The 121,896-nt window shown below is 38.5% G+C and overlaps 4 protein-coding genes across 12 annotated transcripts in view; 2 read left to right on the top strand and 2 right to left on the bottom strand.

The window, feature by feature from the left end:
• Nucleotides 1-268: 268 nt before the first annotated feature.
• On the top strand, nt 269-61,370 carry DOP1A (DOP1 leucine zipper like protein A). Of its 8 annotated transcripts, none has more exons than XM_027696380.1 (39): nt 269-348; nt 11,278-11,469; nt 12,590-12,771; nt 14,836-15,006; nt 16,622-16,811; nt 17,377-17,475; nt 18,578-18,677; nt 21,191-21,300; nt 23,273-23,381; nt 24,131-24,251; nt 25,118-25,237; nt 26,876-26,990; nt 27,416-27,445; nt 27,825-28,058; nt 30,808-31,432; nt 34,465-34,739; nt 35,401-35,553; nt 37,789-37,889; nt 39,178-39,437; nt 40,111-42,118; nt 42,224-42,335; nt 43,242-43,424; nt 44,480-44,605; nt 44,935-45,069; nt 45,601-45,656; nt 46,165-46,269; nt 46,953-47,019; nt 47,809-47,953; nt 48,202-48,281; nt 48,849-48,958; nt 49,119-49,268; nt 50,563-50,624; nt 51,239-51,391; nt 52,613-52,749; nt 53,915-53,970; nt 54,836-55,000; nt 56,537-56,666; nt 58,542-58,601; nt 60,775-61,370. In XM_027696380.1, exons 2-39 carry the CDS (start codon nt 11,332-11,334, stop codon nt 61,078-61,080), a joined length of 7,479 nt encoding a protein of 2,492 aa, XP_027552181.1. In that variant the 5' UTR covers nt 269-348; nt 11,278-11,331; the 3' UTR covers nt 61,081-61,370. The 8 variants fall into 8 exon arrangements, with proteins under 8 accessions (XP_027552181.1, XP_027552209.1, XP_027552240.1 ...); XM_027696408.1 differs by having other exon boundaries at nt 21,218-21,300; nt 60,775-61,080; XM_027696390.1 differs by lacking the exon at nt 269-348 and adding an exon at nt 6,580-6,632 and having other exon boundaries at nt 60,775-61,080.
• A 359-nt stretch (nt 61,371-61,729) lies between these two features.
• PGM3 (phosphoglucomutase 3) lies at nt 61,730-72,506 on the bottom strand. Its single transcript, XM_027696451.1, has 13 exons — nt 72,396-72,506; nt 71,586-71,791; nt 70,707-70,891; nt 70,157-70,224; nt 69,720-69,853; nt 69,368-69,563; nt 66,716-66,873; nt 65,969-66,052; nt 65,160-65,258; nt 64,724-64,840; nt 63,888-64,010; nt 62,948-63,121; nt 61,730-62,352 (listed from the first exon to the last, which is right to left on the bottom strand). The coding sequence occupies exons 2-13, from the start codon at nt 71,787-71,789 to the stop codon at nt 62,266-62,268; spliced, it is 1,629 nt and encodes a 542-aa protein (XP_027552252.1). The 5' UTR covers nt 71,790-71,791; nt 72,396-72,506; the 3' UTR covers nt 61,730-62,265.
• A 27-nt stretch (nt 72,507-72,533) lies between these two features.
• On the top strand, nt 72,534-76,768 carry RWDD2A (RWD domain containing 2A). 2 transcript variants are annotated; one of them, XM_027696367.1, is made up of 3 exons: nt 72,534-72,777; nt 73,548-73,766; nt 75,575-76,768. In XM_027696367.1, the coding sequence occupies exons 2-3, from the start codon at nt 73,569-73,571 to the stop codon at nt 76,250-76,252; spliced, it is 876 nt and encodes a 291-aa protein (XP_027552168.1). In that variant the 5' UTR covers nt 72,534-72,777; nt 73,548-73,568; the 3' UTR covers nt 76,253-76,768. The 2 variants fall into 2 exon arrangements, with proteins under 2 accessions (XP_027552168.1, XP_027552159.1); XM_027696358.1 differs by having other exon boundaries at nt 72,534-72,781.
• Nucleotides 76,769-80,162: 3,394 nt separating this feature from the next.
• Nucleotides 80,163-121,896, bottom strand: part of ME1 (malic enzyme 1) — a 170,809-nt gene continuing 129,075 nt past the window's right edge. The window contains exons 7-14 of the mRNA XM_027696332.1: nt 118,885-118,994; nt 110,426-110,523; nt 108,573-108,686; nt 94,662-94,767; nt 91,711-91,853; nt 88,980-89,153; nt 82,741-82,839; nt 80,163-80,520 (exon numbers count right to left, since the gene is read on the bottom strand). Of these exons, the coding sequence (XP_027552133.1) occupies nt 80,362-80,520; nt 82,741-82,839; nt 88,980-89,153; nt 91,711-91,853; nt 94,662-94,767; nt 108,573-108,686; nt 110,426-110,523; nt 118,885-118,994 (1,003 nt within the window). The 3' untranslated portion in view covers nt 80,163-80,361. The remainder of the gene's footprint in view (nt 80,521-82,740; nt 82,840-88,979; nt 89,154-91,710; nt 91,854-94,661; nt 94,768-108,572; nt 108,687-110,425; nt 110,524-118,884; nt 118,995-121,896) is intronic.

The raw sequence follows: 121,896 nt of genomic DNA, 5'->3' as shown, positions 1-121,896 counted from the left end.
CCTGGCCTAGAACACTTCCAGGGATGGGACATCCACAGGTTCACTGGGTAACCTGTAACATATTTTGTAATATACCACCCGCCTTCTATTTTTACTTGCACTGTATTTGGTAAACTACGTGAAGATTAGGCAAAACAAGTATACACGCATACCCATATCCATACCCATATCCATACCCCCATCCATACCCACATCTGCTCCGCGTCCCCGCCCTTTCCGCCACGGCCGCCATGGGGCGCAGCGCGGCGGCGCGGGGCGGGCGGGGCGCGGCGCGGGGCACGCCGGGAGCTGTCAGGGCGGCGCGGAGGTGCCGGTGTCGGTCGGGCTCTTCCGGCTCGGATCGCTCAGGTAACGTCGTTACCGCCGCCCCCTCCTCTCATCCCCCGGTACGGGCGGGCTTCGGGCCCCGGCGCCGGCTGCTCTGCTCCCTCCGTCCCTCCCTGTTGCCGCGCCGGTATCGGGGAGGGTCCGCCCCTGGAGTGGAGCCCAGCGGAGCCGGCCCTCTGCCCTGCTCTGCCCTGCTTTGCCCAGCTCTCCCCTACCCTCTCCTCCCCTGCTCGCTCCTCTCCTCTCCTCTCCGCAGGCACCGCCGGGCCGTGCTGGGCAGTGCGCGAGGGGCAGGTGCTGAGCAGCCTGGGGGCAGCGGTTGTAGCCTGTTAATTGCGCCGCATCAATTAACCTGTAGCACCTGCCCGCCCCCGCCGCTGTCCCCCCGCGGCGCCCTGCCGGGTTTCGGGGTGCGGAGCCTCTCCTCGCGCCCCCACCCCGGCACCGCGCGGCGGGGCCTGGCTTCGCCCTGCGTGGAGGAGCTTCCTCGGGCGACCTGTTCCCGCAGGGGAATGAGCCCGGCGTTGGGCTGCTAGGGCCGTCCTGCTTTGACCTTGAGGGCTGTGGGCCTCTTTTGAGTTCGCCCGACTGCTGGAGTTGTTGTGTGTGGTGTTTGGGAGGATACATGGGGTGTACGGCTGTCCCTGGTTTGTGTGGTGCAGAGTTAAATTTCATCTGTTGATGAGGGATGGCTTCAAATCTTGTGGTGCCCATTTGAAAAGCACAAATATGTGACAGCTTCTGGTGTTATATATTTCTTAGAAATAACATTTTTATACTTGTGACCATAACTAGAAAAGCCTAAACAATTTATCTCTTTAAGTGACCTAAAATATGTTAGATATGAGGTGCAGGTTTTGATGAGCCTAGGGTGACTCAACCCTTGTGTTTTCATTGCTGATTGCAAGAACCCTTTCGCTCCTGGATCTTCTTTTGATATCCAGCAATAGTGAAAGTGTTATGGTTCTCAGGTTAACTGCACAATGTGATACCTGAATTCCAACTGTAGGGCTAGATGCTTGCAGATAATAAGGGGCCTCAGTATAAGGTTGAAGATCCTAGTCTTTCGTTTTGCTACCAAGGCTTGGTCTGTCTGTGTTAAATACTTAAACAGGCCTGGCAGTCAGATTTGCTCTTTCTGGTTGATTTTCTTTTTTTTATGTTGGTACCTTTTCAAAAACAGGCTGAAACACAGCAGATTTTGCAGGTCTAATAGTGTGATGTCTAAATATTGTGATTATCCAAAATGTACAGTCATTTTTAATATAGCATCTATGAATGTCATGAGGGGAATGTCAGTTGAGAAACAGGCAGAATGTTCACAGCATAATTCCTGGTTTTATTTTCATTGAAATGAGAATTGGCCCTTTTGGAAACTAAGCAACCTGTAAATGAGATGGGGAGAGGCTGCATTTCTAATCGACTGAATGTCTTACTTTCCCAACTTATTGGTAGCACCTGTGACAGTAGGTGTTTAAACAGCATCTTGCAAAGACAAGTTATCTTACATCTTCCGTTAGTGGAGTGGCTGTGCATTTGAGTGGATGGTTAAGTTCTAAGGCCATGTTTATACTGGTACTGCTTTTCTTGAGTAAAAATGCTGGCACACTATGCTGACCATTAGAGATACTCATTGCAGGCACAGCAAACTATGTGGGTAAGATTGCATTTTGTCTGGTTGTTGTGGTTCAACCCCAGCCAGCAGCCAAGCCCGATGCAGCTATTGGCTCACTCCCCCACCAGCAGGGTCAAGGAGAGAATCAGAAAGGTAAAGCCAGAAAACTCATGGGTTGAGATAAAGACAGTTTAATGGGGAAAGCAGAAACCGCACATGCAAGCAAAGCAAAACCAGGAATTAATTCACTGCTTCCCATGGCCAGGCAGGTGTTCCAATATCTCCAGGAGAGCAGGGCCCCATCCCATGTAATGGTGACTTGGGAAGACAAACACCATCACTCCAAACATCCCTCCTTTCCTCCCTCTCCCCCCCAGTTTTATATACAGAGCATGGTGTCATATGTTATGGAATTTCCTTTTGGTCAGTTGGGGTCACCCGTCCTGGCTGTGTCTCCTCCCAACCTCCTGTGTACTCCCAGACCCCTGGCCAGCGTGGAAGTACAAAGAGCAGAAAAGGCCTTGGCTCTGTGTAAGCCCTGCTCAGCAATAACAAAAACATTTCTATATTATCAACACTGTGTTCAACACAAATCCAAAACACAGCCCCATAACAGCCATGGTAAAGAAAATTAGCTGTACCGCAGCCCAGACCAGCACACTGGTGTAAATGGGCTCAGCCTGTGTTCTGCCGTTGTTTTCTGTTTGAATAAGGAGAGGATGCTTCCCTTGTTGGCTTAGTTCTCTTGGCTAGAGTTACTGTTGTCCACCTTTAGTGTCTTCTTACTTAACTAGGAATGACTGCTGGATTGGGCTGGCTGAAAATGCTTTTTACTTTTGTGAAGCTGTATTATATTAAATATGCAGTGTGTAGAAGAGAACCAGGAAGAGGTATGAAGTATGTTGTAAAAAAACCCTGTTTTGAAAATGATTGAGAAAAATAGGAGACAGGAAAGAGACTAAACTAAATGATACCTGTGAAAGCATGAAATAGAAATATAGAAGTAATTGGTCTGTGTGCAAATAAATTGTCTTTCAGATTAATAATCGTGTTGCCCTGACTTGTAGCTGAAAAGAAGTTGAATGATAAATAGAAACAGTAAGCAATGTGTTTCCCTCTGACAGGTTGGGGAGAAGAAACACTGCAGATCAATCATTTTCCCCCAATAACTGAAACAAGAAATGAGAAGAAAGCACCAAAGAGAATCAGTAAATGGTTTCACTAGTCAACACATTCCTATTTTATCAGAAATTTGTACTTCAATATAAGCATAAAAAAGTCAAGGAGTGGTGCTTTGCCTAATTTGGTTTCTAGTATAATTTGAAGAAATCAAAGGGAATTTAACCTTTTATTTATGTCTTTTCTGGATTACTTCAGAGGATAAGGAGAGCAAACAAGTTTCAGTCCAGCCTCTGTTTTCAGAATAGTCAGAAAAAGATTCTACTTTATGAATTCCTTTGAAATCCACCTGTAGAACCGTGAAATCAGATGTATTGCAAAATGTAACCACAATCTAGATAATGTGTAGGTATATATTTGGCATATGACACTATTTCAGAATTGCAATCAGAATAAAATGATAGAAATTAGTTGAAATTTGAAATTAATTAATTAGTAATATCTTAGACCTCAGGGTGTAATAAAAAAGGAAGTTGGACAAAGTCTTGCCTGAATGCATCGTATTAGGTTACCCAAGTAAGGCAATGATAAGGACGTGAGAACTTCTGACATGCCTTTGTGAAAGGAAGTATCAGGTTTGTTTGGAGACAGAATATTTAAGTCACCTGAAGCTACATATTATTAGAACAATAGGTATGGATAAAGATTTGTCTAAATCTTCAATTTTTAAAGTTATTGTGAGCAAAGAATAAATGAATAAATTACCAAACCATCTTTTTTGTTGTTGTTGTTAAGTTGGTAGATTCTGTGTTAAACTGTGTATCAGAATATTTAAAGAGAAATCTCAGTGTGAAGTCGCAGTGGAAGTTGGCAAACTCTCCTTTAAAGCAAAGTGTAGTACAAATATATATTTAAATGTCATCATACTGGTTTAAGTTGACTTCATTGTTATGTTTGCTATGGTTTAGTTGTTATTTATTTATTTAACTGTATCACTATATTAATTGGACTTACTAGTTTGATAAGAGTAAAAAATAAGAAAGAAAAATGATACCTCAAGGTAAGTCTTCCATCAGTATATGATTGGAAAAGATTGGAAGAGGGAAGCTAGCTAGTTAAAAAGGCAGTCTTTTCAGAGAGGGTATAGTGACCATTTGAAGGCATGAGGCTGAAACACATAAAAGTGAAAATAAGTTGCAGTCTATTTTAGGAAGCTTGTCCTCTTACTGCGCTCAGGCAGCTGGAGAGAAGATAAGTATTTGAAGTTGTGTACTTACCAAGCATTGCTCAGCAGAGAAGGCAGCAGCCGCCAGGTCCAGTGGCTGCATGTGAGTGCCGGGCAGTTCTGCTGGGACAGGAAGAGCACAAAGCTCACGGTGCTGGCAGGTGGTGTGGGAGACACGGGCAGGGTGCAGCTGCACTCGCACCACAACATGCTTGTTTTCTCTTTCATAAGGTTTTTTCCAACCCACTGAACTTTTGTGGTCACCATGGATTTAACTATGACAGGTAAATACCTTCCATATCCTGTTTAGAGTAATCCAAACAGCCTTATTTCTAATATGCAGTATTGGGGTCTTTTTATGAAGGTAGGGAAACTGCTTACACTGTGTGATGCTGCAGGTTTGCTTGTGTAGAGCTAAAAAAGGCCTTAACAACCCAGGGTGCAAGCGAAGCTTTTTTCAGCAGGCAACAGTTTCCTTTGGTCCAGGGAACAGTAGTTGATACACTATATACAATGTTAACACTTAACTTCTGAGTAAGGATTTTATGTTTCTGTTTGGCTCAGCATTGTCCTGACTGTGACTGGTGACTCCAGGAGGTTACATGTCATTCTAGTGGAAGGTGTCCCTGCCTGTGGCAGGGGTGTTGGAACTAGATGCTTTTTAAGGTGCCTTCCAACCCAAACCATTCTATGATTAAAAACAACAACAAAAAAATCTTAAATATTATAGTCTGCATTTGGTATTGTTAGGATTAGGCTGGGAGAACGAAATGAAGATTATTTTTAAAATGCCTTTACCCAAATTGTTTCTTTGATGAATGTATTGCTGCCGAAATTTAGGATTTAAGTTGTGCATAAAGATGGTAAATCTGGGAACTGAGATGAAATAAAGTTTCAAGAGGAAACCCTCTGCAAACATGTCAAATGAGTCCAGGTTAAATTCTAGGTGTTTTGTGTTTTTTTTTCTACAAATGTGTAATTGAATATAGGGATCAGTTCTAGATTTAGATTGAAATATTGGTTGTTCAAATACAGTGGTCAACAAAGGGAAGAAGGAGACAAAAAAAAGTGCTTGAAAATGAGCGTTGAAGGATAACTACAGATTCAAGGAAGCATTTCACCATTTTTCTCTATGCTGTGTTATTCTGGCTTAAATTACCATCTGTTTTTTAGTAAGACATAATAGAAGTTTTTGTGTAATTTAGAATAAAAAGTGTGGCTATGTGGAACTTTCTTGATTTTTAGATGTAAAGTGAATGTTGATTAAGCTATAATATATTACATAGATAACTCAGCAATCATTTATTGCAAGAAAGGAAAAGACATAGGAAACTGTTATAGGAAAAAGAAAATATTTTCAGTTAATGGTTGACCTGAGTTGTAACAAAGATGCAAATCATTATCTTTCATTTAATGAGTGATATAAGTTCAGATCTGTGAAATTTGAATATTCAATTTGATCTTAAGATGAATTTGATATTTTAAAAGTAGAAGTTTTAGTGTAAGATTCTGGTGTTCATGAAGTGCAAAAGTACTTAACTCTAGAAAAGATGATGTCTGTTATACTCTGCCAGAAACAGTAAGGTATTCCTGAGCAGTAGGCAGGCACAGTGCTCAAGGGCTGATAGAAAAGGAATCAGTAGTGTTCTGTTGGTGAGTCAGGAATCGAAATCAAAATTTCAGTCCAGTATGTCAAACTGTTCTGTAGTTCACCTGTTATATATTGAGAAGGTGTAATAAAGTAGAATTGAGTAGAGGGATTAAAAATGTCACCCTAAACTCAGTTTTTAAGAGGCAATTCAAAGAGACGTATTTGCCAACGAGACTGAGAAGTGTTTGGTCATTTTCTTCTCCCCTCTAACAAACAGACATAGATGTGATACTTTTTTATTTTTGAAAAATTATGCTCTAAAGGAAATTCACTTAGTGTTTGTTTATAAGTATAAATTTGTCTTCTTAAACAGTGAATAGAGAATTTGAATCCTGAGAAGGCTTATTGTATGTTCCTTATGAATTTTTAAGCTTGTTACTTGTTCCTCTTTATGAACTCATGTCTAATATAAGTCATACTTTGGAATACCATATGACAGTAATAGCAGAAAGAACATTTTACATACCTTATGTATTTCTGTCAGACTATGCTCAGTGCCAGACTTAGAGTTTTATACCAGTCTTTTTTTTCTTCTGTGACAAATGTGCAAAAGAAGGAAAAATGTACTCAGTTTCTTTTTGCTGACAATTTTTTTTGTGCGTGTAATAATAAATAATAAACGTGTTGTGTAGATTCATAAGTGAGGAGGTAGCACATCCAGTTGGGTACCTAATCCAATCTCTACAGTACAAGCTGTAGGTTTTCTCTCATTAATTCTTGTTTGATATGAGAATCATTCTCAGGAAAACACCTTGTGTTGATTTAGAAGTTACCGATATAGGTAATGCACAGATTGTTATGCTAGTTTGGTTTGATTTAATTTTGTTGTGGAAAGAAATTTGAACACCTAGAACAGTGCTGATGTTTCTGTGGAAAAATACAATGCACTGTTTCCACTTGTGAATATGACTAGGTACAAAAGTGTAGTGGGAAGTTATTAATCACAATATTCAATCTTATTAAGTGAGGTAGACTGTTGCAGGGTACTAATGAGATCATGGCTCATTATAGTTAATAATACTGTCTGGTGAGGTTCTTTTGTGTTGTTTGTTTGTGTAATGGGAGGTTTCTTCTTTCGTTGCTCTAACTGAATAGCAGTTGGCCAAAATAACAAGCTCAAATGGTTCTTATTCTCAGAAGACATTAGAGATGTCTCTTTGAAAAATTCTGAAATGAGGAATCTGTGGAAAGTCAATCTAGAAATAATCAGCTGTAAATGGAAAATCTTTATCTGTGGTTATAGAAGAATTTATGTATTTCCAGCATTTGAATTCTATCTGAAGAGTCCAATCTGGGAATTGCAGTGCTTATTTTGCTATTCATGTTGTTAAATGCTTCTGAGGAGAAACAAAGCATAATAAATTACCAAATGACAAGGCTTCTGTTTCCCATGTATTCAAATCTGTGTTTGTTTTAAGGTATTAAGTCTATTTAAATAAAAATGTGTTTCTGCAGTTGCCAGCTTAGTATGTGGGCACTATACACAGCTTAAAAAGCAATAACTCAGTGCTGTGAAATTAGAAATTTTTCTCATCTGCTTTTTAATTATCTATTAGTTCTTTTACTGTACATCCCATGGCCATACTTTAAATGGTAAACGGTTTTAGAAATGCCTTGAAATATTGCATTGCAAAGCTGAACCTTTGAGTAATTCAAAGGCAGCAAGCTTCTGAGCTCAGGCTCTTACAGTTATTGGAACAAATCTTAAGAATTCTTGAAGTGACGTGATGTATGCAGATTTGTCCTCCATAGCCATCAGCCCCTGGACCTGTACCAGGAAGCGACTGTTTCAGTCTTGCAGATTGGTGTGAAGGAGACAAATGGAGCAATTATGTGAGGATTGAAAAATGTAAGAGTGGAACAGTAGCAAATCAAACCTGAAGAGGAGCTTTGGGGTACAACAGATAATGGAAAGCTTATGAATCAATGGGAAGTCTTATAATCTTGTGATTAAATCTAAACAGATTCTAGATGAAAGCTGCTTTTATTGAATTGATTTGAGGAAGCTGTTGTTCTTCTCCTAGTTTCTTTAGCCTCAGTGTAAACCATTTAGAGCCTCTTAGGTGAATAGTTTGTGTTGATGAGACACAGAAGGCTCTTAGGCACATAAGTTATGAAGGATGAGTATTTGCTGTGGAAAACACAGCTGTGACAGTGTTGTTTTAACATGACTTGGAGGAAAACCAATACCACCTTACTGATGAAGGGAATTGAAGGCTGCTCTGTGAACACGCTATACATAACCCCTGGCAAAAGAAGATCCACAGCCCCAGGCAATTGCTTTCCTTGTCAAAGTCATACACTAAGGCATCCAGGTATACCCAGAATTGTGTGGAGTCTGTATTTTAATCCCCCTGAGAAGGTGAAATAGAAGGTAGTAAGTGTCAAGACCTACTTCTGTAATCACTTGTGTTTAAAATATAGTAATATGAAATTATTTGAAAGTGTATAGCACTTCTTAGGTAGTTTCTTCCTCATTTATAATTAGCTTTCTGCTCAGGCACTGCCATTTATTTTTTCCGTTGAAAAAAGCGAGACCATCTAAGAGGTCAGAGATTGCCTATGTCCAGAGTCATGAGAGTGGCTAAACTTCAATCTGACAAGCTTCTGGTATGCAAAAAGGGGGGAAAAAAAAACCAAAACAAAACAAAGGATTGTGCTCTTCATACCTTTGTTTAAAAAGAGAAACAAAGAACATTCCTTGGAAAGCTGGCCCTCGTGCTAAATGGTGATTGTGTAATGGCAAGATAAATGCTTTATCCTCTGGGCTGTTTGATGATGTAGCATAAACTGCTATTTTTCAATTTTTTTTGATCTACCAAATTTTATTATTTATCTCATTTTACAGAGTAGTAAATTATGAAAGATTAAGGGTGTGATACTTTTAAGGAGATAGACATTAACAAGTTTAACATTGTATTGAAATATTAGCTGTAAAATTAAATGTTGTTAAATCTGCAGTTTTATTACAAATGAAGAGAACAGGAAAGTATTGATAAGAATACATAATAGAAACAAGAAAAAATTAAAAACTACATTTCGAAATATCTTCAGACTAAACAAAAAGTAAACCCTGTAGGACGAGTGTACTTTTATATATGAGAACTAATAAAAATGGGCATTCCTGTAGTTTCAGTGATCGTAGAATAAAAACAGTCCCAGGTTTATAAAAATAATATATAGTATTTACATAGTAACTTCTCTGTGTGCCTGGCTTATTATGGCTACTCATATGGTTTGGAAGACATATTGTTTAAAACTGAAATTTCATTGTGGGAAAAAAATATGCAAGAAATTCTTTGTCTCCCCATCATCTCAAATTGCATAATTTTCTTTTTTTTTTAAGAAAGATAAATGAGACCATAACCATAGAATAGTAAGAAAAGAGTATGTTTTTTCTTCTCTATATAAGACTTCTTAATGATTAAATTAGCACAAGCAGTGTGCAATAGATTTGTCTAAAAGTATAATTATTCAAAGTTGTTAATGCATTTTAAAATAAAGAGATGGTTCTCATCACTAAGTCTGAAAAAAACCCTACCTGTTTAACCCTGTGTTCAGCCTGGTTTTGTTTAACCTTTGGTAATCCTAAATCAGGCCATTCTCAGCTTTCAGGTTCTTCAAGCACTTGAGGAAGACAGAGTCTTTCACGCTAGCCATAAGTGCTTGCATTTATGCTTTAGCTGGATAAAAAAAGATCCTGATGCTTTCACTCAGAAAGCATTATTTGATGTGTCAAGTTCTTTCTCCATCCTTTGTGCCTGGAAATATTAGAATTGTGATGCCTTTGTATGTTGGTTCTTTCTTCTTTTTTAGTATTAATACTTACTTTTACTTTTGGAGATCAGACACTGGTGGTAGTGCAACTGTCTGAGAAATCTGTTGGCATTTAAAGCTTTTTCAAAGCAAACTTCATTTATTTCTGGACTTAATCCAATGATGGTTGTTATAAAATGAAACCACAATAATTTATTTTTGTTTTAATAAACAGTGTGATCTAAGTGCCTTATGCCAGCAGGGTGTAGTGAAATCTATCAATTCGACACCCAGGATATGGTTTTTAAGTAATGGTTTGCATTTCTGTTGTACCTTGGAGACAGTCTGTCATTACTAGTCTGCCATCAGAATCAGGAGTGCAGAAGGTTTGTGATTCTTGGCCTTTTTATTCACTGCTGCCATCCAACTCTTTTTCTTTCATTTTACCTGTCCGTTTCTTTTTCTTCTTTTTTCTTGGAACTTTCCTTATCATACCTGGTAGACAGTCTGATGAATACAGCTCCTTTATACCTGTTCCACAGTTTACTTGGTTATTTTCAGTCTACCATGCTTCAGCCTGTGCTTCTGCACACAATTTTCTTCCCATTTTCCTTTAATCAAGGCAGAAGAGAGCAACATCTGCTGAGTGTGAAATCTTTTCTGAAGCCAAGAATCAGAGAGATCCCAAACGGTTTCCCACAAGACCCCCATTAAAAGGGGTGCTAAATCTGCCTTTTTGCACAGATGTGCTACAATAGGATTTTCCTATTGAGCTGTATTTGCTTGAGGTGAAAGCAGCATTAAAAGCTCATTTCCTTTAAAAAATTATTGCATCTTTCCTAAATCTCTACTAAAATAAGTAGTCCATGACCTATAAAAGTATGGGGTGGTGTTTCTGGATCTAGTATATCTTAATTACTTGGTGTAGATTACCATGTGATGAAAATATATTGAGTAAATTGCAAAAGCCTATGATTGCAGAACACTAGTAAACATGAACTTTTGTTGTGCATGGATAACAATAATATTAAAACAAAGTAGAGTTGCATCACTGGAGTAGAATAGCAAGGAAGTGTTGATGCACAGAGATACTCTTGAATAGCATGTAACTATTGTATGTATTCTTCATTCTTGTCTTCTGCCTGGAAGTGATTCAGAAAGATTGGTGTCTTCTGTTTGCAGAAAGGCTGACTTGTTAAAAGATGTGGATTTCTGGTGATGGACCCAGAGGAAGTAAAAAAGAAAATGAAAAATCCCTTTGTTGCATTGTTTAGAACAAGCAGTGCTTTTTGGGATAAACAGGGCATTAATTTTCTAGGGATTTTTCTTTGGTTTGTGATGTTGTGGGTTTTTGATTATTTGTTTGGGTTTTTTTAATAGGACTTGGTTTTGGACATGTGTTAAATATTTGTTAATATTTGTTTGCAATATGTTAGCTTTTGTTAAGGGTTGGTTGTAAACTGATCTCAGATTGATATTTTTAATGCCTCTGAGGAAAATGTAGTGGGTTTTTTATAGAATTATTTTAACAATATGTCTCTGTGAACAATGGTTTCAGGGTTTTTTATTTCAAATTTTAAACAGGTAATGTCTGTACATGAATTGCAAGCTAGTCTCTAGTGGGGACACCGTGGGAGGATGAACACGGAGGAGCTGGAGCTACTGACTGATTCCAAGTACAGAAACTATGTAGCAGCTGTTGACAAAGCACTGAAGAACTTTGAATATTCAAGTGAATGGGCAGATTTAATATCGGCACTTGGGAAACTAAACAAGGTATGCCTGGCAAGTGCTCTTGGAAAAGATTCAGGAATTGACAAAGGGTGTTGTAACAGGGGTGTAACAGTACAGAAGTACAGTACAGAAGTGCAAGGTTCCAGCCATCTAATACTCCTGCAAATATTTTAGCAGTCTGAACCAAATGTTGAGTGTGTGCAAGGAGCAAACAAATGAAACAAATGCCTTTCTAAGACTTAGAGTTGAACCCTTTGTAATTGTAAGTAAAAGAAGTTATTTACTTTTTTAGTGGAAATAAATGCAACATCTATTTTATTACTAACTTTTGCTTATAATATCATTCAATATTATTGAAATAGTGTAAAAAATAGGATAAACATCAGCAGTATTTTTATAAAGCATGATAAAATGGGACTCAAATCATTTATTGACCAGAGAATGTTATCATTCAGATTCATTTTAACAGTTAGTAAGTTGATGATGTAATATCATTGCAATCTTTAATAGCAATTTACAAATAAATATCCATAAAAATCTTGTTTTAATCAGTTGTATGTGTTTCTAGGGAGCTCCACTCAGGAGAATGACACTCACTTGGCAACTGCATAATGTTTTTGTATAAACTCTCATTTCTTTCATTTTTTTGATTGTAACAGTTCTTGCTGCATTTTTATGCAAAGTCAAGGCTATGATATTGGGAAAATAAAACCTAAATATGTAAATACAACTCTGTGTTCCAGTCCTGAAATGATTACATAGTTGCAGGCAGTGGTAAAGTGCTGCATGTTGTCTCACTCTATAATATTTTCTTAAAGCTATCCCAGGCTCACCTCCCACAGTTTAATAGTCCTCTTTGAGCTACTGTGGATGGAAATAGCAATTTTTGTCCTCAAAAAGATGAGTAAAATGAAATGGACAAGCTGTAGGTAAGATGCCCACTGCAAGTGAAGTTTTAAATGCCTTGGCAATTCCGCCTATAGCAAGTGTACAAGTGAAAGGCATGGCAAAGAAAAAAGCTCATGGTATATTTTAGAAGCGGGGTTTTTTGTGTTTTAACATAGGTGTGTGTGGTGACTTACTGACCACGTTCAGGAACTTGTTTATGAAAGTGCACTTTAACTTGTTTTGTGCTGTTCTTCTTAATGTGTTGATTTATCAGGTGCTACAGAACAACGCGAAGTACCAGGTAGTACCGAAAAAGCTGACTATAGGCAAGCGCTTGGCACAATGTCTTCATCCAGCTTTGCCGGGAGGGGTTCATCGGAAGGCACTTGAAACGTACGAGATAATTTTCAAAATCATTGGGCCCAAGCGCTTGGCCAAAGATCTTTTCCTGTACAGGTACAATATTTTAACTCCATTCCAAATGCATAGTTGAGATGCTTTTGGTTTCCCGTTTTTTATATTAGCACACTTACTGTGTTGCATAGCAAGAATCAATTTCTTTACCTTATGTTACTGGTGTTTGTCTAGTACATTTCTCCTGACTATTGTATATTATGTTAGAAGATAAACAGACCACTTAAATGTTTAAGAACTGACTTTAGTGCTAGAAAACTTCGAATTTATTGTTATTTCCTTGAAATAAACAAAGTTTTGTGCATATAGGTACAGTATGTGAAGTGTGAACATCTATTTCAATGTGTTCATATTACATTTTTCTGTTGTGATTTAAGTGATATTGGAAAAAAATTTGAGTATAGTTTGTTGAAAGAAACTTTGTCGTCAAATCAACAGAACAGAAAGATTATCTGTTTTGTTAGGATGGGGGGCAAGTACAAACTTTTTCTCACTGTCAGTCTCTGGAACTGATGATAATGAAAAGGAAGAATAAACTTGAAAAGTTAGGAGTAGTGAACATATTCTGATTCCTAAACCTCCGTTAGGTTTTTGGTTGGGTGGGGTTGCAAAGACATGAAGTTATTTATTATATAATTCGTAGAGGGGTGTGTGCGTATGTATATACTCACAGTCACATGTGGTTCTTATTCTTTATCTATCCCTGGAGATTAAAACTTCATCAGTTTGAAAAATAGTGGGGTAAAACAGAATTGTGTTTAGGTAGCAAAGGTGTGTATTAATGCTTGGAAATAAATTGTATGCCTGGGAACTCATAGCTCACATTTTTTGCTTGTGCAGTGATTCAGTATTTGCAATATCTCGTTAACAATAAGTTCTAGGACAGTTGAAAATGCTACCCTGTGTAATCTAACTAAAAGCCATTGTTACTGCTGCTTGGGAGAAGACAGACATTCACATTAAGGCATTATCAAAGATTCCAGTATTTTTCATGAAAGCAGAATGCCAGCATGAAATCTTGAAAGGATGAGTAATAGCCTTACAAAGAGACTGTGGGGTAGTGTGCTGGTTATTGAACAAAAAGGCATTTTCTGTAGAAAAAAGAAGGCAAATGACAGTGGTAAAGGCCTAGTTCTTCTAAACAGATAAAGGCAAAAATAATTTTTACAAAAAGTTTTGTAGTTTGGAAAGAGTTTTGTGGGTTTTTTCCCTCTAGTATGGATAACACTGTATCTACAAAGATTTTTTTTTTTTAATAGTACATTTGTAGGTGTAGATTTCAAGACCCTTTCTTAAACTTACCTTTTTTACTGTTTTTCCGTTTCCTTCTTCATGTGTCAGGGGTCTTCTAACCTGAGTCCTTAGTGATTTTGCAAATTGCAGTTGTGTTTCTATGACTTTGATTATTGATACAGTCTGAAATAATTTGTGATATTCAGTAGCAGTAGCAAAAATGTTTCCAGTGTCTGGGTAACTTCTGAACTGTTGCTTTCATGAACTGACATTCATAGTAAACTCAAAACATACTTCCAATGTTAAATGCTACAACATGAACCATGGGTTTATTGTTAGTTGGAGAATCTGTTTTCAGACTGAATTTATGAAATAAATATACACTTTATGCTACTTAACAGTATAAGTATTGTAAATTTTACCTTTAGGTAACCTGCTGAAGAAAAACATCATTATTTTTCTTACAGAAAATAATTTTTGTAAATTTACTCAAATTGTTCTCATCCAGTCTTGTTTTTTCTTAATAAGTGCAAAGCAAATGTATTTTTAAATACAATTTTCATTGTGATGTAGTTCAACATGGACAAAATTAACATTCTGTCATGCAGAGATGTTTCTGGTTTATCATATTTGTTTTATTGGTGAAAAACACAGTCATCTCTGGGCCTTCAGTGCTTGTTATCCTGATAATGCTAAGGCTCATAATATTGGCCTTGACTTACCAACTTGTCCATCTAAAGGCAGTCAGTCATATCAGGCAAAAATCTGATCCTTATAATAACTATATTGGATATGCCTGTAGCACTCTTGAAATAGAAATGAAATTGTCACATGAGAAGCTTCCTTAAAAAAGATAACATTTATTTTTTGCAGTTCTGGACTATTTCCACTCCTTGCCAATGCTGCTATGTCTGTCAAGCCAACATTATTGAGTCTGTATGAGATCTATTACCTCCCTTTGGGGAAAACATTGAAACCAGGACTGCAGGGACTGTTAACTGGGATTCTGCCGGGGTTAGAGGAGGGATCAGAGTATTATGAGAGGTAAGGATAGATATGTTACTGAGGTGATATGCTTGATTTGGTGGTTTGTTTGGGGTTTTTTTCTGTAACTTTTCATTGAATACTTGTGTGTGGATTTTATTTTTTTAAGATAAGTGATATTTAATTTCATCCTGTCTTATTAATTGCGTTAGAATAGTACGGTAGAAGATTCTTAGTATTGATTAGGACAAATTAGTTGTTAGTTGTTCCTCCTATTGAAAGGAATTGACATTAAGTAGACTTAGTATGTTATGTCAGTCTCTTCTTCCAAGTAACAAGCAAAGAAACAAAAAGAGGAAATGGCTTCAAGTTGTACCAGGGGAGGTTTTGGTTGGATATTAGCAAAAATTATTTCACCAAAAGGGTTGTCAAGCATCAGAACAGGCTGCCCAGGGAAGTAGGGGAGCCACCATCCCTGGAGGTATTTAAAAGAACTGTAGATGTGGTGCTTAGGTACAGGGTTTAGTGGTAGAGTCAGCAGTGCTGAGTTAATGGTTGGACTCAATTTTGAAGATATTTTGCAACTTAAACAATTGTATGATTCTTTTATGGATTGGCATATATAACGTGTTTGGAACATGCTGCATGTTTCCTCTAAGCTAGTACTGCCATATTATTTCTGGTCTAAAATACGTATCTTAACTGAATGTAAGATAGCAAACAAAGCTTACATCATTAAAATATATTTGTTGTGGTATCTAATTTGTCACTGAACCACCCATGTAGAAGACAACAATAATTCACCCACCTTCTTAGATTATTACTCTATTTCTAGCTGAGTGGCCCGGGAGGCAATAACTTCTTATCAAGCAAGCCTATGCCCCAGTTGAGTTATCTTGACTGCAGAGTCTGGGGTGCTGAGGTAGCATCTTAACATATTAAAGGATGAAGTTACACTCCAACACTTGGAGGTCTTGGAATTGTTCATGTACTTACATATTCTTGATATTTCCAACTTCAGAAACGAGAATTTTCACAACTTATATGTGAAGAGCAATTTAACACTGTCTTCTTCTATGTCTGTGTAGGCAGACACACAGAGTGCAGTTGGCATCACTACAACAGGGACAAGGGCTACCCAGATTGCCTCCTGGGGCCTGCCATAGGGTGTGGAGTTGCTGCCACATGAATGGGAAGAAACGAAAACAGGGGAAGGGATTGCTTGTGCTCAAAGATTTGTGATATTTTTATGCCCTGTTTTTACCAGAAAGGCTTAGTGCAAGGAATGAGAAGGCAAAAGCCATTTACTTGATTCTTCAGGAGCTATGCTTTCCTGCTCTCTCTCTGAAACCTCTGTCTGTAGCAACACTTGGCTTTAAGTAGCAGATGAGGGGGTTATTTGGCTCTTTGAACATAAGGAGAACATAAGGAATACATAAGGAGAAGCTGTGGGTAGGCAAAAGCATTTTGCAAGCCAGATTGGCCCACAGGCTTGCTAGTTGGATCGCTCTGTTCAGGCTGCATTATAAGTTTCAGTGTATAATAGGGCCTCTCTTGGCCTCTCAAAACAAAATTTTGACCTTCCTGGAACAATTAATTGCAATATTTATTAAAACTGGGAGCAGGGATGAGCTGTGATACATGCCCTTATTCAGCTGACTTGGTTTTACTGCAGAACAAACACGCTATTGGAGAAAGTTGCCTCGGCTGTGGATCAGTCAGCGTTCTACAGTGCTCTCTGGGGCAGCCTGCTCACAAGCCCTGCAGTTCGCTTGCCTGGCATCACTTATGTCCTCTCCCACTTGAACAGGAAGCTTTCCATGGAGGACCAACTCTACATAATTGGCAGTGACATTGAATTAATGGTAATGTTTTGGTGGAACAATGAAGACATTGATGTTATTATATAATGTATTTTGGGGGGATTTAGATGTTTTCTCTGTCTTTGAGCTTAGCCTTTGAAGAGATAAAAATGCATGTTTATTGTAGGTCCACTTAAACTGATGCTTTTGTGCATGATAAAAGTGTTGCAAAGCTGAATGAACTGCTTAGGTTCAGAACTGCTTAGGTGTTGTGTAAAACTTTCCATTCATTACAAGCTTCAGTTAAAAGTGATTGAGTTTTGTTATATGTTTTTAAAAATACATAGAGTATTATTTTGTCTTTTAAACTTAAGGTATTCATTGGTAATATAAAAAACCAAAAGCTTAGTGTTTGTATTGTTCAGGGAATCTGTTGGTTTTGTGTTTCCTCAGTGGTGAAACTTTTTATTTTCTTGTTTTATGTTGTTTCAATGTTCAAAATTAAAAAATAATTTTATTTTATACGTACCACTATTGATAAATAACTGTTCTTATTTTTGACTGCTCTTTTATATCTATCTACTTAAAATAATAAATAACTATTTCGGGGTGTCTGCCATTACTTTAGGTAGAAGCAGTAAGCACATCAGTGCAAGATACCAGTGTTTTAGTACAGAGGAGCACGTTGGACCTTATCCTTTTTTGTTTTCCTTTCCATATGAGCCAGGTAGGTTATTAACATGAGAGATGAATTGACAAACTCCTAAATGTACTCCACTTCTTAAGTCAGTAGAAGTATTTCGTTGGTTTTTGTTAATGATTTTCTCCAAGCTTGAAAAAGAGTCATATGTAGGAGTTTCTCAGATAGGTTTGCTATTCTTATGTCATAATCTCTACTTTTTTTTAACTTGATGTGTTAACTTTGAAGTTAACTTCTGTACATGTAAACTCAATATAAATTATCATGTTTAGTCTATGAAGAAGCTTTTAATTTGCTTCAGTTTGATGAGAAAGCAAATTTATCTGTTCATTTGCAAGTTTCTGATTCTCAGGGTTCAAAGTCAGCAAAGTTAATCCTCTTAGCATAACTGATTCAGAACACTAGAGAATTGAAAATGATTATTGGTTTTGGGTGAGTAGTTAGCTGTAGCAGTAGTGGGAGATAGATGTTAAAATTTCTGGGGTTTTTTTTGGACAGCATTTATTGTTAGTCACTTCCTATTTTTAAAAGATCCATGATTTATTTTACTCCTGGAGGAAAACTAATACAAGATTAATTTTCACCTTGTTAGAAATTAGAGAAAACCTACACTTTTATGTAAAAAGAACCATGTTCTTACTTGTGGAAGTGCTTCATTTGCATTTATCAGTGACTATGGAAATATTTGGATTGTCTCTGTTTAGGTACTAGAGTGATGAAACTATCAATGCAACACTTTTTAATATTAACGCTTACACAAGCATTTAAAGCAGTAAGAAATTGAAAGGGATTTAAAATTCTTCAGTAATTTTTTTTTACACTGGATTTTAGTTGAATTTGCTTCCAAGGCTTTTGCCTCCGAAGTAAAATGAAATCTCTTGTAACAAAAATGAGCTGTTAATAGAGTCAGTTATTTTTGCTGTTCATAAAGGGTGCATGTTATTACAAAGTATCTATTCCAAATAATAGTTATATTTTGGTTTCCTAGGAGCAAGATCATGTTTTCTTGTATCAAATTCAGAAATGTCAAAACATGAAATTAACTATGCTTTAATGACCATTAAGCTGATAGCATAGAAAAAGTTTTATCTTTCATAGTTTAATTTAATCGTGTTTCTGACTTCTTCAGGCAACACGTCCAGACATGATCAGAATTTTGTCAGCAGCCCTTCATGTAGTACTGCGCAGGGATATGTCACTCAACCGAAGGCTCTATGCGTGGCTTCTGGGTAGGTTTGTATTTCATGTCATTGTTCACTAAAAGTAGAGGGAGAATTGTATGTTCCTTAGCAATGTTTGCGATATTGTGGAGAAAGATTCTTGGAAAAATGAAATACTTAATGTACTTCAGAAGAAAGAAAGGCACTGTCTGTCTCCATGGACATAGAAGATGAAGAATGTCATGCTGGAACTCTTCCCTGTTGTATAAATTATCGATGCGTTTTCCTATAGGAGCAGTTATGGGCCACGTTCGGGCTAGAGCCTGGTGTACTAGGCCCATGGAAATAGACACTGAAAGGCAACTTCTATATCTCTAAAAATGTAAAATGAAGAAAAGAGAGAATAGACATTATAGAGTTTAAATGGTATTTGGAACACAACAGTATAGAAGATATGAAAAGAAAAGAATGCTGAAAAACATTGATATTATGGCTTGAGTGTGCAAACTTTAAACTTTGTTAGATCTTTGCATAACTGAATTAACAGATCATCAATCACTTTTCAACACTTTTCTGGAATAAAAATCGAGCAATTGCATGGTATACACTTTTACCTCTAACAAATGGCATAATATTAATATAATACACATTTAAATATTTATATGAAACCAGCGTGTATTCAGAAGAGGGTAGCAGAGAATAATAGCTATTAGAAGGCCCTTAACTATTTAGGGAATATTTAGAAGACCAGAAATTCTAAAATTTTAGAAAACAATTACTCTTATTCAGCCTTGTTATTTTAAGGAAATGAAGCCTATAGTCACACGAATCTGGCCAGTTACTCTTTAAACTCACTCTGAGATAAGACAAAATCATGGGAGTTCCTAAGTGTACCATAGGAACTGGAAACTGAATGGAGAGACATAAAGTGTTTCTCTACTTGAGGGGAAGATTGTTTAGCAGTCTTCTGTTACCTTTTTGTTTGACTTCCCAGCTCACCAGCAAGCACATATGTGCTTCTCAGGCTACCAGAATCCTTCCCATCAGCTCTTGTATCTTTCCCAGCTGATAGTTAAGACATCAGAGGCAGGTAGCCTGTGGGTGACTGGGAAGAATGGATGTGAGTAGTAAAGGGCCCTGAGAAAGAATTGAAATGATGAAGGGAGGGATGAAGTCAGCAGCAGTGTTTTGCATGAGGGGGTTGGTTTTGTTGCTGTAGAAGTTGCAGGAGTTTAGAAGATAAATATGAGAAAATCTTGGCTTATTTATTTAATAATTTCTCCAGACACTGACTTGTAAATTACTCATATTTTAAAGAAAGACAACAAAATGCAATGTCATGCTCCATACCTGCATTTTCCAATTAAGGGAAAAAAATAATTTCTATGTTAAACACTGCACTAATAATTCATCTAAATTTGATGGATTAGATATGCCTTTTGCTATCATTGAAAAAGATATTTTATGTGTTTAAAATATCATGCTACTTATTTAGTTGTGGAACCTTCTTTTACGGCTATTTCATGAACATAGAAAGATAATACACTCTCAGAAAACAGTTTTGCGGTGATTGTTCCTGATCCTGTATTGTGAACAGCTACTGCCTCTGTTTGCTATATGTTTGGACAAACTTTCTGGCAATACGTTTTTTGTTTGTTTTCCATTTGGTTTTGTACTGCTTTTCTATTATTATGATATTCTACTCCTAATATAAAACATTGAGAGAGGGGGGTCAGTTACGTTGGAAGACTCTCTGAAGTCTGATGTTCTGTTTAACATTGTTTAACTTCAGTGTTAGCTATTTCTTCCTATTGTTTTATAGCTCAGAGTGACTATTAACATTCTCTAGGAATAAAAATAATATTACATCTCTTTAAATCAGGTTATCTTAACTATTGTCAACTGTGGTTGTTTTAACTTGCTGCTAAAGGGCATGCATCTTCTTAAGCTTTCCTTGTATTTTTGTCACTTCAGGACAAAATTGGAAAACGTTTCTGTGGAACAGGGTGAAATCCTGACCAACCTGATTGTTGGGGTTTTTTTTATTCCTTGAGCCTATTTTTTCTATGGGAAAAGATACAAACTAACAATACAAAGGTCCATCTCCTTCATGTAATTTTGAATAACAAAATTGATTTTGTTTTTGTAATGTGACTGATATTCTCTCCAAGTGCCTTAGTCATGTCATTGTGTTTTGATGATCATCTCTTTATATTTAAAACACTGAATTTTGTGTTCTCATTAATATTGAAATATTTTTGTGCAACAGGTTTTTTCTTTTAAGATACTCTCTGTGGTTTGTATGGTTTTTGTGAACATTTTTCTATAGTACAAGATGTAATTTGGTTAATAATGTTGCATAAAACTTAAGTTTTTAATTTGTGTGCAAACTGCTTGCGTGGAAGTATCACTTAGTTTCTTGTATTAAACTCTATAAAATCATCTTTCTCTTGCTAACATGACTTGGACTTCATCTTGGTAAGTTATCAGTGCTAGTGAGTTGATCTCTAGTTTAAAGAAATTGGCAATATATTCTGTTAAGTGACAAATACTTATTTGCTTTGCCTTTTGTTTGCTTGAAGGTTTTGATAACAATGGTGCCCTTGTAGGACCCAGAAGCACAAGGCACAGTAATCCCGAGGAGCATGCCACTTACTATTTCAACACCTTCTCTAAGGAGATGTTAGTCCAGGTAGCTATACGATGTTTTATTGTGGCATATATCTTTATAAATAGATCCTGATCCAAGTTGCTTTCACTTTATATTTTGACTTGCCATTGCAGTGTGACCATGTAATCTGTGTTTTTGTGGTATTGTGTCCTTCTAATACCTTCCCAGTGGAAAAATGAAGGCATAGAATAGTGTGTTTCTTTAGAATAACAGTGTGACCAGGAAAAATATTAGATTTCTCTCTCTCCTTTTCCACAATGAATGAAGTATATGCAGAAGATATTTGATTATAAGCCCAGCACACTGGAACCTGTTCTTTTATGAAATGGAATTGGAGAATTCTTTTCTACTTCTGTTGATATGGAAACTCCTCTGTGTCATGGGAATCAGAAAAAGATTATCTGATGGTGCTGAGAAAGTCTAAATAAGAAGGGTCTTTCTGCCCTCCAGGCAAAGGGAACATCTTTTCTAGTCTCTGTTGGCAGTCAGGAATAGTTGAGAAAATTGACAGTTAAATTGTTTTACCCTTAAAGTCTTGCTAAGTGAGCTGAGGTTCACCGACCCAAAGAACTGTGCTTCTTTTGTCACAATAATTAAAGCATACCGTTGTCTTTCAAGATGCTGTTGAGTCTGATCTTGAAATCAGTAAGACTTTTTGTCATTAAGGCAAATCGATAAGGTCAGGATTTTTTTGATAGTCAGAATTGCAGTGCTTTGTATAGGAATGAGAGTGGGGATTCTGATAGTAGTAGCTGACACAGGAATATTTAGCTCATCCCAACTCTCAAAGCTGATACCCAGGACAGAGCTAGCACTTCAGTTTTATGTGAAGCTGGTGAGATCTGCTGTTGTACAGATGAGGAAACCCCAGAATTTCAGTGCAGCAAGGACCTCTGTGGCACTCTCACTTATCTGCCTCCCATGGCAGATGATTCAGAAATTATCCAGGTGTGGAGGAGAGCCCTGAATGAGCTACAGTTTTGCCTGTACCTTCTATAGAAAAATGTGGGGAGATTTTAACAACATTTAGGCATTTGTTACTAGGTTATAGTCTTTTTTAATCTGTCCATCTTTCTGGTTTAATCGGTGTCATTAAAGCTTTCCTGCCTGAAAAGACTGTGGACATTAGAATATGTGGCTTGCTATACATAATACAAATTGCATATGCCTTCTAAAACCATTTTCTGTCTTTTGAAAGACTTCAAAAGCATTGCTCCTTTCTACCTTCTTCCCTAGCAGTCTCTTTGTGTTTTGGTTTTCCAGTCCATCTCCATATATTTCTGACCTTCTAGAGGCATATTCAAGTACAGAATATTTTTCTTTCTGGATACTGGCTGATAATACTTGGTTTATAGCAGATAGCGGGGTTGAACCAGTTTTCATGCCTCTGTTCTTTCCTATCTCTCTCCTCTCTCTTCTCTGTTCTCCTTTTTTAGAAACTGTAAAAGAAACTAACTAGTCTAGAGAGAAAACTAAGCAAAATCTGTTCCTGTTTTGTTGGACTTTTTTTAATTCTCTGGCTCATTCCCTGAAATGCTTTGCTATAGAAACTCAGTTTCCCCATTTGTTTTGAAGTTGTCATTGCTATTCAGTCAAGAAAGTTTTCTTTCACCTTGGTGAGTATATTCTAGAAGGGCAGATTATTATTTATTAAGCCCGTAATGTCTCCATGCCTTACCTTCTCAAATAATTTCTTCATTACCTCTCATGTCTTCTGTCTTATTCTGATGAATTATTGAGTTGGAATCTGTATATAATATTTTATTTTGATTTTAAATATATACAAGTTATCAAGTTCTGTTCAATAGAAATATTCTCATAGGCAAAGTTGAGAGAATACTTCAACATGGAGAGACTGAGCTGCAGTGAGATGGAATAGTGGTGTCCACTAATAATTTTCCCTTTATGTGCAGCTTCTATTGCTTCTTTTTTTTCCCAAGAAAATGTTTTCTGGTTTTATTTTTGTTTCCTGATATGCTTTTTTTCTTTGTAGGCAATGGTTGGAATATTACAAATTAATGGGCAGGGAGAAGAAAGCACACTAATGCAAGACTTAAAGCCTTTTCGAATTCTTATCAGTTTGCTGGATAAGCCTGAACTAGGTAATTTTCATGTTACTGCTAATCTTTTAATTTGTTTTATGTAGTTTTGCTGTGAGAATATTTGTCTCTTGTTAATCAAATTGAGAAGATATATTCTTAGTACTAGCAGGTGAGGATTTCTTAGGTCTTCCAAGCTGTATGTATGTTTTGTGTTTAATGTAATGTATTAATTAAATTTACCTTTTACCAAATGCCATTTCTTCTACCTTCTACACAGGAAACAGTAAGTTAGTCATAAAGAGAACTGACTGCATGTTGGAAAAAATGCAGATTGGATCTTTTCCATTTCTTTCATCAAACAGTGACTTTCACTATTTTAAAATCTCAGCTGTTGGTTTTGGGAATAATTTGTTCTTTCTTCTAACATACATGCAGAGATGATAGATAAAAAAAAAAAAAAGTTTGTTGGGGTTTTTTTTCAGAAGAATTTATCCAGAGGAAGCAAGTATTTTGTTTGTTATGTGGGTAGTTATTTTGGATTTGTTTTTGGTGTTTCTTTTTAATTTTCCTCTCCCCTATTTAAGTGCAGAGGACTGTGAGACAAAAGTATTTATAACACATAAGTGTTGGATATCTTGCCTTTTTTCTTGAAATATAATTTTGGAGGTGACTGAAAAAAATCAAGATTGGACCAGAAGGAATTTTATGGTTTCAATGACCAAAGCTAGCTAATGATTTGGATAGCTTTCAACTGTGGACTGTTGGCAGTGCTATAATGCAACTGCGTGACTACTGGTATTTCTCCATAGGCCCTGCCATACTAGAGGATGTATTGATTGAAGTGTTTCGAACATTATATACACAGTGCAAAGCAGAACTGGAGCTTCAGACAGAACCATCTTTCAACAAAGATCATGCACAGCTAAGCAGGTGAGTAATGAGTAGAATGTATTTTCATAGAATCATAGAATCAGCTGGGTTGGAAGGGACCTCCGAGATCATCGAGTCCAACCCTTGATTCACTACTGCCGTGGTTACTAGACCTTGGCACTAAGTGCCATATCCAGTCTAATCTTAAAAACCTCCAGGGACGGAGAATCCACCACTTCCCTGGGCAGCCCATTCCAATGCCTGATTTTGTATTAAATAATATATCTTTTTGTTGCTGAAATCATGACTGTGAAGCTTGTGGAACTGTGACTCATTTTCTTCATGATACAGGATCTGTTGACATTAATTGCATCTTCTATGTTTAGCACAAAGGTATGAAGGGTAATGGCTTTTATTATTTTTACTTTTTTTAGTATTTAGTGTATGTTTTATTCTTTATGCATGACAACAATGCTTGTTTGATTAGTTGTGGTATTCTTTACATCTGTGTTCTTCAAAAAAAAAAGAGTAGAGTAAAAATGAAGAGTGCTGCAAGACAGCCAGAGTGGAATATAAAGTGTTTCAGGATTTGAGTTGAATATCTTAAAGGGTGGAGAGAAAAGGGAAGTTCAAAGCTGAGTGGGAGAAACAACTGTAGGAACAATCATGGGAGAACAGATTTATTAAAAATGTGGTTAAAAGACAAATACTAAAGCAAGGATAGAGAAGAAACCTAGCAACTGTGAAAAGACATTGATATGACCAGCCTGCCAATATACTAAGCCCTAGAGCAACAACCACTGTAGGGATGAGGGGAGATAATTTGTCAGTGTTAACTGGCAGTGGGTAAACTCACAGCGATGTGTAGTTATATAACTTTGAAATGAAGAGTAAAAATATAAAACGTTCCTTTTATTTTCTTTCAGCAAACTGAGAGAAAACAAGAAAACGGCGGAATTGATTAAAACTGCCAATCTTCTTTTCAATTCCTTTGAACCTTATTATATGTGGGATTACATTGCTCGTTGGTTTGAAGAATGTTGTAGGTAGGTGATAATATTTAATCTCTGTATGTGTAAAGTTGAAGTTAACTTTGTTAACCTTCTTCACAGAAGTTAGTCTTATGAGATCATTTAGTCTGTAAGTGTTTTTTTCCTCCATCCCTTTAACTTTGGTCTTTTTGCCAATATCCAAAGTGTGGTTGTGGGTTTCAGGAACGTGAGTTCTCACAAGCTCAGTGTCTGAGTAAAATCAAAAGTCGGAGTTAGCCCCTATACTGAAGGGGACACTCCAGAGTGATCTCAAAGCTAATTTTTGTTCTGTCTGTCCAGGACAGGATTACTCCTTGGGTGTCTGGCAAACCTGTCAGCTTTACCAAGAGTAACTTGTGGAACACGTTGTCTTTTGCTCCACTCTTTTAGGGAAGAAGAAGGATGGGAACCCTATGCATGACAAGGAGAGCTATGGGAGGGGACATAGTAAATAAGGGAGAACTGACTATATTAATGGGAGAGAAACGGATGAAGGGACCACAGTAGCGCAGGGGTTGTTGCTGTAGCAAGGGATAGATGATGTAGGGATTTCAAATGAAATCTGTAGAAAATGTTTTTTCATTGCTTACTAATATATTAAGATATTTCGACACAAATTTGTCTGAGGCCACAGTGTGCTGTACTAAGCAAAGAAAACTGTGTCTTGGACTACGTTAGGAGGAGCCTGGGCAGCAGGTGAAAGGAAGTTATTTTTCCTTTCACTTAGTGTTTCTAAGGTCACATGTGGAATATCATGTCCAGCTTTGGGCATTCCTGAGGAGGAGTGTTGAGAAAGTGAAGAGACTCTAGTAGAGAACTGCCAAGATGGTCAGTCATAGGACACTGCATGGAAGGTTGAGTTAGGTAAGTTTGGTTTAGCCTGGCAAAGAGGGAAATTGAATGGCAGCCTATGACTTCCTGAAGGGCATTTGCAAGGTTGATACAGCCATACTTTTGGTAGCGACTGATGGACAGAAACAAAAGTTGGCTGAAAGGTTGATTGGACTTTCAGAAATGCTTTGCTAAGAACATAGTGCAGCAGTGGAAGAGATGGAACAGCGGAAACCAGGAAGGCTGTGGAGCTTCCTTATGAGATTTCCAGAACTCTGCTAGACAGATGAATTTATCTAGGATTTTTAGCAGTCCTGCTCAGTGTGAGAAGTTGAAGTAGATGAAATTCCTTCCAACATGTCTGTGACTTGATTTTTGTATGTTGGATTGAATTGCTAAAGTAAACAAAGTCGTCTACAGCCAGCTAGGAAGCAGGTGAGTATTTCTCTGCGTATAAATAGTGTTACTGTAAACATGGATACCAAATTGCCTTATTAATAAATAAATGAAAACTGGATAATGGTTTTTGGTTTTTTCTTTTTTCTACATGAACTGCTGTATTATGTAAGTTATTGTCTTCCATTCTCAATTTTCTGTAGCCTGAATTTTTTACAAATGAAGACTGTTTTACACTGAAAGGCTGTTTGCTGCTTTTTCTGACGGAATGCCATGGGGCAAAATAAGCTACTTAACAGTAAAAAAAGAGATTGTTTATCAGTTTATAAGCATCCCCAATGTATACAGCTTTGCATTAAGTTACATAAATATGCTCAATGTAAGGGGAAGGGAAAAATATTGTGAAAGCCTATTTGAATTTTGCAGGAGGACATTACATGCCAGACTTCAAACTGGGCCTGGAGGTGATAGCGAGCAATCTGAGTTACCTCTGATAAATTTCTGCTTGTTAGTGGATTTTTTGTTGGATATTGTTTCTTTGGTAAGAATTTGCTTTATTCATTCCTAATATTGGGATTCTTTATATTTAGAGTCTACAGAAATACTATATATACTTGTTTTTCCCTGAAAATATATTGCCATTAACTGGTGGACACCATCGAAAGAAGTTTTTGTTTTACTGTATGATTCTTGATAGACTGGTTGGACATAAGGGAAGTGGTTTTTATGATGCTTATACCTGAAAATTTTGGTCTGTCTTCATTTTCTCTTCTCTGTATTCATTACAAGTATAGGCTTTTGTAGCTTGATATGCTAGTTTAAATGTGCAGCTTTTTTTAAGGATTTTTTAAATATCATGATAAGATGTATCTTCTTGTTCTGTTGTCATTGCTTAATGTAGCAAAGACTGTTGGAACTTTTTTCTATAGCTGTCTTTCCTCAATTCTTTGCTTTCTCATTTTAAAGCCTACTAGAAGTATGAGAGTGCTGTGTCAGGTATGGCAATCAGCCTGTTTTTCCTTTAGTTCTTAATAACTTATCTTTCATTCTTAAACTTTTATCTTAAGGTTATTAAAATAATAGTAGCATTCTTTAGTCTTATTGTTATGTTTTGTAATGTATTTGTTGTGTAATGAACAATATGCAATAGTTTGAAAAAGAGCTAAATGTATTACTATTTGTTTGTTACCCAACTTTAACGTTAATTTTCTAAATATTTTTAGTAAAGCATGCATTTCTTATTCTTGGATATTAAGATATTAATTTTCCTTTTTCCATGGTCCATATGTTTAGAACACAGTTAAGCAAATGATAGGTACCTCAGGGTGGAATTTGGTGTTACAATTTAAGAGTTTTTTTACTATTCCTTTGTTAGGAGACTTACATTGAAATACAGACAGAACACTTGCCTCAGCTGTTGCTCAGGATGATTTCTGCGTTGACAAGCCACCTTAATACTTTGCACTTGTCTGAGCTTACTGATTCTCTGAGACTCTGCTCGAAGATCCTTAGTAAGGTTCAGCCTCCGTTGCTATCTGCTGGTACCGATGGTATCCTGCAGCTTCCTAGTGGACACAGCAGCTCCATCAAAGAATGGGAAAATAAAAAGGTAACCAATTAAGTTTTGGAGCATTTGGGAAAAATACTTCTTGTGTGGAAAAGAAAAGCAGGCTTTCTAAGTCAGTGCTGAACCATCTACAATTTTTTTATTAGAATTTAGTTTAATATACAACAATACATGAGAAACTTAGATCATCAAAAGAAATTATAATTGTGATACTATATCTTGATTCTTAAGGAATTTTATCCAGATTTGATATTAACCATGTATAAATCGCTTCAGAATCAGGGCCTAAGAATGAATTAATCGACTAAAGTTTCTAATGCACTTCACAAGTCTGATCAAGTAGAATAACTGGACTCAAAAGAATTCACCATTTTGGTTACACATTAGTCATACTTAAATTCTCTTTTTACCTGAATTATGTGCATTGGATTAATGCCCAGCACTTATTTTACTGCCACTTTTAAGTTCTTAGAATCATTTAATAAAGAAATAAAAGAAACAAACTAGCCAGCAACTCTTTCACTTTTAACGTTGTTTAGTTTGGTCTACACAGAGCCACCATGGCTCTGTGAGGTATGTTAAGCAACATGCCCTGAAATCCTTGTTTTCCAGCTGAAGAGAGCAAGGAAACATCATAGAACAAATTAAGTTGGAAGTGACAGTTGCAGAGCATGGCTCAAAGCAGGGCTAATTTCAAAGTTAGATTTTACTTTAAAGCTAGGTCATGTCACTCAGGGTCATATCCATCTTAGTTTTGAATATCTCCAAGGATGAAGTGACCACAACTTCTCTGTACAGCTTGTTATTTAATCAGAATTTCCATTGTTGCAGCTCATGTTGGTTGCCTCTTGTTCTTTCATTGTGAATTTCTGAGCACACCTCCATCTTTTCAACTACTTAGTGGGAACTCTCAGACAGCAATAAAAACACCTTCACTCTCTCCATAACTTTTAGCATTCTTTCAAACTGAGTAAATCCAACTCTCTGAGCTTTCCTTCTATATCAGGAGCCCCTGTGGTGGCCTTCCAGAGGATATACTCAATACATCAATGTTTGTTTTGCTCTACTGAGTGCAAACTTTTACATTGTATTTAATAAAACAGGGTCACCATTTATGTCTTTCCAAGCTTTTTAGTATATGCGCTTTTTAATATATACACTCTTTTCTGTGATACTAGCTCAAACAGATTTTTATTCTTACTCCACCTCTGGTAAAGCAAGACATAATTTCCCATATATAATGATGTCTCTGTTTTTATTTATTAATAGAAAAAGTTATTAGTATTTTTACATCGTGCTCAAATTCCATATTTAAGATGTCTAGGGATTAGGGTATCAGACAGCAAAACAACTTCTGGGCCTGTTAGATCTCAGTCAACATTTGCCATCTCCAGTAAGATGTCAGGTTCAGACATATGAGAGCACCTTCATTTACTCCCATCGATTCATGCATTTCTGTTTCAGTTATTTCCACATACTCTCACCAGGAAGCAGAGACTGTGCTACCAGTTACCGAGAAAACTACAGAGGGCCAGAACAGTCCAGAATGTCACTGTGGGTTCTTTTTGAGAAATCATTCATCAGATTTGTACATATTCTGAACTGATGGGGAATTAAGGCACACAATGAGTCACGAAGAAATGTTGTTTCTGGAACAACCCTTCTTTCTCATTTCTAAGGAGATGATTTATATTCTTTCTATTTGCAAATGATTAGTAGTTTTTAAATTAAAAGTTTATGTCTTCTTTCATAATTATAACTCCGTATTTGAACAAAATACCCATCTTCCAGATGGGGATTGGTACACAAAAAGAAAGATGCTGGTTAGTTAAAGTTGTGCCATATATATACCTATAAATTAAGATTCCAGACACAATTAATAGACGTCAGAGAGCATACATTTTACTGATAAATTGAGCTGGCTTTATTACTATGCATGTGGAAATGGGAAAAATACTTTTAGATTGTGAAAGATTTTATTCTTCTATTACAGCTCCACAGTTCACTTTCTAAGGTGTTTTGGCAACTTGCAGTTGTTCTGTTAAATTATGCTGATTGTGCCTTCCAAATGAGACAAAACTTTGATAGTTGTGGTTCTTCTACCATTAACGTATTTAGACAGTCATTAGGTAAAAATAATTTAATATTTAATGTGATTATTTACCTGTACAGCGAGAACTTCAAAAGCATGATCAGAGAAGCGTATACTTTTTCATAGTCTCTCACGTCTTCCTGTTCTTCTTGGCTGACATCTTTTTTGTCTCCTTTGCCTGCAAGCACTTGTTAGTCCTTTATGACTGCAGCATTAACAGATTAACAAATAAATATCTTGTCCTTTTGTAAACATGCTAAAATCTAAAGTATTACTATAATCTTGCTAGCCAAAGTGACTATATGCAACATAGTTCAGTGTCCTGCTTTCTGCTGAAGTGAGGGTTTTTCTTTGATGTATGAATCTTTTGGTTTATGATGCTGTATAAATTAATAATACCTTGTACCTACACATTTCAGCATTCTTTCATAATAAAGTAGACATGATTATGATATGAGGAAAATGTTTAAAGCAATAATATTTAAAACATTTTGCTTGATAAGCATTTTTTTCTTGTTAGCTTGGTCTGGCAGACTTACTGAAGCACCAAACATCATTTTGCATAAAATATGTTTATATTAATAGATTTAATACCGTGGAATAAACTTTTTGCTTTCAGATGCAGATGCAAATAAATATTTTCTCACTAAAACTGAAATAACCCATTTTGAACAGTCATTAAACTTTTATTTCACTCAGGTGCCATCAGTTTCACTTGAAAATCCTAATGATGTGTTTGAAGATGGTGAAAATCCTCCAAGCAGTCGATCATCGGAAAGTGGATTCACTGAGTTTGTACAATACCAGGCAGATACAACTGATGACATTGACAGAGCACTGAATGAAGGTCATGGTGCACCTGGCATTCCTATTATTGGTAGCACATCCTCAGAGACTGAGACAGCATCAACTGTGGGATCTGAGGAGACCATTGTACAGCCTCCTTCCATAATGACACAGGGGGCAGCAACTCGTAGTGGTAAAACGATCCAAAAGACTGCAATGCAGTGCTGTTTGGAGTATGTCCAACAGTTTTTAACCAGATTTATCAACCTGTATATCATTCAGAGTAATTCCTTGTCTCAGCCCTTAGGGGCAGAGCTTCCGGTAGACGTCACTACAGTGCAAGGACAGAGCACAAAACGGGACAGAGAATCACAAGATGATGCTAAGGTGAAGAAAACAAACATGAAAACACCACCAAAAGAATACCTTCCTGCCTTTATTGCTGCTTGTCAACTGTATCTTGAATGTTCAAGCTTTCCCGTTTACATTGCTGAAGGAAACCGTACTTCGGAATTGCATCCTGGGAAGCCTGAAGTTGGTAAGCTGCACTCTTATTTGTCTTAAAATATTAATTTTTATTCCCCCTCCCCCCCCAAAAAAAATTAGAGTAATAGTATTCATGCTTTGTGTGTGTTGCTGTTTGCTGCTGTTCTCAGAAATGCAAGTTTTCTTCTGTAGCAATTGGTTTGCTTTTTGGAAACTAAATTATTTTCTCATAGATTTTTAAGAATATTGCTGGCATGGGATTTGATACCATTCAGTATTGGGGTGACAAATATAAATTATGCAAACTGAAGCCTGAGAGTAGAATCTGGATTGTCAGATGTTCTTCTTTACTGTATGGATCCACGATGTTTTCTTTGTAATATTTTGTAATGGCCACAGCTCACATCAATTACATTTTTAGCTTCATTTTAGCAATTTTAGATTGATGTGCACATTGATCACTTTGGCAATACATGGAAATTGTAAACTGCTGTCTAATAATGCATTTATTATCTGGTATGATTTTTAAGTCTACTTTGCTCCCATTAAAGGAACAGTTCTTGCAAAAAGTTCTTCAAGCTACAGTTGCATTAGTAAACAAAATAAAAATGGTGAGATTTGTGAAGTATGGATGTGTTCACAGATAGGTGAAACCATTCAGATACGGATAAAGATGTAATTTAAACAATGACAGTTATGGGTTACTGTAAAATGGGATGTTCTAGATGGACAGTCTAGTTTTACAGTTTGTAGTCTTCAATTTGCAGTTCCACTTTTTTGTTCTACTTTTGGTCTGCAGTTTAAGAGTTGCTCCTTAAAATGGTGTCATGGTGGATATGCTTGAAGAATGCAAGGAATAGTTACAATAATTTTGGCTACTGTTACAGTCATCTTCTGTTATTTTATTTTTTTTGAGGAAACTTCATGGTTGCAGCTTTTTGTTTCCTCTCCACAATTTTCAAGATCTATTCAAGGCTAAGGGGTGGGCAGTGTTTGGAGATGAGTAGTTTTTTGGCTTTTGGAAACAAGCATATTCATTTGACTGCTGCTTCTATTTCTGTGGTCTTTAAGATGTGTTGTGTATATCTCTTCATTACACAGCCAGGAGCAGAGTACATATTTGACTTCATAACATCCAGACATATCAAGTATTTATGTCAGTTGAAGGCAACTTGGTTGTAACTGTTTATTAATTAAGGGTATTACAATGCTAAAGATCTGCTACCTTTTGTAAAAGATCTGTCTCAGGACATGACCCTGGAAATGTGAATTTTTATTTATTTATTTTTCCCAAACACTAGCAGCCTACAAATGAGTGTTGTGTCCAAAGGCTAAAAATATTTTAAAAGTCAGCAGCTTGCTTATGACCTGTGTTTGTGCATGTAGCACTTTTGATTATTGCTGCCTTGTCCACTGCAGAGCAGAAAGCCTCTAGAGCTTGAGTAGTATGTGCCTCGTGTGAAGGCAGTGATTCTAGGAGTCCTTTTTACTTTTTGTTAAGTGTCTTGGATTTGTGTTTCTTGTTCATCATCTGAACCTTCCCATTTGTGATGTCCTATTTACAGTCTATTAAACAGTGTAAGTTTGAGGAATAAGGATAAATTGTAGGTGGGTAAAATCAATTGGAAGAGTTGTGTTTCAAATATAAACATTTGTTGCACAGAATGGCAGGGCATATGGGAATACTGAGGGGAATGGGGCTGCGTAGCTGTCCTGGAGTGCTACTTCGTGTAACACAGAATTCCAGTGGAACAGAGAATGGAAGAAGATAGTTACTGTAATTCTCACACCACCCTATCTATTGATATGGGTTTTTATACTGCAGAAGAGGTTCTTTTTATTGAAGAGTTCCTAAATTTGGAACACGTTTTTGATGGGTTGCATTAGTGATGTGACCCAGTTGCTCTTAATCACCCTGGAGAATCATCAGTCTGTTTATTTGAAGGAGCCAAAATAATCTGATATTGATAGAACATAATTGTCCTTAAATTTTGCTGTATGCTTAATTTCTCAGCTATCTTTAATTGAAGAAATTAAAAAGGGAACTAAGTGAAGCTGAGAACAATGGTTATATCTGTAAACTCTAGAACACTGTATGGAGTTGTTAGGAGTATTTAGGCTCCAGTTTATATTTAAAATTAACTACTATGGATATAAATTAGAAATTGCGTTGTTCTTCACTTGATTCTAAATAGATGCTGTATTTTTTCCTGTTAAATAACACTTCTTCACTTGTGTCTGATTCTAGCAGCATTTGCCTTTTTAGGAACACAGTCAATAGAGTCTTTTTGAAGTTTTAAGAGAAGTTACTTTGGTATTTCTAAAATAAAAGAGTGCAATATTCACTTGGAGAGTTGACTACAAACTTCAGAAAAAGGCACTTCCACTATCAAGCCAGAGTATGACATTAAGTGAGGGGACAGTAAGAAGAGGAAAAGAACCACCTACAGTGAAAACAGAATATGGTCTTGTAGGATCAACTTTCTGCACACAAAACATCAATTTTCACAGAAACTTTTAAAGTGTTGTCAGGAAAATCTCTGGTTTTTTGTCAGTTTAAACTTAGTTTATATATGTAAATAATTCTATCTATATGTATATTATAATATATAAGATAATATATAATAATGTCCTAGGTATTTTTATATATCTATAGAATATACCACAGAATTGTTTCAAACTAAGAACTACAGTATTAAGATCTGATTGCTGGTCAAAAATGTCGAGAAGGAAGAAAGTGAATGTAAGGATCTACAAACTACTAAAAGTTCAGTTTTGCCTAAAGCATGAAATCATCTGGATGCATTTCTATAGAATTTATTTCTCTCTTCCTTTTCAAAATTTTGTATTCATTTTTGGTTACTAAATGTTTGAAGCGATACAGTATTTCATTCTTAATTGTATTATCTTAAAGATACATCAGGAATTTTTTCTCTTGCATATATTTTCCTAATCCCATACAATGGACAGATTAAAATATGAAAGACAAAGGACAATTGTGCATATAGTTATGGGATATAAGAGGGAAAATCCATACTATTTAAAATTGTTAAATGAATATATAATCTGTGATTTTTATTTCAGATTGTGAACAAGTACATCCTCCCCTGTGGCTACAGACTTTAATGCATGCTTGCAAGCAAGCAAGTGATTTCAGTGTTCAGGGTGTTACTATTTCCCTTGTGATGGACTTGGTTGGATTGACTCAATCTGTTGCTCTTGTCACTGGAGAAAATCTGAACAGTGTGGAAACTGCTCAGCCTCTTAGTCCTAACCAGGGAAGAGTGGCTGTTGTCATCAGACCTCCTCTTACTCAAGGCAATCTGAGATATATGGCTGAAAAGACAGATTTCTTCAAGGTAAGATGCAGTATCTCATTGCTGTTTTCTTTATACTTCTTTACCTTTCTGGTGAAGATAAGTCTTGGCCCCCTTACCATCCTTGGTATATGGTAAACCAAATTTTCCTGCTGAATATTTTGATAATAGTTGTAACCTGTGTTAAAATCTAAATGAAAATACACAGTAAGTTTTCCTGCTGCGATTCTCTTACTGACAACATGAGTGAAAATCTGTGTTTAAATGAATATTTTAAACATATAAACAAAACCCGATTGAATAGCAGCGTTTATCAGCAAAGGTAAAAACTGAGATGTGCATAATGTAGGACTGCTAAACACCAGTCTTTGCATTTGAGTAATTTATGTAAGAGATCATTTACAAAAGATAATCAGCAGCAGAGTATATTATGTAGTTAACTATATTTCAATGAAAATTTATTTCTAGAGATACATGAGAGTTCTAACTCTTAACAGGAAATTTTTGTGTAATAAGTAATTGCATTGTTTAAAACAGTTCCTTCTGTTCATACAAAAGGAACCATTTTACAGATTGCCTCTTGGTCACAGAGTGTCCTCAAATGTAGTGTCTCCCGTCATTGCATAGAGATCAATGTAGTCTAGAGTAAAACAAGGCATGACAGTCATTCACTTGTGTCTCTTGCAACTTTTCATGTACAAAGCATATAGCTTTAACTCTTTGGGACCAGTTGGGTGATGGAACTCCGCAGCATCATCAGAAGAGTGTGGAGCTCTTCTACCAGCTGCACAACCTCGTTCCATCTTCCAGCATTTGTGAAGATGTTATTAGTCAGCAGCTGACTCACAGAGACAAGGCAAGTTGTTCATATATTTACTAAAAAATGAGTTAAGTATATAACTATAGAAATATATGTAGAAAAAGGACTTGTCCCTTGAGGGGGGGTATAAATAACTTCAAAATTGAAAAAATGTTGCCTTGCATATTTTCAAATGTTATTTTAGCTCTGTGATGAGCCCCTAGTTTCATGCTAGACAAAGGAAATTTTTCAGCATTCAACAATAGACTTATGTAGGAGACTTCATCACTTATCAAAAGTTATACTATGCTTCCCAATATAATAAAGCACGTGCTTAGCTTTTGCTGTTGTTAGTAAGAGTTCTTCTTGTTTTGACAGATACTTTAATTTTTTTCCTCACCTAGAAATTTATTTCACAGAGACTGTCAATTTGACATTTGAGTTTAGGCCTTTGTAGTGCTTTAAGTTTTAGATCCACGAATTGCACGGCCCCAACAGAATGAATGGTTACAGACTGTAGCAACACAAGGTTGTATGACTTCAGAAGCAGATACATTTTTGCCTTTCTACCAGAGTTACCAGGTCAGCAAAAGTGAATGTGAGCCACTCTGTCAATCACTGCTGTTCACAGCTTGCTGTGTTGTTAAAACTGGTGGTGATTTTTAGTTTCACTTATTTAGGCGGGTCTGTGAACTGCTGTGACTGTGGATGTGGCACTCTCTCATTTCTGCCAACCTTCCTGTGAAAACAGTAATTTCTTACATCTTCCCAGCATGGATTGGAAGGGCTTACATGGAGTCATCTGTATGTGTTTGAGAATTGGTATTTTCACTCTATTCAGCAGATGTTAGTGCATTCTTTTGTGTAACTGTATATATTTTGCAGCAGTGTTGTGGGTTATTTACCTGTGGAAGCATATTTTTCTAAATACAAGTGATGTTTGCTTTACTTTCTAGAATGCTACTGTCTCTCTTGGTTTTTGTTTCTGGTGTAGGGTGGTGATTTTGCTTTATTTGTTTTTAGTTTTTGTCTAATGTGATTTGTCTTGTGTCCTTTCTGTAATTTTCCTAGCTTTTACTTAAAGTTTTTGTTATTATGGCAGGTACTAGTTTTATTACTGTTGCAAAGCTTCTGAAGTTGTATTGATGTAAATGAAGTCTGGAAGTATTCCAAACTGTCACAGTGGTTTTAACAGTTTTTAATTTTGTCTCATTTTGGTTAAACACCTATTGCTCATTCCCTATAACAATATATTTTAAGAACAAACAAGTGAAAATCTTTGTCCTTTTGTCTCTGCTTGTCATCTAGTAATTTAGTTTAAGCCCTTATTGTACTTGAAAGTAATTTTGATGTTTTATTCAGTGTAATTGTCCTGATTGCTGTGCTTTGTTTACCCCTACAACTGCTTAGTAGCTTCCTTGTCTATTGTATCTATGTGTTCAAATCACAGCATGACATTTACTGTTGTTTGCAGCCTTGCTGGAATACCTCTTTGCCTTGATCAGCCCCAGTAAAGAGATAGACATAACAGTTGTTACTTTGGACCATTTTTACCGTTAAATATAAGGAGTTGGACTTCAGTGATCCATGTGGGTCCCTTCCAACTCAGGATATTCTATAATTTTATGAATATTCTATATATTATTACTAGTTATTAGAAGTCCTTTGGGCAGTAAGCATGTCTTATTTGTCCAAATAAAATTCAAAGTTCCAGAGCTGAATTTGAAGAACTCTTACCTACAACATATCTAGCTAGAAAATTCTTGTCTCTTTGTAGCCAACTTATTTTCATTCCCTTATTGCCATGTGTACTGTGTTTAATCCCATCATTCCAGATGCTATAGCTAATAATTTTTCTTCTTTCTCTGCCTTTTCTCTGTCTCTTTTTGCTTGAGTTTTCATATTGAAAGGCTTGCACATTTCTTCATGATCTCTTTTAGTGCCAAGATAACCTCACTGAAAACAGAGTTGTGTAATTTGTGAAAGTAAAATAAGTATTGTTCAAGCTACCACACTTTTAAAACTTCTAAAACTTTTTTCAAGCTAGACTTTGAAACTAAGTCATTTAAGATCATGATGGGGGAGAATCGTTTCATGGTACATGCTCACAGAAACCTATTGTTGGCTACTACTGGTTTTAAGATTAGAAAATAGTATTTGAATGTGTAGTCAAAAAAGTTAATTTTAATAATTTCATTGTATCTTTTAAGCTACTGTATGACTCTTTCTTTTTCCAGTTCTTATCAGGAATTCTTACATTCTGATAGATCTAACTTATTATTTGGTCCACAGAAAGTAAGAATGGAAGCTCATGCTAAGTTTGCAGTGCTATGGCATCTCACCAGAGACCTTCATATTAACAAATCTTCTTCCTTTGGCCGTACTTTTGACAGGTTGGTGATTGCAAGCATGATTCAGCTGAAATAAATTTACTTCAAAATCTTTAACTACATTATACTGGCAACACAGTGTGTTTAGAAATTGGAGAACTACAGTGTAACTGTGAGAGCAAGGAAGAAGGACAAGAAGTGAATTTGTGTTAGACAAAATTGTTTTCACAATGATGATTATGTAAGCTGTAAATTTTTCTGGAAGCTATAAAGAATGGGGAAAGAATGGTCACTCTACCACTGTGTTTAAAATCAGAGTGGTGTATATTGAACCTAGTATCTGAGTTCTTGCTGTGTTTTGATAAAAACAAAAGCAGGAGAGAGAAGCCAACCCAGAATTGAATTATATGAAATGGAAAGTAACAGTAAAACTAAGAAAACCTAAGAACAAAATTGCAAGCAAGTGCTAAAATATGAAAGTTCTTTTCCTTAATTTGTTCTGTGTGTTTTGTGTAAGAGGTCATTTATAGCAAGCAGCAGAGGATTTCTGTTTTGTGTTCTGGTATCAGACTACCTTTTTAAAAAAGGCTAAATGATCCAGACTCTGAACTAGTTTTGTCTTCCTTAGGTAGCACAAGTGTTGTGGAAAAGTGTTTATTTATATTTCCTAATGCATACTTAGCTGTAGGAAGTGGAGTAAAAAAGTTGTTCTTTCCTTGGCTTGATACCATCACTCATTGCATAAGCAGTGGTAAATTCTATGTGCACAGCTAAAAACTTATGAATATGTACTACTGGACGATGTAAAACAGTAGGTAAAATTCAGAGTCCAATAAATGTATTATTTTTACCCAAGTCTGGAAAGGATTCCAAATGCTAGAACCATTAAAAAAGAAAATAATGACAGCAGGAACTGCTGAATTGTCAAGTATATTTCTCCTCTCTGTTCTTGAGGACAAAATCTTAGAATAAGTTTTCTTTTGCATGTATCCTTGTGATTTGGCTTTTAAAGTTGTATATTTTTTAATGACGCTAGCACTCAGAAGGCAACAAAAGCTTGTTATGCTAACAGCTAACACATATTTGAACTGACTATACAACTGCTACTATTAGAGCAACTATCTTAACTGACCTTATTACTAGCTCTTCCTGGCCATTTCTTCATTAGACTAGACTAAAATGTGAAGCTTCAGGTTGCAAAGTTTAGATTCCAAAGAAAATACTGGTTTATATGGAGAAGACACTGGAGTATGTACTGGCATGTTAAAATTTGTCATATAACAGATTAAAGTGGGATTACTCTGTAAGCAGTGTAGAATTTCTGCTAGATTCATTCATCTTTCTGTTCTAGGTCTTTGTTTATCATGCTGGATAGTCTCAATAGCTTGGATGGTTCTACATGGTCAGTGGGACAAGCCTGGTTAAATCAAGTGCTTCAAAGACATGATATTGCAAGAGTTCTTGAACCTTTGCTCCTACTTCTTCTCCATCCGAAAACTCAGCGAGTTTCTGTTCAGCGAGTACAGGCTGAATGTTACTGGACTAAATCTCCCAATCACCCTGAAGAAGAAAATGAAAAGCAGTTCATGCAAAAGTTTAGCTGTGCTGATGGTATGTACACAAGAAGGCTGTAGGAAGTTCCTTAATAATTTCTTTGACTGTTGTTTACGTGCAACATTAAAAACAGCAGAAATTTTTGAGGGTAACTTAAAAAACCAGGTGCTGGAATAGCTACTGCTTATATGTGCATTTATGTGGGTCTTTTTTCTATTTCAAGTGTCATGGAAGTTTTAATGTTCTCAAATTAAGATGGTATGCAAGTGTTATAATGCAGAGTATTTTCTTATGTCTTACTGAGCCTCGGTAGATATTAGGAATATGGCTTGAAGCTTAACCAAGAAATGCAATGCTTTTATAACCAGTGACTTGGGGCTGGCTGAAAACATACCAATAAGGTTTGAAGGTGTTTGCACATATTGTGCAATTTTAGTAGCATATCACCAATTCTTTTTTTATGAAAACAAAAGCAGATAAGACTGCATAATATTTCATGGGAGAATTATGTTGTTTTGCTAAGGTGTGCTGCTAAAATAATCTTGCTTTGTTTATGTGAATATGTTGTTTGCATATTAACTTTTTTTTCTGCTGTGCAATGGAAAGACACTATTTACCATGTCTTTATAATTTGAAGTCTTAATAAGAGTTTAAAATCTAAATTTTATTTCTAAATTCTTATTCTAAAGAAAAAAATCTTACGCGTATATATTTTTTTGTGTTCTTTAAGCATTTTCCCATGTGCCTGTAAGCCAAGGACAGCTTATTATACCTAAAGAAAGCAATGAAAAACAACTTGCTATGGATGAAATGGAGAACTTCAGCCTTACTGTCAACCCGCTGAGTGACAGGCTTTCCTTGTTGAGTACCAGCAGTGAGACCATACCAATGGTTGTGTCTGATTTTGATCTTCCTGACCATCAAGTTGAAATATTGCAGAGTTCTGACTCAGGCTGTTCTCAGTCATCTACTGGAGACAACATCAGTTATGAAGTGGAAACGGAAAGCCTGAGTGCTCAAGATAGCTCTCAGACTCTGAAAGAAGATTCACCTGATGAAATTGTGCAACAAGTGGTTACAGATCTTATATGCAAAGTTGTAAGTGGTCTCAGAGAAGAAGTTGAACTAGTTAAAGATAGTATACACTCTGAGGATACTTCATGTAAATTCAGTCCTTTGGATAACTCTGTAGAGGTGACAAAAAATGATGATCAAAATATTGAAAGTAGTCAGAGTAGTTTGCTTAGTAATGACAGCTCGCAGTTGCTATCAGCCTCAACTGAGACTGGACTTGAGAGCTTAGGAGATGAAATTTCAAGAAATAACTCTTCACCTTGTATTGCAGAAAGCCAGCAATCTTTCTCTGATCTCACTCTTTCTTCCACTGAATCAAAGTCCAGAAAGCGAAGCCACAGTAGTATTCAGTTCAGCTTTAAAGGAAAGCTACCAGAAAAAATGTCAGAAAAAGAAACAATTGTTAAAGAGGCTGGTAAGCAACCAGGTGCAAAACCTAAGGTGAAAATAGCCAAAAAGAAAGATGAAGAGAAGAAGAAATCACAAACAGAAAAGCTTAAGCAAACAAATGTCTTTTTTAGTGATGGTCTTGATTTAGAAAATTGGTACAGTTGTGGAGAAGGAGAAATTTCAGAAATAGAAAGTGATGTGGGGTCCCCAGGAATGCGAAAATCTCCTAACTTCAATATCCATCCACTGTATCAACATGTGCTGCTTTATCTCCAGCTGTATGACTCTTCAAGGACATTGTATGCTTTTTCTGCAATTAAAGCAATTCTGAAAACAAATCCTTCAGCTTTTGTAAGTGCCATCTCCACTACCAGTGTCAACAACGCATACACTCCTCAGCTTTCATTGCTCCAGAATCTTCTAGCCAGGCATCGGATATCTGTTATGGGCAAGGATTTCTACAGTCACATCCCAGTTGATTCTAACCATAACTTTCGGAGCTCTATGTACATAGAAATTCTTATCTCCTTGTGTTTATACTACATGCGGAGCCACTATCCAACTCATGTGAAAGTCACCTCACAAGATCTAATAGGAAACCGCAATATGCAAATGATGAGTATAGAAATTCTGACACTTCTCTTTGCTGAGTTGGCAAAAGTGATAGAAAGCTCTGCCAAAGGCTTTCCTAGTTTTATTTCAGACATGTTGTCCAAGTGCAAGGTCCAGAAAGTGATCCTGCATTGTCTGCTGTCTTCTATCTTCAGTGCACAGAAATGGCACAGTGAAAAGATAGCTGGAAAAAACATAGTGGCTGTAGAAGAAGGTTTCTCTGAAGACAGCCTTATAAATTTTTCTGAAGATGAATTTGACAATGGCAGTACTCTGCAATCACAGCTTTTAAAAGTACTTCAGCGGCTGATTGTGCTGGAGCACAGAGTAATGACTGTGCCTGAAGAAAATGAAACGGGGTTTGACTTTGTCATAACAGACTTGGAGCACATCGGTCCCCAGCAGCCAATGACTTCTCTTCAGTATTTACATTCCCAGCCAATAACCTGCCAAGGCATGTTTCTCTGTGCAGTGATACGAGCTTTACACCAGCACTGTGCCTGTAAAATGCATCCCCAGTGGATTGGCCTTATCACTTCTACGTTGCCTTACATGGGAAAAGTTCTTCAAAGGGTGGTTGTTTCAGTGACTCTTCAGCTCTGCAGGAACTTGGATAATTTAATTCAGCAGTATAAATATGAAACTGGATTGTCTGATAATAGGTATGTGTATGTAGAGTTCTGTAACCATTTTAAGTACATTTGATTGGGTGGAATTACTTTATCATCAGATTAACCCACTTTAAAAAAATTAATCTCTTCTTTTAGGCCTCTCTGGATGGCATCAGTCACTCCCCCAGATATGGTTCTTACTTTACTAGAAGGGATCACAACAATAATTCATTACTGCCTCCTGGATCCATCTACACAGTATCATCAGGTAAACTTATCTGGTGTCTGAGTGTTTCCTATGCACTGCATGTCAAATTAAATCTGAGTGGGGAAAAATACCAAATATATTAGTTTAGCTTGAAGTTTGTTTTTTATGAATAATATTTACATCTCAAACAGAGAAACAATTTTCTATGAATTGTACTTTTAAGATTTGTTTACTTGTTTTGTTGTTTTGGTTTTTTGGTTTTTCTTTGGTTATCCTGAAGTAACTAGAGTGAACTCCTTCACTTTCAGACCTCAAAAATGCCACTTTTTAAGCTGCTGTTTTTTGTGGAACTTCCCAGACCGATGCTTATCATATTACTTTCTGTGTTTATCTTGCAATATATCAAAATTATCTTTCTGCTTCTTCTGTAAATTCACAATTTGTCTTTTAAGTCAAGCAATATTTTTAGATCTGATATTCTGAGACTAGTCTCAGTTAAGAATTTGGCCCAGATTCTGCAAGAAGCTTTTGCCCTTTTCTCTCTTTAGTCTTGTTTTTACACTTTTTTCCTGTTCTTATACCCCGTTCCCTTCCATTAATTTAAGAGTGACTAAAAGTGTCTTTTGTTTGTGTAAGTAAATAATTTTACCTAGAGTAATTGTTACATTTAAAATTCTGAAATAATTGTTTTGCAAAGGAACAGGCAGGCAATACAAAACTGATTGCTGTAGACATGAGGCCTCAGATGTTCAGAATACATTTGATATTGCACAACCGAGTCAAAAGATTCTTTAATTGTTATTTTAACAGAATCAAAACTTGTAATAAGAATTATTGACAAACTGTTTTGAAAAAGAGTTAAGGTTTAAAGCTTCCATGTCAGTTAAGTCTCAGTTTACACTCTTTTAATTATGCTGTTTACGTGGGTATTTAATACTCCTCTTCTCTCCCCTGAAAATCTACTAGCTTTTGGTTAATGTAGATCAGAAGCACTTGATTGAAGCACGCAATGGGATACTATCTATCTTGCATATGATCATGTCTTCTGTGACTTTGCTGTGGAGCATTCTGCACCTTGCAGATTCTTCGGAGAAAACTACTGCTGCTGCTGCTGCATCCATTACCACTATTAATCTTGGGTCAACAAAGGTCAGAATATAAGGGATAACATAACTTAAGTTGTTCATTAATACCTCTGTGAAAATAATTTCAATTCCATTCCCTTAACTCTGAATTTGTTTTAATGCCTTTGTCTTCATCTACTCACTCACCCCACAAACAAGGCTTCTATAAATGGGTGTTGAATCTGCTTTTAAACTTGAGTGTATTCATTCAAGGCAATAATATCTCATCTCTGTTTCCTGCAAACAAAATGAAATCCATCCTGAAAAGGTTTAAGCCACCATTTTACACCTCAAAAGATATGCAGTAGTAATGTGAAATCTTGACAAAAGAGAACTCTCCTCTTAAAACATCTAGTACTATATAAGAACACTTGTGAACTAGTTCCTTTACTCATTCACTTTCCATACAGTGATGTCACTGCATGGGAAAATGTTGTAGCAGATAGTGAGCTAGTGATCATAAAGAAGAGAACCTGAGAAGGAGTCAAATAATACTGAGAATGCTGCTTCACCTTCTTATCAGCTCAAACTTATATTTCATGGTATTAAATAGGAAACATAATCTAATTTGAAATGTTTTAAAATAAGATTTCCTCAGTTAATTTGAATATTCTCAGATATTGATTGTGATGCTGCTGCTACATCCTTTTCAACCTTTGTCATTCAGATTGAAGGAATAAGACTCCATGTTTTTTCACAGACAGCATCCATGGTCATATTTATGCTGCCTATAGCGTTTCCTATGCACTGAAAGGATGGGGATATAATTTTTGATGGTCTATAATGCAGTCTATCTTCCATGAAAAAAAGATAAAAGTTTCTACTCTGGTTAAACATGGCAAGTTTTCTGTACATCCCAGCTTTCCTTTTATTTTACCCAAATCTTTATTATTCAAAAGATTATTCAACATGTCCTGTATATGAAAAGTCCAGTTTGAATTCAGCTTATCTGGTGTAGTATTCCATTTTTATAAAAGTTAGTGATAGTTGCCATCCAAATATGGGTTTGTCGCGAGTTGTTTTAAACATAATGCTGAGGTGCTTATGTAAAGGAGTATGTGCTCTGCTTTCACGTTTTAGAATTTGAGGCAACAGATCCTGGAACTTTTGGGTCCGATTTCAATGAATCACGGTGTTCACTTCATGGCTGCCATTGCATTTGTATGGAATGAAAGGAGGCAAAACAAAAATACTTCTAGGACAAAGGTATGTTTATACTACAGTGGTTACTTCAAATAGTGGTAATAACTTTAAGTGATTTAGAAGCAGGAAGAAAAAATTCAGACATTACAGTGGAAAAAATACAACGAAATATGGACAACATTTACATTTCTGATTAGCAACTGTACTGTCAGGGAACTACCATTTTAGAATGGGATAATCCTCCTGAATTCTTCAGGACAAGAGTAAGAGATACCAAGTCTCTAGATGGACTGTTAATTACTATCACTTCAATCTCATGAGGCCAGCTGCCTTAATTTTGACATAGCCATTGTCTGTGATGATAATCTGTGACATACATTTGATTCTTTCAGGTTATACCTACAGCGGGTGAAGAACAACTTCTACTGGTCGAGCTGGTTCGCTCTATCAGTGTTATGAGAACAGAGACTGTTATACAAACCGTGAAAGAAGTTTTGAAGCAACCTCCAGCCATAGCAAAGGACAAGGTATGAAAACTGTAGAGATGCTGTTGATTTGTTTAATGTCCTCTTAGTGAAGCCTAGAACATTGATGATACAGGTACTTCATTCACAAAGCTGAGCAGCAAACTGCAAAAATTTTCACAGGATCTAATAGATGGAAGAATTTTTGGAGGGAAGTCATACCATCTTAAGTCATTGCTATTTACTGAACAACTCCAGAATCCTGCTTACTGCAGGATTGTAGTAAACATAGCACAAAACACTGTACAAGACCTTCTTTTGTGGGGATATGCTGCTTACATTAGGGAAACAGGTGCATTCCCTAGCATCAGGTTGATTTTTTTCAGATGGGGAAAAGAAGTGGGGAAAAGAGGGAATAAAAAAAAAAGGAGAAGAATAACTTTATAGAAAGATGTCTAAATAGTCATTTGGGAATATCCTAATGAAATGAGCTGCATATTCAGACACTCAGACATTAGATCATTGTCAATTTTGCCCTGGCAAAAAAAGTCTCTTTTTTCTTCCTAATGACACAAGTTTCATATCTTTTTCTAGAAACATCTTTCATTGGAAGTCTGCATGTTGCAGTTTTTCTATGCCTATACTCAAAGGTAAGGAAAGAAGTTAAATTTTATTACTACCATCAAGAAGCAGATGGAAAATTTGAATATTTTGCATCTTCTTGTAATCTCTATGATGAGAAATAGCCTGTGTAATATAAATAGTGAAGGAAGAATGGTTTTGAACTGTAGGTGTCATAAAAATAGGTGATTTATTTTGTGAATTTCTTAGTTCTGCATCACCTTTCTTCGCCCAGCTAAAAATCCTGCAGGTAAGCTGTCCCCTGCCCAAAGAAAGCTGATCTTAATTGGGCTGTAATTCATTGGTAGCACTTCAACCTTGGAGTGAAAAGCATGTATTTTGAATATGCTGCTCTTCTGCGTTCCTCTGTTTCTAAATGACTTGATGTAGCTACCTAGTATTACGTGAAAAATCAAAGAATCTCTAAGAATGTTGATTCACAATATCTGACAGGACAATTGTGAGGTAGAAAGCAAATGGGGGAGTACCTGAGGGAGACAATGTTGTTTTCATTGACATTGCTGCTCTCTCTCTTAGGATTCCGGTGACCAGCTTAGTAGACAGCTGGGCAGCACTGCTGCTTCTATTAAAAGATTCCATCCAGGTTGGTCTTCCAGCTCCGGGACAGTTTCTCATACTTGGGTAAGTGCTGTTGATCTTTGCAGTTTCCAAATAAGCTGAAATGTAAGTGTGTGAAATCATACTGAAGTGTTAGTGTTTTCAGATCTCTATCGCTTACTTTTGACTGGTAGAGTAATTGCATGAGTTCTGTTCAGAGTCCTATCAAATCAGTTTCTTCTCTGAGGAATAGTTACATAAATTATATTTTATATTTTAATATGATATAAGCCATGATCTTACCTTACTGATTATTTGAGTGATTCAGGCTCTTTAAGCAGCAGGCATAAGTTTCTGACTTTTCTTAGAAAATAACTACAATGACTATTTCTTAGGTATGTGAAAATTCTCAGCATGAAAACAGTTTCTGTATTGTTAGAAATATAATTTTGAATATGATTTTCTTTATAAAGCTTCAGGGACCATTTTCTTGAATATTTTAAATTTATCTTCCCAAGTAAACTGTCTCCAAAGAGACTTTCATATATAGTCAAGTAAAACATGTTCTTGGTAAACTCTTATGATCAAAATTAACTTAAGGAACTTGAAAGCATGCTTTCTTGAATATTGATAAGTAGCAATCACTGAAGGCTTAATAAATAAATAGTACTATGCAAATAAATGTCTTCAGATTTATCCTAACCCTTAAAATTAATGAATAATGTATTATGAGAAGAAAATCCATATTTACTTGTATATTTTTTCAGTGTTCTCAATGAGTTCATCATGAAAAACCCAAGTCTGGAGAATAAGAAAGATCAAAGAGATCTCCAGGTAAGAAATTTGTTGTATTGTCTTTTGAAAATACTGAATAATGAGTCATAGAAAAATAGAATGGTTGGGGTTGGAAGGAACCTTAAAGACCATCTACATCCCAGCACAGGAAGGATATCGACCTCTTGGAGCAAGTCCAGAGCAGGGCATCAAGTTGTAAGAAGGATGGAGCACCTCTCTTATGAGGAAACGCTGAGAGAATTGTGTTTGTCAGCCTGGAAAAGAGGAGGCTTTGGGACCTAATTGCAGCCTTCCAGTACCTGAAGTGAGCCTACAGGAAAGATGGAGTGGGACTCTTGTAAAGAGCATGTAGTGACAGGACAAGGGGGAATGGCTTAAAACGGAGAGAGAGTAGGTTTAGATTAGATATTGGAAAAAAATTCTGTGCTGTGAGGGTGGTGAGGCACTAGAACAGGTTACCCAGAGAAGTTGTGGATGTCCCCTCCCTGGAAGTGTTTAAAGCCAGGTTGGACAGAGTTCTGAGCAACCTGATCTAAAGAAATGGCTCCATGTCCATGGCAGAGGGTTGGAACTAGATGCTTGAATGTGCTAGAATTTTTTGATGTCGGTTCTGTAGTCTGAAATAACTCTTTAGTATCTTCTTCTAATATTTATAATCTGTTGAAAAAGTTGTCATTTGCTGTGGAGTTATTAATCTCTGATAACATAGAACAGAAGTGGTCTGAAGGCAATTCTATATTTGGTTATATAGATTTTCTACATGTCGGGACAATAAATAAAGCCCTTCTGCACAAAATTCTTACAATGCTTGGGCTTTTTTCCTACCAGGATGTAACGCACAAGATAGTGGATGCCATTGGGGCGATTGCTGGTTCTTCCTTGGAACAGACTACTTGGCTAAGACGAAACTTAGAGGTTAAGCCTTCCCCCAAGATTATGGTTGATGGAAACAACTTAGAATCAGATGTTGAAGGTAGTTCCACTTTCATCTTTATTTCAAACAAAACGTTAATTATCAGGCCAAAATCAACAAAGAGGACAGCTTTCCCATATTTGAATACATTAAAAATGCTTTAGTATTGTTCCAGCATTAGTATCTTACATGGTGAATATGACAAAAGTTTGTGCATCTTCAAAGTGTATGTTTTTAAAATGTGCTGTAAAGTAAATAATAGCTTAAGAAAACTAACTTTGGACATTTTTATTATTATCTTCATTTAGATATGTTGTCTCCAGCAATGGAAACTTCAAACATAACTCCATCTGTTTATAGTGTCCACGCATTGACCTTACTTTCTGAGGTAAATGTCTCCTTGGATGTAATTAATGCTGTCTCAAAATAAACTTCTATATTGTGAAAAGCTTTGGACCAGAAGCTTGGGGAAGGAGATTTGATGGGAAACACTGATGTGCAAGGATTTTGCATCCTGTCATGTAAGAATTTATAAAACTTCATTACTAACCCAGCTATAAAGATTCGTTGAGGTGGATGAAGCATAAAGCATGGCCTTTCAGATGTGTAGTGTAGGAAACTTTGTTCATGGCAAACTTTGTGTGTTAAATCTTGTTTAAGTGGTATATCTTACTTACTGTTGATAATCACAGTCAGTCTTTGAGTTTTTTTTCTTTGTTTGTAGCTTATTCTGTGGAATGCTTTGATCAAGAGCTTATGCTTCTATGCTTTTACCTTAATTTGTTTTAAAAATGATGGGGTATTTATACTCTAGATTTTGTATGGTACCTGAAATTTTATAACTTCTATCATAAACTATAATGTTCGGTCAAGAACATTATACAAAAAAAAGCTGAATAGTAGATAAAAAGCAATTTGAGAATGCATGGTAACATATCTTCCTCTCCTTTTATAGGTTTTGGCTCATCTTTTGGATATGGTTTTCTACAGTGATGAAAAAGAGAGGGTTATTCCTTTGCTCGTAAATATTATGCACTATGTTGTGCCCTACCTCCGTAATCACAGGTACATTTACAGTTTATTGAATTGACATAGATCTCTACAGTCAGTTGAAATTTGGAGGGTGACACTTAAGTTGAAACAAGTGTGGTAAGGATTAGATGTCTATCAAACTTTCTATAAAGCGGCAATTCAAAATTGGTTTTTGTTGACTTTTTTTATTTAGTGCTCACAATGCATCCAGCTATCGAGCCTGTGTCCAGTTATTAAGCAGTCTTAGCGGGTATCAGTACACAAGGAGAGCATGGAAAAAGGAAGCATTTGACCTCTTCATGGATTCCAGTTTCTTCCAGATGGATGCTTCATGTGTTAACCAGTAAGACTCTCTTTTTACTGCTTATATCAATGGCTTTTACAAATTTTACATATACCATTAACATGTGGACCAAAATTTCTCAACAGATATCTGTTGAGAGAAATAAACAAAGATGTTCTGTGGTTTAGATTACCTCATGAAATGTGAAACTTGCTTATATAAGGTATGTTTTTATGCACAAATCTATTTTAAAAAATGAAAATCTTAAAATTTAATTTATTTTTTTTTAATGAGGAAAAAGTGGTTAGCATTTTGTGGAATCATAGAATGGTTTGTATTAGAAGAGACCTTAGATATCATCTTGTTCCAACTCTTCTGCCATGGGCAAGGACACCTTCCACTGAGCAGGTTGCTCAGAGCCCCATCCAACCTGGCTTTGAACGCTTTCAGGGATGGGGCATCCACAGCTTCTCTGGGCATCCTGTTCCAGTGCCTCACCACCCTTATAATAAAAAATTTATTCCTAATATCTAATCTGAATGTGCCCTTTTTCAGTTTAGAGACGTTCCCCCTTGTCCTATCACTCTGTCCTTGTAAAAAGTCCCTCTTCAGCCTTCCTGCAGGCCTAGTTTAGGTACTGGTAGGTGCTATAAGGTCTCCCTGGAGCCTTCTCTTTTCCAGGCTGAACAACCCCAACTCTCTCAGCCTGTCCTTCACAGGAGAGGTGCTCCAGCCCTCTGATCAACTTTGTGGTCCTCCCATGGACCCACTTAAACAGGTCTGTGTCTGTCTTATGTTGGGGGTCCCAGAGCTGGATGCAGTACTCCAGATGGATTCTCACCAGGGCAGAGTAGTATCAAGGCAGAATCACCTCCATTGACCTGCTGGCCACACTTCTTTTGCTGCAGCCGAGGGTGTTTGTGGCTTTCTGGGCTGTGAGTGCACACGTTGCCTGCTCAGATTCAGTTCTTCATCTACCAACACCCCCAACTCCTTCTCCTCGGTGCTGCTCTCAATCCATTTTCTGTCCAACCTGTCCTTTTGCTTGGAATTGCTCTGACCCTTGTGCAGGACCTTGAGCTTGGCTTTGTTAAACTTAAAGAGGTTCACATAGGCCCACCTCTCAAGCTTGTCAAGGTCCCTCTGAATGGCATCTCCAATTTTATTTGACAAGGGGGTTCAAGAAATATAGTTTCAGATTAAATCACACCAAGTGATTGGTTCCTGTGAAGCAGAGAGCTTGGATTGGAATTTGTAGGCTGAATTAAAAGAGCAGAAAAAGCTCTGTAAATATTCCTGAAAATTCTTGCTTTTTTTTTGATTTTCTGATTTGTGTACAATCTGCCTCTTTTAGTTGGAGAGCTATTATGGATAATTTGATGACACATGACAAAACCACATTCAGAGATTTGATGAGTAAGTATTTGTTGATGTAGTAGTGACTTTTCACCAATATAAATGGTAAATAAATGGGAAAAAAATTTCTTGAAAACATTTGTTCAACATTTATTGCTATTTGTTTGATTTATTCAATGTTTTTCATGTTTACTTTGACTATTTGTTTCTGTAAATCCATAAATAACTTCAAATGAGAGAATTTGAGGCCATCCTGGCCTACAGTGAATTTTGCCTATATTGCAAGGTTGATTAAGCAGAGTGGGTGAGGGTGGGTTTTGGTTTGTTTGGGTTTTGTTTTAATTTTGTTTTGTTTTGTTAAGATTTGACAGTAACTCTGCTTAAGAAAAAATTGATTCTGCACATTTCTGGAACTTCTGAGCACCTATATACGCAAATTTTTTTTTAAAAATTACTGAACTCCCTCCCCCCAGCCATGTATATACTTACAAGTTTTCTTTTAATATGTCTTTTAAATCACTGTGGTTAAAAATACAAATTGCAGAACGTGCATTTTCCCAACATCTGCTTTTGAACTCCATTAATGCAAAGAAAGTAAGAGTTACTTGTGCCTTAAAGTGAAATAGAAGGGAAATTTTTAAGTTCTTCTCTGCACTTTGTCTTTTCTCTTTCAGCACGAGTGGCCGTGGCTCAGAGCAGTTCACTTAACCTGTTTGCTAATCGGGATGCAGAGCTGGAGCAGCGCGCTATGCTCCTGAAGAGACTCGCATTTGCAATTTTTAGCAGTGAGATAGACCAATACCAGAAATACCTTCCAGACATACAAGGTCAGTAAAAATGCATAATTTAGTGGACTTCTGGACTCTGCTGTTAACTGTGGAATGTTTGTATGACAGAGCAACAGCTGGTAGATTTTTCCCCTGGAATATCAGTGTGTGGTACTGTTTCCATGGCTGGAACAGTTTCTGCAGATTTTGGTTAAAATGTTTTTAGCCTTAAATGTCTACAAACCACACAGACTTTGTAATTACCAGTTGACTTTTATTCAGATTATTTCACTGATCTGTCATTTTATACCTTGATCAAATCCTTGGATACCTGTATCATAAGTTTTGATATGAACATCTGAGGCATAAACACCCATCAGCTGGGGATAAATAGAAAAGCTGACGTTGAAGTTTTCAGCTTTTGACTTCTCTTGCTGCTTTTTCTGCTGTTTTGTTTATCTGTCCTATTTATCACTGAAGTTTATCTCTTACCTTTTACCTTAAGTGATTGGGAATGGAGACTGCTTAGCTTTATTTTAAGATCATGTAAATAGTTACGGCAGAATCTTCTAGATATACTGTCTTTTTGTGCCACTTTGGTCTCTTCTTCCATACGGAAAATCAATTGCCTCATCTTTCTTGTTTCATTTGTTCCAGAACCTCTTTTTTTTCCAAGTTGTTTAAGGTTTTTTGTTGTGTGTTTGTGTTTTTTTTAATTCCCAATCAAGTCAGTAGCTGAGATTACTATGTTCATGGTATCAGGTAGTTTCACTAGTTTGAACTGCAACATACATGTAAGTTGGCTTGACTGAAAAAATTCTTTATGGACCTGCCTCTATATATGCTGAAAGTTTAGAGGTGATTATAGTTGAATAAGACCATATTGTCCATGTGTAATTTCCCATGTACTATGATGGTGCAGGCTTTTAATAATAATAATAAATCCTAGTTGTTCCAGCTGTTTTTGTATTGTTTGGAATCTGTTAACTCCTCTTTTAAGCTCTACATAAGATGAGCAAAGCTCCCAGATGCACTTTTGCATTTATGTGGAGAACTTAAACAAAATAGACAACTGCACTGTTTCGAGGTTTCTCTCTTTTGTTTCGTTCTTGGTGAAAATGATTATTTTTTTATATTGGCAGAATAAAAATAGTAAAGTACTGAAACAGTAACGTGGCAGATACTTAAAATATAGTTAAAATTGAGAGTAAATGAGGGAAGGAGAAAATGCTGATTGGAATTATTCTGAACTGAGGAATTCTTCTTGGCTTTTTGTTTCAGAAAGGCTGGTAGAAAGTCTCCGGTTGCCACAGGTGCCCACCCTTCATTCCCAAGTGTTCCTGTTTTTCAGAGTATTGCTTTTAAGAATGTCTCCACAGCATCTTACCTCACTTTGGCCAACCATGATCACTGAACTGGTGAGTTGCAGCTGGCATTCATTATTTGGAAGGCTGGTGCATACCTGAGACACAGCCTCACTCCTCCTCAATATTTTTAAGACAGTCTCTTCTAGAGATTGTGCTTGTAAATGTACAATGTACACAAATTGAAAGCTGACTTATTTTCATAGTCCTCATGTCTGTTTTTTGCAACCAAATTGAATATCTTTTGGCTTACACTATTTAAACTGTTCAGCTGTCTCCTGAATTAAATTTGCATTTGCCTTCATAGTTCCCTATGACTCCTGCTTAAATTTCTCCTTACGTACATGTACCTTCTCCACCATTCCCACTCCTGCTTTTCTGTCGTACTTTCCTGGTCACTCAACCTTCTTCCTCCAGCAAAGGGGATGGGAGCTTGGGTAAAGGAGTTGGAATCTGTGTTGCATTGGCAGTTGATGGTCATTCAGATCATATTGTGGCTAAATTTATTGACTAGATTTATACGAGGCTTGACTCAGATTTTTTTTTCTTTCTCTTGTTTTAGCCTGCATAACAAAACAGTAAAAGCATCTGTTTTCAGAGCTGCTATCTGGGGAGTCTCCAGTGTTGGTTGTTTGACACCCTCTTGTGGGTTTCAACTTTGGCAATGGGAATGGAGGAGAGTGGTTGGTGCATCCTGTGATCCATTTAGCCTGTTATCCAAGGAGTTACCAAGGGACTGTATAACACAGTAAATCAGAGTCATTGCTGTGATGATTCTTTTTTTTTTCTATCTGCAAGTGCCTAACCTAGCCCTTGTTTAACTACAGATCCAAGCAATAGATGGAGAAAAGCTATATAAAATATTTTAAAGATCAAGTGTATTGTTTTAGCAATAGATGCATTTCATTTTAACCTGTCAATAGTATAAGTACTAGAAAAACTATTCTACTTAGTGTGGCCTTCTGATTTCTGTGCTGTCCCCTGGCCTTTACACAAGTACCACAGTCTTGGAACTACTTTCAGTCAACAGGACTGTTGCTTCTGGGAATTCACACCTGAGCTTTAGGGTGGCAGTGTCAGGGGGTTATTTCATCATCCAGGAATGGAAATAAATCTCCAAACAGTTTGTCGAAGACATATTACTCAGGCCTCCCTATAGCATTTTCCTGAGTCACAGTCCATTAAAATATGATATTAAAATGTAGCATTTGATCTTCAGGTGCAAGTGTTTTTACTGATGGAACAGGAGCTCACTGCTGATGAAGACATTTCCAGGTAAACTTTGTAACAGTCCCTTTGGCATGCTTGATGGGGAATTGAGTCATTCTTTAGGATAATTGGTCTTAGAAGGAGTTGATGAGCTCAAATGAGAAGGACAAATAAAGGGTAGCAGTCTGACTGCAGTACCAGGGACATACTGTTCAGGACAAAATAAAAGAAGTCCCACTGTCAGATTGCTCATAAGTCACTAAGCTAAATTAAACAAGTGTATGAGTTCTTACAGTGTCCTCCTGGCTAAAATGACTCTGCTGCTGCAATTAAATTATTCATGGCATGACTTTATACCTTTTCTGTATCATACACTTACTCTAAATAAGACCAATTTTTTGTCTAAAAATGTAGTTTCTTCTAGTATTAGAAAGACATAAAAGTGAGGTATGTGATTTTTCTTTTCGTTGTCCATTTTTATCCCATCTGCCTTTTGCACAGTGTGATCCAATTTCAGTAAATGCTAGCAGCAGAGGCAGATTTCTCAAATGAGCCAGACTTATTTGCCCAAGTCTTGTTCACTTTTTTCCTAGATTCTCTTTTTTTATTTGAAGAATTTTCCCTCAAATAAAGTAATATTGATATGATTGGCAAGTTTAAACTTTCTCTTAATTTGGATGTCTGATGGGAATAAGATACAGGGCAATATGTTTTATTATATGTTAACCTTTCATCACACACACACAGACATATATATATGCATATGGAACTCTGCCAATAGCACAGACTCGCAATGTTCTGGTTTGATTTATGAATTCAGGATTAAGCTGGTAAATAGAGTTGTGTGTTTGTAAAGGCAAGTAAGAAAGATAAAGTTTCCATTGTGGCAGAAGGTTGTTATGACTCACCTGCCTGCCCTGATTTGCTTTAGAACTTCTGGCCCATCTGTTGCTGGTCTGGAGACGACTTACACAGGTGGCAATGGTTTCTCCACATCCTACAACAGCCAGAGGTGGTTGAACCTGTATTTGTCCGCTTGTAAATTTCTGGACTTGGCCCTAGCTTTACCTTCTGAAAACCTGCCTCAGTTCCAGATGTGAGTAGAAGACATTGTCATTTAAGTGTTTGGATGTTTGTCCGTGCCTCTCGGTAAAATTTTGGTGTATAAAAACCTCTGTTTTCTTACTGCCTTTCTTTCTTTGGACTTCACCCAGGGCAGCCCATAATAGTTCGTTCCCTCACAGTATCTGAGTGGCCTCCAGAGGAAATTATGCTGCACATCAAATTAATTCAAGGTGGTTTGATTTAGCCTGTGGCAAGACATTCTCCACACTTGTGAGCTAATCAGTAGTAGTGATTTACTGAAGTATTCTATTTCTAAAGTACTTAGTTGCAGTAATGCCTAAGAACTCAAAATACACCCACTCTCAGTGACTAATGCATGAGATCAGAGCATGTCATCTCAGCATGACTTGCTTAAATTGCTCCTGCATGATCTGTCTGGAAGATGTGGCAACAAACCTGCTTAAAAAGGGGACCCCATGGGTTTTTCTTGGTGGGTATCATTCATGGGTGCAAACTGCTTCCTCAGTGACTCTGCAACCCTGTTCCATTGGAAAAAAATGAATGGAAAACAACTGGAATTTGCTGAAGACCCTGGAAATGAGAGACCACTAAGGACAAAAGAAAGTATCTTGTCTCTTCCTTTACACTGCACAGTGGTGACTGTGTGAGAGCTGCTGCCTTAACACAGCTCTGTAGACATTTGGTCACCCCTAGTTATTCTGTTGTTTAAAAGACACTCAATGTGAGTCAGAAGATGGAAGGACTTGCACACACAGTGCCAGTCTGTGCCCTGTAGTATTTCTACATTTCTAAAGCTAATGTTGAAGGTTCCTTCATTTATTTTATTTTCTGAGTATTTGGCTCATAATTCTTGTCCAGTTCTCCAAGCTGTCCTAATCCCTGCTATTAGCCAATCTAGTTTTATTTAGGTTATTACTGTGCATTTCTGAAAAGACAAAAGTCATGCTGAATCATACTGGTTATCATGGAGTTCTCATGGAGGCATGGATTGAAGTTTTAAGGACAGAAACTTTGATTTCCTTTATATTTATAATACAAGTAGCCAGTCCTTGCATGCAGCAAGTTGCAGGTAACAGAATGGTCCACTTGGTCTCACTGGCCTATGAATAGGTAAAATAAATCAGTTTTTGTTATCAGCATGGTATATTGAGAACATTTTGTGTGTACACATTGCAAGTGTGCAGCAAAATTTCAGTAATTTATATTTTTTTATAATTCAGAACTGCTTTCAGTTCTCTTGCACACAATGAGAATGTGAATACCACTGGTTTTAGCTTCTTTGCCTTATCTTGCTCTTGGCATCCTTAAATAAGAAACTCTAAAGGAAAAATGCAAGGCCACATTACCTCCTGCTTTTCAGAATGTGCCTTTCTCATTCTTTCTTGTCAAAGACTGATGTTCCCTTGTGAGGGTTGATTTGGGTTTTTTTTTCCCACTTCTTGTCTGATACTTCACTAGATTTCCTTATCCACTCATATTTTTTGGTCCAGCAAAAGAGCCTGCATGTTCAGTAAGGATAATGTCTGCTTTTGTTATCTCATGACAGGTATCGTTGGGCTTTTATTCCAGAAGCATCAGATGATTCAGGCTTGGAAGTACGAAGACAGGGTACACATCAGAGGGAATTCAAACCGTACGTGGTGCGTCTGGCAAAACTGCTGCGCAAAAAGGCAAAGGTATGTTGCTTTCTTCCAGTTCTTTTCTTTACACTGAAAGGTTTCCTGTGCAGTAACACACAGCAGTGTTTCCGTTTGGGTATTTTACTTTTTTTAAACAATGAAGAATGGGAAGGACTTTATCTGGTGTGAGAGATTCCCACTGAAGTAATCTCAAGTCAGCATCAGGCAAAAGCCACATGTAGGTATAGAAGACAAACAAACAAACCCCAAACCAAAACAAACAGACAACAGAAAAACCCCAAACCTGCTATGGTCAAAAAAAAGACTACGGTCACAGTCTTTGGATTTCCCAAGTAAAAGTATTATTTTTGTAAAATGTAAAATATACTTCATTTTCTAATATATTTTAACATAAAATCACTTTCAGATAGCCAGTCATATATGTAGATACTAGTCTAACTACCTTTTGAAGGAGAAAAGCATTTTTGTTAGTAAGAATCATATTTAAATATTTTAAAAACTGAGACTGTGGGGGGGGAGTGGGGGTGGGTTTCTTCCTTGAAGCTGCTACGATGAATGGAAGAAGGCAGAGATCAGTAGAAACAGTTCTGGGGAAATCTTGGCTGCACAGTTTGTAGAGTGGGAGCAGAACTAGGGTTATCATGTTGCATGAGATATATTAAAACCTCAGTTTGGGTGAGGCAGAGGCCTCATCCACTAGTGAAGCTGATGGAAGCTGGCCAAGCTTTGTCCCAGGAAGAGTCCTTCTGCTGCCACAAAGTAAGACCATTGCTGTCCCATACATTGCTGCTCCTGCTGTGAGGACAGAGCCCCCGTGAGCAGGCACTTCACTGGCAAAGGTTGCTGGGTGGGCCAGGGAAGCAGGGAGGAAGTGCAAAGCCATATGGGAGAAAGCTTTGAAGTTTTATTCTCAGGTTTTCCTCCAAATAGATGGCATGATCTGGGCTGCAGCTACTGCATTTACAGTCTCCAATGAGTGTTTTCACATAGTAAAGAAACTACTGCTGAGATCCAAGTGGCTACATAAAGCTTAGGGATAACTTAGTTGCAGGATGATCTGAATTATTCAAGCAAGGCTCATACCTATAGGAGATAAAACAAGTATCTGAAGCATATCTGCATTCTTCATTTTATGATTTTTGAACCATGAAGATGAGACAACATTTCTCTTCTTGCATTTATAAAGGAAAGATGAGTTTTAACTGACTGCTCATCAGGCATAGCCTCTAACCCTGGCGTTCAATGTAGTGTGCTGTATCTGTTAGAAAGTTGTCACACTCCAAGTGATCTCTGTGCATGAATTATAAAGCACATATGATGTGTAAGATATGCATGCTTATGGTAAGTACTGTATGTTGAGATAGATTTCTGAAGTCAGAACTTCCACAATATGCTTCAAGAATATAGAAAACTTCCTGGAATTTCTGGAACCTCCTAGTCACGGCAGCAGTTGCACGCTGAACCATAGGTAGGCGTATGATGATGAGATAAACATAAGGTAATGAATATTGGCCTACTTCATGCAGAGGAGAATATTGTTGCATATAGCTGTGGGGTTTTCTTAGAAAATAACTGATATGAGCAAAATGGAGTGTATCTTAATTTTCTTTCAGGGCACTCTAATGCTTAGATTCATGTAGTACAGTGTTGCTCAGGCTGTGTTATCTGAGGGGAAACATGCTTAAAAACCTCCTTCAGCACTGCTGGAAATAAACAGAAGAACAAACTGGCAGTGCTGTTTCTAATAGCGTCTTGGCCACACTAGCTCGAGTCTGCCATTTCTGGATCATGCACTCATTTGGGGTGGGTGATTTTTCTAGCACCCAACCAAGCAACTGCACGGCCTTCACGGCAAAGTATTATTTTCATATCTGAAATGCAGTCTGAAAGTTCTCCTCTTTCCTTCCACAGGACAAACAGGAGGACTTTAAGACGGTGGTTTTGGAGGGAATGGAGATGGCCAAGCATCAGGTGAGGGTGGCCTTTGATGCTTGATTTGTGAAACAAGCTCACCATAATAATACCATCACCTCAAGGCCCTGGGTGCTATTTAGCCTTCAGTAAGAACTGAGAGAGATCAGATTTGTTGTAGAACAAAGCTGAGAGATTTTTGAGGTGAAAGAATCATAAGCACCCTTATTTTTACAGATAACTTAAAAATAAATTTAAGTTGATTTCCTATATGAATTAGATTACAAAAAGCTACTGTTACTTCTAAGAAGAATTATGATCACAAATCACGATAAAATTAAATTGTAAAATAATTTTTGTCAAACACCTGCTATGAAACACACAATCCCCTAATCAGGATCTCTGTCAAATTAACTGTTGTTTTAAGTATCTGTGGAATTAGTGGTGTTTGCTTAGCAGATACAGCCATGAGGAAATGGCTTGGATGGGTTGCATTTCATTGCTCAGAGAGTCAGTATTTGCACATGCACCCCATTTGGTTGGGTGCTGTGTAACACCGACACCTTCTGTGTGCTGGAGGCAGTCTGTGCTCACTGCTGGGTAATGCTGAGCACAGTACAGAACCAATATGGAGAAGCTTCTCTTCTGTGAATCCAATGAGAAGGTTTTAAAGGAGAAACTCTAAAAACTAGTAGCTTCATTAAAAGAAGGAGGCATCAACAACTCCTTCAGTACTGGAAATTCAGTCTTCCCTTCTTTCTGGTTCAGTGTGAGCTTTTCCTTTCTGGACACTTGTAGAGCTGGAATAGTGATCTCCTGTGGCAGGAAGCCAAACCACTAAATTAAAATATTAAATACAATCATATTGAATTTTAACCAAATTGGGCTTTGTGAAATAAGTGTCATGTAGGCTCCTGAATTGCAGGAGTTGCTTCATTTAAAGGGTAAAACCTGTATTTGCTGAAGAATCATCTCACGAAGAAAATCTGTTTGCTCAAAGGCTGTGCAGTCAGTAAGTCTTACCTTGCATTCTGCTCCCACTGCTGTTCTTTCCCCTTCATTCTGCTTTCATTACCAAGCCTATTCTGCAGGAGCTCTGCAACCTGCAGGGGTCTCAGACTCCCACCTCGGCCACAGTCACTGCCAGGGCAGTGGGACAGAGGTGCTGGTCAGGGGTGGATCAGGAGGTGGCTCTCCTTGGTGGGGCCTTTGTGCTTCTTTTCTCCTTTCTCACAGAATAAAATCCAGTATTGCTGGAATTCTACTTCATGGTAGAAACTTTCCTGTACTGGTTTGTCAGTAACAGTACAAACAAGGTGTTTCTAGTGGTGATAGTATCTCACTGTCTAGATTTGAATATGTTTTTTGACTCAAAGAGAAAAAGGAAATGAGTGAAGACTACCATATAAGAACCAGGATGTTGGTGCTCGGGTATTTCAGTACACAGGTATTTAAGGCAACCCTAAACAGGGTTAGAGCAGTGTGCTGACACTGCTGGTGAGCATCTGGTATGTGACTGCTGCCTTTGCTTGTGGGGTTCCTGAAATTCCCTCCCTTGAAATTCTCCCATGGAATGGAAGGAGCATAACTGAGTTCTTCTGAGAGCATGCAATGAGTAACTGAACCATTTCTCTTTGAGGACAACTTCAAGTGTTTCTCAGAACCTCAGTGTGTGTTCTGATATTAAAACCAGCATTGCTTTTGCTCTTCCTGAAAACTCTGAACTCAAGCTGCAAAGTGAAAATGCTTCATATATATTTTAACTTCCTCTGGGGTTTATCATCACTGATGCTGGCAGTGGGGTGAAGTGTGAGTGTCACCAGAGAGGAGCCTGCTTATGAAAGCAGCTGAAGTAGCTCACAACTTCCCCAAGCAGCCAATGCTGGCTGTCACCAGCTCGGGCCATTTGTGTTATCCCATGGAGTGCTGCACCAGGAGCAGCTGTGCAGGGCAGCATGGCGGGGGCTGCCTTGCTTTGGGACAGCCCTGGGATGAGGTGTTGAACTCAAATGCCCACTGCAACTGGCTGACCGACTGCCACCTGTACACTCCCAGCCACTGCTTCTGCAGGGTGTGGTGAGCAAGGGATCTGCTTCAGAAGCTGCACTCCAGCATATGTCTTGATAGGACAAATACTTTTGGAATATAGAAAAATACTTTATTACACATTACTCTTTTACCTGTGCTTTTTCAGTTTTGTCCTGTATTATTTGCCATGTCTCTGTGTTTACAGAAAAACCCGGAGGAGGATGGCTCAGGGAAAACACTAAGTTGGGAACCAGGTCACTTGCTTTTAACAATCTACACCGTTCGCAGCATTGAGCAGCTTTTGCCTTTCTTCAATGTACTCAGCCAAGTTTTTAACAGCAAAGTCACAAGCAGATGTGTTGGACACTCAGGGAGCCCTGTCCTTTACCCCAGCTGTTTTCCGAGTAAGGACATAAAAATGGAGAACCTCAAGACCTTCTCCAGCAAAGCAAGACAGAAGATAGAAGAAATGGTTGAGAAGGATTTTCTTGAAGGTGTCATAAAATCATGAACCAAACTGGTACTGCTATGTGAAGTGTAACTATTTAAATGAAATACTGTATCTTTCCCAGGTGTATAGTATTCTTTTCTTACTTTGTATGTAATGAAATACTTAATGTTGTATTTAAGTTAAATATTTGTAAATAAGAGAAAAGTTCTGGATGTGGCCTGAATCAAGTTTAAATATTGGTGGCTCATATTGATTATGGTGCCTACTATTTGCAGTAAATGTTTTGTTGTCTTGAGTTCTGTCTTTAAAAAAAACTAAAAAAAAATACAAGGTGCACATTTTTTCAATTTGTTTCCAGTTTATTTTTGTCTTTTTTTTTTTTTTAATCTATTAGAAATTGTGCTTATTTAATAATCTGGAAAATGCCATTATGTCAGGAGTTAATACAGGACTACAAGAGCAATGTCAGAGGTAGACATCTTGAATCAAAGTAAGCTGAGGAGGACACTTGTTTAAACACTTGTTTAAAACACTATATCCCTTGACCCAGCCCCTTTATGGTGCTGGGCAGCAGTAAGGGCCACAGAAGACAAACTTGTCTCTGTCCCTTCCCTCTTAAGTGTGATTATAAATACTATTACTGCAAATCACTTTCTAATTAATTTCACAAAGTATCTAATGAAGATAATATTGCAATAATAAGTTATTATTTGCAAATGTTCTTTTTTATTTTATTGTTTCCCCCTCAAACTGAGGTAAACTGAATCTGAAGATTAGTGACAGCCTGTGCCTTATGCTGTTTGCCCACAGATGATTGGGCTGCTGTGGGAAGGTGGGGATGATGTTCCTGCAGCAGGCACTGTGCTGCAGCCACTGTGAGCATAGTCACAGCAGAGCTCCAGTCACGCAGCCATGGCCAGTGCTCTGAGGGTGCAGGAGCTGGATTTCAGGCACAATGTGACAATGAATTAAGCTGGGCTGGGGCAGATTTCCTTCTAGGCATGGCCATGGCCTGTCAAGAACTTAGACAAACTTGGGGAGGGGAACATTCAGCAGCAAGTGCATCTCATTAAGAGGTAAGTTGCTAAAGGAGGTAAAGAATAAGTGGAATTATATTCTGTTCAGTTCTGATCAATCCTTGTTACTCCCAGGAAGGGTTGGGTGTGTGCACAAGAGCACGTGGTAAAAAAAGTAATATTAAAAGATAAGCAAAGTTGTGTAATTTAACTGCTGTTGTATCATTCGTTATATAGGCTGGGGTGGTGCTCCCTTTCCGCCAGCGAGGTGGTAAACGGCCAGGCTTACTTCGTGGGCAAGGGCATCTGCATTCTCCTGTGGAATGTTGGAAAACTTAGTTATGCTGCTGTCACCATGAGAAGGTTAGACCAAATATGTGATATTAAGGCAAGCATTTTCCTGCAAATGCTGTGCTCCTTGTATTGCTCCATCAGCCTGAGGTATCATCTGCCACTGTCATCATGCTGGCAGGGAGAAGCAGGCCAGGGCATGTGAAGGAGGTAGAGCAGGACCACTGCTTTTACTGTCAACTTTAGGTTCAGATGTGGACTAACTTAACAGCAGCAAGAATTTTTTTTCTATTTTGCCTCTTATGAAATCATGCAATTAGGCAGTGCTTTGGTAACTTTCTTCTTAACCTTGAGATCTCAGAAAGCTTTTCAAAATCATCTAATGTCAAATCTGCCTTTATAAACACATTTTCCTTTTAAAGATAAACATTGAGAACATGAAACATTACTTTTCTAAATAAAAGAAAATCCAAAGAGACTTTTTGTGATCATGAAGTCTTTTTTTCCAAATTTAGCATTTGTTAAGTGTGATTAAATGAGAAGTATGTAAACATACTACTTCTGTCACCCCATGCTAAGGAGAACATTGTTTAACATAAACAAGATGTTTAAGCACTGACCTGTGTGTCTGCTTCAGCGTATATTCTAACGACATCCTCTGTTCCTGATGGACGGACAAAAGCTCGTGACAATTTGTACTTCTTTACAAGGGCATCAATTTTCTCCTGCAGTCCCAGAGGTGTAACCGCACGTCTTTCTGCATCCGTTGTGTCAATAACGCGCCTGTCTGCAACCTGCGGCATCAGAAACAATTTATTTGTGTCATGGATAAGACATAAATTCAGGTTTTGATCTGTTGTGTTGCCTAAAGAAGAGTCAATTTGGGAGTTATTAAAGGGCTACTCAAACACTTGGGATCCCTAGGATCCCTGCTCAGCATGTATTAACCATGTCCTGACAGGGCTCGGCTGCTCAGTTTGGAAAAGGGTCAGTTCTCAACATGCCTCCTTGGTCAGACTCAAATGAAGCTGCAGCTTCTCCCAGTAGATCAGAAAGCTGAAATTCTCTCCTCTGGTTAATTCAAAGCCCAGAGCTTCCTTACTTTGTCTAATAGAACGCCACCACATGGCAGCCTGTTCTGCTCAAGCTCTTTGAATAGTGGAGAGGATAAAGAAGCAAGAGCTTGAACATTCAAGTTAAACAAAGTGGCACAGCAAGAAAAATCCAGCAAGCAGGGCCCTTAGAAAAATGGGATTTTTCTAATTTGAAAGTTAAGAAGGAAATTCTAGGCTAAAATTTGAAAAGTTCTGGTCAGGTTTTTTCATTTAACATAGTTGACTATTATTTCATCATTTTTGTAAATTGTATTTTTATTTTAGTCCAAGTCAAATTCTGGTCCCTCCTCTGGGTCATTTCATGGCTTGTTTGGCCTACTTCTGCCCTTTAATGGGCTGTTTCAGCTTTAAAATAAAGCTTATCTAAATATCTGCAGGTACAAGATGCTCACAGCAGGGCCCCAAGAGGCTGCTGTAACCTGAGCCAGCGTGGTGTGTAACTCACCTGAACTTTGAGCAGCCGATTGGGAAGGTCAGTGTAGAGGGCATCCCACTGTTGCACAGTCAGACCTTTCAAGGCCAGGATTGCTTCAATAACCATCATGTCTGAGATGGCATCGCCAACAGTCTGTTAACAGAAAGGGAAGAAACACTGGAGCAGTCAACAGTGAAGAAAGGAAGGCGGGATTTGATCAGTAAGCTTCCAGCTGAAGAGAGTACAAGTACAGCCAGGTCGACTTGCCCAGTGTAGCTGAGCTTGGTTGGTTTGGTTGCAGAGGGGAGGAATGTTGGTTTTGTTGCCCATACCACACTGCCCCTGAGGTAAGAACGGCAGCAGATTTGTACAGCTCTGCCAAGGGCAAGTGACAGTCCTCACCTCTCCTAAGGAGGACTGGCACCTCACCGCTGTTCAGGGGTCTCTGGCACTACCACAGACAAATAACATCTGTGCTAAGACATGGAATCCCAGGGCTATGTGGATCCAGGCACTGGAACACCCTCATCCTCCTGTACTATACAACTTAGTGAAAAACTTCAGACAAAAGATTACTACTTGTTGAATCATGAACAAGTCACATCCTAGCACTAGGTTCCCATGCTATCCCACTCCCTCTACGTCCTGCAGCCAGCAGACTGCACCAGATAAAAGCATTCTGCATCCACTCATGAGAAAGTATCACACCTTTTCAAAGACTGGTCCCACCCTCCTCTTCTTGGCCCCTTCTATCATGGCATCTGACTTCCTGCTCCAGCAGTCCCCAGCAGTAGCCTGACAGGAACTCACAAACAGGATTAGCCTCATGACTGCCAACATAGTGATTCATTTCTCTCAGTTTTTACCTGATTAATCAGGTCAATCATGTTTTCAAGCACCTTTGCTGCTTCTCTTTTTTCATCATCCTTCTCCTCTTTCACCAATTGTCTTATTTTAGTTTCAGCAGCTTTACTGAATAATACCTGGAATAAAAAGATGAGAGCTTGTCAAGATCAAACTAGGATATGTGCAGCAACGAGGAAAAAACTTTTACTATCTAAGCCCAAATAACCATCATTAATATTTGCTATCATGAATTCCCATGCCCACATAAACCACAGAGAAACACGGTGGCAATGCTATGATAAAGACAGAAGGGGGAAACAAGTCTGTTTTCAAACAAGGAGAAAAACGTCTAGTTTATAAAAGTAAGCAGAGAGTGAAAAGACATTCTTCTCCAGCTAGTCTAACTAAAATTTTGTACATATTGGCTGATCATATGCATTACATGGTCACACTTACTGTACCATGTCCATTCGCCTCGAAATAAACACCAACATCAAACTCCTGGGCCTTGTGATGCAAGTGTTTCACTCCTGTTTTGACACAGTGCACAGGTACCTGCAGCCCAAGGATATGCAGAGAATGACAATGATGTTACAGACTGTCCTCAGAAGGTGGGAACTGCAGGTCAAGTGAAGTGCAGGAACTGAGCACCAACCTGGACAGAACTGGATAGACTGTTACAAACTAACCCATGTTTCACAGCCACTGACTCCGCAGAGCTAATATTCTCCACTATTTCTGCAGACCCAATTAAAAAAGATTTCATTTATTCAGGTGTAAATAAAGGCTAATGAAAGAAATCAAGAAACAAACTCCAAAGCTAGAAAAACCCAATTCAGCTTATGGCTTCAGGGAACACAACAGATTTCTATACAAACAGAAATAACACCTCTGTTCAATTTCTGTAGTGAACAACATTTAGCTTGTTGCAGAAAATTAAACTCAGTGTCAAAGTATCAAGGATCCTTTACCGACTCACTTTGCTGCAAAGCTATAAAGTCCTCAACTTGTTCGAGAAGGAAAAATGGATTTTGTTTAACATTTTTAAATTAGTAAAAGCTGACTAGAACTTTTTCAGCTTTGCTCTCTTGGGTCTCCTTTGCCACCAAGAATTTAGTCAGTACTGCAGCTTCGAAGGAGTAATTTATTTTCACCCAATTAAAGTTTTCCAACAATCATATTACAGAAGCATTTATTTTAAAAGTAAACAAATTTGCATTAAATAACATTTGCAGGAAACTAGCAAGGAAAAATATGGAGAATACCTTTAGTGTTTCCTCGAGGTAGCGTGTCGAACTCCCATTGGCATACGCTGTTTGTACCACGGCCATCTCGAAGTTCTGTCTCACCTGAGCAAACGAAGAAGCCAAGTGCTTTAGTGTACTATAGGCCCATAGTCAAACAAGTAGGATAAATTGAAGAATAATTAGAATTGTTAAACATACACTTAAAACTCCTGGGCATCAGAGGAAAGCAGGAGCTCACAGAGAACTTTTTATGTTTAAAACAACATGAATTCTGTCCAAGTCTTTGTATATCCTGTTTTGTTTTTTCTTGTGGCCGGCCGAAGCAGCTCTCCAAGCTCAGACTTTCCCAACTGATTTTTCAGATTCAGTTAGCTTTGTGCACAGGCCAGACACATGTCATTACATGAGGCCACAAACACAAGCAGTAAAGTCAAAGCTTCCAGTGCAAAGCAAGCACAAGCTGGTGGCAAGCACAAGTTGTCCTCACTGGCCAGCTTCTCTGACACAGAAATGAACTGGTCTCCAAGAAAAGAACACCAGGCTGCCTTGTCTAGGTTCAGTATCATAGACACTGAGTCCAAGAGGACTTCTGCAAAAAAAGAAAAGCTTTTTCTCTCTATCCCTTGTGCGGAGAGGATGCTATGTGGCAGAGGGTGGTTTGGGAATGATAACACACAAACCCTTGACTGCCACAACCAAGTTCCTCAGACTCTTTTACACTTTAACATATGAAGTGAATGGTGACACTTTAGTTTGTAAAGTTACCTTGGCAAGAAGTTCTTTAAGGAAGATACTAATTAAAGTTGCTATTTTATCTCCATCGATTAGGTGAAAATGGCCAGTTGCATCCTTATAGTAATAAACAATTCTATCTGCATCGCCATCAAAGGAGCAGCATCTCTCATTGGGTTTCATGTCTAGCCCTAGTGCACACAAAGTTACAAATGCAAGTTAGAGACAGAAAAAACCACAAAGTGCTCAAATTAGTCCCAGAGTGGATCTCATAAGGAAATTAGCTCTGTGAACACACACAAAAGTAACACTCTCAGACTGAGAGACATGTAACAGGGAACCTGTACTGAATGGCAACTGAAGTGCATATTCAAATCAAAAATACAAATACTAACATCAAAAACGCAGGTTCTCTAAACATTAATGATAATACACCTTCTCCTCAGATGTGTATGAAAAGCAGTCCCAGAAGTACTGTGTGTAGTCACATCTCTAAAATTTGGAAATAAGGGCTGAGTATCAGTGATGGCACAAAGTTAAAAACCTTGTGGCAGCAGAACACCCACCCCTTGCACATGCACATGACCCACATGCACCCAGTCACCAGCAAGCGGACATCCATACACCACAGACAGACCATACACATCACCTTCAGACGGAGGTGAGTCACTGTCCCCCACTGCGTGGCAAAGTGAGCCCATGTTTGCTGTGACACCCAGGTCCCTGCCTGACACCTGGGCAGGAGCCTGAGGCAGCGAGTGGCAGCTGAGTGGCCTTAGCTGGACATGGGCACACACCCAGCCCTCCCTCACTGCTCCTCTGAGCAAGGGGTGGCATACTGTGCAGCCCTGAGCATGGAGACAAACTATATCCAGGCAGAGGAGGGCTCTGGGGCCATGTCACTGCACTTCCCTGCTCATGGCAGGTCCTCTGTGTACTCTGTACTTCACCCTCCAAGACAACAATTAATTATTTTTCCCTTGCATCAAGAAATGCTTTTCCTCAGGAACTACTTCTGGCCTGTTTAGTTTTATTCCATTCCCACTTGCCAGACCTGCTCCTCCCCTTTGATGTCTTTCCTAATGCAAGGCAAACATGCACCCCCACACCAGCAAAGCCATCACTGAAATACAATTACAACAGGAGGTGGCACATAAATCCAAACACTGAAAAAACCACCCCTCTCCAAAGTAGCCATCACCAAGATTTCTCAGAGCTGTACAAAAAATATACAAGTGGATGTGCTGGCTATAAAATGCCTCATATTTAGTGTGCTTGATATTAAACTTACACAACAATGTATACAATGCATAAGGAGTACCTGCCTCAAAAACTTTCCAGGCTTAATTCCAAGAGAGATACAGTTAGGAAACAGTCCTCACTGACACAGCAATGCCACACAGAAATGAATTGCTTTAGTTAAGGTAAATCTTGCTTTTCTTTAGATGTCATAAGGTCGCATTAACCTCAGGGTCTATTTCTCAGAAACTGCAGCTGGCCATTCTCTAGGCCAGTTTCAGAGTCCACCAGGAACCCAGCAGGGAGCTCCTAAGGACATGCTACATCCTGTGCCCCTTCTTGGAAAAAATATTTTAGTACACAAGCAGACAGAAAAATTGGCCCACCTTGGTGACACCTTGCTCTTCAGAGCACAGGAAATTATACCCCAAACCTTGCCTGTTTCTTCTCCTGCTTGCTTAAAGTGATACAGGACACTAAATCCCAGTTCCAGTGAGGTCCTGAAGCCAAAGCATGAGGTAATGGCAACTGCAACATTTAACAGGCTGAGACTCCCTATGACTTTAAACAGGAAGCTGACACCACTTAACCCTTCAGAAAAATCAGATAATTTGTTTCAGTGAGTGATTAGGAAAACCCATTTTCTTTTCAGAGCACAGCCCTGCATGGAAATGGCCAAAGAGTCTCTCATCAGGCATAGTTAAAGCCAGGATCCAGAGGTGACACGCAAGCCTCCATCCCCAGCAGCCACTGACACTGTGCTGCTCCCACTGTGCTGGCATTTCTCCAGCACACAAGCAGCATGGGAAGGGGAAACCACATCATAATTTGGTGTTCAGATTTGGCCAGCAGTTGCAGTGAGAATGCAGCTGTCCAACAGAGAACCCATTTTAACCACAAAGAACCTCATATCCAAATCAGCCTGCTCTTCCAGTTCAGGGATTTTCTTTTACACACTTGGCAGGAAATCAGTTCAAATAATTTCCTCTCTGGTTTATGTCAGTCACTAATATGTCAATATGCCGGTCTGCTGGCATCAAGCTGTTAATTATCCCAGATCTTCTTCAGGAACCCGGAAAAGTGTCTGCAAACCCAGCCCACAACATGAATGTTTCTTCATATCACAAAGGGAAGAAAAATAAATAACATTAAGCCAGTCCTGACTGATCTTTGGACTCCACCAGCTTAACATTCAGAAGAGATTGTCAAACATACTTTAGCCACTCAGGGAGATACTGTACTCTTCCAAACAGTTTAACATAAACTAGAGCTGTGCCAAACCTGGCCATATGATTCTCTCTTTCCATTGCACCAGCAGAACCATTCATGCAGTCACTAGTAAGAAATAGGGAGCGCAGCTTATATGAAGATGATACACCCTTGCCAGACCCTGCGCTTTCAGGCCTGGAGAGGAGATAAAGTGATATAAAATTACCCACTACATACCTTCGGGTGGTTTCTGATGAACTTTCACAAAATCTGCACCACATAAATGATTGAGTTTCCCCTTGGTTCCATCATTATATATGTGAATTAGCACCTCTTGTGGAAAGTAGGGCTTCATTTCTGATAGTTTCAGGGCTCCTATTCCATTGGCACAGTCAATCTTCAGGTGCCTCTGACACTCTCCAGAGCTGTGAGACTTAGCACAAGGAAAGAAGGGGCAAAGTGAACCCTTGCCCTAGTGAAACCACAACTAGAGGCAAGCTGAATTCCAAAATTCAGGCCCAAGCAGGCTAACAATCAGAAGATAATAATTTTGTACATTTGCATGAAAAAGACAACACCCACTATTCACCTGTTTTATCAGTTCCATAAAAGCTTTGGATAGTTTCTCATAATAGCCTTCCAGTGTTGCTTTCCCATACTGCCCTTGGGTGTTTTGACAGCAGACCATGTAATGTAGCTGTGGTGTTGTCACCAGACCATAATCTAGCATGAAATAAAAGGCATAATATTCAGAAATAGAATTGCAAATTAACTGTTGATTCAAAGTTGTCCAGTATACAGATAAATGCAGTGCAGGAAATACATATAAAATTTTTGAAGTTCTGTTGCAAAAAGATGACTCCCATCCCCACCCCTTCTTGCATTAAAGCCATACGAATACCCTGAAAGGACACTGTTACAAGCAAGAATGGAAATGTGTCTGGGCTACTGCTTTAGGCCTATATAAAAGAGTCACATCTACATTAGAAACTTGAATCAAACTAGAATTGCAGAAGTTTAACATACCATGGTACTGACCACCTAGAACAAGAATCCCATCTATTACTGACTGGGAGAGTTTCTCGCTGCTTGGCCTGGAAAACAACAAATACAACTGATAACCTTTGCAAAGACATTTACGGTATGGACTTTGGAAAGAGACATGTGGAAGACTCTACAAACTTCTGGTCAGTAGGTTTAGACTCATAGTGAAGAAATCCATATCTTTTTCTATTGCAGGCAATTCTCAATAAAGAAGTTTGAAAGTCAACCCCCAGGGAACTGCAAAGACAAGTAAACTGCTGAACACAGGTGGACATCCCACAGTACCCACAAAAGAACCCCACACCACAATAAAGCACCGCATCCAGAAACAGTGATAAGAAGTTCTCATAGCTATCAGAGCAGCTAACATAGGAACAGCATTGGAAAACTTCTGCTTATTGTCATAATCATAAATTTAGGTATAGAAAAAGCATAATCTGGCTGCAGGGGGCAAAACACCCCAAAAGCACCCATGAACACAGCACTGGCACTTCCATAAAAGCAGCATACATCTACAGCATTTTGTAATTACCTGGTGTCTCTACCAATAAAAACCAAAGCATCTTTGTGCAGGTTCACTTCTGCTTTTTGGCAGATCTCACTTATCACTTCCTGTAATTCTTGCTCCTCTGCATTTGCTAGTTGTGTGGCATACTCTTCCCAGGAAGGGTGCAGCATTTCTCCAAGAGGATCAACTAGCTTTATGCCATTGTCTTCCTTAGTAGAAAAAAAAAGAACAAAAGATACTAAGTCTACAAGTGGGGAACTTAGTAAAATCTCTTTGAAGACAGCCAACACATGGTTCAATCACATTGCTTCTTTAAAGGTGGAGAACTGCTGAGATGCAAAAGCTTAGCTGTTTATTTAAACCTCCAACAAGGCCCCCAAAAGTACTATAACCAGCATATTAAGTAACCGACTTTTTCCCCCTTGTAATTTTGGTATTAAACTAATTTGACATTGCAATGATGTAAGGGGAGATTCAAATAAACTGCAATGCTCCACAGCAGCAATAAGTCTAAGTACTTGATTTGTAATTGCTGCATTTGGGTGTTTATTTTTAAAACTTAGAAATTTCACTCAGAAGTTCCTCCCTTCTCAAGGGTGCTCCTAGTTTGATAACATCAGAAAGTTAACACTGCAACATAAAATGTTTTCTATGTTACACCATTTCCACATAAGAAAAAATGACACTTGGGTCAGAGGGAAAAGTAACTTCAAATATGCCAGAGATCATATTTACAGGGAGCAGGCTAAATGTGTGCTTTAAGCAGGTCCAAGTGTCTTCAGTATCTGGTCTCTCAGTGCCATTGACTCCACCAAACTGATCACATCTTTCTATCATTCTACCAAAACATTTCACATCACTCCACCAAACTGGTCACATGTTTAAGGAAAAGGCTGATCTTACCTCAGGGTTGTGAGATGCTGTAACCATGACACCAATAGCTGCTGCCACGGCTTTGGATCTGAGGACTGCGAGCAGGCCCATGCGGAACACGACGTGATCCAGCTGCTGGGCCTTGGTGCGAAACCCAGCAGTGCCATACTGCAGAGCCAGGCCGGCAGGCTTGGGATGTAAGGCTGAGTGTTTTCTAAGGGCTTCAGGATCCATTTCTAGAGCAGGAAGTAACACACATACAAGTGAGAGAAGTCATTGTAATCAGTTCCACGTTTTTAACTTTGAAGCCCACAGGATACTTTAAACCACTCGTATCAAATCCCTTGGTGGGAGTGCAGCCAGGCACCACCAGAGTGAAAGAGCCTCTACATTCCCTGTACAGCACTGGATAAACAGAGCTCGATCAGATTTAAACAGATCACGCACGGAGGAAGAGAGGAGAGCCGCGATTCCCGGTCGGCTGGATCCAGGGGTCCCGACAACTTCCCGCCCGCTTCTCACCGCAACATCAGCGCCCACCACGCTCGGCCGCGACCCCTCAGACTAACTCTCGATCCCCAAAGCAGCCTGTCCTCCCTCTCCAAGCCGTTGTAGGGAATCCCCCAGCAGTGTCCCCGGGACGTTTCCCTCGGGCGGCGGCTCTGCCGAGGCGCTCCGTGCGGACCCACCCGGCCACGGGCACCTGAGGCGCACACAGCCGCCGGGCCGGGCCGGGCTGGGCGGGGCCGGCTGGACACACGCCACGACAGGCGCCTCAGCAGCCGCCTCACTGCACGGCTGATGCCCTCGGGACCCCCCGGTGCCGACGCCCGGACCCACCTGCCGGGAAGGACAGAACGGGAAGGGACGGGAAGAGACGGGACGGGACAAACCCACTCCGACACCCCTGTCGCCGCGCGCCCCTCACGGAGCCGGCGCGGCCACGCCCACAGGCTGTGCAACCGACCAATGGCCACGCGATGGGCGGGGCTTAGTCTGCACGTAGCGCCCGGGTCACGCCCACCCCTCTCCGAGCCGCGGCCGGGCCGAGCGCACCCCGCCCCAGCCCCGCTCCTGCGGGAGAATCCGGCTGTGTCTGGGACGGGTCGGGCTCTCGGGGATATCCAGTCTTGCGCAGCTTCACTGACGTCACGCTCGGACTCCAAACTGCCGCCCCAGTGTGCTGGTTTTGTCTGGGGCGGAATTATTTTCCTTCGCAGTGGCTGGTACGGGGCTGTGTTTTGGGTTTGTTCTGAACACAGGGTTGATAATGTAGAAATGGTTTTGTTATTGCTGAGCAGTGCTTACACAGAGCCAAGACCTTTTCTGATTTCCGTACTGCCACGCTGGCGAGGCGGCTGTGGGTGCGTAGGAGGCTGGGAGGAGACACAGCCAGGACGGGTGACCCCAACTGACCAAAGGGTTATTCCAGACCGTGTGACATCAAGCTCAGTATATAAAGTGTGGGGAAGAAGGAGTAAGGGGTTTGGAGTGATGCCATTTGTCTTCCCAAGCCACCGTTACACGTTACATCTCCCTGCTCTCCTGGGGACGGCTGAACACCTCCCTGCCCAGTGAATTAATGCTTGTTTTGCTTTGCTTATGTGCGCGGCATTTGTTTTTCATATTAAACTGCTTTCATCTCAAACCCACGGGTTTTCTGGCTTTTGCCCTTCCAATTCTCCCCTGATCCCGCGGGTGGGGGGATCCCGGAGCTCGGCTGCCGGCTGGAGTTGAACCACGATACGCAGACACGGCCGTTCCTGCCCGGCACGGCTCCGCCTGGCTCTGTGGAGCACCGAAGTGCCAGCCCTGCCTGGCGTGTGTGGAGCACTCCTGCGAGGGACTGGCTGCTGACAGCTGTGTGCCCAGCCGTGTTTAATCAAATTCTGCCCTTACAGAATCGTGGGGCTTCCTTGTTGCGTTGTGACGTGGTGCTAAACCTCACCGTGTCCTAAGCACCGGGATTTGACTCCAAGTCTCTCGTTCCAGGCGGTCGTGGAGGACAGCGCGATGGCTGTCACGGTAAAAGAATGCCTGGAGCTCCAGCTGCTGGAAGTGGAAATGCTCCTTTCGATGTTTCCCAAAAGAGGTGAAATCAATCTGGATAAAGATGCTGTGCCCAGCGTCCAGCGCTACCTTAAAAACTCTGATGGAGCTCTGCCCCCACAGCTCGAATATTGCATCGCTCTTGATGTAGGGGAGGCGAAGGTAAGAACTGCCAAGTAGACGTGTTCGTGTGTGTTGTTTTCTTTACTCCTACATACATTTGAAAACTCTACTCTGAAAAAACGGGAAAAAAACCCACCTCACTTTTGTTTGCTTTTTCAAAAGCCAAGAGTAACAGAAAAGTCTTGACTGTTATTTATTTATTAACTTTCTCTGGTCAATAAAAGCTAATAGAATGGCACATAGAAATAGACACCAATATAAATGGCACACACAGGATTCACAAGAGGCTGTGAAATCAGAGTTTTCTGGTTTACAAATAGCTGTGCATTTCAAAGGCATTTTCTGCATGGGAATACATATGTTGGATTTTACATTATTCTAGCAAAATCGCTCTATTATTTCTCTCTTCCACCCTTTGCACATGTACTAACATTCATTGGTCTGCATTTGAAATACAGTAATGTAAAAATAGCCCCACACAGCAGAATAAAATTAAGAGGAATCACACAAACATTAAAACAAAAGCAGCCTATGAGCAGGCAAACCAAACTTACAGTATAAGGAGTGATAATAGTTTATCTGATTGAAGAAAGGGCTACAATATGACAAGTAAGTGATGTAAATACTTGCACAGAGAACATAGGTCTGAGTGTATAATAATGCAAAGACTAGAAATTGAGAACAAACTCAGCCTAGAAGCCATTTTTCTCAGAACCAGGATAATTAAACATTAGAAGAATTTACTGGGTAATGAGGTGGCCTCGTGATTATTTGGAAGCTTAGAAAAAACCCCACTACTCCAGTACAAGCCCTCCCTACACGGTTCATAAAACTTCTCTCTGAAGGCTGGTGAAAGGGTGCATTTTAGAAAGATACCTAAGCTTGTACCTATGGCAGATTGTCAAGGAACTTGGAAAGATAATTAGTCATTTCACAATGCACTTTTCTCTGCAGGACTAATCATGTGATTGTACACTCTAGTGAGAATCCCCTAAAGGTCTACAGGAGCCTCAAACACTGAGGACACATAAATCCTCTCCTGCTCTTAGACCAGAGGCAGGGTTCAGTTTCCAAAGAACTGCGGTGCTCCGTTTGAAGGCACTGTAGGAATAATCAAGAGAAATTCAACAGCCCAGAGTTCATAAGAGATCAGACAAGATAATCTAGACATTTCCCTGACCTAAAATGCACATAAATCTTTTTCTCCCCTATAATCCTGAGAATACTTCCCCTTTATTGTCAATACTTGCTTAAAATAATAATAATAATAATGCATAGAATCATAGAATGGTTTTGTTGGGAGCAACCTTAAAGATCATCTAGTTCCACACCCCCCCCCCCGCCATGTATCTCTATATACAGTATGTACAATCATAAATGCTGTTTCATGCAACTCTTGGCCTTGTTTTCCTGGGGTAGATCCAGCAACTGGCATGAGTTCATTGATCAAATGTGCATTTGGTAAGGGATAAGATTCTCAGAATCCCCTAACAGATTCATAGTTCATCACTGTAGCAACACTGAGCACATACTGAGAACACAGAAGAAATATCCCTAGAGGGTAACTGTGTACCTTCTCCCAAGCCATAGCATTAGTTCTGTGACCAGCAGAAGAGCAGCCTGGATACCATGAGAAATTTTGGGAAAGTGACAGCATGATGCAATAAAAGAAAAGGAGCAGACAAAAGAATGGGCTATTGGGACAATAGGAAAGTCGTTGCAGTCATTGGGATACTGCAATCTTAATTACATCTCCTCATAATTTGCCTTTGACAGGGAAGAAGAATCTAGCATGCCTTCAGTAGCTGCAGAATTAATTTTCTGTGTGTGTGTGTTCTGTTTTTAAGGTAAAGGTGGAATTGCAGGTACACCTTCCTCACATGTATCCTCAGGTAGCTCCTCAGCTTTTTGCCAGATCAGATGCGCTGCACAGACAGCAACAGTTGCAGCTCAACACCCATCTCACTTCTCACATCAGCTCTCTGGATTCAGGTGATCTGTGCATATGTGAAGCTGTGCAGTGGGTGAAGGACAACAGCCTGCCTTACTTGGAAAACAGTAAGATCTCTTCTGAATGTGCTTCAAAAGAAGTCAAAGTTAAAGAATTTTTGCATCGCATGTGGATCTACAGCCACCATATATACAGGCAGGAATTGAGAAAAAAGATTTTTGACTCTGCAAAGAAGTTAAATCTGACTGGCTTCTGCCTAACTGGGAAACCTGGTGTCATCTGTGTGGAGGGGCTCCAAGAAAACTGTGAAGAGTTCTGGCGTGTTATTAGATATCCCAACTGGAAGCATATTTCATGCAAGCATGTGGACAGTATAGAAACAGAGGGAAACATTGATGATATTCGTCTCTTTCATGGTTTTGAAGACCTGCAGTTTCAGGCGCATGGTGGTTACGGCCTGAGGAATGACTATCACATGGATCTTGGCCAGTTCCTAGAATTCCTGAAACAGCATCAAAGTGGACACATTTTTCAGATTTTATTTGGTGTTGAAGGCAAACTTTCAGACAAATAAGAGAAACTGTGTAAGGAGTTCTAATTTTGGAGAGCACCACTGAAATACTGTGCCTTACAGCTATTGTGAAAAGGGAAACTTTAAATACTTGAACCATTCTTCTCAGATATTAATCTTAGCTTCTGTTCTGAATTGCCACATATTTTTGAGAAGTCTTCACTGATTTTCTAAGACCCTAGAATTGGCATTTGTGACTACGAGCCATGCCTCAAAGTGCCTGCAAGGTGATAAACACCCCACACTATAGTATCCTGAATTACACATTCCTGTCTCCTCATCTGTACTGTGTTGTGTGTTCTAAGGTGTGGTGCAGGCCTGTAGTTAACATACAGCTGTGGGATACCAAAGTGGCTGCAGTCACAGATGAACATGGCTTCCAGTGCAAAAGCACACCCAGCTCAAGGAAGACTCACTGCTACATTAATGAGTTTGTGCTTCCAGTGTCCCACTGCTTCGCAAAGCATCCACTTCTCACTTCATTCAAACAATCCATTAAATGCAAAGGCTTGTGTCCAACTACAAGACGAAGTTTTGCTTTTAAATAAGGGGCAGAGGGAGGAGAAAGAAGCCCACATCACCCCATCCAGGTAGTACCTGTACAGTTATGTTGCCAAACCCACTATTTTTGCATTTCACTTCCTCTCATAGAATAATAGAGTGCTTTGGGTTGGAAGGAACCTTAAAAATCATCTAGTTCCAACCTCTCTGCCATGGGCAGGGACATCTTCCACTAGACCAGACTGCTCAGAGCCCCATCCAACCTGGCCTTGAACACTTCCAGGAATGGGGCACCCACAACTTCTTTGGACAACCTGTTCCAGTGCCTTACCACCCTCACAGTAAAGAATTTATTCCCAATATCTAATCTAAACCTACTTTCTTACAGTTTAAAACCATCCCCCTCTCCTGTCACTACATACTTTTGTAAAAAATCCCTTTCCAGCCTTCTTGTAGGCCCCCTTTAGGTACTGGAAGGCTGCTATAAGGCCTTCCCGAAGCCACCTCTTCTCCAGGCTGAACAACCACAATTCTCTCAGCCAGTTTTCGTAGGAAAGGTGCTCAAGCCTTTTGATCATTTTTGTAGCACTCCTGCCGATTCTCCCCAACAGGTCCATGCCCTTCTCATGTTAGGGGCCCCAGAGCTGGGTGAAGTGCTCTTTGGGGTCTCACAAAAGTGGAGTAGAGGGGGAGAATCCTTCAACCTGCTGGTCACACTGCATTTGATGCAGCCCAGGATGTAGTTGGCTTTCTGAGATGAAAGTGCACATTGTTGAGTCATGTCGAGCTTCTTGTTGACCAACACCCCCATGTCCTTCTCCCCAGGGCTGCTCTCAATCCATTCTCCGCCCAGCCTGTATCTGTGCTTGAGATTGCACTGACCCAGGTGCAGGATCTCTCTGGATGACATCCTTTATTCCCTCCACTGTGTTGACTGCACCACACAGCTTGGTGTCATCGTCAAACTTGCTGAGGGGGCACTCAATCCCACTGTCCATGTCGCTGACAAAGATGTTAAAACCGTGCCAGTCGCAATACCAATCCCTGAGGAATGCCACTTATTACTGGTCTCCACTTGGACATCAAACTATTGACTACACCTCTTAGTGATCGTCCAGCCAATTCCTTGTCTACCGAGTGGTCCATCCATTAAATCCACATCTCTTCAATTTAGAGACCAGGATCTCATGCAGGGAAGTGTCCATCTGGTTATGTTGATAATAATTTTTCATCTGCTCAACTCAGGGTATTTTATATTTACACTGTTAGGCAAGCACCTTAGAAAAGAAAATGGGTAAGATGAAATAAAGTTTAGTGTTTCCTCTGTTTTTCCTCTGCATTACATCAGAAAACACACGTAAAATATAGAAAACAGGAAAAAAACCCTGTATATATTATATATTACATAAAAATACATATAAGTTTAAGAATCCTTAATCCTTTTTATGTCAAATTAGTATTGAGAGACAATTTTCCAGCAGCTTGTAAGAGGACATGATAGTACTGATTCATCAGACAGCATTTTCCTACAGGGTAGCATGCTGAATGCATATACATGCAGTATAATATGTAGTTGAAGAATGCTCCCGAGAAGTGCCCAGCAGCTGTGTGTTAAAGGATCAGCAGCCTACTGCCTTCCACTTTGTGCTTGAGTGCCATAATGTGAAAATCGGTACCGAGAATAACAACAGACTTAGTACTGAGCTGCAGAGGTCTGGCTGATCAAATCTAAAACCCAGGCCACTCAACATCAGCTGTTTATCGACTGTGTTTCAGTACACTCAGTTGATGACTACAAAAATAACAGATATTTTATTTCAAATAAAACACAAGGAAGTGTTTTAATGTTCTTCTCACAATAGCAATATATGGAAATGCAGAGGACAGCAGTATTTCTGGTTGCTCAGAATGATGACTACTGTGCATCCCTTCACTGCTATAAGGGTAATGTTTGTATGATCATAACTTTGGCCAAAAGCACAGTGAGGCAAAAAATTACCCATCAGGGAGAAAGTGCCTCCCCTCTTTGTGAATTCGAGAATGTAATGGTTTTGACTCTAGGTTTTGACTCTTCCTTCCTGGCAACAGGAAGGAAGGAAGGGAAGTATTCCATCCTATTCCTTTGTGTAATCAAACATATAAATAAGACGGGAGAGAAGCCTCTTCCTCTCTTCTCTTCTGGCAAGGTTTGGAGACAGCAGACTTCCGCAGCTGGTCTCGCTTGTGTGGGAGAGCTGAGGCCTTGTTCGGGCCTATGGGGCCTGTTGTTTCTGCCGATCTGGGGTCCAGTAGCGTGGCGGCGGCGTTGAGCACAATTGTGCTATCTCAAGGAAAGTATTAAGATTTTCTTTGGCTAGTTCTTTATTGAGTGTGTACACCTGTTTTTGGTTTTTTTATTTTGGTTTTGTCCCTTTTCCCTTTCCCTTTGGTGGTGTTGGGGGTTTCTTTCTTATGTGTACATAGTCTTCGTAATTGTATATAAATGTAATATAAGTGTAAATATATTTATATATTGCTTTAGCTCTCTTATTTCAGTTCTCTTGGGGTTTTTCCCCCCTCTCTTCCCTTGGTTTTGGGGGGGAGGGAAGCTTTTGTGGTGGGGTTTGGAGACTTGGCAGGGTGCCAGCTCCGAACCACCACAGGGACCTGCAGTCTGCAGCTGTGGCAAAGCTAAGGGGCTGGACAAATAAAGTTAATTTTTGGTTTTCTAGAGATAGTCTCTATAGTAGAGATTAGAAAGAAATAGATAGCAGAAAAAAAGTTTAAGTACACTTTGTTTCCAGAACCATCCAGAAAATATATTACATTTTTCCTGGAGTGGTAGTTGTTTAACAATTCTTTGACGCCTATTCCTAGCATTTTGATAGTCCTTTTTTGTCAAGAACATGGAGTTCAAGCACTTTCATAAACTTCAGGTCAAACATTTGCAGTGTATCAGAACAGCAGTCATCTTGGTGGGGAAATTAAATCCTTGATTGTTTACAGGAGATTAGCTTAGCTAATGTTAAATGTTAGTAATGCTAAATGCTATTGTTAGTGATGTTAAAATATTCTAATTAGATGTGGAAAAAAGGTTCTGCAGGTTCAGTTCTTGTTAGAAAATTTTCATTACTCTACACAGGAGTGACCAATAAGTTTTTTCTTTGGAAGAAAATATTCTAACCTTACAGTTGTTTAAATTTGAGGTTTTTAAATAATAGGTTGACAAATTACTGTGATCTGCAGTGGATTAAATAGTCATCATATGCATTTTTTATTTGTCCAAAGTACTATTTGTCTGCTTAAGTTCCCATTGACGTTTGTGACAAAACTCTCAATTCAACATATAACCACTTATTTCAAAGAGATCTATCAGATTGTAGAGGTGGATATCTCAAATAAAATAACAATGAAAATAACCAAACAATGCAAATATACTTCTCAGATTAATTTTTATTTTCTGATGTACGATTCACGATTTCTTGATTTGAGTTGCTAATGAAATATTATGATTTAGAAAAAGTTTTCTGAATCTTAAAAAATTAGCTATTCTTAGGCTTCCTAGGCAGAGATGATCTTAATATTTTAATGCTTTTTAACTGCTGCTGGTTTGTTCATTCTTCATTAAATATTTACAGTTTCACTTTCATGGCTTCTTCAGGCCAGGTATAGGTGTCAGCCACAAAGCTGTTGTAATCGGTGTTGTAAATCTGAGAGCGGATGAAGGCTTCTAGGTCCTTGGGCTGAGGATAGGTGGAGGCAGTGTTATTCCTGTAGGCTTCTTCTGCGATCTAGAAAGATGCACAATCCTAATTAGTGCTGATAGATTATTTGAGTATATTTAGCAGGATTTAAAAGTAGAAATTAGTTCAAAATCAACATGAGACTTCTTCTCCTCTGGTGTTGACAGTCACCTGTACTCACTCTGGATCCGGGCTAGTATACAGTGAATAAGTCTAGAAACAGGATGATGTTTGTATTTAACTGGGTCTGACTCACACTACTTTTGAACAGGATTTCAAAAAGTCTTTGCTGTTACAAATACAGTGCTCCTCCTTGCCCAGTAATATCTTAGCTTTTAATGTGCAGTGGTGCATAAAATATCCCACAAGCATCAAGTACTGAGATACAATTTCTGCTTTTCTATCCTCACACTACCCTGGTTAACCATCTTCTCCAAAGCACTGTAAGAAAAGTGTGACGAGTTCAAAGCTTCCACACTCCCTGCATACTAGAGAAGTTTATTATTTGCCATCGTTTGATAATATACTTCAGAAAAGGTAAGCACATAAAAAAATTAGTCCTACATAGTGCAGAGATTTAATTCTAGGGATGGTTGTGGCAAATACAAGTATTTGCTTGCTCTTTCTTCACCCAGACCATACCTAAGTGAATCAATTATGCATCACAAGTATAGCTGCAGTTAGAACTAAGTTTAGAAGGGGTTGAAGCCCACTCAACGTATCAAAGTAGCCTTTCTCTTCTAAAGAACACCTACTTGAGAAACATATATCTTTAGACTGGACATTCATCTACGAAACAAAAGAATTCAGTCACACTGGTTTTATGCAGCAGCACTTTTTGGAAAGATCGGCTTGAAACTATACTTAGGAAATAAACTAATACTCCTCCCCTGAATAAAAGGGAGATGGTCTTCTTCCTGCTCTCCTTAGCTCCCTTTAAAAGATAAATGTTTCGGTTTGGTGAGAAGCTGATACCCAAAGTCACAGTATTTAGATATCTTTTCTAGGATTAATCTGAACCTCAACTCGATTTGACACAGAAGCACTTTGGGTGTTTATGTTAAGGCTTATCTTCAGGTCTGTGCACATAATTACCATGGTTGAATAAGGTCTGAATTTATATCCAACATCTGGTATTCCAAAATATTTTTATATTGCTACTCTCCGGGAAAAGGCAGAGGCCATTGCTAAATCTCTTGGGCTGTATGAGCCAGAGCAAGTATTTGCAGGAATAAAGTTTCAACAGAAAACAGGCAGAGAGAATCATTAGGTAGCATTTTCCTTTTTTTTGTTTTTTATATAACATGCACAAGTAGAAGAGGAATTTCTCTCACTGTGTTTCTGCCAAACACACAGTCAATTTGATTTTGCCTGAGGAATCCAGGTAACATTTTGGTGTCTACAGAACAGAGTTTTTACTTGCCTAAGATGATGTAAAGTGTGAGTAGGAATTTTTTTTTCTTAAATATACAAAATGAGTTAATCTAGGGAAACTGTTTCATGCATGAGGGCTTCTTGTTATTCTTTCAAAAGAATATAGAGTAAGTGGAATTATTCACATTAAGGTGACCAAGAGAAAAACAATAATTAGAGAAAAAAAAGCACAGAAGACCAGCAAAATAACCTCCTAAAATATTGAACCCCCCCCCTAAAAACAGAATGAGGGAGGAACTCAGATAAATGCAGTATTTGAAAGCTTCTTCTTCTCTCCAGGACAGCCAAATTTCTGGGAAAACTGTGGGTTTAGGTCAGTTTCTGAAAATCCATCCTCATCAGCTCTGTATTTGCTGGTAAAAAAACAACCAACTAATTATTTGCTGACCCAAACCCAAGCCATAAACAAAAAGCATCCCCTGTAGTTAATTATTTTGATAGGCCAGAGTGACCATGGGAACAAGAGGGAACAGTGCCTGGACACAGGTGGACATTTACTCTCTTGACAGGCAACTGATAACCATGAAGGGTCAAAAGCCTTCAGATGTGCAGCTGGCATGACTGGGACTGGGAACCTGCTCCTGACTGGTGGACAGCACAGTCTGGGCTCTACAGAGAAACACTTGCTATAGTTCCATAGCTCTCCTTCTTGAATTTGGGATTACATTTACATTTATGAATTTAAATTTAATTTTGAATCTGGTACATGTCCAATATTGATTGATGTAAACCAACTTCAACTTGTGCGAAGGTGTGTTAGTTGATCAAGTCAAATGTTCAATTATGTAGAGAGTGTGGGAAGAAGAGAAGCCACAAAAGACTGAAATGACTTACCCTCACAGCAATTTTCAGTGACACATCCTGAATAGTGACTAATGGAGGGTAGAGACGACCTTCCTGTAAATTGTCCTCTGAAACTTGCTGAGCTATAACCTAGAAATGAAGTAGACATGTTTAACTTGACATGCAGATGAAGCTGCACTTATTAGACAGTGATCTAGTCTTGAACAAAAAAATGTTTCCGCTTTGGCAAATCACACAGATATTGCTTAATCGACCTAGGCAGTGTTTTTTAGAACCAGCCTTGTCAGTAGGAGTAGCTACACAAGAACTAGAAATTTAGAAATTTCTCACTCAGACAATAAGACTTATTCAAGTTTTGAGTAAGTCCATGACACACATAAACTAGTAAATAGTTCATATTGAGATAAACATTCCAGCTAACAATTGTAACTGGATCAAAGACTTCTAGAATTCAAAGCAAATTCTGACAGTTGTCAAGTCAACCTGTACAGAGAACAGCTGAAACCTCTAAGTGTAAAATGCTCTTAATGAAATTACTGGTGACTGAGTAGGTTTGCTGTGCGTCCAGCTCACAGATCTAGCCTGTATGAGATCATAAAAGTAAGTATGGCCAACCACAGGACAAAGCAAAATAAGATTATCCAGGGCCTTTTAAAGCCCTGCTGGTCGTTGTAGTCAGATTTTGAAATAGAAGGTCTAATGCTAAATTCTGGGACAGAAAAAGATGCTGTTAGAACAGTCTGTCCACTCCACTTGAAGGCTGAAGGGGATCTGTTGTCTCAACCATATCAAGTAACTAAAGAAATTATTTTGCTCTTTGTTTGATTTTTCACTAGACTGACCAGGGGAGGAACAGCGCAGGGGTTTTGATGCATGTCTGAGAGCAGCATCTCCTTTATGGCTTGAATATTCCTGCTTCATCTTCCTAGCAATACTGGAAATGTTTTGTTGCCATCACCAGCAACGAACAGATCAGGAAAGCACAGCAAGCTGGTGAAGTTGGGTATTACTGTTTACCCATTGGCCACATGAAAAACCTTCTGTTACCATCTGGTGTGAGGACATTCTGTGCAGAGTGAGGAGACACTGCTTGCACTGTCTGCTTATGGGCTTACTTTATGAACTTCCTCTATTCCTGCAACAGAGACCTTTCAAGAAGCAAAGGGTTGTGGGGCTGCCTTTTGGACCAATGATATTTCTGGTATCATCAGGAAAAAATTTGCTTGTCATTTGGGGAATAGAAAATTGAAATAGAAAACAGCCTTTTGGGGTGATCCAGATGTGGATATAAGAAAAACTCTGGTCTGGATAGCATCTGATGACAACATGTATGACCCAACAAGAAGTTCTGAAAACACTAGGAAAATCTGAGAAACACTGAGGAATGCAACTGATAACAAAGAGAAAGCAAGAAGTGCACTTTTGAGGGAATTTACTATGAAGATACTTGAAACAGAGCAAACTGCTTCCAACAGTTCTTCTTGCATGTTGGAAATATACATTACTTGCAAACAACTAGAATGGCCTCAGAACAGATGCCTGGATATCATCAATGCATCCCTTCTGGCAGAAGTATGTAAGTAGTTTCAACTAAAGTAACACCAGGTTCAAAGAGAACCAATGTCCTCTTGTGCGATCTAACTGCATGTTGGCAGGTGTGGTAAGTTTTTCCATTTGGAGTGAAAATGCAACCCAGAAGAGTAATAAGAGATTATACTCTTGAGTATAACAAGTACAAGAAAATTACTTGTTTACATTTAAATCTGATATTGAGGAATTTAGCAGAGGAAAACCCTCTAGGGGGAGCTAAGAGAACGTGAAATCTAGTTACTGCTCCCCATAATAGTAACTGGGTTATTTCAAAATGATACACAGCCCTTCGATGTGCATCTGAATGAGTAAAGAGGAGCTTGCAACATGAAATCTCTGATTTTAACAGTTTATCAGGGCTCTGTAGGAAAGATGAAATCTGAAGAAATCAACAGCAAGCTGCTGTTAGTGAAAAAAAAATGGTTCAGGAGTGGAGTACTTCTGTTTTGTGATGGGGTTGATAGAAAGTAACAATATTTAGGCAGTGCTTGAAGTGGGAGAGGGAGCAAGTTCAACTGTCGAGATGCCATGCTGTTCCTTCTGACATAATCCTGTAACATCATTAAAAACTATGCAAAACCACAGAAATAAGCATTTTTCAAAGAGAATGACACCTTCATATGGTCTTTAAAAAACACTCCTTGAGAACACCAGATCAATGGCAGGGGGAAAAGGATCAATCAACATTTGGAATTATTGAGAAAGTAAGAGGCAACCCAGGAAATGTAATTGAACTAATATGTAACTTCACACTGTAACACTGCTTTGAGCAGTGTGTGGTTTTGCTCCACATACTTCAAACAAGAATGGAATAGAATCCAGAGTGGTATAAAGCATAACAAGGATGATCAAAAGGTTATATTTTGTACAAGGAGACAAAAAATAATAAAATAAACTTGGGAGAAAAAAAAGAGAAGACTGAAAAAAAATGCAAAAGACAACTGAGCATTTCTTATGGTTCTATAGGGAAACCAAATCATCAGACAGCAGAAAATTGTACAGAACTCATAATTGTGACACTAATTGTCAAAAGATGTTTGAATATATAAACATGTTTAAAAAGCCACTAGGCTCATTTATGAAGGAGAAATCCATACAGGGATAAAACATCCAGCACAGGAAGGCCATACAGTAAAGGCTGCCAGATACTGAGGAGCCATTTCATCAGAAGGATCACTCTGTATTTCTTCCCTATTTATCCTCCTTTCCTCAGCTTCTGCTATGATTACTTTCACAGGAAGATACTGAGCTGTTTGGATCTTAGGTCTAACCCAATATGGATATTTTTATATTTTAAATTTTAATTAATTCAAGGTTTTTGTAGAAAAATTAGCTAAGCCTTTTTACAGAACCTCAATGAAAAACAACCAAGACAAGATAAATGGCATAAAGCAAGTTGGGGCATTTTGGAGGACATATTCTCTATAATGAAACAGGATTATTTCTGGAGAACTGAACCATAGGACACATATGCCAAGAATATTTCATTAGGACATGATTCTCTGTCCCTTTTGTTATATTTGGTAGGACTTAGAAGAATAGGTAACATCCCCTGTCATCACAGAGCAATTGCCTGCATTTAAGAGGTATTACAGCTTACAGTACCTTTGATTTATCATCCAAAATCAAATTTACGTTCTATTTTACTTGGCAGGAAGAAAAGAACAGGGAAGTAAAATGTGTTGTAGTTACAATAAGCTATTTGTGACTTCAATCGTATCTAGTTGGAGAGGTGGCAAAGCAAGAAGACAGGAGGCGAAGGTATGCAGCCTGGGCTGCTACTTTTCATAATGTCTTTTTTTCAAGTAAGCTACCGCTACAATCTAAGAAGGTCTCTCTGCCCTAAAAAAGGTGTGGTTTTGGTGCTTTAAATTTTGCAGCATCTTGGATGCTTTCATTTCAAATGAAGACTACTAAGCACTATTCTAAAACCCACATGAAACTATTCTGATTTTATCCTTCCATTAAAAAAAAGCCAAGAAAACAAAACAGAAAAAGCACTTTTGGTTTGTACTGTAATTTCAGCTAAGGGCCTACGCAGCCCTCCCAGTCTTCACGCCCCTGACATGTCTTCTGGCAAAGCCTCCTCTGACATCCATCCTCTGTCGCCATGCCCAGTGACTGGCTGTAGCTCACCCACTGCTCCTCACATCCATAAGACCACACGTGAACGCCCTTAGCTCTGAGCCGTAAGGCAAGAGGCTATCCAGGGATCTTGCCACCAACAGAGACTTTCTATGAAAGACAAAAAATACATTTTTACATTTCAAAGTTTTCTACGGATTTTATTAGAGGAAGGCAATTGTGTAGCAAAACCTTTAGCAAAAACGAAGAGTCAGGAGAGAACCTCTACCTCAAGAGAGAATTTAAAAGCTTCCTCACCATTTCTGACATTATTTTACTTCCCTGTTAAATTTCTTTGTTCAGAAAAGACTTTTTTCTGACTTAGTAGACTGTCACTTGGAACACAGTTCAATCCACATATGTGCCACCTTTCATCCATCAGAACTCTATGTATAGGAACCATTTCACACAAAACAAATTGAAGCAACTTCAACAATGAAGTAGGACAAATGTGTAACAGCAGTTTAGACTGGAAAGTGAGGATCACTGTATCCAACTGAAATTACAGGGGAGGATTTAAAGGGAAGATATAATTATCCAAAGACATAGGAGATGGATCATTGCCCTCCTAAGATGGTCAAAGCCAGTGGAGACAGTCTGGGCCTTTTGCTAATTTTAAAGATGGAAATTGTGAACATCTTTCTTACAGAGGGCAGGCTGCTGGGCAAACTTTTTTAAAGACGCCTATAGTATGCACCTTAAAAAACCTGTCAAAATCCAGCAAGGGCAGCATGCGAGTGTCCACCCTTTAAGAAAGCTTCATATGACACACTGCCTGTCATAGGATCACATTCCCTATCAGTTGCCCTTGAGTGATACCCAAGAGCCATTTTCTTCCCTTTAATCCATGAAGAAGACAGAAGGAACAAGAATCTGGAATGCAGTATCCCTTAGAGAAGCTGCAGGAGTTGAGTTAGGCATTCACACATCTGCTAATTGGTGCAGCTTTTTTTCCTTTTTTATTTTTCTGCAATTTTAATGTTCTAATTTCATTGCTTTGAGCCTTCCTCTGTGTGCTACCTACACTATCTATGTATTCTCAAGTGTGCTTACACAGCTTCTTTGAAGACTAGGACACTGCACATTGATAAAGTTCTCTGGATTGTAACTGGTATGAGCTGGAGTGCGTAGAAATTCCCACTGAAGTGAATCTAGGTCAGTTAATGTGGTAAATTGAGGGTAGCCTCCTTCTTTATTTACATACCTTTTAAAAAACCCAAAAGCATCAGACTTTTAATTACTTTGAATGGACATGGTCAGACCAACATGCACTACCCAGGGCTTTCTAATCCCTGAACCTGGGCCCTTTCTGAGCAGGATGAGCTTAGGAACACGTTCCTAGGAGTTGAGTAGCCAGGAGCTTATACAGGGATAACCCCCATCACTCTGGATAGAAGGAAGCTGAGTCCTATGAGGCTCATTACATTGATCTTGGTACCAGACAAGAGCAGAACCAACAGAGGCAACTGAGGAGACAGGAACTCCAGGCCAATGCAGAATGAGAAGGAAGAGTGAGTCTCAGAGGCAGGAGTGGTAAGGGTGCAATGACACTGTAGCAAATGAGGAGCAAAGATGCTGGACTGAAAAAAAACACAGAAAGTTTAAATTTTAAGTGAGAAACAGCTGAAGAAAGACTGACATTGTTTTGGGGAACTTTTTTGTAAAAAAAAAAAAAATGTGTTAAGCATTTGATTTCAGCTCCTGATACCCGTTTATTTTGTTTGAATAAAAGATTCTAAAATAATAAAGGCCAGATTCTTCTCCCATATATATTGAAGATACAATTCCGTGCATTTATGATATCATAATGTAAGACAGTGGATGTCAGATTTGGAACAATCACTGGAAGTAGGTGGTGAATGGTTCCCAGAACCCAAAGTGTTTGCTCTCTGTTCATCTCTTGCCCACTGAGTGGAAATAAAGGAAGAGAGATCACATGTTGGATAATGTCAGAACGAAGATAATAAAAATATGCCTGAAGAAGGAGAAGAACCAATGGAGAAAATGATAGGAAGGAAAATGGGAAGAATAACATCACATTTGTGTAGAACAGTGGTACAAGGAACCACAAGGCAATGGAGCACTTCCACCTGCTGTTGACAAGGGAAGTCCACAAAGAATGATGCCAATGGCTCTACTCAAAAAAAAAAAAATTGAAAGAAATTAAAACAATTTTTGTAAGCAACACACACACAAGTCATTCCAAAGCTACTAACACCAATAATAATAATTCCTTTTTATCTAAAATGAAACCTCTGTGCCTGTGCATGCAAGTACATATGTGCATTTACATGTGATAATACAGTACTGAAGTCTTTCTCTTTTTTCCTTCCCAATAGAAAGTGAACTTCATGTCAGGTGACCTCAAGTATTTGTTTTTTAAAACAACTTATTCAAAGAGAATTTATAAAAACCAACACGCTTTGCATATAAAGGCCTTACACAGGAAGCAGTATTTTTCCAGTTTTAAAGATAAAGTTTAGCTGTTTCTGTTTAATTGCTCAATAATACTAAGCCACTAAATAAAGGAATTTAAATAATTTTGAATACAGTACCTCAGCAGTTGTGAGGAATACATCCTCACCAATATGTCTCAGCCCACATGAAATAACGCCAAGGGCAACTCCTGGGAACACATAGGAATTGTTACCCTGTCCAGGATAGAGAGTTTTTCCACTTGGAAGAGTGACAGGATCAAAAGGACTTCCACTGGCAAAAATGCCACGTCCCTAAATCGTAACAAGAAAGGCAAAAAAGGTATGTTAGATGAGAGATTGATGTTGAAATATTTCACACAGCCTTCTAAATATCCATCACTGTTGAAGCTGGGTTGCATCTATTTAGTATCTTTTCTGAGGGTGTTAGAGCTATTTGACCGAATATGGCTCAAGAACATAAGGATGCTGATCCTAGAAATCACTGGTGACTCTCTGAGACTGTCTGATGTCAGAGAGTAACAGCTGCCTTATTCAGGTAAGAGCTATCCATACAATTTAGAAGGGGAGAAACTGAAAGCCAGCACTCATTAATCACTTTGTGAGTCCATGCCAGCAGAAGGGTACATGGGAAGCAGGTATGCATCTGGAGCTGTAAAACTCAAAGTGGACAATACAGTCATGGTAGCAACAGGTGATGCTACTGGATTCCTTTTTCCCAAAAAGAAAAGCATCCATGAAAATAACACCAAGGCAACTAAGAGTTGCATTTTTTGGGTGGGGCAATTTCTGAGGAGTTGTGAGCAGAGCTCTTTGTTCTTCCCAATTCCCCATTTCAGGCCCTTGGGCCCACTCCACAGCTCAACAGAACAACAAATGGGTAAGCTCTGTCCCGGGAACATCATCCCACAATGTAACCTACAGCACACGTTAGTGTGGGACCTCCTCTGCCCGGACCTTGTGGTTCCCCTCTTTGTAATATACTGAGCAGGGTGAGGGCACCAAGTCAGGCACTGGCCAGTACTGATGAACCATTAGAATGTTTCCCAGCAGATTTTTGGGTAATGACAAGTAGGACTGTGGCTGACAGGGCCCAGGCACCATGCCCAGACTGGTGCATGTAGGCAGTATAGAAGAGACAGCCTGTTTGGGGGAATTAGAGAATTTAGCCATAGCGGTACAAGTTACACCATACCACTTGTACTGAGGACAAGACAACTGGCTCTAATTCAGTTTATGTTGTAGCTTGTGTGGGACCTCTGTATCTTTTTCCAGGACCCAAACAGTGGCCCATGTACTGGCACAGTACACACCAGACAACTGCAGGGAAGGACAGAAGCCTGTGGAGTGGCCCAGAGGTAGCAACAGGGCTCATGCTCCTAGTGTGTTGACATTAGCTAAGAGGAATACTAGTCCTGGTGTCACTTGGTAGCCTGCACAATTACAGTTGTGACACCATCTGAGCTGTGAAAGATGGGCTGCCAGGGAGCTGCAAGTCTTGACGGAGCATCACTGTTCCCCTGGGATGAGGAACACCCCGTTGGGAGCAGATGCCAACACCATCAAGTGCTGTTGAGCAGAGGCAGAAGACGCACCTCAGAGGTGACTCTCCCACAGCACTAGTGGTTCTCCCCAGATCATTCCTGATGCACAGGCAGAGAGAAATAATTTCTGCAGTTTGGACTAAAGAGTGGAGTGACACTGCACAGGCTGTTTCTGCAGGCCAAAGGCTCCTGGTTGTTGCCTCTCTGGGGAGGGAGCACTCTCAAATTTAAGCAGTGAATTTAGATGGAGAAGAAAAGCCAGCCTCTATTTATGCTAGCACTGCTGAAGTGATAAATGTCACCGTTAAATACTTCAGAGGCACTTTATATCAGAAATACCTATGCCTGTTTTAGAGAACTGGAAACGTGCATTTTAGGATATGCCACTGTTGCTATTCAGCTCTTCAGAAGAATATTCTGTTTAGTTTGGTATCATGCACTACTATCATGGCTGGCTTATTATATGTTTTGGTGACAGATCAAATACTTCAGTGTGTCTTTTGCTCTGTTTACCAGATGCGGTTATCCACTATAACCAATACTTCATGTAGGCTGCTTCCCTGGCACCTGCACTGTGCTGTAATTGCATCTGTGCAGTGGGGAATAGACATGCTAAATTTGTCTTTTAAACACTGCAAAACTGTCATTCAAACTGCCCCACATTTGACAAGAAATCCAAACACAATCCAGCAGGAAACATACACAGTCAAGTACACATACATTTCAAATTCTAGACTGAATTACGGGATAACATGATTATTAGCACTTCTATAATACAACAATAAATAAGCAAGCACAGTTCCCTTTATTTTCACCTATGTTTCTATAATAGAAGTCTTTCTAAGAGGAGTTAAGTACCCCAGTTCTTAATGAAGAATGATTTTAAAGATTATGTTTCATGTATTGAAGTATTTTCTTACCCTAAAGAGTATTTCTAAAATCTCAAATGAAAAGCATGCCACTGTGTGTATATATTTCACAAAGTGGTACAGTTCAAAAACAGGCATAAGGCTTTAATCATTGATGGCTACTGATGCTTCAGTTATAATAAAGGTTATGAGTCTTGCCTGACACCAGTAAAAGCTATTTTATGTTTTTATGAGAGTGCAAGCATGTAGAGAATTCAGTGCAATTGTCTTGATAAAATCCGAAAAACCTGTTACTTAATTTAACTAATTCTATCTATGCACATAGACATGATTAGTACTTGCTACTCCATCCTCTGTCCTCCTCCCATTTTAAATTTAATTTCAGATTTCACAATACTTTTCACAATGTATACTGGAGAGATGTTAATCTTTCTTTACCTCTGTATATTTGTAGCACTGCTCAGCAGTGCATTCTGCTTTGCTGGTAGGATTACTGAGAGCAAAAATTATAGGACGTTTGTTTAAAGCAGCCATATCCTGAAGAATTTGTTTAGTAAAAGCACCACCAACTGCAGCAACTCCTAAAGAAGAAAAACACACATATAACAGTAGAGAAATGAAATCAGTTCAAGGTAGGACACACATGTCACTTGTAAATGAACAGAGCTTTTTTTACTGCCTATCTCCCTCTTTAAAATGGAGTAAAACCTTTTTCCTAACATGGTTAAAATAAAGTTTTGTTTAAAAGATTTTGCAACAGTGAAACTTCAGTATTATCCCTAACATAAGGCAGAACCTATTCAACACTGTACAGTTAGGTAAATTTCTCCTTTCACTTTTTTCAGGTCCTCTATATAATATAGAAATGTATCTCTTAATCCGCAGGTAAATCCAGTAAAGGATAGATGCAACTCTGTCTCCTAAAGTCTTATGCAACAGACTGGGTAGTTTCTCCCAAATCCAGTGTGTCAGATTTCAGTCTTTTCTGACATGGTGAGTAAAGTCTCTGCCTTCTACAGCTGAGCTGAGCTGATGGATAATCCCAATTTTGAGTCTAAGCCTTCCCTGACAGCAATTTATTTTTTTTTTAATACATCCCTTTTCATCTCACCAGAGACACTTTCATAGTCCCTATACTGCCCACACTTATAAACGCTTTTCACAGAACCAAATGCCAGTCTTGCAGCATGAAAGTGTCTAACTTAGGTTGCACTCTGCTGCATTGCAGACACACAGTGACACAGCAAATATTACATTTTGGACCTCAGATACTTCACAACCAAAAAGGGGTGTGTGATATTTTTGAGATGCCAGGTATACCCATATTTCTGACTAATCTATGAGAGCTGGAAATCCAAGGATAAGGTCCTTCCTCCCCACACCTTTAGTGAAAAACAAATAAACAGATCTTGGAGTAAAAGTAAGCATCTTTATTTTCCAGGAGGCCCCTCTCACCTGGCTTGGAGAGAAGGGAGTCTCCTTCTTGCTCAGAGCCCCAGTGCCTGACACCCCATTCTGCGTTCCACACAGAATCTGAGTTTCCAAAGCAGGAAAAAGAGCTGGTTTTCCTCTCTTGGGGGAGTGGAAATGGATTATAACCTGGGCAGGGAGAGGACAGCCTGGAACTTGGGTCAGTACTGTAACCTCTTGTCACCCCAACATCGCCCAATCTAAAAGGACATGTTGGTATCTGCCTCAGGAAAGCACAAGGTCCTTGGAGGGAGATGAAAGGGGCCCTCACTGCACAGAGCTGGCTAAAAGGTCATGCTTCAGGACTAACATTTCTGTAAGGTGCCTCAGAGTATTTTCTGACTGATTCCACATGAAGTATGGTATCATCTGTCACACAGTACCACTTTTTGCAACTCTGAGCTCTCTGTACTTTACCTTCTATGAATGGACAAGAATGCTTAGATGCAAAAGCTCTGCTAGACCAGCTGGGCCACTTTATGTTTGATGAATAGTTAACGCAGTCATGATGTTGGCCCATTTATATAAGAGCCCATTATACATCTTGGTTTCTGGTTAAATCTTCAGTTGCCAAATGTTTGATGCATTCTAAAATTGCTTCTGGACAGCCAATAGTAAGAATGACAACTATCTTCAAATATAAAGTTAAAAAAATGCTCATGGACTATTTTTTTTTTTTAATTGCAATTTCTTATACTGAGTCAAACTAAATTAAGGCTTTTTTTTGAGCCATCACAGGCAATGAAATGTATATGAGGATTTGCTGAGACAGAGCTAGGTAAAACATTGGGAGAAGGACTATCAACATATTTCCCCATTACTCCTGCTACCCCAAGCCAAAAATCCCCAATATTAGTTTCCATTGCTGTTTCTGATGGAAGAGCCTTCCTTTTTCAGAACTGATAACAGAAAGTGACCTTGAGGGAGAGTCACATAGGTTTATATATAAAAATGACACACACTAAACACCATATTTCATAACAGCAAATTTTCCCTAAACATACACACACCTTTATCTATACAAATATCACGGATGATTCAATCTATTCTTCTGTTCCTCTAGCTTTTTCAGCTTTGTATTCTACTAAATAAATTCTCTAGACTACTTGGTCTCTGTCTTACAGTCACGTCTTCCTGTAGCATAGGAAAACACAAACTTTATTTACCTCAGTCATGATCACTGTCAAAAGCAGATTTTACTGAACAACAACCACAAGATCTAGGCATAGTCAGAAAGATAGCTCATAAAATGAAGGATAATTTTCACTGTGGCATTTCAGTTTTTCTAGCATCTGATAAATGATTTTAGTAGCCAGATAATCTTCAAGTCTTATGTATAAAAAAAATTACTCAAGAGTACTTGCAGTTCATTCCTGAAATTGTCACTGAAATACAATAATCAAACTACAGAAAGCTGAGCAATGTGTTACTGAGATCACAATCCTGCAGCTTTTATAAAAGAAAAAGTCTTTGTAAAATCTGCATTTTGGTCTACATAAAGGACTGCTGACTAAGGACCTAAATATGAGCAAAAAGAAGACTCAGATACAGCATACTCATACACAGTTTAATATGTGCTTAGCTCAGCTTTCTCACTCTAAGTTTGAGGCTGTTTGTATTACATCCACATCAAATCAAAAATAATTTAGGAAGGTGGTAAGGTCCTCCATCAGATGTTTAAACTGACTCGGATCATCCTCCCTGTAAATGGGTGGCTCAGAGTAAAAGCAGTGTTACATGTGTGGATAGCTACTATTTGTTCAGTTGCTTAATAGAGTCCATTATGCACCCAGTGTTTTCTACAAACACACAAAGGTAAACTCTGTTCAGAGGAACTTGATCTTGCCTTTAGACAAAGCCACATCCCCATTTTTATTCAACAAAGAATAAGGTCATTGCTTTAAAGTCAAAGAAATTACCTATTAGCACAGATGGTTTTATATCTCTAACAATATCTTCTAGATCCTTCATTTCAGCATGTTCATGGGCAAAACGCTGCTTCTCAGACGTTAATGAGGCACGCCCCTGAGTAAGGAACAAAAAGGAAAACATATTTATTTTAAGTTTAGTGGAACCTAATATCCTGGGATAATCAGTTTACAAAGTATCTGGTTTAACACATCCTATTCTCATTTCTACTTTTGTGTCTATCATATTAAACAAAGTTACACTGTGCACAGTTAACATGCTTAGGATAATTTAAGACTAATCTATTTCTCTAAGCAGTAGATAATAATTTTACTTTAAATTCGTAACAGTAGTAGAATACCACTCTACTAACAATTATATGAAAGCATCATTAATTTCTTCTTTGAAGCATCTTAAAGATGTTTTACATGCTAACATTTAGTCAAATGCTTAAAATTACTAATGATAAAGCATAAATATATTTATAGAGCAAAGAGTGCAGATATGCCGGGGAGGCAACACAAAAATAGTTTCTCCCAGCTTTTTCAGCTTCGCTCTTGTCTAAAAGTACATGGACTGTATGGGGTGAGTATATAGACTATAGGGGAGCCTATATTTTGCTTCACAGTGTTTAAGTCTCTCATTATTAAGGATGGAATAAAAATAATTTTAACCAGATGTCTGGTGCACCGTTTTTCCATTAACAAAATTGACTCAGCTGTGAAACAACTTTCGCTGTGATCTATACCAACAATTTCCACCCACCAATGCCCAACATGGTTCCCAAATGGAATATGATAGATGGTGGAGAAAGGGCTATGGAGTATCATTGACATGGACTGGGCTGCAAAGAGGATTTGAGCTCACTATGGGTAACGTGGAGTGCAGGGCAAGAAGGGGTCAGAATTTTTGAAAATTATATTAGTTGTCTCAATATGCAGAGCTCTGTCTGCACACAGGCATCTGAAAATTTCAGCAGAGGAGTTTAAAATGTGTACACTTCCACCCCTCATTTTAGTCTCATGCCTGCAGAAAACATCACTGCAAAAGCACTTCTCAAACACAAATCTAGAAGATGGTTCCAGCCCCTCAAACATCTTACAATTTCAGACAGAAAGAAACAGATTAAACAGATATATAGGAAAGTACACAAGGAAAACTGACTGCTAAATGTAATTTTGACCAAATAGCCAAAACAGATATGTATTGGTTTCCCAGCCATACCTTTTCTGCTGATGAGAGTTGCTTTAATCTTAGCGAGTTTATTAAGACTACACTGAAGTATTGGAACAGAATTCCAATTCCACAATTTCACAAAAGCCTATGAATTCAACAACTTTGACTCAATTTATGGCTTTGGATGTAAGCCAGGATTAGTTTTTTAATGGCATTTTTGCTCCGTTTTAACAAAACCAAGAAAGTTGATGCTACATTTCAGACCACAATTCTGCAATGTGGCAACGTGTGGCTGTGCCAGTCCCATCACAGAAGCTCCTCTGCAAGTTCTGGGACAGCCACTGCAAGAGCTGGTAGGCTGAAGAAAAGGCCGTTTTTCATTTCCAGCTGCAAGAAAAGCACTTCCACCCCATGGGTACCATTGGAAGCTGTGGAAGGCTGTTATGTGGTTGGGACTGACTAAGCTGGTCTGCCACACAGGATGCCAGCTTCCCTAGGCTCATCTGTGATTAAAAGGAATTTCCAGAGATTTCTCTTCTACAGATTTTTATGTCTGGATGGGCTTATGCAGGTTTTAAGTGTTCTCCTAGAGCTAACAGTACAGAAACACTGAGATATGGGCCCTTGGTTTCCTTTGTGGATAAAACGTGAAATTCTCAGCCTTGAGGGAATGCTGCAATATTAATAATTTTTGGCATATTCCTGCTCAAATCATTCCACTATGAATACACATTTTGCAGTCTGCCCTTTCCCAGCATCCCAGCAGATGTCCCCACAGTCTGCACGCATGCTTTAGACCCACCTCATTTTAAAGCAGGAATTTTCCTTAATGTTTTCAGAGGAAAATATGAAGCTTTCTTTTTAGTCAGCAAAGAAAAAAAGAAAAAAGCATTTATGACTAGCAGGCCAAAAGCTTGTTACTAGGAATAACTCAAAATACTAAAGCCACTTTTCATTCTAAACCACTGCTTAGTTGGAATCAAAACGCTCAGTGGAGCCTGACTTGCAAACAGATTTCCTGGGGAGCTGGGAGTGGGTGCTGTGGGCTACCATCAGATCCCAGGCTGCTTCTTCAGCTGCTCCCTTAATGGCTTATCTTACTGCTGTTGAGGAAGCTGCTTTCTAATCTGGCCTTAAAACACTCTGCCTCTAGGAGACTGCCTTGGGCTACCAAGAAAAAAGAAATCACCTCCAAGAGCTGTGACCAGCTCAATCTTCAGGCTGTATTAGGCTGGTAGATCTGATCACCTCCAGGATCTGCAGATCTGAGCAGATCATTTGGGACAGGTGACCTTCGATTTTTTCCATAGTGCATAGCAGCCAAGAGGTCAGGCTGACATCTTAGTGGATAAAAATGTTGATATTCTTTCACTTTCAGTCAAAACAAATAAACAAAATCCTTCATGAAGTAGTTACTTCTTCATACAGTTTTATACTTGATTGGCTTTTGAGGAGGTACTTCAATATTTTAAAATTAGGGTAATGACAAAGCTGTTAAAACACTGATGCAACACCAAGGATTTAAAGTTCTGACATTGATGATCATCTCTCATTTAATTAGCTACAAAGAAGTACTCAAACAGTAAGGATGTGATCCACTGCAACATTTTTCAGGCTAGCGAGATTAGTGCTAGCCAGATGGGTCAGCTTAGGTCAGATTCACTTCTGCCTTATCTTAATTTCTATCTGCTCTTAATTTCACACATGAAATTCTACCATCCTAAAAAAATCCGCAAAAAACCCCAAACAAAGCCCCCAAAAACCAAACAAATAAAAAACTCAACCCAAGTCAAATCCCAAACAATTTTAAATTTATTTATTTATTCAGCTTTAGTCTGAATTAGCTTAATCCCATTAGTCAGAATGAATCATGTCTCCAAGTAAATATTTTTCTAGTATATTAACTAAGAATGAAATATTAAATTATGTGGCTTAGCAAAAATAACAACAGTGATGTACATAGAGATTTTTGCTTGGAAAATGCTTATAAAAGAAATTCTATAGTTCGGGGGTTTTTTAATACATATTTTAAAATAGATTAGAATTATGGAATGGTTTGGCGTGGAAGGGACCTTTTAAAGGTCATCTAGTTCAACTCCCCTGCCATGGACAGGGACACTTTTCACTAGACCAGGTTGCTCAAAGCCCCATCCAGCCTGGCCTTGAACACTTCCAAGAATGGGGCAGCCACATTTCTCTGGGCAACCTGTGCCAATGTCTCACCACCCTCATAAAAAAATTTATTCCTAATATCTAATCTGAATTGACCCTTTTTTAGCTTAAAGCTATAATCCCTTGCCCTATTACTCCACGCCCTTGTAAAAAGTCCCTCTCTAGCTTTCTTGTAGGCCCCTTTAGGTACTATAAGGCTGCTAGAAGGTCTCCCCAGAGCCTTTTGTTCTCCAGGCTGAACAATCCCAATTCTCTCAGCCTTTCCTTATAGAAGAGGTGTCAGAAATGTATTTTAATTGCTAATTCGGTGATCCTAAAGGAGCTACATAACACCTCCCTAAAAACTGCATCCAAGATTTCAAGACCAGATGATTTGGTTACAAAACACCAAGAATTCAGAGGACAGTGTTTTAGCCAGTATTTTTTTTTCTCCCCAAATTGACAAATTCTCATGTTCTGCCCTCTACTAAGTAGAGAGGTGACAGCAAGAGCATGGCTAGCTTTCCTCTGTGCCCTGCCAACAGGGCAAGCAATGGCTTGCAGGAAAAAACTATTAAGTTTTGTGAATCTTAACCTCAAACTAAGGGGTTCCAGTCCACTTAGTACAAGCTTCCAGATATCTGTCCCTCAATGCTTCTAGCTGGAATAAGAAATTACAGAGGTTTTGTCACTTAGCAGAAAGAAGAGGATGGAGCCAAAATGCAGAAGTCTCAATTCTAGGTTTGTGTGGTTTGCTGTCTTGTCTACCTCCTGACACTGGAGAGATGCAACGTGGATGAACCTGTCAGGGTCGAGCTGCTCTGACTAAAACATCTTCCAGAAGCACAGAGCCCATCTTCTGACATTTCTATTTCCAGCCAAGGTTTAGCCAGCTTTTGTACTCCGGCTGCTAGGAAATGAGCTGTGGAGAATCGACACAAGGCAGCATAAATCAGAAATTGCTCTGGTCTTCTTGCATCTCCATAATCCTAAGATACGAGCATGACACACAGCTCACTGATATTTCCTTTACTCTTCTAATAGGAAAAAGAAAAAATGTGAAATACTCCATACTAAGAAAGAATTCGAATGAGCTCTGGTGTATGAAGTTCTGAGTCTTAAGTAAAAACGTCATCTTCAGTAACATTTGGATTTGCCTTCTAAGTCCACTGTCTTGCTCTTTTAGCATTATTAAAAATTCATTCATTCAGTGAGAAGGGCTCAGAAAAATCAGCTTAAAGACATGTCCTTTTCAGTACACCAAGCCTTCATATAGTCTCATTGTTTCACTGAAGGACTTCAACGCTCACCAAACAGGGGAGAGATTTTTCCAGGGGTTCTTATCAAAGGATGTTATTGCACTGTTGTTCAAATGGCTATATGAAGACTTACCTAGGCCAGACATCAGCTGTCTTAAGTTGTATTGTGTTTTCTATTACATATAACATATGTAGATGTACATAAAGATATATGTATCTTTCCACCATCGAGTGACACTCCCCAAATCCCAAAAGAAAGTCTTCCATAATGAAATCCACAGGTGAACTAGAAGATTTAATGCGATACCTGTGCAGCTATTCACAGGGGAAGATACAAACTCACAAACTCTTTCAATAGAAAGAAGAAGGTAAAGTTAAAAAAAGAGATTATATGTTCTTCTTGCTTTTACTTCCCAAATGTATTCAGCATCCCAAGAAATAAAGAACCACCATTTCCTTATACTTCAAAATGGCATATATTCTTATATGATTTTCTTACCATTTATAGAACAAGTAATTTGCTAGGGGCATTGTAATAAATTTGCTTGAATTAAAAAAAAAAAAACAACAAAACAAAACCAGCCAACCAACCAACAAACTAAAAACTAATGTATTATGATGACGTTCATGGTATCTTTAAAGCATAATCAGGCTGCCTAAATGAACTATACAATACACTTTCACAAGAATGCTGAAGGTTGAGAATATTAACAACACTCAAAAAGATTAATAAACCTTAAGTCCAAAAACTTTGTGAAAATTCCAGAAATTACTTCGGAGAGGAAAAGTATTGCCTGTATCACAGTATAATTCTCTACCAAGAAACCTATGGTATAGTTTGGATTTGAACAAAAGAGAACAAAGCAACCTGAAAAAACATATATTAGAAGTCACTATGGTATCCTGGAAAGTAATATGAGTTAAATCCTTAATTAGCAAACTAATTACAATGGGGACTGTGTTAAATCAGCAGATGAAGTACAGAGAAAAAGAAACAACAGCAGCATTCTCTGATTGTGACATTATATATGAGACATCTTGGCAATCCTAAAATGTCTATACTCCTTAATGGAACAGAGTAATTTGTATTATATATTATTAATACAAATAGTAAAATATAGTCACTTGGACACCAGGACCTTTCAATTCAAGGAGCAAAAGGAAGTAACAGGACTCAGTATTTAATAGTTTTATGAAAAAACTGCTTGTATGTTTGATTTGAAATGGAAGCAGTTCTTACTTTTAGGGGAGGGTTCTGAAGTTTTTAGTTTTAGTGTCTGATCAAGAGGGATCAGGTTCCAAAGCAAATGTACATCACAGTTTTCACAGAAAGTTACTCATATCGTCATATTATAGCCAAATTGAGGCTCAGATAACAAACAAAAATGACCCATCAATAAAACCCTGAGAAAATTCACAGAAAACAGCTGTAAAAACAGGAGACTAGACTGCACAGCAGACATCTATATGGGATATTACGAAACAGGAGGCAAATCTTGCAAATATCACCAATGTGAAGTCTAATGCCACAGCCCATTTGAGCTGGTTCTGCTGGGGCTGCCCCACAAGCCAGGGATGAAGAGCAGAGCAACTCTATACCAGTGAGGCGAGAGAGGCAGGGCTGGAAGCTCTCCAAGAATTGCTCTTTCTATCAGCTGGGAGGCAGCTGTGAATAAGCCAGAGCACCCTGATGACTGCACTGTCCCATATTCAGGCAGTGTTGGCACTCATCCCGTCTAACAACCAGGGAGGCACAAATCTATTTATATAAACACTTGCCTCCATTTGACTCTGTCAACTGCGGCTTATTTAAACAAGAGAACAGAGATCAGTACACAGACAAATTAATAAATTCATTGGAGGTTCTTAAATACTGAAGACATGAGAACTGTAGACTAGAGAGCAAAGCAGTCCATTAGTAGGTAGAGTATTTCCAACTGCAAATGTTTTGGTTTTACTTGAATTTTTCCTATGAGTTTCCCACTGCACAGTTAAGAGCAAAACAAACAAAAAAGCAGTTGTGAAAAAAAATGTGGTTTGAGAGTCATGGGAGAAGGTGGTGAAACATCTCCCTTTTGGGAGATGATCTCTACATGGCTTTCTATCTCTTTCATCACAAGTAAATCCATGGTCTAGAGGTTGTTATGAACCATCTGGTTCAACCAGCTCTAGGCAGGGACTGCAGACAGCGCTGGGAGATGAGGGACCTCCCCTGGGGAGTCCCACAAAGTCACGATAGGGAAGGGACAGGAGAGGCAAAGAGAGTGGGCTGGGAGGGGACAGGTCAGGCTGCCCCCCTAGCCAGAACCACAGGACAGCATCAAGTATGAGGAGCCACAAAATGTAAAACAAAGAAGGTGGAGGTATGGATATGGACTCACTGGTCAGGGGTTAACTGAAGTCCAGTTCCTGCAGGTGACAAGCACTCCTGTGCCACCTCATTTAGGAACCAAAATAGCAGAGACATACAAGCCCTCCCAAATCCCTGTACCAAGGCTCTAATTATAAAGTGACAGTGCCTCCTCATCAGGCCCATCATCTAACACCTAAAGGTGAAGAGAACACATTAAAACCAGACCAGGCAACTTGGACATAGAACTAATAAACAGTTTGTTATCAAATGTGTGAAAAAACCCAGAACATTTTGAAGAAATAATGTCATAATGGTTGGCCATTTCAGACTAAGAATTTAGGTAAGAAATGTAATTCTGATGTTGACTTTAGAACACATTAGAAGATTAGGGCTGTTTAAGTCCTGTAAAATTTATAAAGTGCCCTTTTCATGTAAATAAGCATATATGGTTAATGGGTTAACAAGGTTAATAGGCAGGACAAAATTATAAAGACAATTATTTCAAAAAGATAAGATCTGAGAAGTGAAGCAAATCACAAATCCACAAAGCAACTGAAAATTGAGCCAAACAATCATTCATCTCAGTAACAGAGTACGAGCGAAAGAAATCATAAACCATCCAAATTAGGTGCCTATCTCATCAATACATCTAATGTACATAGTGTCAAAGAGTTACATGCTAACAAAGTTAATAGATTTTGATGGTGTCTCTTTTAGAGAATCAGCCCACCAATCATCCTTTTGCCTTGTTCTCACTTGTTTTCATACATTACTCACCAAGTATGAGTAATGTTCATGAGTTCAGAGACAAATTAATGTGTTTCCTTTTTGCAAAACTTATACTTCATATAGAATACGATAAAGGAAAGATGAAAGCACACACATTGATTCCCCAGACATCAGAATAACTGACGAAGCAAACAAGGATCGCTTCATTGGGATGTGACATGAGTAAAATAAAAGGCAGAAACTGCTTTGAGTGATTGTCATGCCTCAGAGATACCCAAGGCATTGCACCTTTGCTAAAACGTAAATAATTTTTTTTGGCTCAAAAGATCACAGCCAGTTGCAGTCAGCCATAAAAGAACTGATCAAGAACAGAAGTGTCAGAATAATGGACTGTTGATAGGAAGAAAGCTAGAAATAATTAAAAGTTAGCAGAACAAGGAGTTAAAACATTAGGTGGTATATAAAAGTCAACATTAAAACCATTATCAAATTAGTATCTAGAATGAAATAGAAACTTTTTTGAAGAGTGATTATTGACAAAATAATAAAAAAATCAGTAACAGTCTGGATGGGATTCAGTTCAATAATACAATATTTAGTTGTGAGCTCTAAAGACTCTTTCACTTGTTACATGAGGTCTGCTGACTCTTATGGAAGCAACCACACCTATATGGCACTGAAGTTCTGGTGTCAATCCCAAATGTACCTCTTCCATCATTTTCTAAGCAAAGATTTGAACTATGTATGTACCCAGCTTTGACCAAACCATAAACTTTAATCAAGGTCATATCCCCTGCCAGTTATTTGGTTGTGACGATCTTATCCAAATATGATTGCCAGGGATAATGAAATGGGGGAAGGAGGAGGGAAAATGAAATAATTTTATGGGGTTATCTAAAGGTTTACCTGGTTATCTCAATTTTAAATAATTAGGACCACAGAAACTGGTAAACTTTTGGGATCTATTTCAGTCCTCCTCTTAGAAAGATCAACATTCTGAGGCCTTCAACCATTAGACCTCAGTGGATGTTCTTGTGCTTGCCATACAGGGGATGAGATTACACATCTAACGGACATTTAAAATACAAATCACTTGACTAGATACAAGTATTACTGTGCTGAACTAGAAAGAATAGAGTACAAAACTGTCAAAAGCAACACTGCTCCATGTTGACGTACTCTTTAAAATTAAGGATAACATTCATGCCTATGCAAAGGAACTTCTTCTGTGCACTAGGGATTATGTGGCATACAAAAATCTAATGATGCCTTGCAAATTACAGACAAACATCACCACAAGAGAATTACATTTGGCAGCCCAGGAACATTCCCATCAGCATGTCCATCCTCAGCACAGGAGCAGCTATCCTTGGCAGAGGGCAGCAGGGTTTCTAGTGAGTCCTTTTAAATACTAAGAATGCCTTCTTATTTGCACCATATTCCCAGGAAGTTTCAAGAACCATCTTGCCTACTCTATTCTTGGTATTGCCTTAAAAAGAAGAAGAAGGAAAATAGAAGTCTTTGCAGCACATTACTGAAATGCTCAGACACTCATGAACATCATCCTAATACTGATAATCACATTCTGCCTCTTCTCGGCTAGTTGACACAAAAGAATTTACTGTCTTTGAAGTTCTTGGGTGAAGATTTGACACTAATATAGCTAAACATGACACTATGCCAGCTTTAAAGAAGACACAAAATGTGTTCATCACACATTTTGCAATTTGTGTGATTAACAGAAAAAAATATGGGAACACTGAGAATATGGGAATGGAAAGGAATGTGGAAGACATAACCCATCAATGTTTTTATATAGGTAAAAAATTATTAATCAATCAGAGAGAATGTGATCATGGGACAGAATTCAGAATAAAAGATGAGTCCCAACTGTTTATATATAATCTTCTGTATTGGGTCTGGCTGAGATGGACTTCATTTCCCCACAGCCACCCTCACAGTGCTGTGCTTTGCACTGGTAGCTAGAAAGAGGTTGATAACACACCGGTGTTTTGGCTACTGCTGAGCAGCGCTGGCACAGCACCAGTGCTGTCTCACCAACATTCACCCCCCTATTGCTTGCTGATAGGAAGCAGAGAATAAGCCTTTTTTCTCTGCACTTGTGAGCACACAAACTTGCACTTTTGCTTCAGTAAACTGCTTGATCTCAACCTTCAAGTCATTTTCCAACTCATTTTTTCTCCACTGTCCAGCTGGGAGAGGGAGCAATAGAATGACTTGATGGGCACCTGGCATCCAGCCAAGGTCAACCCTCCAGTCTTTTATTGTCACCCACTGTGGGGCTCAATCCCATGACCCTGAGATTAAGAGTTTCATGCTCTAACGACTGAGCTGTCTGGGCTCCAGCATAGGCTCCTTCATCCACAGGTCCCTGCCAGGAGCCTACTCCAGCACAGTTTCCCACGAGTTCCCAGCCCTCTTTCAGACATCCACCTGCTCCAGTGTGGATCTCCTCCACAGGCTGCAGATGGACCTCTGCATCCCTGTGGTCCTCCATGGGCTGCAGGAGAACAGCCTTCTTCACCATGGTCTTCTTCACAAGCTGCAGGGGAATCTCAGCTCTGGTGCCTGGAGCACCTCCTGTCCCTCCTTCTTCACTGACCTCGGTGTCTGCAGAGCTGTTTCTCTCAGATGTTCTCACACCACTCTTCTCTGGCCACAATTTCATCTGTGCAATAACTTTTTTCTTTCTTTCTTAAATATGTTATCACAGAGGCATTACTATCATTCCTGGTTGGCTTGGCCTGGGCCAGCAGCAAGTCCGTCCTGGAGCCGGCTGGCATTGGTTCTACCAGACACGAGGGAAGCTTCTGGCAGCTTCTCACAGAAGCCACCCCTGTAGCCCCCCCACCCTTCTCCCGCCACCAAAACCTGATACATCTTCAAGTACACAACAGTGCAAAAGCAACTTCAAAGGTATCTTTTAATTAAAGATTAAAATTTCCATTTGAATGCACTGGGATACTTAAGACAGTAAGTTTCAAAAAGTCACATAGTTTACGTGTGGCAAAATTCTAATGATATTATTATCTGCAAACCTTCCTTACTCACCTTTGCAAAACAATTAATTTCAACTGGTGAAAGCATTCTAAATAAATTTGAAAAGACCAAACAACAACCCCAAACGAATACCAGCAACACTATAAGGTCTCTAGAATGCAGTATAGAACACAACTATAGGCAGCATAACAAACACAGCCTTCATCACCAGCTCTTTCACCACAACATAGCAGAAAAGTTGGTCATCAGACTTGGTTTAATGAAAACAGATGGTTCCCATGGAGGGGGAGGTGGGAATAAAATTAACAGGAAAATGAAAACACAGCTGTACTTGAATTAAAATTAAAAAGCCACAAAGGACAAATTCAGCAACAAAAGCCTGATAAGTGACTTCGTGGCAGCTTTTGAGGGTGGGGTAAGAAGAAAAAGGTGGAAACTGCAGTTAGGTCAACAAAAGTTCCAAGGTTATTTTTCTTTGGTTAGAAATGGTTGAAATACTACAGAAACCAGATGAAAGGAGAAACAACGTTTAAATCTATAATCACACATCGCAAAATTAATGATCAAAGGACAGCATAGAATATAAATGATGTAAAAATTAGTTTTGTTAGACAAAGTAATTGCTAAGTCTTAAGAGATTCTCCTATTTCTCACACTGCTAAAGCAACAGATCAGAACATTTCTAGGACTGAAAAAGTCTCACTGCTTCAAGTAAAATTCTTTTGATTAAGCAAGTTTTTGTAAAGCAAAGTTGAAGAGACTCTTCATTGAACAGATTTCTATTAATAAATGTCCTTAGTAGTGTGTCAGTTTAGTTTATGCAAAAGTTGGTTAAGTGGTGATCTATGTTATAGCTTGGCAATTCTTACCTTTGCAATAACGAAAAGGTTGTGTCCTTCCGATTGTACAGTTTTCTCATAAATTTTCCCCATTTTACTTCTCTTATTTCTAAGAATTTGGAAAATCTTACAAGCCTTTGCAGCACTTTTCTGCAATCAGCTAAAGCCCAAACAATTTCCTAAGTGGATTTAAATCACAGCATTCTCTCTCAGGCCAGAAAAAGGAACCAGGAATAGCTTAATTATTTACTTGCTGTACATATTATTTCCTGGCAGTTAAATCTCAAGCCTCAAGAGGCTTACATTGTATTTTCTTTCTTTTGGGGTAGGGCATTTTTCTTTTATTTTTCTTACTTTTCAGGGGAACATTTCTCTGCAGAAGAAGCCAAGAGAGGACTTGCAGCACCCTAGACCAAGAACGTGCTTCCTTGTGCCCAGCTCAGGCCTTGCACTGACAGATCTCCAGCTTCTAGACCCAGCAGGCTCTTCATAAACACAGTGCAGCAGTAAGCACCCACGCATTCTCAAGCCCCCCAGGATGGCTAGATGGGAAAATTAGTGCTCCCAGGTCTTCCAAGAACACAAGCAACGACCTGAAATGTGCACCGTTGGCTCCTGCTGCTTGCGTCAACATCTGGCCACAAATTCAGCCCTAATCTACCTCAGACAGCTGTTATGTCTGGCTATCACAAACAGTTCACAAATATACTCCGGGCAGAACATGAAATTCAGTGGACTGCTTTTTGGACAAAACCCAAATTAAAGTTCCACCAAGAAGAATAAGCGAGGAAAGGAACATCGAAGCTGTGTGAGACACTGATTAGTTTTGGCACTGCTTGAGAGCACAGAAACTAGAAGGAGGTGAGGAAAGAATGCAGTCACCGAGTCACTAAAAATTTAGAACCCATGAAAGGAATCAGTCGCTGCATACCAAAAGCAACAACCCAGCTTCTCAGCTGACTAGCAAATTAGCAATGAGAGGTGTAAAGAAGCAGGGAGAAGAAATGAGGGAGAGAGAAGAAAGGCTGGTTAACCACCTCGACTGGACAGACAGGCAGCTGAGACCTGTTTTGCTGCCTTAGGGCTGGGAAGTTCCTACACTGCCCCTGTCAGTTTGTTCCCTTAACAGTACCAGAAGGTGATTTTAGTTAAATTGCATTATTTTATAATCCCAGTCTCTATGGTGGAAGAAATGGTGCAACACATCACTCTTCTTAGACAATATCGAGGTTTCAACAGCCATAGACAATACACAAGCCTTCAGTCGTCTATGTTTGCGTGCAAAATCGCTTTAAGATTATTAGATGAAAACAAAAAGGATTAAAAACACTCACTAACATAAACAAACAAAAAGAAAAGCACCAACTGCCCCCCCCCAAAAAAAAAAACCCAAAACACCTGTGTCCTGGATAGTGGCATTCTTCTGTACCTGATCAGGCTACTTTTGTGCCTTCTGGCAAGGGGTGTCCAAGATGACCTTAGTAATACTCTCCCATCTCAGAGTCTATGATTCTACTATTTTCTCTTGAACGGCATGAGTGAAAGGTGCTGTGATGCTGTTCAATAAGCCAACAGATACTGACTGCATCCTCTTGATGCAAAGGAATGTGAACCACAAAAGATCTTTCATATCAGATAGCTAAAGAACACTGGGCAGGAGTGTGGTACCAACAAACATGACCACAAATACTGCAAACCAACCAGCAAGGTGAAAAAGCAAAGCCAACTGGCCTCTCATCCATTTCCTTTAAGTAGCTCACAAACTATTAAATGCATAACTACCTTTTAAAACATACCAGTTTCTTTATTCTGGCACATGGAATTCATACATTTCTTTATTTTGGCACATGGAAGGAATGAGGTAAGGGTGACTGATGAAGTCTCTCAGCAGCTTCAAATTCTGACCAGTGTTGATAGCACTGCAGACCACAACATCTGCAACATGAGCTATATCACTGTGCAGAGAAGCTATTTGTTGCAAGGTATCTCAGTTGTTGCAGAAGGATGACTTGCCTGCCATCCTAATAATGTATGTATATGTTTTTGTGCAAGACTGTGCTCAAAAATAGTAGTCACATTAACATGGGAAATATTAAATCCCAAAGTTGAACATTTCTTTCTTCACACATTTTTTAATGAACTGCTGAAAAATTCTCTTCATTATGTGCTCATCCCTAAGAGAAATAGAGCAGGAACTCCAAGCATAATAATCCCCCACCCTGAAGTAACATGAAAGTCTGTCATTAATGTAATAAACTTTAGAAAAGAAAAACAACTTGCTATGCCAAGAGAGATATATTGTTGCAGTTGCTTTCACAAAGAATATATTCTTGTCTTTATCTACAGAGTGCAAGTAATATCATGATATTTAAAGGAATGATAAAATCATATTACCTTTACTACTAATCCCTTTGAGTCAACCAACCATATCCTTTTGGTAGCTGCATCTTTGGAAACCCCTTCTTTTTCCATAGCCATAACAACAAGGTTTGCTATCCCTAGTGCAGCCTGAAGGAAAAAGAAGAAAAGTAGTATAAAAAACAAGAAATAAAAGAAATCCTCTGCTCACTTGTTTCCTTTACCCACTACTTTAGGTAAGTTTCTTAATTCCATTAAACAATAAAACTGAATAATGATTTTTTCATAAAATAAACCTAATGAACTGTTGCTACCGTTTGGTAATTAGAAACCATAATGTAGAAAAATAGCATAGATAAATCTTATATCATATAGATAAATCATGGTACAGATAAATCCTCAGATGGCACTTAGAGTGTGGAGAGTGCAATAAATGTTTAAACTAGAAAATGCTAGAACTAACATTTATTCCACATAATAATACTTACAGCCTTGGAAGTGTTCAAGGCCATGTTGGATGGGGTTCTAAGCAACCTGGTCTTGTGAAAGGTTCCCTGCCTGTTGCAGTAGAACTGGAACTAGATGATCTTTAAGGTCCCTTCCAACCCAAACCATTCTATAATCCTATGATATTAATCTCAGAATGCATTAAGTATTTTTTCTTCTTTGAAATTTTTGTAATTTAAACCAAAGGAAATCACAGTCTGCATGCCAGAAAGTAAAAGCCAGTTCTAAAAGATTTTTTTCTTTTATCTTTTTTTAAAATGTCCATCAGAAGGGTAAGTCTCCTTTTACCTACCATTCATTTATTTTTTAACTCTAGATTTGGCTGTGCTCCCAGTGAAAGCAGGGAAGAGAAAAACTCACTTATCAATATTTTGCTGAAATGTGTGTAATTCTTACTGAATTTTATAATATTTCATCCAACAGATCAAATGTCATACAGGTACAGATTGAAAACCAGGCAACAAAGCGAGCCAAGAGACCACTCAGTATTTCTGATTACCGAATCACATACATATATAGAGTTGGTTCTGTTTCTTGTTCACTGAGAATCAAGTGAGATTACCCTTTTTTCATTAAGAAATAAGTAGTTTTATTAAAATGAGCTCCTGCAGGAGGGATGACATTTACCATTACCTCTTTGCAGTAACAGGTGCACTGACAATACTAATTAAAAAAAATAAACATTAGACCATGGATTCATCTCTCTGTTGAACATGGAACAAAACCAGGGGAAGGAACTCCAAAGAGATGGACAGTCTTGATGCAACAAGGCATTGACACGCCAGACATGGATACAAGTAGTTCTGAAAACTACAGACTTAACACCAAATATTTAATGAAATTAAAGAAGTCTCCATGGGGTTGAAGACTTCATGCAAGAGATGAAAAGCCACACTGTAGATAAGTACAACCTTCACTTGTGTGTCAGTGGCTTAGAAATTAATACTGAAAAATTAGTATAAAAAATGTGCATAAAATCTTCAGAAATGGATGATCTCGATATGCAGAATACTGAAAAACTGTATTCAATGACAAAAAAAATTCGAAGGGGCACTGCTTCCTCCTAAATAACACTGATTTATGTAAATATGTTTTCTTTACTTTCTCTGATGTATTTCCTCATCTTTCAAAAATGTTTTGTTTGCTTATATTGAGAGCAGTTCAATAACTTACAGCTGAAGACCCAAAACCAGAAGTTCTAAAAAAAGAACAGATCTCCAAAAAATGTCTTATGAAAAATACAAGGCTTGACAAGATGATCAGCACGTGTTAGTGATCGTTCTACCCATTTAATCGTCTTGTTCAGTGGACACATATAACTTGATTAAATACTAAAAAAAATCACCATAGCACAATTTTTCATGATGTATAATGATACATACCTCTCCAGCTCCCTGGAACAACACTGTGTGATCTGATAACCTGTTCTTGGTAATACGCAGAGCTGCAAGAAGACCTGCAACAGCAACAGATGCAGTTCCTGAAGGTAAAAAAAAAAAAAAAAGAATAAATTTGGTTATTCTGGACACAATTACAAAACATTACATTTTAAATAATTCCACAGCATCTTTTGGCTAAAAGATACAATTAGTGAGGTTAGTAACAAATAGTTGAGCAGAACAGGGGTTTGCTCTACTTTGTTCTTATGAAAGTTAAATTAAGTGGGAATATCTTCAGAATAACGTGAAATTAAATATGATCAATTAATTCTACTGGATGGGTATAATGGCTAGGGCATTTAAACTATTACAGAATACTCTATAATAGTATTAGGTTAGGACCTTTCTTAGAAGGGAAGGGTGTGAGAGCCCAGACAGGCGTATTTTGAAGGACTCCAGATACTGAAAATTAAGATACTGGTTTCATTCTTAAAATAGATACACTCCAAGTACAGTAAAATACAAGAATAAAATAAAACTTCATTTCTCATGGAGAGGTTGTCAGAGTGGATGAACAAATTGAACATTTACAGAGAAGCAAAGCTAGCTGAAGGAATAGGGCCACCTTATTTAAGACTCCAGTCCACTATGAAGGGGGTTTCAGCTTACCAGCATCTAAAACATTGGAGGTGCCTTTTAAATCTATCTCTGAGTTATGCTACACAGGGAAAAAGGCTAACATTTAGTTTTAATATAACATTTAGCCTGTGAAGGCCTTTCTTCTCCAGATCAGAACCACAAAGAACGAAATACCTGTTTGCCTTTGAATGGAAAAATTTTGGTCTTCATTGTGAGAAACAGCTATTAATAAATAGTAGGGCAATAAAGAGAACCTAAGGAAGGATCAAACCCAAACTTGTTCACAGTGGCAGGATCAATCATACCTCTGTGATTGCTGATGTCTTTCTCTAACTCGTCCCTAAAGTCTTCTTTTGAATGCTCTTATGATCTCCTCAGAAAGCTACTCGTGCTTAACTATACTTTTGGTCGAAAATTTCAAATGTAAATGTTTCTTTTCTGCTTCTTCTTGTTCTATTTTGGTCTCTTATCTACTACTGGAAAACCTTTTATTTTGTCTTTGCAACAAGTCATGTATTATATTTGAAGACTAATGCTGTCCCAACCTGCTTTTCTTATGTGGAACAATCCCAATTCTTTCACGCTTTCTAAAACAGCACTCATTTTTCTCCTTGGGCTGTTTCTTCTATTCCTTGAACTGCAGCACCCAAATCGATACACTACACTGCAGGTGAATTGCCAGCACTGCTGAGTCTAGCTGTCAGCTTCTGTCATGCTCAAGAAAGTTGTATTTAGTCATCAGGACCTCATATCTGGCTCTTCTGACCCAAAGCTTGAAGGTGACTTAAAAATGGTTCCTCTGAGGCATGTCTTTGGAACAACAACCATCAGGCTGAGACACTTCCACCCCACAGTCTCCAAGAGCCAGCTTGTTTCTTTCCCAGATGACATTAAGTCTTCCTCTGGCTAGGGCCAAATTGGCAAAGACCAAAAATGGCAAAATAGAGAAGTCAGAGCGTGCTCTCAGTTTCCCTTGGTACTCTACCAAACAATCACCATAACCAGCAAGAAAAAACCCCATCCTCTCGTTGGATGCAAAATTCTTTCTTCTATTTTATATTACACAGCTGGCCTTGTAGGGGAGAAGAAGGAGAGAGCCTACATAACATAGCTTATTCCTAAGTCTGATCTTCTGAAAAGGAAAGCTGAGTTGGAGCACTGTACAGTCCTGCTTCCAGCTCTTGAAGACAGAAGTTGTGATCACCTCAGAACCCTGTCCTCATCAGAGGACTTCTCAGAGAGCCATGAAAACTGCAGTTCAATCTGCTTTCTGGTGACATACCATAAATTTATAACAAATGGGAATGCTGGGATACCATCTTATCTTCATGGCTGATGTACTGTTGCTAAGTTTGTTAGCCAGAAAAAGGTACTGCAATTAAGTATTACCAGTTGGGATACTTTTACATTACTATACCATCCTCTGTTTTAAGGAAAAGTAAAAGATATATGAAACATAAATAAAATACTACATTGATTGTCAGTAATATTTTTCATTGATTATTTGCATGGGATGTGAGCTAGCATTACCTGTATGTTCATTATGAGGCTGATTCAGAACAAAGGTTATAATAGCAATATATAAAGGCTTAAATATGATATATCTCTCAAATCACGATTTGCACAGTACTGCTCTAAAAACAGTATTTAAAAGTAGTCCACACCAATTTTATTCAGCCTTTTGATTCTAAAAGGGATAAAGACCCAATTTATTAGATTACTGAACCCACTATCACTGCTCCTGGCAGTGGTTGTCATCACTCCTCGTCAGCAGCTTCCCTTATTCCTTCCTACTGAAAGGGGGGCACCATCAGCCTGAATAGTAGATCTGTTTAACCGGAACTGCTCTGACTAACAGCATGACCTCAAATTTCACCCTGAATACTGACTCAAGGTTTTGAAAAGAATCTAAATGCAATTCCCGTCCATCTGCCAAAGCCTAACCATTTCACACAGACATGATGAAGCAGAAACAGAATTTTGCTGCTTTTCTGACTGTCATCGCTATAGGAAGGAGAGAATTGACTTGGCCCTCTCCTACAGAGCACAGGTTAAATCCTTTGTGTGCAGAATAAGACAGACATTGTTCACAGATATGATTTTGAAAACCCCTTCTGTTTTCCACAAATTTCTGAATAGCCAAAACAAATTTAACAAAGGATATTTTTCTAAAGCAGTGTCAACTGCTGTGACAGCAAACATTTCATTATAGTTTTCTAGGAAGGTGAGTCCTGTAGAAATACAATAGATGTGAAATTTCAAGGTACAACATTCTATACCAAGTCTTTGTTTTTGGTGCAAGATTCTTTAGCCTTACTTATTAATGTAAGCTGTGCAACTGAGCATGAATATGTGAAGGGATATCCATGGCCTTTGGGGTTGGCACACTATAAATGCTTTGAAGCACAGAGTATTCTTTCAGCAGATACATAACTGAAGACAAAAAATGGGGGGGAAAGCCCCAAAAGATGAGGAATAAGAACTTCATTTATATTGGATGTAATTTAATTTAAATTAGCAAAAAATGGCTTATGGCTCTGAAGCATTTGTCCATTATTTAGTTTCAAAAAATAAAACTTGTAATCAAGTATTAGTAGTTCCTTTATGTAATTTTACCTACCTTGTCTTAAAAAGCTAGCAAACAAGAAGAGGGGAGAACTTTCTACAGCACATCCTAAAATCTGAGGTATTCATTCTGGACTAAAAGATTAGGAAGTGGTAAAAGTAAAATTCATATTTCTTAATACAAAGCATAACAGAAATCACATGTTAATACAGCCGGTCATCCAAACAGCACTTCATAGAGTGCTAGGGGGAAAAAAAAAATCCATTCTCATCTCCTAGATTTACTGGGAAAAAGGTGAGAGTAAAGATCCTATTAAAAAGGTATAATCTCAGTTGCTACCAAGGCAAATGCTACTGCTGTGGGTAGTTCAAAAGGACCCTTTTTTAAGAGATGGGAACTCCTTCTCCTTGCTATGAACTGGCTTCTCAAAGCTTTGTGTGCACATTGCCCTGCTCTGCAGCTGCAACAGTCAGGCAGTGCAAAGCAGGGAAAGGCTCTAGGGAAGGGGAATGTATCCTTTTTAAAACAGCAACCATTTGGCACCTTTGGAAAGGGATATAGAGTCCCAGCAGCACAGGGTGGCTGTGACTGGGAGGTCATTCGGTGCAACTCCTTGCTCAAGCTGATTGCAAATGGATTTATTTTTTAAACCCATAATGAGAAAACAATGAAACAGAGGAATACTTGTACATACACATATTTGTATACACACATGGAAACTTATACAAAAGCTACAGCGAGGTATTTACTTTAAAGCATACTGATTTCAATGTAAATTTACCACTGAGTAATGGAGAGGTGATATCCTGAATATACTAAAAGAAAAATACACTTTACGTAGCTCCACAGCATGTCTTAATAGGTTTTTTAAGAATTATTTTATTTTAAAAATCCCAATGTGCTTCACTTGTAAGCAAATTTCTCTTCATATTATGAAAGAAGTTTTCTACAGTTCGCACATCATATCAGAATTTGAGATATACAATATCAATATATGAGCTACTACATGTCATTCAAATTTGCATTTTTTAAATTCCTGGTCAGAGAATGAATTGGAAGCCCCACAACCACAACAACAAACGCAAAACCGTCTTTACAATGCTATTTCAAGAACTGGAATTTCCAGGTACCAAATGTATACTTTTTGATGTTAATATTAAAAAGAATAAAATCTTAAAAAGGAGAACTGTTGTGACAGAGAAATTCTGATCTCTGAGAATGGCACTGACTTAATGTTGAATTGGTCATAATGTAACTTCCAGGTATAATTTTCCTAATTATTCAAATGGTAGTCTGGTGATTTAGCATATATTTCAAATCAAACCATACATGTAAAATCAAACAATAATCATAAGTTATATGGGCTCTACATTTTTATTTTAGGTTTCTTTTTTTTCATAAAATGTTGATGCAATTAAACAGCACAGCTGTTAAAAACTAATGACATCTAAGGTCATGATGAATACCGAAATTAATTCCAATCCAGTGCAGTCTCTCCAAGTAAATATTTTTGTTGGCATAAAATACAGTCTCTGTGTCCATAATGGGGGGAAGCATTGTGGGACAGTGAAACACTTATTTCATGTAGATTGGCTTATACTGCAGAAGTTTGTCATTGTCAATTGAGACAATTTTAAAGTACAAGAGTGGGGAAAAAGATTAAAACAATTTAAATAATTGACCTGCATAGAGGCAGCAAGGCTAGAGAAGTTTATACCACTATTTGAAATGTACCCACATCAGCAATGACTACAAGCAGCTACCACATGATAAGCAGTGAGAGACCCACATAAAACAAATGCACCACTCTAAAGATGTGCAAACATGCCTTAAGCCACTGATTATACTAGAGTAGCAAAAACTCTTTCAAAAGACCCGCCAAAATCAAATAGGTGTGGAAAGGGAGCACTATGGCACCCTGCACTGCCCCAGCTGGATTTGTGGGGGGCAGGCAGGCATGGCCTAAGCCGATCCCACCTGTAAGCAGGACTTCAGACACTGCAGTCCTGGCCTTGTACCTAGGACTACTTCTTTAGCAGGTCTTAAGAGACTTCTCCTGCAGCAGGGAAGGGAATTGGATAGGTTCTCTTAGGGGATTTTCAAACCATGAATCCCCACTCTGCCTCATTCTAGGGTGATCAAGCAGAGAACATCTTCCACCTTGATAAACAGCTTTGTTTGACAACATAGGCCCCAGTTCTTCTGACATTGGTCCGTTCCCATGCAGGGGTTGGAGAGATAAAAAAGCCACATATCATATCTTCAAGAAAATTCCACCTTTTCCTTACGACTTCTCCTTCCTAAATGTATTGGAGATGAGCGAAACTAGCAACCTGATCTAATTCAGGAATTTCTAAATGTTGTGAAGTTTGACATTACATAATTAATTAATATTCCTACCATACAGGAAATCATGATCAAAACGCCCTCAATTCTGGAAAATGTTAGACAGAACCAGATAAAAGTATTTGTTTTAAATCCAAGGCTTTCACTGATTTTCTTTCCCAAAAATCAGTTTATGTATTTCATAGAGGAAAAGAAAAAAGCATCAAGCTGATTTGTGGTCAGAATAAAACCAGACAAGAATCCAAGGAAAAAAGTGAATATTTTCTCCCTAAGGAAACATTATTGCAATAGTGTTTGTAAAAGAGTATTTTGAAAATATAAATATGAAGAAATTTTCATAACTACAGAGGGAAGGTATTCACCACTCATCCAAAACCAAAGATGCTTTCTAGAATGCTAAAATATGATGAATTTTATTATTTCAATATAGTTTTGTAGCAGTTAGTCAGAATCCCGTTCACCCTTGTTCCCAATTCCTTGAGTACAGAGAGGGGATGTAGGAAAAGTTACAAAGCTTTTTTCCAAAGGAAATGATGTGACCTCACTGTAGCAGGGATGGAGACAAATCTCTTTCCAGAAGTTCTTAAATATATCTATAGGTGACCCTTAATGATCAGTCTCTAGTGGTTCCATAAGATCAGTGTTCTGGAGTGTTTTGGCAGACTTTTTCCAGATGTTCTGCAACGGTGTCACTTAGGGGCATGCTGACACCCTGTAAATACCTGTGAGCTAAGAGAAGGCAACTGCATTTGTCCAAGTGAGTACCTGCAGATGGGTATGGAGCTTTCCATGTTTTCTTTGTCTTTTATAGTGTCTGTCAGAAGTCAGGATCATTTAATAGCTTGTTTAGATTTGAGATATTTAATGGTTCTCATTGCATCACTAAGATATGTAGGAATCCTTTCACTGGATATCCTATGGCAGTGAAAATCCTCCTGAAAAAAGCCTTTCTATAAAACATATTAAAGATTTCTTTTGATCTTAAAGTAGCTTTCCCTTGAAAAATACTAAAACTAGGAGAAACTTTGTTTACAATATCAAGTAAGCACTATCTTCAGAAGATGAAGGCAAATTAGATGCAGTGCTGTGTTTCTTTGCTTTTATTGGCCTGACACTACTTGTCAGCTTTAGTGCTCTAGGGGTAGAGAATACAACTGAAATAGAGAGAAAGCCACTCTTTCAAGTAGCGTGGAAAAAATAATGCCATTTAGAATCTGAAAATCTCTAAGGACTGCTAAAAACTTAGCACCACCCATCCTCATTTAAATTGTGAAGTGAAAGATCCTTAGGGTTTATAAAACTGGAATAGAAAGAGAGAGAAAAGATCACTGGATCTATATTTGGGCTGTTATTCTACTTCCATGTTATAGGGGAAGATGACATCCTATGAAAATAAAAAGTTACTGAAGGTGATTACACAGCTGTGACACCTCCTTCCAAGGTGCACAAGAGAGAATGTAGTAGTTTGAAAATACAAATAAAGACACAAAAGACTTTGTCAGCTACGTTTACCCATAGTTGGTACACTTCTGCTGAAAAGCTTCCCTTCTATTTCTTTGAACCACATTCTAGTTGAGTGTCTCTCTGATTTGGGCTAAGAACCTTTGTCCTGCAAGGAAAGAGAATTCCCTGTAGGAGCTGAGGCTCTAAACAACCAGGGAAACTTCCAGATGCTGTTTGGTGTGCTGTATTGGACTGCTGTAACCATGGCTACACTCAGATCCTGCAGGGTAGAGAAGCATCATGCTTCTTACAAAGGGAAATGACATTTTATAATTAGTTTATTTCCCATCTGGGAGGTTGTCCATCATAATCTGTTTCAGATGCAAAGTGAAACTCAGTCAGGCTTGTAACAGAAGCATAGTTCATGCGGCTAGCCAAATCCCTAACACCAGAAAGACAAGGGCTATCTGAATCCACTGCCATGCATTGAGTCCCTGAAATAAGACCTAGACCCCAAGCATGACTCAAAATAACGACCTCTGGCATACTCAAGCTCCTTATGGTTGGCTTAAAGTGTCACTGAAAACTGTGAGAAATGAAGACAACAAAACTCCCATTTTTGATCCTATCACTGCTGAGGACCTCTATCTACCCAAGGGAACAGGGGTAAGAGGCAAATGGGTGCCCAGGTCCCTCCTTGGGTACCTCTCTGCAGCAGTTCTTCTGACTTCAGCCTCCTCGCAAGGGTGGGAGCCAGTGCACTTACTGCCCTAGAGAAAGTTATTTTCCAGTGCTCTTTTCCCAACTGGATATAAGGAAACCCAAGCAGTAGCATACACCACTTCAGCCCTGCTTGTCTGTCTTTCTGGGAGGGAAGGGACAAGATCCCTGTCTAGATTGAGCACTGGGGAATCCCCCTCACTGACATTTCCCATCCTAGATATTTTCCCTTTGCCAGCTGTATGAATGATTCAGATGGGAAAACAGAGTCATTTCCCTCTAAAACTGAATGAGACTGTGAGGAAAATTACATGAATATTTAACTGAGTTGTCAGTTTAAGAACTGAAATACAGTCTGACATTTATCAAGCATGGAGGAACAATGGAGCAGTTGTCACTGCAGTGACAAAAAAACTGAGGGAAGTACAGTCCAGACTTGAGCTTTGACATTTGATCAAAATCCTAAAGTCCATAATTTATATGGTGAAAGCCATTCACATACCAAACTATTAAAAAAACCCACAAAGACTGAACATCTAAATAGAGCATGAGGTGTAAATGAGAAGGGAAAGGTTAAGAGCAAACACAGCTCACCAGAAACCCATGCTGAGGAAACCCAAGGCAAGATATGACCTGTACATCTACCAATAACACAATAAAGATGATAGATTTGTTTCCCTCTGGAAATTAAATCTTATTTTTCTGGCTTGCGAGCACATTCGTGAAAAGAAGAGAAAAAGTCTCTTACCTTGAATGTCATCATTGAAAGTGCAATACTTGTTACGGTACTTATGCAGGAGGCGGAATGCATTAGCATTAGCAAAATCCTCAAACTGAATGAGGCAGTTCATGCCGTATCTAGAAAGACAAAAAATTACACATTACATTAAAAAAAATTTATATTAAAAAGCTATTAACATTTGAAGTCGGATTTTGATTCATACATCTACTGATATGTTTGTTATATTTTGTATCTTTATGTTCATAGAGATTAACTAGAAGGCATAATTATGCTACTAGTTGTATTTACTCAGTTCTAAGTTATGAATAAAAGATCAGTGAAGAAAGTCTTCATCTCTCTGCAGATATCTCAACAGAAGTCTTCACTGAGAAATCAGCTAGTGAACAAAAAAAGTTGTTCCCAATAAAAAGGTAACACATTCAGAACATGGATTTTACATTATTGTCATTATGCAGGTCAGAACCATGTAATCACTCACAACATTTTGCTTGACCATTCTTACTATAAAAAAAGTCTTGATCAAAGCCATGGTTAATCTAGACAAACAATAAACGTGAGAACAATTTAAGGAAGTAAAGTGATAGCTGCAAATTTGAATCGAGTTACACTTGGCTAATATACATTAAAATTTTGGGTATATGCAAAAACAAGGCTCTCTGCATTTCTTACATCTGTTTCTTAAATAATATGCTAATAATCAATGTTATCATCCATTTTAATGTTTTCTTATCTTTGTAGCTAATGGAAAAATGCAAATTGGCACTTCCTACTTTGAAATCTCCATGTACTACATTTGGAAAATACAGCATGCGGTTGTATCAGCTGAGCAATGTCTATCATTTAGGTGATATGACTATGTAAGTCAGTTCAACAGCATGGGACAATTAACTTTTGATGAACCTCATGGTAACAGTCTCAATGCCAATTCACTAGTGTACAATTTCTAGTATAGGTTGTTGCCTATGATGACTTCAACAGGCACGAGGCATCTCAAATACATCTAAAAAATATAAAAGACAGGAACAAAGGAGTATATACATGGAAACATCCAAGGTCAGGTTGGACAGGGCTCTGAGCAACCTGATCTAGTTGAAGATATCCCTGCTCACAGCAAGGGATTGGACCAGATGGCCTTTAAGGGTCCATTCCAACACAAACCACTCTATAATTCTATTATTCTATACCTTTTTTTTTTTTTTTTAATAAAAAACCTGAAGACTCTTGGCACTAGACTTGTATGCCAATATCTAACAAGTAAACAATTGCCATGCTGTGCCAATAAGGTTACTCCTAAAATTAAAGTTAATAAGAAGTTAAAATAAATTAACATTACTACTATATATCATAGAGTCATAAAATCATAGAATGGTTCAGGTTAGAAGGGACCTTAAAGGTCACCAACTCCCCTGCCAGGGACACTTTTTGTCTAGACCAGCTTGTTCAGATCTTCATCCAACCTGGCCTTGAACTCTTCCAGAGATGGGGCATCCACAAATTCTCTGGGCAACTTATTCCAGTGCTTCGTCACTGTGGTAGTTTTAGTCTGGGCCTTCCTTGGTGACCAGTTTGTACCCCAGGAAGTGGTCAGATTACCCGGTATTCCCTATGATTTTTATGTGAGCCAGGAGTATAAGAAGAAAGGAGGAGAGGCCTTCGCTCTCTTTCCTTCCAGTGGCTCTGAGGGTGCGGGTTCCCTGCTGTTGGTTCTGCTGTGTGGGGGAGTGAGGCCTGGTAAGGTCTTGTCAACCTTGGGAGGCGGAGGTTGCCAGCGGTCGTTCCAGCGCGACTTTCTGTTGTCCCAAGGAGAGTAGTAAGATATTCTTTTGCTAATTCTTTAGTTTGCTAGATCCTGAGTTTCTGATCGTGTGTATATCTATTTTGGGGGGTTTTTCTGTTTTTTTTTTCCTTCCCCCTCTCCTTTCCCTTTTCCTTTTGAAATCGTACATATATTTCACTTGTATATAAATGTAATTTAAATGTAAATATGTTTTTATATATGGCTTTAGCTGCCTCTCATTTCAGTTCTCTTGGTTTTTTTTTTCTTTTCCCTTGGTTTTGCAGGGGAGCTCTTGCGGTGAGGTTTGGAGACTTGGCAGGGAGCCAGCTTCAAAACACCTCAGCCACCCTCACAGTAAAGAATTTTTTCCTAATTATCTAATCTGAAGCTACTCTCTTTCAGTTTGAAGCCATTCCCCCGTGTCCTGTCACTACATGCTTTTGTAAATATCCTCCAGTCCTTAGACATGTTTTTTAATAGTACCGTCTCTGGATTCCTTGCTTAGCATTCATATGTGGCATTTTTAAGTACTTTCTTAAAACAAAAGCAAAAAATCCCACAAAACCTCCAAAAACAATGAAGACATTTTCTACACAAAAACTATGTAAAGACTGAGTTCAAGTTCACAGACACCGACAACAGGAAAAAAACCAAATATAACTTGAATACTGTCAACATCATATGGGGGGAAAAAAAAGCAAAACATGAAAAGGTTAAAATACAGTGTTAACACTAAAACTGTTTGCACAAGTTTAGATCTGGAAATATCACACAAACGTTATCCCACTTTGGAATAATATTACAAGAAAAGATATTTTTAAAAAAGGTATTTCAAACTTAAATAAATCAAATGGCAATTTGCAAAGACTAAGGAATCATTTGATTAAAACTTAAAAAATTATTATATTAAGGTGTGGCTATGAAATTACTACCTCTAGTGTCTAACAGGACAAGATTGCAAAAGCACACATCCTGATAGATTTAAAGGAGGTTTTCCTTATTTGCTAACAGTGCAAGTCCATGAGAGACAGTCAAGCAGTTCATGCTTCATCCAAAAAAGCAATATATATATATGTCCTGGGAAGCTCAGTATAAATAATAATATACAGAGCAGTTCAGTATAAATATATTAAGTTTTTCTTTAAACCATATATGTGTTTGGCAACCACAATAAGCAAAGCCATCGGTACTAAAAAAAAAGGACAAAAATTCCTGTGACTATATTAATTTCCATGGAAATC

This window comes from Neopelma chrysocephalum, unplaced genomic scaffold (genome assembly GCF_003984885.1).
Source record: "Neopelma chrysocephalum unplaced genomic scaffold, ASM398488v2 Primary Assembly neopelma1_23b, whole genome shotgun sequence".
Lineage (NCBI taxonomy): Eukaryota > Metazoa > Chordata > Aves > Passeriformes > Pipridae > Neopelma > Neopelma chrysocephalum.
Note: the sequence above shows the minus strand (reverse complement) of the source record. Positions and strands in the feature narration are given on the sequence as shown.

Excerpts from the sequence above, each read along its gene's own strand:
- RWDD2A (XM_027696367.1), top strand. The coding sequence starts at position 73,569 with ATGGCTGTCACGGTAAAAGAATGCCTGGAGCTCCAGCTGCTGGAAGTG. Across the intron at positions 73,767-75,574 it reads TTGATGTAGGGGAGGCGAAG|GTAAAGGTGGAATTGCAGGT; the intron begins GTAAGAACTGCC and ends TCTGTTTTTAAG.
- PGM3 (XM_027696451.1), bottom strand. The coding sequence starts at position 71,789 with ATGGATCCTGAAGCCCTTAGAAAACACTCAGCCTTACATCCCAAGCCT. Across the intron at positions 66,874-69,367 it reads TCATCAGAAACCACCCGAAG|GGCTAGACATGAAACCCAAT; the intron begins GTATGTAGTGGG and ends TGTGTGCACTAG. Across the intron at positions 63,122-63,887 it reads ATCGGCTGCTCAAAGTTCAG|GTTGCAGACAGGCGCGTTAT; the intron begins GTGAGTTACACA and ends CTGATGCCGCAG.
- DOP1A (XM_027696380.1), top strand. The coding sequence starts at position 11,332 with ATGAACACGGAGGAGCTGGAGCTACTGACTGATTCCAAGTACAGAAAC. Across the intron at positions 42,336-43,241 it reads CATCTACACAGTATCATCAG|CTTTTGGTTAATGTAGATCA; the intron begins GTAAACTTATCT and ends AAAATCTACTAG. Across the intron at positions 48,282-48,848 it reads CATTGACCTTACTTTCTGAG|GTTTTGGCTCATCTTTTGGA; the intron begins GTAAATGTCTCC and ends CTCCTTTTATAG.